Source organism: Macaca fascicularis, chromosome 11, assembly GCF_037993035.2.
Source record: "Macaca fascicularis isolate 582-1 chromosome 11, T2T-MFA8v1.1".
Classification (NCBI taxonomy): domain Eukaryota; kingdom Metazoa; phylum Chordata; class Mammalia; order Primates; family Cercopithecidae; genus Macaca; species Macaca fascicularis.
This window is the reverse complement of record NC_088385.1, coordinates 34233986-34363673: the sequence shown is the minus strand read 5'-3', so window position 1 is coordinate 34363673 and position 129688 is coordinate 34233986. Positions and strand designations below refer to the sequence as shown.

Below are 129688 nucleotides of genomic sequence, written 5' to 3'. Positions count from 1 at the left end.
GTTCACGCCACTGCACTCCAATCTGGGCAACAGAGCAAGACCCTGTCTCAAATGAATAGAATAGAATAGAATAGAATAGAATAGAATAGAATAGAATAGAATAGAATAGAATAGAGTAGAGTAGAGTAGAGTAGAGTAGAGTAGAGTAGAATAGAATAGAATAGAATAGAATAGAATAGAATAGAATAGAATAGAATAACCATACTGTCATTTATTTCCATTTACTAGGGGAAAAGAGGGAGAAGCAGAATCATCACTATCCAGCTCCCCAAGTAATATGAGATCCAAAGCTGGCTGCTGTGGTGTATGCCTGTAATCCCAGCTACTCAGGAGACTGAGTTGGAAGGATCTCTTGAGCCCAGGAATTTAAGACCAGCCTGGGCAACATAGCAAGACCCTGTCTCAAACAAACAAATAATATGAGATCCTTTGAGGTAAGCTTTACAGTAAACATACATTTGTAACATTCTATTCTTACCCAGTGAAAATCTACAAAATAAATCTAAAATTACCCACAAACCTGTTGTTTTCTTTAGTTTTTTTGTTTGTTTTATTATATATGTGTGTGTGTATGTGTGTGTGTATTTTTTAAATACAAATGGGAGCATGGTGGCTCATGCCTGTAATCCCAACACTTTGGAAAGCCAAGGCAGAAAGGTCCCCTGAGGTCAGGAGTTCAAGACCAGCCTGGCCAACATGGTGATACACCATCTTTACTAAAAATACAAAAATTAGCTGGGAGTGGTGGCATACACCTGTAGTCCCAGCCCCTCGGGAGGCTGAGGCAGGAGAATCACTTGAACTTACGAGTCAAAGATTGCAGTGAGCCGAGATCCCATCACTGCACTCCAGCCTGGGTGACAAGGCAAGATTCTGTCTCCAAAACAAACAAACAAACAGACAGACAGACGGAGTCTCACTATGTTAGCCATGCAGGTCTCTAACTACTGGCCTTAAGCAACCCTCTTGCCTTAGTCTCTCAAAGTGCTAGGATTACAGGCATAAGCCACTATGCCCAGCCATTTTTATGAGACAGGGTCTGACTTTGTTGGCCTGGCTAGAGTGCAGTGACAAAATCTAAGCTCACTGCAATGTCTGCCTTTTGGGCTCAAACCATCCTTCCACCTCAGCCTCCTGAATAGCTGGGACTACAGCTGTGCACCACCACGCCCAGCTAATTTTTTTTTTTTTTTTGTATTTTTGGTAGAGATGGGGTTTTGCCGTGTTGCCCAGGCTGGTCTCAAACTCCTGGCCTTAAGTGATCCTCTCGCCTTGGCCTCCCATAGGCCAAGGATTACAGGCACGCCTGGGATTACACTGTCCAGCCACTGGCTCAAGAGAAGCAGAAAGTCTTCTCAATGGTTCAAAATTCATTTTATGTTCAAACACAGGCCTTCTGCAAATTTAGACTCTGAGTTCTTTAGGGTAGTGACTATAATTCTTCCTAGACACACAAGGCCAACAAGGTGATTGTCACAACAGCACTGAGCAAAAGCCATTACATATTAGTAGCCAGTAAGAAACAAGATTCAGGACCCTATAGAGGAGAGCACTCTCATATGTGGCAAGCAGAGTGGTGGAAGGGGCGTTTGGGTGCATGCTCATCCATTACAGCCAGTCGGCGGCTCTGAAGTCTAAGTAAGATGAACACACACGGCTGTACTGGTAGGCACCTAGGCAGTAAGTAACAATTCACCAGATAAAATTTTAGGTGGAACTACAGATTTGAAAAGTTCCAGGATGCAATACAATGTCTATAGGAGCATGACTATTAACATGAGAAGTCAGTATCTTGGAAACAAGTAGGGTCCCTTTCCCTGGAATATTGAAGAGATCTGAAGACCACATCTTCAAGTACCTGAGGGGAGACCTAATACAATGAGTTCTGTGGCTTTTTGCCAGACCCAGTGCAGGGAATCCATGAACTCATCAGGCCTCCTGCTCTGCTTGGGGACTCATGGCCAGAAAATGTGTTTTAGGTTCTAATACAGTCAGAAGTACATTAATTATTTGGTTTACTGAAAACTCAGGCCAGGTGCAGTGGCTTACATCTGTAATCCCAACGCTTTGGGAAGCTGAGGCTGGAGGATTGCTTGAGCCCAGGAGTTGAAGACTAGCCTGGGCAACATAGTGAGACTTCGTCTCTATAAAAAGTAAAAAATTAGCCAGGCATGGTGGTGTGCACCTGTAATTCCAGCTACTCGGGAAGCTGAGGTGGGAGCATCCCTTGAGCCCAGGAGGTTGAGGCTGCAGTCAGCTGTAATCACACCACTTCACTTCAACCTGGGTTGGAGACTCTGGGAAAAAAATAATAAAAAGAGAGAGAGAAAGAAAGAGGAAAGAAAGATAGTTTAAAAAAAGAAAGAAAGAAAACTTAAGCAAGAGAGAGACAGCTCATTACCATAGCCTTTTTTTTTTTTTTTTTTTTTTTTTTTTTTTGAGGCAGAGTCTCCCTCTGTTGCCCAGGCTGGAGTGCAGTAGCTCAATCTTGGCTCACTGCAAGCTCCCTCTCCTGGATTCAGCAATTCTCCTGCCTCAGCCTCCTGAGTAGCTGGGACTACAGGCGCCCTCCACCACGACCGGCTTATTTTTTTGTATTTTTAATAGAGACGAGATTTCATTGTGTTGGCCAGGATGGTCTCGATCTCCTGACCTCGTGATCCGCCCGCCTCGGCCTCCCAAACTTCTGGGATTACAGGCATGAACCACCGTGCCTGGCCAATTTATTTTACTTGAAGTAAGAACAAACATAGTGTTTAATTATAACCATTATTATTTTTACTATTAATTTATTTGGATTCTAGTAGATCAATGCCAAGTGGCTATTTAAACCGGAAGAACTATGTATTTTCTCTCTTTTTTTTTCTTGAGACGGAGTCTCGCTCTGTCGCCCAGGCTGGAGTGCAGTGGTGCGATCTCAGCTCACTGCAAGCTCCGCCTCCCAGGTTCACGCCATTCTAACATCTCAGCCTCCCGAGTAAGTGGGACTACAGATGCCTGCCATAACGTTCATTTAATTTTGTTTTTGTAGTTTTAGTAGAGACGGGGTTTCACCGTGTTAGCCAGGATGGTCTCGATCTTCTGACCTTGTGATCTGCCCGCTTTGGCCTCCCAAAGTGCTGGGATTACAGGCGTGAGCCACGGCGCCAGGCCTTTTTTTTTTTTTTTTTTTTTTTTTTTTTTTTTAAATCTGGGACAGAGTATCACTCCAACTCCCAGGCTGGAGTGCAGTGACATGATCTCAGCTCACTGCAACCTTTGCCTCCCGGGTTCAAGCAATTCTCCTGCCACAGACTCCCAAGTAGCTGGGATGTCTTGCTCTGTCGCCCAGGCTGGAGTGCAAAGGCAAGATCTCGGTTCATTACAACCTCCGCCTTCCGAGTTCAAGCAGTTCTCCTGCCTCAGCTTCCCAAGTAGTTGGGATGACAGGTATGCAACACCAAACCTGGCTAATTTTTGTATTTTTAGTAGAGACAGGGTTTCACCATGTTGGCCAGGCTGGTCTCGAACTCCTGACCTCAGGCGATCCACCCACCTCAGCCTCCCAAAGTGCTGGGATTACAGGCGTGAGCCACTGTGCGTGGCCTCTGCCATAACTATTTAAAAAAAAAAAAAAACCAGCCACTAAAGATACATGATAGGTTTTTGTTGAGCAAAGAAAAAATGAAAACTCTATGGATTATGGCAATTATAAATAAGAATGTCTGAAGATTATTTTACGAACTGACATTATTTTTTCTACCCATCCCTTTCTTCCCAAGGAACTGCCCTTCACGACTCCAGGGAACGCTCTCAAACAACAGCGCTAGCAAGAACCTAGAGGCAAACTCTCTAAGAGAGTTCCAAAAGATAGCCTGACTGCTAAAAGAAATTGAAAACAGGTGTTTTCATTTGCTTTGTATTAAAAGAATTCAAAGGCCGGGCGCCATAGCTCATGCCTGTAATCCCAGCACTTTGGGAGGTTGAGGTGGGCAGATCACAAGTTCAGGAGATCAAGACCATCCTGGCTAACACGGTGAAACCCCTTCTCTACTAAAAATACAAAAAATTAGCCAGGCTTAGTGGCGGGCACCTGTAGTCCCAGCTACTTGGGAGGCTGAGGCAGGAGACTGCTTGAACCCAGGAGGCGGAGGTTGCAGTGAGCCGAGATCCTGCCATTGCACTCCAGCCTGGGCGACAGAATGAGACTCCATCTCAAAAAAAAGTAAAATAAAAATAAATAAAGGAAAGTATCTCAGAGGAAATCTGCCATTTATGAGAAAAGCAGAGCATAGTTAAAATGAATAGTCCAAGTTATGGGGAAGAACAGTATCTCCATCCCTTATGTTTCCAGATGCAGCAACTTCAGGTAGGTGAGTGGCTTTCTACCTCACTACACATTGATTCCCTGGGTGGCTTTGAACTGTGAGATTGGCTGAGAATCACTGAGTATCTCCCTGATCCTCATTCACCCCTCCCCAGGGAAATAGGAGTGAGCAGTGAGACATGTGAGTTGGGAAGAATAGACTGAGCTCAGCCCTTCCTCCACCTTTCTAGACCTGTATGTTACAGGGAGTGGATCTGCTTCCTATGACCCTGCCTTTGCTGAGAAGCCTGTGTTGTTCAGCTGTGCCAGCAACCAGGTGGGGAAGTCTGGGGAAAGTGTGAGCCTGCACACTTGGCCACATCTTCCAGTTGACTTCATAAAGCTGATATTTTGATGCTCACCTATCTGACTCCTGTATTTCTCTCAATTGATTCTGAATTCAAGAGGAAGAAAGATACTGTTAGCCCACCAAGGAAGGAATTTTTGGCTGGTATAAACTCTTGCCCTAGACCCAGGGACCCTGGCGATATGACCTTAGATTTACCTTCAATCCACTCTGCTCACCAGAATGTATTGATACAAGATAAACTTGGAATGTTAGCAGGTCAGACTGCCCCTGGCTTACAGAAGCATTCATTGTGAAACCCCTGATTGATGAGTTGCAGCTGCCCTGTTAGGCATGTGATTTAGCACTTTCTCCCAGAGGCTATGCAACAAGCATGGACTATGCATAAGTAGAGGATAGAAAGGGTGGCTGCCCAGAGGTCAAATCTTCTGCACGTGCTTCAGCCTCACCTCTTGCAACTGAGCACGCTGTGTGGTGGAGGGGCATGGAAGCTGCACCCAGCATTGCCAGACATCAGAAGGCCTCTGCTGTTTAGCGGTGTGCATTATTTACAGTGTACCTTTTAAGGCTAAGTAAACTGGTATAGGGAACATACTGTGACTTGTGAGACTTTTTTAAAAAATCAATTTTGATCTTAGGACCAACAGATATTGAGTAACACATGTAGCAAATAGTCCACTAAATTCCTACACCTGAAAGAAATCAGGCATATTCCTCCATATATCTCTCTCAACTTCCTGAGCCCAGCACAAACACATTCCTCCATATACCTCCCAACTTCCTAAGCCCAGCACAAACACATTCCTCCATATACCTCCCAACTTCCTTAGCCCAGCACAAACACAACCCACCATATATCTCTCTCAACTTCCTGAGCCCAGCACAAACACATTCCTCCATATATCTCTCTCATCTTCCTGAGCCCAGCACAAACACATTCCTCCATATACCTCCCAACTTCCTTAGCCCAGCACAAACACAACCCACCATATATCTCTCTCAACTTCCTGAGCCCAGCACAAACACATTCCTCCATATTTCTCTCGACTTTAGAAAAACACCACCTGGGAAAGCTCCGATAAGGACACAGCGGGAACCAATAAAAAAAATGCTAAATGTATAATGTTAACCAATTGTAATGCTGTAACCAAAAGAATTCCCTTGTTCCCCTGTAACTTTACGTATCCTATTTACATCGGGCTATAAAAGGCAAGCATTCGCATTGTTCGGGGCCCTCTTGTATGCTGTGGAATGGAGGGACCAAGTTCGAACTTGCAGTAAAAGATCCTTGCCGCTTGGCTTTGACTCTGGACTCTGGTGGTCTTCTTTGGGGAACAAACGGTCTGGGCATTACACACCTGAGTCCTGCCCTTCAATAATTGGATTATTAAAGTTGTTTGCTCAGTCACTTACTTGTAGTCAATTCTGTAGGTTAGCTCACCTATCACTCATTCAAACTCTTATTTCAATTTTCCTTTCCTCTTTAGAGAAGGAGGAAAGCCAAAAACTTCCCTTCTCAGATTTCCTTGTAGCTAGGGGTGGTCCCATGACTCAATTCTGGCTAACAAAATGTCAGCTGAATTTTGCTGGTACTGCCGCTTCCATTTCTTTTTTCCTGCCTGGAACCTGTGAGGATGCTTGAGGCTCAGTAGTCATTGCTAAGCATGGTAGTGAGCAGGACACTAGGGGTCAGTTTCCTTGATGGCATTGTTGAGGCCATCACAATCAGCCTTGGGCTTCCCATTCCCAGATATCCTGCTATAGGAGACAAAGAGATCCCTTACTTGTTTAAGCAGTCAAGTACAATTCTAACGGATATATTTATAAATTCAATTTCCACGTGTGGTAGGCAGAATAAAGTTCCCCTAAAGATGTTCGTGTCCTAATCCTTGTGACCTGCAAATATGTTACCTTACATGGCAAGAGGGACTTTGCAGGTGTGACTAAATTAAGTCCCTCAAGGTAGGGAGAGTATCCTTGATCCTCCAGGCAGGCTCAAGGTAATTGTAAAGGTCCTTAACAACTGAAAGAGGGAGGACGAAGGGGCTGCCAGAGAAAGAGATGTGACAACAGAAGTAGGGTCAGAGAAACATATGTTGTTCGCTTTGAAGAAGGAGAAAAGGGGCTGTGAGCCAAGGAATGTGGGTAACCTCTGGAAGCTGGAAAAAGAAAGGAAACGGATTCTTCCCTAGAGCCTCAAGAAGGAATTCAGCTCTTCCAGTGTCTTGGTTTTTAGCTTAGTGAGACCTGTGTCAGATTTCTAATCTACTGAACCATAAGATGATAATTTGTATTGTGTTAAATGACTAAATTTGTGGTAATATGTTATAGCAGGAAGAGAAAATTAATACACTATATTATAGCCTTTTAATATAAAATTATGATAGGTCAAAAGAAATTACATTTTTTCAGTGCCAGATTCCTCTAGTTTTTAAAATCAAGACCAAGCAAAAAAAGACATAACTCTTCTTTAGAATAAAAAACAAATCCCCACAAACTTAGAAAAAGACTGATTTTTTTTTTTTTTTTTTTTTTTTTTAAGACGGAGTCTCATTCTGTCACCCAGGCTGGAGTATATTGGCATGATCTGGGCTCACTAAAACCTCCGCCCCTTGGGTTCAAGCGATTCTCCTGCTTCAGCCTCCCAAGTAGCTGGGACTACAGGCATGCACCACCATGCCCAGGTAATTTTTGTATTTTTGGTAGAGACGAGGTTTCACCATGTTGGCCGGGCTGGTTTTGAACTCCTGTCCTCAGGTGATCCACCCGCCATGGCCTCCCAAAGTACTGGGATTACAGGCATGAGCCACTGTGCCCAGCCGAGACTGAAATTTTTATAGCATAGTAACAACTAAACACCAGTGCTGGTTTTAAACCTATTATAATTGATCAGTGATAGCGCCTTCAGCAAACACATCAAGGTAACAGAAAATGAATTTCTGTAACCCATGCTTTTGTGACTGATTTTCCAAACTACTCCTACCTCAATAACCAATACTTCCCAAAAACAAACCCTTCCCATAAAGCCTGTATTTTTTTTTTTTTTTTTTTTTAGATGGAGTCTCACTTTGTCACCCAGGCTGGAATGCAGTGGCGCAATCTCGGCTCACTGCAAGCTCCGCCTCCTGGGTTCACGCCATTCTCCTGCCTCAGTCTCCACAGCAGTTGGGACTACAGGCACCCGCCACCATGCCCAGTTAATTTTTTTTGTATTTTTAGTAGAGACGGGGTTTCACCATGTTACCCAGGATGGTCTCAATCTCCTGACCTCGTGATCTGTCAGCCTCAGCCTCCCAAAGTGCTGGGATTACAGGCGTGAGCCACCGCGCCTGGCCAAAGTGTATATTTTCTGTTTTCAACAAGACTGATCAGCATAGCTTTGGGGTGGTGATCTCATCCTTTGATATACTGTACATTTTTCCTAAACAAAGGGAGACTTCATTTAACAAAGGTCAAGTCTAATACAGAATATCTAGTAGATAAAAGCAGAGTATACCAAGTTTTGTACTATTAAATGAAGGGAGGTAGGAAAGTGGTATATGATAATTTGTTTTGATTATGTGAAGAAATAACTTTATGTATTGGTTTGAAACTCTTGATTTTTTCCTATGTTTTTATTTGAAAAAAATGCTAAAAATGAATAAAATCCTTCATGATCCCACCATCTTCATATTTGAAATATTTAAAAAAGTAAAAGTCTTCCCCTTGTCTCCTTTCTGGCAATCCCATCCAACAGATGTAATTGCTATTAACAATTCTAGCCAGCTGTAGTGGCGCACACCTGTAGTCCCAGCTACTCAGGAGGCTGAGGCAGGAGAACTGCTTAAACCCAGAAGGCGGAGGCTGCAGGGAGCTGAGATTGCACCACTGCACTCCAGCCTGGTCGACAGAGTGAGACCCTGTCTCACCTCTCTTTCTCTTTCTCATCTAGGACTTTCTTTCTTTCTTTCTTTCTTTCTTTCTTTCTTTCTTTCTTTCTTTCTTTCTTTCTTTCTTTCTTTCTTTCTTTCTTTCTCTCTCTCTCTCTCTCTTTCTTTCCTTCCTTCCTTCCTTCCTTCCTCCCTTCCTTCCTCCCTCCCTCTCTCCCTCCCTTCCTTCCTCCCTTCCTTCCTTCCTTCTTCCTCCTTCCCTCCCTCCCTTCCTCCCTTCCTCCCTCTCTCCCTCCCTCCCTCCTTCCTTCCTTCCCTCTCAAAAAAATTTTTTAAAAACTTGTGTGTATCCTTTCAGATGTATACTTAGGCACAGGATGGTATAATAAACCTATTTTAACCAACTGCCATAGTGTTGCTGGAGCCTTTAGAATCTATTTTATATAATTGGATATAGTTTAGTAACCAGCATGCTTGTGAGCATCTCGAGAACAGCAGCCAGGATACATTAATCTCTGTATAACAGATAATATTAAATAATAGGTTTCCAGCAAATACTAACTAATTGAATTAAGAATTAGGAGTTTCTCTAATAAGATCCCACTTAATCTCTGGTATAAGAATATAATTTGTGGTCCTAAAGAGATGTGAATTCAGATACTGGATCCAACTGTAGTAGCCTCTCTGGCATCTGAATGTTTAAAGTTCTGGGACAGCCTTGCTCAAAGAATAGTCAGCTGGTGGTCTATCAAGTAGTCAAGAGAGATGGGCCATTTCAGAGGAAAAGAATAAATTTAAGTATAATAATTTTGTTCAAATACATTTTATGAATGTGAGATTAAGATTAAGAATTATTTTTGGCTGGGCGCGGTGACTCACGCCTGTAATCCCAGCACTTTTGGAGGCTGAGGCGGGCAGATCACGAGGTCAAGAGATCGAGACCATCCTGGCTAACATGGTGAAACCCTGTCTCTACTAAAAATACAAAAAATTAGCCAGGCGTGGTGAAGGGCACCTGTAGTCCCAGCTACTTGGGAGACTGAGGCAGGAGAATGCCATGAACCCGGGAGGTGGAGCTTGCAGTGAGCTAAGGTCATGCCACTGCACTCCAGCCTGGGTGACAGAGTGAGACTCCATTTCAAAAAAAAAAAAATTATTTTTACAAAAATTCTGCTATATTGTCAGTGTATTATTTATTTTTATTTTTTTGAGACAGGTCTCACTCTTGTCCAGGCTGGAGTACAGTGGTGAGATCATGGTTCACTGCAGCCTTGACCTCCTAAGTTCTCTCAATCCTCCCACCTCAGCCTCCTGAGTACCTGGAACCTCAGGAGTGTGCCACCATGCCCCGCTAATTTTAAAATTATTTGTAGAGATAGGATCTCGCCATGTTGTCCACGGTTGCCTTGAACTCCTGGGCTAGAGCAATCCTCCCCTCTTGGCCTCCCAAAGTGTGGGATTACAAGCGTGAGCCACTGCACCCGATCCATTATTTATTTTTAAATCAGATATGACTTTCATAAGACTCAAAACTCTAACCACATCCCCTAAGCCAGTATTGATCAGCATGTGTATCCCCTTATAGAGATATTTTACAATATACAAGAAAACACACACACATACACAAATACACATTTTGCCCCTTTTTACACAAGCAATATAAGCTATACACTTTTCTGCACCTTACTTGTTCCATGAAACAGTATATCTAGGACAATGGTCCTTTTTGACACTAGGGACTGGTTTTGTGGAAGACAACTTCTCCATGGACCAGGGTGGAGAGGGATGGTTTCAGGATGATTTAAGTGCATTACGTTTATTGTGTACTTTATTTCTATCACTATTATATTGTAATATATAATGAAACAATTATACAACTCACCATAATGTGGAATCAGTGGGACCCCTGAGTTTGTGTTCCTGCAACAAGATCTGGGGGTGATAGGAGACAGTGACAGATCATCAGGCATTAGATTCTCATAAGGACACACAACCTAGATCCCTGAATGCTCTGGTCATGATAGGGTCCATGCTCCTATGACAATCTAGTGCCACCGCTGATCTGACAGAAGGTGGAGCTCAGGTGGTAATGTGAGTGGTGGGGAGCAGCTGTAAATACAGATGAAGCTCTGCTTGCTTGCTCACTGTTCACCATCTGCTGTGGGGCCCACTTCCTGACAAGCCATGGACCAGTAGGGTTGGGGACCCCTGGTCTAGGACTCTCCTCCCTCCCTCCATTCCGTCCCTTCTCTCTTCCTCTCTCTCGCTCATCTAGGACCCTTTCCTTTCCTTTCCTTTCTCTCACTTTCGCTGTCTCTCATCTAGGAATCTTTCTTTCCTTTCTTTTTAATTTTCTTCCTTCCTTCCTCCCTCCCTCCCTTCTCCCTTCTCCCTTCCTGCTTCCTCCTTCCTCCTTCCTCCTCCTTCCTTCCTTCCTTCCTTCTTTCCTTCCTTCCCTCTCTCTCTTTCTCTTTCTTATCTAGGACTCTCTCTCTCTGCCCCCCCCCTTTTTTTTTTTCATTGAGACAGAGTCTTGCTGTTGCTCAGCCTGGAGTGCAATGGTGTGATCTCAGCTCACTGCAACCTCTGCCTCCTGGGTTCAAGTGATTCTCCAGCCTCAGCCTCCCAAGTAGCTGGGATTACAGGCAAGCACCAGCACGCCTGGCTAATTTATTTTTTAATTTTTTAATTTTTTTATCTTTAGTGGAGATGGAGTTTCACCATGTTGGCCAGGCTGGTCTCAAATTCCTGACCTCAATTGATCTGCCCGCCTTGGCCTCCTAAAGTGCTGGAATTACAGGTATAAGCCACTGCACCCGGCCTCTTTCTCTCCCTCCCCTCCCTTTTCTTTTAATTTTTAGTAGAGGTGGGGTTTTACCATGTTGGCCAGGCTTGCCTTGAATTTCCGAACTCCCAAAGTGCTAGGATTACAGGCATGAACCACCACGCCTGGCCTAGGACAATTTCTATATCAGTAGACAAAGACCAGCTTCATTCTTTTTCATAGGTGCAGCGAATTCTTGAATGGATACAAAGATTGTTTTCTTAATTACAAAGAAGATTTTAGTAAATAACTTTGGGCCAGGCATGGCTCAAAGACTTGCATTTTGGCTTTGGCACCACAAGAGATACTTTGATTCCTAGAACTCTACTGATTTTTGGATAATTTTGCTCCTAGTGACTTTTGCTTATTAAATAGTATAAATATTTTACATATGCAGCAGGTTTTTGGAATCCCACAGTATAATCCCTAGCTACTTTAAACAAATACAACTGATTTTTGTGTATTGATCTTGCATCCTTGCATCATTCTGAGCTTGTTTATTAGCCCTAATGGATTTTTTTGTGGATTGTTTAGGGATTTTTATCTCATCTGCAAAAAGAGATAGTTGTTCTTCCTCTTTTCCAATCTAGATGCCTTTTATTTTATTTTCTTGCCTGACTGCATTGGCTAGAACTTCCAGTTCAATTTTGAATGCAAGTGGTGACAGCAGGCATTGTTGTCTTGTTTCCAATAACTTTTAACTTCTAATTTTCCCCCAAATATAAAGACAACTACATTAGAAAAATATTACTGATAATGGTAGTCATCATTATTTAAAATCTTTTGCTAATGGGAATGCTTCTAACATTTTCCTTTGAACATAAGCTGTCTTGAGGTTAAAATGGATTCATATTAAGGAAATGTCTTCTATTCTTATTCTTTTTTATTTTTCAAATTTAATTTTAAAAATGTATTTTTTATTTACTCATTCTTGCTGTCATCTTATATTCTTATTCTTTTATGATCATTTTTGATTGAAAAGTAGATGGGCCAGCCTTGGTAGCTCACATCTGTAATCCCAGCATTTTGGGAGGCCAAGGCAGATGGATCATTTGAGGTCAGGAGTTTGAGGCCAGCCTGGCCAACATGGTGAAACCCCATCTCCATTAAAAACACAAAAATTAGCCAGGAATAGTGATGCACACCTGTAATCCCAGCTACTTGGGAGGCTGAGGCAGGAGGATCACTTGAACCCAGGAGGCGGAGGTTGCAGTGAGCTGAGATTGCACCACTGCACTCTAGCCTGGGTAACAAAGCGAGACTCTGTCTCAAAAAAACGAAAAAAAAAAAAAAGTAGATGTTAAAAGCTTTTAATCAAGTTATTTTTCAAAGTCTGTTGAGTTGATTGTCCTTGGGTCTATTTATAAAATAGATTTCCTAATACTTTATTATCCTTGTATTTCTGAAATAATCCCATTTTTGTCCTTTTATTTTTTTAGGGTTTTACAGGATTCTTTTTCCTAGTACCTAGTATTATTTCATCAATATGTATAAATGAGATTAGTGCTCATGTTTTTTCCTACACTTCTTGTTAGAGTTAGTGTCAAACTATTCTTGCTTCATAGAAGTATTTTAGATGGTTTCTTTCTTTTTTTATGTATTAGAAAAGTTCAAGTAGCTTTGGAATTGTTTCCTTAAAGGTGGAATATAACCACCTATGAAAATATCTAGACCTGATACTCCTTTTCTGGAATAGCTCTTTGTACTTCTTTTATGGTAATTATTCAGATTTTCTGTTTTTTTTTTTTTTTTTTTTTTTGAGATCCGTTTTAGAAATCATACTTTCTTTAAAAAAATTCATTTTATCTAGGATTTCCAAATTATTACATCAAGTATATTTTAGCTGTTTTTTGTAATTAACTTAGCTAAAAGCCTATCTTTTCTATTTTTCAAGTAACGAGCTCTTGGATTATATATTTAATTCTACTTTTTTCTAATTAAGTAGTTTCTATTTTTAGTTTTTCAATCTCTTTGCTTTCTTAGCTTTGTTTTGCTTATCTTTAACTTCATTCATTTGGATGCCTTGTTTCTTTCCTTTCTTTTCTTTCTTTCTTGATGGAGTCTCTCTCTGCAGTGCAGTGGTAAGATCTCACCTCACTGCAACCTCCCTCTCCCGGGTTCAAGCGATTTTCCTGCCTCAGACTTGTAACTGGGATTACAGGCACCCGCCACGTGACCAGCTTTTTTTGTTGCTGTTGTTTTTGAGATGGAGTCTCGCTCTGTTGCCCAGGCTGGAGTGCAGTGGCACGATCTCAGCTCACTGCAAGCTCCGCCTCCCGGGTTCAAGCGATTCTCCTGCCTCAGCCTCCCGAGTAGCTGGGATTACAGGCATGTGCCACCATGCCCAGCTAATTTTTTTTTTCTTCTTATTTTGAGACGGAAGTCTAGCTCTTTTGCCCAGGCTGGACTGCAGTGGCGCTATCTCGGCTCACTGCAAGCTCCGCCTCCCAGGTTCATGCCATTCTCCTGCCTCAGCCTCCCGAGTAGCTGGGAGTACAGGTGCCCACCACCGGGCCTGGCTAATTTTTTGTATTTTTAGTAGAGACAGGGTTTCACCGTGTTAGCCAGGATGGTCTCCATCTCCTGACCTCGTGATCCGCCCACCTCAGCCTCCCAAAGTGCTAGGATAGGTGAGCCACCATACCCGGCCCCCACTATTTTTTTAGTAGAAACAAGATTTCACCATGTTGGCCAGGCTGATATTGAGCTCCTGACCTCAAGTGATCCACCCATCTTGGCCTCCCAAAGTGCCAGGATTATAGGAGTGAGCCACCGCACCTGGCCTATTCTCTTATTAACTAATACAGTGAAGTTTTCCAGCTGCCTTATGATTTGTTCACCTGTGGATGTGACCTACTTTGAATATTTGTAGAGCCAGATTCTAAGATGTTTGTGTCAACATGACTTGGAATATATGCAATTTATATCTGCTTAAAAACCAAAATCATTTAGGTGTGCACTGATAGCCCTTAACAAGGATGGTTAAACTTAGTGCTTCATGTCAACTTCAGTCTGCTTTGACAAGGACAGCTAGGCCCTAAACTTTTCTCTTTCCACAGCTGCCTTTGCCACAGTTTCCGCTCACATACCCTTTCCCTGGGATGTTTCTAGCTTAGTCTTTGAGTGTCTTCCTATTGTCATAGCCTCCTTTGATAAAGTCTTGCCTTGCTAAGGTCTAGACTTGCATTTTTGCTTTGGCACCACAAGAGATACTTTGATTCCTAGAACTCTACTGATGTTTGGATAATTTTGCTCCTAGTGACTTTTGCTTATTAAATAGTATAAATATTTTACATATGCAGCAGGTTTTTGGAATCCCACAGTACAATCCCTAGTGAAGGGGTGGCCTGCCCCTCCACACCTGTGGGTGTTTCTTGTTAGGTGGAACGAGAGACTTGAGAAAAGAAATAAGACACAGAGACAAAGTATAGAGAAAGAAAAGCGGGAGCCCAGGGGACCGGTGCTCAGCTTACAAAGGACCCATGCCAGCACGTCTCTGAGTTCCCTTAGTATTTATAGATAATTATCTTTATCATCTTAAAGATAAGGGAGTGGCAGGACAATAAGATCATTTTTAGGGAGGAAATCAGCAGTAAGACATAAGAACAAGGATCTCTGTGACATGAATAAGTTTAAAGGAAAATCCTGTGCCTAGAGATAAACCTTTTAGTGGCATTGTTTCATCCTATCACATGGGGATAAACCTTGGACAATACCTAGCTTTTCTAGGAACAAAGACACACCCTGCACAACCAAAATCCATTAAACCTTGAGTTACCACAGCACATGTCTCTTGCAAGTGAAAGGAGCTGGGCACATTCCTCAGGCCCGGGCTAAAAACTCCCTGAGCCCAGTACAAACACATCCCATCCTCCCATCCCACCACATATCACCATATATCTCTCAAACTCCCTGAGCCCAGTACAAACACCACCTGGAAAGTCTCCGATAAGGAGACGGCCGTTCAAGGTTTTACTGAAAGCGTGGGAACCAAAAGAATTCCTTTGTTCCCCTGTAACTCTCGGGCTATAAAAAGCAAACGCTCGCATTGTTCGGGGCCCTCTTGTATACTGTGGAATGGAGGGACAAGGTTCGAACTTGTAGTAAAGATCCTTGCCACTTGGCTTTGACACTGGACTCTGGTGGTCTTCTTTGGGGAACGAACGGTCTGGGCATAACACAAGGACAAGGTTGGGGGTAGGGTCACAGATTAACAGCATCTCAAATACAGAACAAAATGGAGTCTCTTATATCTACTTCTTTCTATATAGACACAGTAACAGGCTGATCTCTTTCTTTTCCCCACACCTAGCTACTTTAAACAAATCCAGGTCAACATACCTGTCATTATGGCATATTATTAAAGTATTTATTGTTAAATTTTTTGTTTTGTTTCTTCCTTTTTTTTGGAGACAGGGTCTTGCTCTGTCACCTAAACTGGAGTGCGGTAGTGCAATCATGGCTCACTGCAGCCTCGACTTCCCAGGCTTATGTGATTCTCCCACTTTAGCTTTCTCAGTAGCTGGTTCTACCTGCGGTCACCACCATGCCAGGCTAATTTTTTTTATTTTTTTTGTAGAGATAGAGTTTCACCATGTTGCCCAGGTTGCTCTCAAACTCCTGGGCTCAAGCAATTTACCACCCTCAGCTTCCCAAAATGCTGGAATTATAGGCATGCGCCACCATGCCCAGCCAAATTTTTTGCTTTGTTTCTTAATATTATTATATATAAAGTTTCAGTGCCGCAAAAGAAATACCACTCAAATATAAAATTTTCTTTTTAATTCTCAACAAGGCAAGGTACTTCTATAGAAGGGTGTGCCCTTACAGATGGAGCAATGGTGAGTGCACACTTGGACAAGGGAGGGAAAGGGGTTCTCAGCCCTGAGGCACGTGGCCCCCTGCTTCTGTGTCGTTCCCCTATTGGCTAGGGTTAGACTGCACAGGCTAAACTAATTCCTATTGACTAATTTAAACAGAGTGATGGGGTGAGTGGTTTGGTGGGAAAAACGGTTATGACAGAGCAGGTAATCGGAATGAGTCAGGGTGGAGCAAGTGATTGAAATGAGTCAGGGTGGAGCAGGTAATCGAAAAAAGGTTGCTTTATGAGGAAGTTACGTTTAAAAATAGAAGGTAAAGAATTAGACATACTGACATAATGATTCTTGAAAAGAAATTTAGAACTCATGTCTAACAACCCCTCCCCTTGTATTTCCTTATAGCTTTCTTTTCAAACTTTTTTTTAACATGTCTTGGCTTAGTTGTTTTGCTTGATTTTCTAAAAGAAGAAACTTCTCTGGATAAGGTGGAGGATAGTTAAGGGCAGTTTTAGTAAGTGCCATGTTTATGAGCTTCTGCATCAACCTATGGATGCATGATATGACACAGCACCTGACAAGAATAAGTACGCCCATTATAGCTGCAAGAAAAGTAATAACTGAGGCTATTATTCCTTCCCATTTACCAAATCACTTTTCTAGTCAACCTGTAAAGGGGTCATTTACCTCTGAGTTGCTGGCTAACTCATTGGACAGAGCAGTCAGACCTTGCAGTGCCTTTGTTATACTTCCATTAGGGGTGGTGTTGTTTGGGATGAAGGTGCAACGTTGAGTTTTAATCATGATGTAAACTTCTCCTCTTTCTGCTAATTATCATGTGTAAGGCTATCCTATTTTCCCAACCCATCTGGTTAGTAGCCCCTAATTGTTCAGCTATTCCTTTAACAGTATCTCTAGTGTAGTTAATAAATCACTGTTGGTTGTAGTAGATGTAGTTTATCCAATCTACATTTTTATTAATTGTCACCTACCAAAATATTGACTTAAATTCTGCAGCTATTTGATTTTGGGTTTGGTATTTCCTATGGGACTCCAGTTGCATCTAAATAGATGTGAGAGTCAAAAGACTCATAAGGGGATTCTCTCACTTTACAATGTCTTATTTTTCCTTCCTCTGGTTGATGAAATGCCAGGGTGAAATGGATAGCCAATTGGACTAAAGTACAAGTGCCACTCCAGTTATTCAGCAGAGTGTCCAGTAAAGGTGTACCACAATACCACCACATATCCACTCAGGGATGAACAAGGGCTGACTGATTGATAAGCTCTTGAAAATTCTTAAGCTCACTGCATCCCTTCAGGTCTCCAAGGAATGCTAAGTTTCCTACCTGTCGTGAGAGATATGAAGTGAACTTAGGGTTGGGAGACAGAAGCTGGATGGCCCTCGGGGGCTGACCCGCAGGGTGCTGGACTTTGAGATATAACACAGAGAGAGTTTGGCATGACTTATTACTCCAGGCTGTAGAATCCTGGAAAAGAGCTACCATGCACCCCATGCCTGGTTGACTGGGGAATCACCTTAGCGGAAAGGGGATAATCTGGGTCTCTGACCTGCTGTGTGCACAAGTATAACAATTGTTTTTAATGTGCAGATGGAATATTTGATCCATTCCAACCAGGCATTTGCATCTTGATATCCTGTCTTAATTGCCAAAGCTTAAGTCTTTAACTTCTACAACCCTCTAGTAAAATGAATTTATGGTTTTAGGAAATTACAAAAACTGGGACAGTCCATCCTTGCTCTTTAGTGGTCCACAGAACATTGGACCAACTATGGCATAAAAGCTCTACATCAGGGGGCAAGACTCCTCGTTGACACTGGGGTCTTTATCGAAATCTCCTCAGGTTAAATGGTCCCAATTAACTAAGGCCCAGTCTGAGGAGAGTCAGGAGGGACAGAGGTACTTTTCTGAAGTAGAGAGCTGTCTTTGACTTGGCAAGTCCCCACAGGGTGTAACAAGGCAAGCATCAAATGCAATAGTTTGAGGAAGATTGACTTGGTTATGTTATCACTAGATGGTCAGCAATAGAGTGAGGAAAGAAGAAAGAATAATAGAATGGATGAAAGAGAGTTAAATTTTTCTTAGCTTTAGTTTGGTAGGGTTTTCTCTCGGGACCATGGTCCATAACTCTGGAGGGGACTGCGCTTTCTTGTCTCAGGTGTGATAAGTCCACTCCCTTTCTGCTGTACGAACATCAGTCTCAGTGGTTAGCAGCACAGGTAGGGTCCTTCCCAGGCTAGCTCAAGTTTTCTCTCTTTCCACCCTTTGATGAGAATGTAATCCTCAGGCTAGTGCTGGTTTACCGGAAGTTCTAGGAGTGGTACCTGTGCTAAAAGACTTTTAGTTTTGAGGGAAAGGAAAGTGGAAGATAAACCAAGTATATAGTTTCTAAGAAATTGATCTTTTGTTTTAAATGTGGGGACATCAGCAGTGGACTTTATCATCCTTGGTGTCTTCTTACTGAGAAATTTCCTTTAGCAACTATTTTTATTAGTTTTTTTGTTTTGTTTTGTTTTTTGTTTGTTTATTTTTTGAGACGAAGTCTCGCTCTTGTCTCCCAGGCTGGAGTGCAATGGTGCGATCTCGGCTTACTGCAACCTCCGTCTCCTGAGTTCAAGCGATTCTCCTGCCTCAGCCTCCCCAGTAGCTGGGATTTCAGGTGCCTGCCACCATGCCCAGCTAATTTTTATATTTTTAGCAGAGATATTTTTATTAGTTTTTAGACCAAAGAAAGCCAAACACTATTTTGTATTTGACAGTCCTTCCTGTATGATTTTTATATCAGATAATATACTACACTTTTATATTAGTGTGTTATTAATGTTAAACTCAATTTTAATAAAACCTTGTAAACATATTTATCTAATTTTAACATCTGACCATAAGGTAAGATTTTTATTGACTCTTTTTAACCTTTTATAATTTTTGTTAAAGAGCAGGTTAGTGCTTTAAGAAAAACCCATTGTGCTTTTATTTTAATGTCCAGTTCACAGAAAAACTGGATGATACCCTTTTAACTTTAGCCAATATGTTTACACACATAATTTCCTTTACAATTAACGTTTTAAAACTTGCTTAAACCTTCAAAACAAAATTTTTTTAACCTTTTAATGTAGGTAAAAATCCACATTCTTTTTTTTTTTTTTTTTTTGAGACTCAGTCTGGCTCTGTCGCCCAGGCTGGAGTGCAGTGGCCGGATCTCAGCTCACTGCAAGCTCCGCCTCCCGGGTTTACGCCATTCTTGTGCCTCAGCCTCCCGAGTAGCTGGGACCACAGGCGCCCGCCACTTCGCCCGGCTAGTATTTTTGTATTTTTTAGTAGAGATGGGGTTTCACCGTGTTAGCCAGAATGGTCTCGATCTCCTGACCTCGTGATCCGCCCGTCTCGGCCTCCCAAAGTGCTGGGATTACAGGCTTGAGCCACCGCGCCCGGCCCAAAATCCACATTCTTATGCCTCCTTATAGTTACTTTTAAATTATACAACATTTCTTGCATAAATTCCATTTTATAACACACATTTTGTTTTTCATGACTTTTGCAGATAATTCTTCAACAGGCCTCAACTTTCTGACTTGTTGTAAACATCCCTTTCTTTAAACAACCAGTTAATTTATTTTAGGACAAGAATTTACCATATAACATTCTTTTTACAGAAATTCTCCCCCTCCTTTTTTTTTTCGAAGATGATAACCATTCTTTTCCAAAGTGAACTTCCTTCAAGTCTGTGGACTAGACTGCCTAACGCCACAAGATTAGAAGTTAGGATAATACATGTTACACTGTTAACTTTTAGCAAACTTTACTTTTGTTGAAAACCTTTCAAGTTTGGGATTTCAATTATCCTTTGCTATTAATAAGACCTTGTTCAGTCCAAATTAACTTAGAATTGGTATAGATGGTTCCTTCCTGGTTCTGTAAGTACTTTAAGGCTTGGATGAGTGCAAACAGCTCCACGTTTGAGCAGACCAATTATTAGGCAATTTTCCTAACTCTGCTTTTACAAGAGTTTCCTTATCAATTACTGAATACCCATTGTGTCTTTTTCTCTCAATCACCCAGGAGGAACTATCTATTGTCCTGTCCTGAAGGAAGTTCCTCCTAGATCTGGTCAGACCTTTGTATGGTAATTAATTAAGATTTAGATCCTCTGTTAGGAAACCTGCTGAGTTAAGGGAATTATCAGTGGTTAATGCTAAATCATCTTTTTCTAACGGAATAGCCCCATATTATAAGATTTTTCAGTTAGTAAGCTACCGTTTCGCTTTTTTTTCTTTTTGACTTAGGATAGTTCTGAACTGGTGAGGTGTGCTCACAATGAGGATTCCTTTAAAAGTTATTTTTCTATTTTCTTTTGCTAGCAAAGCAGTTGCTGCTACAGATTCAATGCATTTGGGCAATCTGTGGGTTATTGGATTAAGGATTTTTGATAGGAAGACTACAGATTGTCAGTGGCCTCAGTGCTTTTGGCCTACGCCCTTGTTTACACTGACAACAAGGTGGTATTTGAGTGTTATAGAGTCACAGAGAAGAGCTTCAATTATCGATTATAGGTTTTAAATTTACCCTGGCTTTTAAAGGAATAGGGTACATTGTTTTCTCTTTACTACTTCTGTCTCTTTGTCTCTCTCTTTGACTCCCTCTTTGTCTCTCTGTCTCTTCCTCTGTCTCGCTGTCTTTTTCTCTTTTTCCTCTCTCTCTTTCCCCTCTTTCTTCCCCACCTTCCCTTCCCCCCGCTTTCTCCTCTAACACTCTTTCCTCTCTGCTGGTCTTTCCCTGCCTCTGCCAGCCGGATACGCTGCTGTTCTCCCCTCTCCTTCCCCTTTTACCCCGGAGACTAAAAGTTCCTCTGAGGAGGAGACAACATTAGATGGGGGGAAACAAACAGAGGAGTGAGCAGACTCTGAATCAACTAAAAAGGTGACAAGCTCATGTTTAGGTCCCACTGTAGCAGGATGAGCCGCAGACAAAACTCCTCAGACACCAAGTTAAAGAAGGAAGGGGTTTATTTGTCCGGGGGCATCAGCAAGACTTCTGTCTCAAGAGCCAAGCCCCCGAGTGAGCAATTCCTATTCCTTTTAAGGGCTCACAACTCTAAGGGGGTGTGTGTGAGAGGGTCATGATTGGTTGAGCAAGCAGGGGGTATGTGACTGGGGGCTGCATGTGCCGTTAATTAGATTGGAACAAAACAAGATAGGGATTTTCATGGTGCATTTCTATACAATGTCTGTAATCTATAGATAACATAACCAATTAGGTCAGGGGTTGATCTTTAACTACCAGGCCTAGGTTGTGGCGCTGGGCTCTCTGCCTGTGGATTTCATTTCTGCCTTTTAGTTTTTACTTCTTCTTTCTTTGGAGGCATAAGTTGGGCATAAGACGATATGAGGGGTGGTTTCCTTCCTTACCACCTCCAAATTTATCAAGGGTTCCTGGTGGGACCCAAGATAAAAGAGACAGAGCCCCTGATCCCCCTATTCCTCCTCGAAAGTCATGAATGGAAGGGCTTCTTTCTCCTTTCTTAGTTCAGGACATCCTCTCTTGAAGTGGCCTGTTCTTCCAAACCTATAGTACCTATCTTGTCTTTCTTCCCTCTTAGTTCTGGGATTCTTTAACCCTGCTCCCCCATACTCTTTAGGGGGTCTGGTAGACAAGGACCTTGGTCCTCCAGATGGAGGCTGGATCCTTTAAAAGAGGGTTTGGACCCTTTATAGTTTCTAGCTCTTTGGAAACTCTGTCTAGAAGTACCTGGGTTTGCAGCCATCGGTTGGAAGGTGGAAAACATAAGTTTTGTCTTTTGTTTCTGTTTTTCTTCATCCCTTTTCACGTATACTTTCTGAGCTTCCCTGAGAAGCTCACTTAGGGGGTGGTCATCCTAATTGTCTATCTTTTGTAACTTTTTGAAATGTCTGGCCAACTTTTAGTGACAAATTGGAGTTTCAACATTCCTTGCCCAGGGGGATCATCTAAATCGAGGCCTGCATATTGCCTCATTTGCTCCCTCAGTGTGTCTATGAATCTCATAGGCCCTTCATCCTTTTCCTGTTGTATATCAAATGCTTTAGAAAGATTTCTGGTTTGCGGTATTGATTCCCAAATTCCTTTTACTATCTCCCTTAGTGTGTCCCATCTGGGTCGCCAAAATGTGTCCAGAATTAGTTCCTTCTGGTGGGTTCTCGGTCTTGTTGACTTCAAGAATGAAGCCGCGGACCCTCACAGTGAGTGTTACAGTTCTTAAAGATGGTGTGTCCAGAGTCTTTTCCTTCAGATGTTCAGATGTGTCCAGAGTTTCTTCCTTCCAGTGGGTTCATGGTCTCACTGACTTCAGGAGTGAAGCCACAGACCTTCACAGTGAGTGTTACAGCTCATAAAGATGGTGCATCTGGAGTTGTTTGTTCCTCCCGGTGGGTTCATGGTCTCGCTGACTTCAGAAGTGAAGCCGCAAATCTTTGCAGTCAGTGTTACAGCTCTTAAAGGTGGTGTGGACCCAAAGAGTGAGCAGCAGCAAGATTTATTTTGAAGAGTGAAAGAACAAAGCTTCCACAGCATGGAAGGGGACCCGAGTGGGTTGCCGCCGCTGGCTTGGGTGGCCAGCTTTTATTCCCTTATTTGGCACCCCCCTACATCCTGCTGATTGGTTCATTTTACAGAGTGCTAATTGGTCTGTTTTTACAGAGTGCTGATTGGTGATTTACAAACCTTTAGCAAGACACAGACCGCTGATTGGTGCATTTTCACAGAGTGCTGACTGGTGCATTTACAAACCTTTAGCTAGACACAGAAAAGTTCTCTAAGTCCCCACTTGACCAAGGAAATCCAGCTGGCTTCACCTCTCAATCCCCCCTCTAAACAGGACACTCCAACTGCTGTTCAGAATTGGGCGATGACTGCTCTGGCTACTTCCTGCTGGATGGGGTGAAGAAGGGGCCCTGCAGTTGAAGTGTCCTCCGGAGGGGAACTCTTTAGGGCAGTGAAAGGGCCAGCGGGTTGGTCCAGATGTCCTTGGTAGAAGTTGTTAGTTGACTTCATTTGGGGTTCCATTTGTAAGACCATCTGTAACTTTATGGCCTCAATCTTAGAGGAAACAAATTTGACAAGGAAGTTAAAAATACAGGGCCCAAAGGCGAGTAATAGTAAGATGGCTGTCACAGGACCTAGAAAGGGGAGAAGCCATGTTGCCCAACTCAGAGGTTGGTATAAGAGTTTGAAAGGTGTTGTCTGCTTTCAAAAGCCTTTCCCTGTAAATGCTGGGCAGTGTCTTGCACTATCCCTAACTGGTTAGTGTAAAAGCAACATTAGGTCCTGCATATTTTCCTCATGATCTGTGGTGTTATTGACCCACCAGGGGGTCTTGAGCAGGAAATTTCTGGTCCATAGTAGGAATGTTTTCACTGGGAGGGTGCTCACATTCCCAAACTACCATAGCAGCCCTATGAATCATACTCCTTTCTTTCCCTGAAAAGAGGTTGCCCAAGATGGACATTAACTTGACCCAAGTGTATAACTGAGGTCCTAAGAATTGTTCAGTTTGGTCTGCCACTCCGTAAGGGTTATCTAGTAGCGATTTAAGCTCCTTTTTAAAATTCCAGACTTCTGAACTGGTTAAGGGAGCATTAACAAAGCCAACGCCCCCTCCCCACCTTGTGGTACCTCTTTCAAAGGGAAGAGGGTCAGGGCTGACCTCTTAGGTATGGAAGGAAATGGGAAATTTTGAATATCTTTTTTACATTGTTCTACCTCACACTGGAGTCCTTTTAGAGAGGGGTCTCTAGGTTGGGAGGGAACAGGCTGGTGGCACGGTAAGTCCCAAGAGTCAGGGTTATAAGGAGGAGGGATAGCATGAGTAGAGGGGGAATTTGGAATGGGATCTGAGGTGGCAGTGGTTGTCTGAGGGGAATGATTGGGGACAATGAATGGGGGAAGATAGTCTAGGGGATCCCATGCACTGGAGTCTTTAGGCATGAGAGCTGGCTCCTCTGACTTTTCATTTTGAGGTGCTATATTGGGTTCTTCCCTATTTGTTTTTAAGGGAAAAAGGAGGGAAGGTCCTTGCCTCCAACAAAGGGCATACCCTAGTTCTTCTTGAGACACTGGACTTTTATCATTAACATATCAGATTAGAAGCCAACACATTAAATCCTCATTCAACCCAAACTTTGGCCAGAAGATTGAGGTTTTGAGGATGGATCCCTGAGTCCAAATAAAACAGCAATATTTTATCATTTGTTGCTTTTTCCTATGTTTAGTCCTTTCATTATCCTCCTAGTGTTTTAGCATGAGACCTAAGGGGCTATCTGGGGGAATATCTTTGTTACCATCTTTATCCCCTTTGCTTCCTGTCTTGCTTGGGGTATTTCCCATCTTGATGGTTTTAGGGTAAGTTTCAAGGTTAAATTTCCCTTACTGGAAATTTCTCACCTTTTGGGGTAAGGCTCAATATGCCCCACTGGAAATTTCTTGCCTTTTGGGATAAGGCTCAATTTCCTCACTGGAAATTTCTTGCCTTTTGGGGTGAGACTCAGTTTCCCCACTGGAAATTTCTTGCCTTTTGGGGTGAGGGTCAGTTTTCTTGCTGGAAATTTCTTGCTTTTTGGGGTGAGCCTCAATTTCCCCACTGGAAATTTCTTGCCTTTTGGGGTGAGACTCAATTTCCCCCACTGGAAATTTCTCACCTTTTCTACTACTGGAGGTTTGTGTGAGGTTCAATCGACCCAAGTGGGGATGTCTCACCTCTTTTTAACCTCTATGCCACCCCAACCAAGGAGTACATCATTGCCCTGCCCCCCGTGGCTTTCTTACCTTGGTCCTGACCACGAAGGAAATACTTTACCAGCTCCCACGGCTTCTCCTTGCTTGGTCTGAGCACAGAGTCATTGCCACAGTATGTGAGAATGCTTTAAGCTACGTTGCTGGCCAGTTGTTTTTTTTTTTTTTTTTTTTGCTTGCATTGCTGAAAGCTCGGGTTATTCCTCGCACTGGGTGGGTTCTGATTTCTCACCCCTGAGGCTGCCACAAGGGGCAGGGGCACATGCCTCCTCACAAGAGAAAACCAGAAACCATCCCTGGAGGGGCATGTAATCACGAATGAGCCCCCAAATTGTTATATATAAAGTTTCGGTGCCACAAAAGAAATAGCACTTGAATATAAAATTTTCTTCTTAATTCTCAGCAAGGCAAGGTACTTCTATAGAAGGGTGCACCCTTACAGATGGAGCAATGGTGAGCACACACTTGGACAAAGGAGGGGAAGGGGTTCTTATCTCTGGTGCACATGGCCCTGCTGCTGTGTCATTCCCCTATTGGCTAGGGTTACACCACACAGGCTAAACTAATTCTGATTGGCTAATTTAAAGACAGTGATGGGGTGAGTGGTTTGGCAGGAAAAATGGTTATGACAGAGCAGGTAATCAGAATGAGTCAGGGTGGAGCAGGTAATCAAAAAAAGTTGCTTTATGAGGAAGTTAAGTTTAAAAGTAGAAGGTAAAGAATTGAACATACTGACATACTGATTCTTTGAAAAGAAATTTAGAACTCATATCTAACAATATGACTTTATTTTATTTTATTTTTTTTTGAGACGGAGTCTTGCTCTGTCGCCCAGGCTGGAGTGCAGTGGCATGATCTCGTCTCACTGCAAGCTCCACTTCCCGGGTTCACGCCATTCTCCTGCCTCAGCCTCCTGAGTAGCTGGGACCACAGGTGCCCACCACCATGCCCGGCTAATTTTTTTGTACTTTTAGTAGAGATGGGGTTTCACCATGTTAGCCAGGATGGTCTCGATCTCCTGACCTTGTGATCCATCCACCTCAGCCTCCCAAAGTGCTGGGATTACAGGCGTGAGCCACCGCACCCAGCCCCCAATATGACTTTTAGTATTACTAAGTTCTGCTTTGTAATGAAGCTGCCCCTGCAAAATTATGACAGTAAAAGAAATTTGATGTAGTTAACCAGCCTGCTTCTTACCTCCAAGCTGTTCTTGGTCATACCTGGGCACAGACCAAGCTAACTTTGGGAGGAATATAGTTGTCAGTAGTTTAACTTCGGGCCAGGTGTGGTGGCTCATGCCTGTAATCCCAGCACTTTGGGAGGCCGAGACAGGCGGATCACCTGAGGTCAGAAGTTTGAGACCAGCCTGACCAAGATGGTGAAACCCAATCTCTACAAAAAATACAAACAATGAGCCAGGTACAGTGGTGCAAACCTGTAATCCCAGCTACTTGGGAGGCTGAGGCAGGAGAATTGCTTGAACTCGGGAGGCAGAGGTTGCAGTGAGCCAAGATTGCACAACTGCACTCCAGGTAGGGGGAAACAGAGCGAGACTGTCTCAAAAAAAAAAAAAAAAAGTAGTTTAGCTTTGAAGCAAAGATGATAATAATCCTTCCCTAACATGAATTCCCTCCCTGTTCAGGGGCTGAAACTGCCTTTGTAAAATTAATGAAAGGCCGTAAGATTAGGGTTATGGGAGGGGCCTGAGTTCTGCTAAAATGTAGGCACAGTTTGTACAATCCTTATTGCTCAGGAGTCCTGTGGTCAGAGGTTACAAGATTTGTGACTTCCCCAATTGCTCCTATAGATGACACCACTATTGTAGAACCTGAGATTTTATTTTTTTGAGATTTTTTCAGACTGACTCCACCTGGACTCATGACTCATGACTCAGCTGGTCCTGTGGCTCCACCAGAAGTGGACTAAGCACACAAGGACTGTTTCCCACACCCCTGTGATTTCATCCCTGACCACTCAACAGCACGTATTCCCTAGCTTCCTGCCCACCAAATTGTCCATTAAAAACCCTAACCTCTGAGCCTTCAAGGAAACTGACTTGAGGAGTAACGCCATCTTCTGTATGCCTGGCCTTGTGTCAAACTTTTTCTCTACTGCAATGCTGAGGTCTCAGGACATTGATTTTTGTCTGTGCAATGGGCTGGAAGAAACCGACAAGTGATTACAGTAATTTGATATAATATTCTTTAAGATAAGTTTAGAAAAGAATTTCAGAAATTTATTTCATTGTTCATAATTTGTAATAAAGTTATTTAACATACAATGTTTTCTCTGAATACTGCTTCAGCAGTATTATACGGAGTCTAATATGCAATACTTTTATTATCAATACTTTTTTGATAGTCTGCAATTTCATTTGGATTTTCCTTTTGGGTCCGAGAGCTATTTAAACCAAGCTATTTTATTTCCAAATATGTAGGGGCTTTGGTTTCCTCCTTATATTATTGTCTTCTAATTTTATTGCCTTGGTACCGGATCAGGTTGTCTGTACTGTTTTATCTTTTTTTTTCTCTCTCTCTTTTTGAGATGGAGTCTGTCTCTGTCACCCAGACTGGAGTGCAGTGGCGCTATCTCGGCTCCCTGCAACCTCCACTTCCCAGGTTCAAACGATTCTCCTGCCTTAGCCTCCTGAGTAGCTGGGATTACAGGCACCTACCACCTTGCCTGGCTAATTTTTGTATTCTTAGTAGAGACAGGTTTTCACCATGTTGGCCAGGCTGGTCTTGAATTGCTGACCTCAGGTGATCCACCTGCCTTGGCCTTCAAAAGTGCTGGGATTACAGGCTTGAGCCACTGTGCCCGGCTGTACTGTTTTATCTTTTTGAAATTTACTGACATTTCTTTTTTTCTTGGAAATATAAAAATGTGTATTTTCCATTTTCAGAAGCACAGAATTTGACATACATCTGCTTTATTAATAATAAGTTCACTACACTCTTGTTTGGCATTTTACATACGTTTGAGAAGAGTTAAAGTATCCCACCACTAATATATTTCTCTGTACTTTTCTGTTGTAGACCTTGAAGGAAATTGAACTATTTTATCCCCAAATATATTTCTTTGACATATTTTGAAATGGCTGCCCCTTGGTCAGAAAACAGAAGTGGCCTAGCAAAGTTGTCCTTTATGGGGAAAATTTGCATCTGTAGAGAATCTCTACTAATGCAGCCATGCCTTCTTTTTCTATAGATCCAGGAGAGATTGAGAGTCTGGTACCTTTAAAATTGTGGAAATAAACATTTACCACGTATTCCCTCTGAGGGAGCCCTCTCTATAAAACAAGGCCACCTTTGCTAGCAAAGCCTCTTCCTTTCTTACTCCCATAACCTGCCTTGCCACTAAAACCTGTTTTTGAACATACTCTGAGTCCGCATTGTTTCAGAAATTTCAATATGGTATATAAACTTCTGTTACTTATTGGGAAACTGGGTCCACATTCTGAAGCCTCCAGTGTATACATGTTAAATAAATTTGTACGCTTTTTCTTCTACTCATCAATCTGCTTCATGTCGGTGATTTTTTAGCAAACCTTTAGGGGGTCAACAGCCCATGGCCTCCACCACCTTAACTTTTGCTTTAAGGGCTATGCTTATATCAATGCCATGTTATTTGTAAATAGACATTCATAACTGTTATTTTTGTGAATTTCAACCTTTAGCGTATAAAGTGTCCTTGTCTCATTTAGCGCTTTTTTTCCCCCAAACTCAGTTATATTTGAAATTAAGATAACAATTACTTTTGTTTGCATTAGCCTAATACAGGTTTGCCCATTTATCTTTTTTTCTCTTCAGTTCCTATCCTTCTGAAACCATTAGTTTTAGATTTGTCTTTGTTTTTACGATATTGAATTTTTTTTTTTTTTTTTTTTTTTGAGACTGAGTCTTGCTCTGTTGCCCAGGCTGGAGTGCAGTGGTAATCCAGGCTCACTGCAAGCTCTGCCTCCCAGGTTCACGCCATTCTCCTCATCAGCCTCCCGAGTAGCTGGGACTACAGGCACCCGCCACCATGCCTGGCTAATTTTTTTGAATTTTTAGTAGAGACAGGGTTTCACCGTGTTATCCAGGATGGTCTGGATCTCCTGACCTCGTGATCCACCCACCTCGGCCTCCCAAAGTGCTGGGATTACAGGCGTGAGCCACCGTGGACTGCCGTTATTGAATTATTTTTGATTTGTGGTTCTATCTGACTTTCTCCCCTTTTACTAGATGAATTAAACTCATTTACAATTATTACAATTTTTAAAAATTTTTGATATGAAAGATATGTTTGGGCATGATTATATCACGTTATTTCATGTTATGATTCATGGTTTCAAGGTTAAAAATATTTTCGTTGTAATCCCAGCACTTTGGGAGGCCGAGGCGGGTGGATCACGAGGTCAAGAGATCGAGACCATACTGGCTAACAGGGTGAAACCCCGTCTCTACTAAAAATACAAAAAAATTAGCCAGGCGTGGTGGTGGGCACCTGTAGTCCCAGTTACTCAGGAGCTGAGGCAGGAGAATGGCCTGAACCTGGGAGATGGAGCTTGCAGTGAGCCGAGATCGTGCCACTGCACTCCAGCCTGGGTGACAGAGCAAGACTCTGTCTCAAAAAACAAAACAAAACAGAAAAAAAACAACACATTTTTGTATGTGAGATGTTTTTGTTGTATGTCCATTTCTTCTGATAATTATGAATGTTTGTATTTTATCAAATGTCTGATCTTCTTTATTTTTTTTGTTTTTTTCTTTTGAGATGGAATCTCGCTCTGTCACCCAGGCTGGAGTGCAGTGCACTTGGCTCACTGCAAGCTCCGCCTCCCGGGTTCAAGCGATTCTCCTGCCTCACGCTCCTGAGTAGCTGGGATTACAGGCGCCCGCCACCACTCCCAGCTAATTTTTGTATTTTTAATAGAGATGGGGTTTCACCATGTTGGCCAGAATGGTCTCCATCTCCTAACCTTGTGATCTGCCCGCCTCAGCATCCCAAAGTGCTGGGATTACAGGCGTGAGCCACTGTGCCCGGCCCTGATCTTCTTTCTTTAACCACTATTATCAATGCCCTATTCTGATAATTGCTAATAATTAAATAAGTAGTCCCAGTTACTCGGGAGGGACTTTTACCTCTTGTACCTCCTTTTTCTCTCTACAACTTCTCAATTTTTGTTAATTATATTATGTTTCTTAATGTTTATATTTGTTCTGTTTAATAACAACAATCCCACATTTGTTTTAGTTTTAAGCCAACTTACCAGCAGTGCTTATGCTATCTACTCAGTGCTTTCTAGTTATCTCTGGTTTAACATTTGTCCATTGGTGGATTCTTCATGTGAGTTAATAGAAACAATACCCTTAAGATGTTGTGTTTTCAAAACTCTTTGGTTTTATATACATACATACACACAAATACATGTGTGTGTGTGTTTTATTTTGTTTGGAGACAGGGTCTCACTCTCACCCAGGCTGGAGTGCGGTGGTGCAACCACAGCTCACTACAGCCTCAATCTCCTGCACTCAAGTGATCCTCCCGCCTCAGCCTCCCAGGTAGTTGAAACTATAGGCATGCATCATCATGCCTGGCTAAATTTTTTTTAATTTTATTTTTAGTAGGGACAAGGTCTCACCATGTTGCCCAGGATGGTCTTGAACTCCTGGGATCAAGGAATCCTCCTGCCTCAGCCTCCCAAAGTGCTAGAATTACAGACGTGAGTCACCACATCACCTACCTTTATATTTAAGCAACAGTTTGACTGCATACAAAATTCCTGGGTCATAGCTCTTTGCTAGAGGATTTTATTGGTATGTATATATGTCTTCTAAGAACAAATGCTGTGGAGAAATCTGAAATTGGCCTGTTTTTCTCACTATAAGTGATTTATTCTCTGGCTTTTAAATAATTCTTTATTTTTGAAATCTAATAATTTTACCAGGACATAGATTGTTCTTGACTACTTGGAATCTTTTTCAGTAATATGCCATTTTACATTTTTAGACTCAAGTTTCCTTTTTCTCTGCAATTTTTAAAAAATTATATTTTAAATTTGTTTCCCTGTTTCCTTTTTTTTTTCTTCTTTGCCTTCAATATCTGTGGGTATATGCTTTTCACCAGTTCTGGGAAATTCACAGCCATTATCTCTTTATACATTGCCTCTCCTCTTTTCTCAGTATCTTTCTAAGTGAAACTAAGTGTATGTTAAATCTTCCTGATGCAGAACTGCTGGGCTCCAGGCTAAACTTCACCCTCAAACCTGGAACCTCAGTCCTAAGTGAAAGCAGCTGACTCCATTTTTCCACCCAAATAATTGCTTTTTTGGCCCACCTGCCCCATCCCCCTGTTCTATGCCTATAAATACCAGACCAGCTAGCAGAAAAAAAGGAAGAAATAGAGCAACCCCAGCAGCTGATGCAAGTGGTCGGGGATATAAGCTGCTGAGCATCAGGAATATATGCAGATGAGCATTGGAAACTACAGCTAGACACAGTGGTGCAGCTTCAGAGAAAGATCACTTTCCTCCCATGCCATCCGCTTTCCCATTCCCCATCCTGCTGAGAGCCATTTTTATCACCCAATCAAATCCTCCATATATACTACCCTTCAAAAAGTTCATGTGAACTGATTCTTCCCAGACACTGAACAAGAATTCAGGTGTCAAGAAGGGCAGGTGCAGAAGGCTGTTAGCCTGGGCTCTTAACACTTAGCCATCCACGAACTGCAGGCTGAGTGAAATGAGCTACTCCAGTTCCTGCCCATGAATGGGGTCAAGGTCAAGGGAACTATCCTGTTTCATTCTCATCCTATCTTACATATCTTTTAACCTTTTTTTCATATTTTCCATTTCCTTGTTTCTCCTTGTGCATTCTGGATCAGTTATTTAGATATATTTTCTGGTTCACAAATTCTCACTTGGGTTATCTAATCTGCTAGTTCATCCCCCCACTGAGTTCTTACCACTACTTTCCCGTCCTCCCCAACCTCATTTTTTTTTTTGAGACGAAGTCTTTGCTCTGTGGCCCAGGCTGGAGTGCAGTGGTGTGATCTCAGCTTACTGCAACCTCCGCCTTTTGGGTTCAAGTGATTCTCCTGCCTCAGCCTCCCGAGCGGCTGGGATTATGAGGTGCACACTGCCATACCTGACTAATTTTTGTCTTTTTGGTAGAGATGGGGTTTCACCATGTTGGCGAGGCTGGTCTTGAACTCCAGACCTCAAATGATCCACCCTTCGGCCTCCCGAAGTGGTGGGATTACAGGCACGTGCCATCATGCCTGGCTAATTTTTATATTTTTAGTAGAGATGGGGTTTCACCATGTTGACTGGGCTGGTCTCAAACTCCTGACTTCAAAGGATCCACACGCCTTGGCCTCCGAAAGTGCTGGGATTACAGGTGTGAGTCACCCCATTATACTTTCAATTCCTGGTTCTTTTTGGATTGCTTCCAAAATGTTTCTGTTCATTCCTGTTTCTAGTTGAAGGCTCACTTTTTAAATTATATACTTCTTTAAACACTTCATACATAGCTGTTTTATGTCTTATATATGTAATTATAATTCTAATACTTGAAATATTTGAGAAATCTAAATCAGATGTTTCTGCTGACTTTTACAGTGATTGCCTTCTTATGTGTTTGTTAATCCTGTTTGTGAGTTGATGGCTTCATCATAATCTGTGGGAGTCCTCTGTACCAAACTTGGAAAATTCTCTTCCAGACAAAGTTGACTTTCATTCATGTCTGTAATGTTGAGGCTCAGAAACCAATACCCCAAAATATGGCATTTTTACATCCTGAACTAAGAAGCCTCAAGGTCTCTCTGATCTACCCACCCCTCACCAGCTCTCAAAAGAAGCTCAAGTTCCTTTACCTGCCTAAGATCCAGACCCTCCAAGAAGAACAATTGTTTTCTTCCCTTCCCTGGGCAACCTGCCCAATTGTCCTGTAGAACTGATATTTAGGGTTCCTTTGAATAAACATAGAAATTTATCCTCCTGGTCTTAAAACTTGAGAAAATTACATGTCTTATCTGAGTTGCTTTCTCAGGAAAGAAACCATCAGTGCTTCCAGACACTATCAAGGAGCTGAAACTTACCAGATCATCACATCTGGACAAGGAGAGCCAGACTCCTCACCAATCGTGACTGCCTGCTTCCTGTTGACCACTTTCTCTTCCTTACCTCTCCCTAAAATTCCCGTTTTTTCACACATAGTTACATTTCTTCCCTGCTATATAAATCCCAAAATTTAGTCACTCAGGGGGATGGATTTGGGACTGATCTCCCATCTCCTCTGCTGCAGCCCTGGATTAAAGCCTTCTTCCCTGGCGATACCCGTTGTCTTAATGATTGGCTTTCTGTGAGGGGAGCAACAGGACCTAGATTGAATCCCGAGTGTTTTGGTAACATCTGTAAGACCAAAAATGTAACCACACCTGAACAGACCCTTTTTCAAGATAATGACTGACTCTCTCCAAGGATCATTTAAATTCCAAAGAGTTTCTACAACTCTTTGTAATTCCTACAGGTTAATTTCTGTTCCCTGATCCAGTCATTCTCCCTAATAATCATTTATTGCCCCCTCATCTAATCTAATCCCAAACCCTAAATCTAATAAAATATTTCTAAAATCTGCACCCCAATGCCCTCCCACACTCAACCATTCCACTTACTTTGTAATTTAGAGAGGCCTAATTTTGTTAAAATAGAGGCACAGCTAATCATAAGATGTTCGTTACAGTTACTTTCTTTCCCTTTGACATTTTCATCTACCAGGCATGATGACTTGCACGTAGTCTTTTTTTTTTTTTTTTTTTTTTTTTTTTTTTTTGCGATGAAGTCTTGCTCTGTCGCCAGGCTGGAGTATAGTGGCACGATCTCGGCTTGCTGCAGCCTCTGCCTCCCGGGTTCAAGCAATTCTTCTGCTTCAGCCTCCCAAGTAGCTGGGATTGCAGGCACGTGCCACCATGCCTGGCCAATTTTTTGTATAGTAGAGGCGCAGTTTCACCGTGTTGGCCAGGCTGGTCTCGAACTCCTGACCTCAGGTGATCTGCCAGTGTCGGCCTCCCAAAGTGCTGGGATTACAGGTGTGAGCCACCACCTGGCCAACACAGTGAAACCCCACCTCTACTAAAAATACAAAACTTAGCCAGGTGTGGTGGCACATGCCTGTAATCCCAGCTACTTGGGAGGCTGAGGCAGGAGAATCACTTGAACCCGGGAGACAGAGGTTGCAGTGAGCCGAGATTGTGCCATTGCACTCCAGCCTGGGCGACAGAGCGAGACTCCATCTCAAAAAGAAAAAAAAAGAAAAATAAACAATGATCCTTAAGTCATGCAGACCACCTTTGTATTTTCCAGAAGTTGGATCAACTGAGGAGTGCAAGCAGTTTCAATCACTGGGGAGCTCACCTCTCACATTCTTTTCTGTTAAGCTGTAGGTGTAGTTGAATGATAGACCAGCATTGTTCTCTAGTTTGCTTTTCTATGATTGCTTATTGTTCAGGAGTTATGTAACGGGCAGTCACAAACACTATTGTGAAACCTGAGACTGATCTCTGAGATATTTTTCAGACTTTGCCTTCACGTGAATCAACTGACAGCAGCTTGAACAGTGACCTGTGACTGCAACAAAGGAACTGACTCAACCGGTCCTCTGACCACTCCCCTGCAGGAAATGACTCAGCACATGAAGACAGTTTCAAGACTCCTATGATTTCATCCCCTAACCAATCCACAACATCCGTTTCCTAATGCCCTGCCTGCCAAATCATCCTTAAAAACCTTAGCCTCTGAATTCTCGGTGAGGTGGATCTGGGAAGTATATCCCGTCCTCCTCACTCTATTGCCTTGCAATAATTAAACTCTTTCTCCACTGCAACTCCTGCTGGCTCAGTGTTTTGGTTTTATCTGTGCAGTGGGCAAGAACCAGTCAGGTGGTAACAATTCTGCTTGTTACTTTTGGGTGATTTCCGCACAAAAAAGAAAAATACTAACTTTGAACTACCATATTCAACTCTTAAGGCCTTCAGTATTCTTAGTGATAATGTCGTTTTTGAAGATAACATATTTCAAAGTACAGTAGCTTTGAAGTGTATTTGTATTTTGAAGATACATGTACTTGAAAAATTGAGTTTGGCAATGTGTTTCCACTAACATTAATTTACCAGGTAAGGCCAGGCATGGTGGTTCATGCCTGTAATCCTAGTACTTTGGGAGGCTCAGGAGGGCGGATCACAAGGTCTAGGAGTTAGAAACCAGCCTGGCCAATATGGTGATACCCTGTCTCTACTAAAAATACAAAAATTAGCTGGGCATGGTGGCTCACGCCTGTAGTCCCAGCTACTCAGGAGGCTGAGGCAGAAGAATCGCTTGAACCTGGAAGGGGGAGGTTGCAGTGAGCTGAGATGGTGCCACCGCACTCCAGCCTGGGTGACCGAGCAAGACTCAGTCTCAAAAAAAAAAAAAAAAAAAAAAAATTACCAGTTAAAAGTCATCTTGGTTTAAAATATTTTCGCAACATTTAATTTTTCATGTTATTACCAGTGTGGCCTTATATCTCCAATGTTTAAAAAAAATGTTATCAAGGACTTTGAAAGTGTTTCACTAAACCAAAACATAGTGATGAAAATAGTAATGTGAATATTATAAAGTTCAGAATGTCACAGATACCAAAAATTAACAAGAGCCCCATTTTAGTTGAGGAAATAGGTGAATGTGATAATTTTATAGAAACAAGAAAAGAAAAATATGAATAACAGCATGAAAGTGGATATCTGAAAATGAGCAATCCAGCTACTCTTTTTTTCACACCATGTTTATCTTTTAAGTAAGTCTGTCAAGTTTTGGCATGAAGTTAATGACGCTTTCGTTTTGATTTCTAACAAAACACTGAGCTCTGGTAAACCAATTATATTTTTCATTTCTAAAACAAAACAGCTTAGTAAAAAATTAAATAATTCTCTTGCTAACGTCAGAAAGAGGCCAAAACTACAGATATCCATTCAGATTTGCACTTCCTATATCCTAAAACAGACAGTTCTCACTGCTGTCAAAAGGTTTGTAAAAACCTGATGTGAAATTATTGAAAATGTGCTCAGAGAGAAAGCAAAACACACTGCTACTGGCAAATTACATTGTCGAGTGACTCATCTGGCATTGTGTAACATTAATAGCATTCATTATGAAAGAGGAATGACTGTCTTGTGTGCATGCTAGCAAGTATCCTGTTCAGAATTGGATGAAGCCACCCGCACTTGCCATCTGCCACAAAACATCCCCTATCAAGCTTGCCAACCATCTTTATCTTGCCAAATCTAATGATTTGTTCTCTGTCCAAATCACAGTTAATTTCTCAGTAGTAGTTGACCATTATTTTCTTTCTGAACACTTTCTTCTTGAAGTTTTCCTGAAGCCACACTGTTTCCCCTCTTTATCACTGGCTGCTCCTTCTCAATCTCCTTGCTAGTACCTGCCTCTTTTTTCTACTCATCTTCTAAATATTGGGACTCTCTAGAGCTGGGTTCTTGATGCTCTTCTGTTTTTTGTGTACATTCTTTCCCTATTTAATCTCAGTCAGTCCCATAGCTTTATGACAGGCATGTTACGGATTCCCAAATGAATACCTAGAGTCCTGTTTTCTTCCCTGAACTCCGAATTCATATATCATTTGCTTTATTATTAGTAGTATTATTATTATTACTATGATAGATGAGGTCTCACTACATTGTCCAGGTTGGAGTGCAGTGGCTATTCACAGGTGTGATTGTAGCACACTGCAGCCTGGAACTCCTGGACTCCAGTGATCCTCCTGCCTCAGCCTCCTAAGAATAGCTGTGACTACAGGTGCATGCCACCACATCTGGCTAACTTTTAAATTTTTGTTGAGATGGGGTCTCACTATTTTGCCCAGGCTGGTCTCGAACTCCTGAGCTCAAGCAATCCTTCTACCTCAGCCTGAGTAACTGGGACTACGTCCATGTTCCACCACACTAGGCTCCAATTGCATTTTGACTTCTCCACTTGGATGTTTAAAATGCTTCTCAAATTTAACATATCCTAAAGATAATTTGTGTCTCCCCACAAAACTTGCTCTTTTTGCATTCATTGCTGTCTTAGTTAATGGCACCACCATCCATACTGTTACTTTAGACAGAAACCTTTGGAACATCCCAATTGGTCTTTCTGATTTTCTCTTTGTTTCACAACTTATTCTCCACAGACAGGATAATCCAAACAGTACCCAAAGCCATCGTCTCTTATACTTTTCAATCTATAAAATATACATACATAAGAGTATATAAAATATATTGTAAATATCCATGTATCCAAACACACACGTTTAGAACTGGAACACAATATGCAAAAGAATAATGTTGGACCCCCTACCTCATGCCATATACAAAAGTTAACTCAAAATATACCAAAGATATAAATGTAAGAGCTGAAACTATGAAACACTTCAAAGAAATCATAGGTATAAATCTTTGTGTCCATGGATTTAGCAAGGATTTCTTAAATATGACATACAAAGCACAAGCAATCAAAGAAAAAAAATAGGTTGGACTTCAACAAAATTAAAAATTTTCATGCTTCATAGAAACAGAACACTTTCAGGACATCATAAGACCTCTTCCTGCTCACATTTCCTCCCTTTCTGCAAAGATAGATGCAGTTATTTGTGTGTATGTATTTGTGTGTGTGTGATGATCATTCTCTTGCTTTAGTTTTATCTCGTACTTACATCCATAAGCAATATCACAACCTAAACAATATAGTTTAGGTTTTACCCATCTTTAAGTTATATAAATGGAATCTCACTGTATTTTTTTTTCTGTGACTTGCTTCTTTTTGGCTCAATATAATGTTTGTGAGCTTCATCTGTCCTTATGCATATGGTTGTAGCTCTGTGTAGAATTTCATATATCATAATTAATATCATAATTTATTATACTCTTTAATGGACTTTTGGGTGTTTTCAGTTATTATTAGTGCTACAATAAATACTTTGATACATGCTTCCAGGCACTTACATGCAAGAGTTTCTCTAAGATATATATCTAGGAGAATGTAGATATCAGACTGTTGAATAAACTTGAAGATGCACATCCTTTCTTTTCCAAAATGGTGATAACCAGTTTAACACTCTACCAAAGGGTGAGTTTCCATTCGTATTGTCAAAGTTCCTTGAGAGTGTCAGATTGTTTTTCCTACTTTTACCATAACTAGTGGCTTGTACAGTTTTTGGGGGGGGAGTTTTTTGGAGATGGAGTCTTGCTATGTTCCCCAAGCTGCAGTGCAGTGGCTATTCACAGGCACAATCATATTGCACCACAGCCTTGTTAGATATGAGTTCTAAATACCTTTTCAAAGAATTAATATGTCACTATGTTCAATTATTTGCCTTCTACTTTTAAACTTAACTTCCTCATAAAGCAACCTTTTTCGATTGCCTGCTCCACCCTGACTCATTCCAATTACCTGCTCCACCCTGACTCATTCTGATCACCTGCTATACCCTAACTAATTCCGATTACCTGCTACCTGCTCTGCCCTGACTCCCGCCAAAGCACTCACTCTGTCATTCTCTTTAAATTAGCCAATCGGAATTAGTTTAGCCCGTGCGGTCTAACCCTAGCCAACAGGGGAACAACACAGCAGCAGAGGCCACGTGCGCCACCGATAAGAACCCCTTCCCCTCCCTTGTCCAAGGGTGCACTTGCCATTGCTCCATCTGTAAGGGTGCACCCTTCTATTGAAGTACCTTGCCTTGCTGAGAATTAAAAAGAAAATTTTATATCGGAGTGCTATTTCTTTTGTGGCACGGAAACTTTATATATAACAGCCTCAAACTTCTGGGCTTAAGAGATTCTCCTGCCTCAGCCTCTAGGTAGTTGGGACTACAGGCGCCTGTTACTGCCCCTGGTTTTTGTACAAGTTTTTGTTGCTGTTGTTGTTTGTTTGTTTTAGACAGAGTCTTGCTCTGTCGCCAGGCTGGACTACAGTGGCGCAATCTTGGCTCACTGCAAGCTCCGCCTCCCAGGTTCAAGCAATTCCCCTGCCTCAGCCTACTGAGTAGCCGGTACTGCAGGTGCGCGCCACCACTCCCAGCTAATATTTTGTATTTTAGTAGAGATGGGATTTCACCATGTTGGCCAGGATGGTCTCAATCTTCTGACCTCGTGATGTGTCATTCTAGGCCTTCCAAAGTGCTGGGATTACTGGCGTGAGCCACTGCGCCCGGCCTTGTACAAGTTTTAACATGTGGAAGTTCGTTTTTTGTTTCGTTTTTTTTTTTGAGGCAGTCTCGCTCTGTTGCCAGGCTGGAGTGCAGTGGCGCGATCTGGGCTCACTGCAACCTCCACCTCCCAAGTTAAAGTGATTCTCCTGCCTCAGCCTCCCAAGTGGCTGGGACTACAGGCACGTGTCACCATGCCTGGCTAATTTTTGTACTTTTAGTAGAGACGGGTTTCACCATGTTGGCCAAGATGGTCTCAATCTCGACCTCATGACCCTCTCACCTGGGCCTCCCAAAGTGCTGGGATTACAGGCATGAGCCACTGCACCTGGCCAACATGTGGAAGTTCGAACATATATTTCCCTGGTTGATTAACAAGACAGAACATTTTTCATATGTCTAATGACCATTTAGATTTCCTCTGTGGGGATATGCCTGCTTAAGTATTTTGCTGATTTTCCAATTATGTTGTGTGTCTGTGTGTGTTTTATCATATTGATTTCTACTACCTTTTAAAATCTAGATATACATCCTCTTCAGTTACTTGTGTTACATATATTTTCCCCAAAATTAATCTATTAAAAATGCATATCAGATCCTGTCATGTCCTTGTTCAGAGCAACCCTCCGACATACTCCCAACTGCACTTAGCTGTAACTAAATCTCTATGATTCTCAAGGCCCTATGTGATCTACTCCCTGCCTACCTCTCTGTCTTTATCTCCTTCCCTAAGCTTCAGCAACACTGGCCTTCTTTTCCTTCCTCAATTATGTGTGTGAGACAGACTTGCACTCCCTCTTTTGCACAGCTTTGGACAAGTGTCGGTTCTTAGTGAACGCTCAGTTGCACCTCTGCACTTCTGCAGGAAGTTGAAAGGCCCACCTGCAATGTGCATAACCTAGCTCTGATAAAATGTTTTCTTGCAGTTGTGCAAAACCAGGAAAAAGAAAAAAACCACAACAAAAATAACCTCACCCATAAAAGGGGAAGAGAAAATTAGGTAATATCTATCACTAAGGCTTATATCCAATGGAAAATCACCAGTTTAAGTAGTAGACCAGATATCACACATTAGAAGAATTATTAAGTATAGAAGAAGCTCTATAAGGTGGATGTGGTGGCTCACACTTGCAATCCCAACACTTTGGGAGGCTGAGGCAGGAGAATCACTTGAAGCCAGGATTTCAAGACCAACCAGGGCAATATAGTGAGATCCTATCTCTACAAAAAATTACAACAAATAAAATAAGAAGAAGCCCTTCAGATGAGGCAAAGTCCCATCTAATCCTGGCTGCAGGTCTATTGAAGGCCACATATTCTGAACAGCTTGAAGCCTAGGAAAATTGCATTCCGTGGAAAGAAACACCAATAGGAAATATCCCATCTGAAAATATAGGGTATTTCTCTATCTCCCATTAGAAGTTCGGTACTTAAATTCCATACCCTTTGTTAACAGATTAACAATAATTAAAAGTCTACTATGAAAAATTTTCACTGAATCTGACCTAGAGAAACCATTCTTTTTGTTTTTGTTTTTGAGTCAGAGTCTTGCTCTGTCGCCCAGGCTAGAGTGCAGTGGCGCAATGTGCAAGCTCCGCCTCCCAGGTTCAGGCCATTCTCCTGCCTCAGCCTACTGAGTAGCTGGGACTACAGGCGCCCGCCACCACGCCTGACTAATTTTTTATATTTTTAGTAGAGATGTAGTTTCACTGTGTTAGCCAGGATGGTCTCGATCTCCTGACCTCGTGATCTGCCCACCTCGGCCTCCCAAAGTGCTGGGATTACAGGTGTAAGCCACTGTGCCCGGCCCAAACCATTCTTATAATTCATATCAAGCTTGTCTTGTCTCAAGGTATTGCATTACTATTCTTTTTTTAAATAGCAGCTTTATTGAGATATGATTCATATACCATACAATTCACCCATTTAAAGTATATATTTTTAGTATATTCACAGAATTCTGCAATTATCACTACGATCAATTTTAGAACATTTCCATCACCCCAGAAAGAAACTTTGTATCCCTAAGCAGCATATTTGCTCTTCTTTAACCCCCCGGAATGCTAGTCCGCAGATTTCACAAGTCTGACAACTTCTAGGCAAATCTCAAGTAAAACATTGCCTCTCTAGAGAGGCCATCTTACTACCCCTTTTAAATTCTTCCCTGACTCTGTGCAGGACGGTGCTTGTTGTTTACAGTTATTCCTTTTCCTTTCCTCTTCTTTTTTAACAGAATCATGATTTTGTTCGGGTATCAGATGGTCATGTGCTATAGGGGTATTCAGGCCCATGCCCATCCTGAGGGATTAATTATGATTTATCTAAGTCATATCTCATTTCCCTTGGTAATGATTGGTTTAATTAGCAAGTGCCATAATACTGAGGATGCTGCTGTGAGTTCTTCTAGGCAAAGATTTTGTGTTCTTACCAAGAGAGATGTGAGAAAAATACAAGTACATGTTACCTGCCTCCAGAAACTTTAGTGTTATCCCACCCTACCCTACAGTGTTACATTTCATTCAACAAATAACTGAGTGCTTAGTATGTGACAATGCATTGTTTATTTTTTAAACAGTGGCAACAACAAATGCTTGAGAATCAGAAATATACTCAATTTTACTTTCTGTCTAACATATCTAATGCCAGTTCCAGCTGTCACATGCGTATCTCACACGTAAAATGGAGTAAGTCAAATAAGAGGCTCAAAGTGAAGCAACAAACTTGAATTTTCCTAACTTGCATCCTTAGTGCAAGGATGTATTGCTTGGACCTGTAGAGCCATCTTGAAAGCATGAGAGAAAAACTCAAGGGAATCACAGAGGTTCTGAGCGGGAATTATAACGTCATTAAGCCACTGAACAACCAACCCTGGAACTAGCCTATTCTGACCTCCCTCCCTCCCTCCCTTCCTCCCTTCCTTCTCCTTCTTTCCTTCCTTCTCTCTCTCTCTCTTTTTTTAAGACAGTGTCTCACTCTGTTGTCCACTGGAGTGCAGTGGCACAATCTTGGCTCACTGGAGCTTTGACCCCCACCAGGCTCAAGTGATCCTCTTGAGAGGTGAAGCTGGCTGGCCTCCTGGGTCTGGTGGCGACTTGGAGAACTTTTCTGTCTAGCTAAAGGATTGTAAATGCACCAATCAGCTCTCTGTGTCTAGCTAATGGGGTAGGGGACAAGGAGAACTTTTCTGTTTAGCAAAAGGATTTAAATGCACCAATCAGTGCTTTCTTTGGGTTTAGCTAAATGCACCAATCAGCACTCTGTAAAAACAGACCAATCAGCACTCTGTAAAGTGGACCAATCAGCTCTCTGTAAAATGGACCAATCAGCAGGATGTGGGTGGGGCCAAATAAGGGAATAAAAGCAGGCCTCCTGTGCTCCCAGCGGCAACCCAGTGGGGTCTCTTGTCCCACACTGGTCGTCTTGTTCTTTCTCTCTTCCAATAAATCTTGGTGCTGCTGTCTCTTTGCATCTGTATGGCCTTTATGAGCTGTAACACTCACTGCGAAAATCTGCGGCTTCACTTCTGAAGTCAGCAAGACCACGAACCTACTGGGAGGAACAAACAACTCTGGGCGCGTTGCCTTTAAGAATGGTAATGCTCACCATGAAGGTCTGCAGCTTCACTCCTGAAGTCAGCGAGACCAGGAACCCACCGGGACGAATGAACAACTCCGGATGCGCCGCCCTTAAAACTGTAACACTCGCTGCGAAGGTCTGTGGCTTCCCTCCTGAAGTCAACAAGACCACGAACCCACCAGATGGAAGAAACTCCGGACACATCCAAACATCTGAAGCAACAAACTCCGGACACGCCATCTTTAAGAACTGTAACACTCACTGTGAGGGTTCACGGTGTCGTTCTTCAAGTCAGTGAGACTAAGAACCCACTGGAAGGAACCAATTCCGGACACACTCTCACCTCAGCCTCCTAAGTAGCTGGGACCACAGGCATGTACCACCACAGCTGGATAATTTTTTGGGGGGGAGAGATGGGGTTTTCCCATATTGCCCAGGCTGGCATTCTGAGTTTTCATGTGAGATAAAAACGTTATTTTTTTTCTAGGACATAATCGAACACAATATTTCTGCAGTGGAAGGCTTTGTGGCTTGTGGTGGAAAGACTCTTAGTTGCCTCCCCTCCTCCCCTTATGTGATCCTTTCCCCTTAGTGTGGGCAGGATCTGTGGCTTGCTTCTAACTGAAATACACAGTAAAGACGATGGGATGTATGTGATTTTGTGTACATGATTGGGGTCATGTTACATAAGATGGTAGCACCCGTCTTTGTCCCCCTCCCCCAGTTTAGCTTTGAGGGAGCAGATGGCCATGTTAGAGGACACTGCATGGCAAGAAATATGGGCAACCTCTCAGAGCTGAGGGCAGCCTCCAGCCAACAGCCAATAAAACCTGAAGCTCTTAGTCCTACAACCTCAAGGTACTGAATTCTGCCATTAACATGAGTGAGCTTGGAAGTGAGCCCTTCCCCATCTGAACTCAGGTGACACTGCAGTCCTTGGTGACAGCTTGATTGTAGCCTCATGAGACTGTTAGCAGAGGACTCAGTCAAGCTAGACTTGACTCAGACTCCTGCCCCATGGTAAATGTGTATTGTCACAAAACGATAAAATGCTAATAAAGGTATGGCTATTCACGTCTTTTCCCCCTAATTTTTAAAACTTATCAATAAAAAATTATTATTAAAAAATGTAAATAGGCTGGGTGTGGTGGCTCACGCCTGTAATCCCTGCACTTTGGTAGGCCAGGGCCGGCGGATCACCTGAGATCACGAATTCGAGACCAGCCTGGCCAACATGGTGAAACCCCGTCTCTACTAAAAATACAGAAATTACCTGGGCATGGGGTGGGTGCCTGTAATCCCACCTAATGAGGAGGCTGAGGCAGGAGAATCACCTGAACCCGGGAGGTGGAGGTTGCAGTGAGCCAAGATTGCACCATTGCACTACCACCTGGGTGACAGAACAAGACTCCATCTCAAAAGAAAAACCAACAAACCAACCAAAAAATACATAATTTAAATAGCTTCACTCTCCTGTTCACCTGTTAAACTCCTCACTCCTCTTCCAATTCATTAATTGATTCCACATTTATCCACTCTTCACAGAGAAGAGTCTGGGCAGCAAATAACAGGAAAAGTCTTTTGGCTTCAAGAGTTTTTTGGGCTTCAAATTGCAGATAAGGGATTGTGGGCTTTCAGTATACAGCCATAGAGAGTCGCTGGAGGATGGAACAAGACAGTATCTGTAAAGGCTTGGAACAAGATTCAGCACACAGGAAGGGCTCAATAAATAATAGCTGTTATGGTTATTAGAATTAGAACTCCTGGGGCAGGTCTCTCTGACTACTCTGTTATTCCTTGCAAGTCACTTCCTTTCTCTGGGCCTCAGTTTCCCCATTTTTAATAGGAGGGCCCCTCAGAGAAGCTCTCAAAAAGAGGGTTGAGCTCCTGTTCCAGAGGTGGCTCTGGACTGGGTGCTCAGTGAGCTACAATACGAATTGCTTCTGAGTGAGTGGGGCACCGTCTGTTTGCGGCCTTAGTCCTGAAGAGGTGCGCAACGCTGGGGAAATGGCTTCTCCTTGCCTAATCTCAGGTTCTCCACTGTCAAGTGGGGCCAGAAGGTCACTCCCACCTAAACACATGAGAAAAGAGGAAGGACAAGGTGCACTCACTCTGGAATGGGCTTGTTTGTTTTTTAAAAAATCATTTGAGGGGAGTGACTCCTTGTCTCCAGCCTAGTCTTCTGTGCAATTGAAGTGAGGGCTGCAGGTCTTCACCTGTCCAGACCACCGCACCCACCTCTGCATTCCCCATTTCTTTTTTTTTCCTTTTTATTTATTTATTTATTTATTTTTGAGACATGGTCTCATTCTATCTCCCAGGCTGGAGTGCAATGGCATGATCTCGGCTCACTGCAACCTCCACCTCCAGGATTCCAGCAATTCTCCTGCCTCAGCCTCCCAAGTAGCTGGGATTACAGGTGCACACCACCACACCCGGCTAATTTTTGTATTTTTAGTAGAGATGGGGTTTCTCCATGTTGGCCAGGCTGGTCTGGCACTTCTGACCTCAAATGATTTGCTCCCCCTCGGCCTCCCAAAGTGCTGGGATTACAGGCGTGAGTCACTGCTTCCCCATATCTTATGCAGTAATGATCTCTATCAGTGTTCCTGTCCCACCTCCCCCACCAGACTGTGAGTTCACTCCTAGCACCCTGCGTGCACATCTTTAAATGTGGAATCAATGAACAAATGGGAAGAGGAGTGAGGAGTTTACCCAGGTGAACAGGAGGATTAGACAACACTTTCAGCCTGGGCATACTCTCAGTTGATAGCCCCAGACATGTTCAGCAGTGGTCAAATTTGAGTACATTTTGAAGACTGAGACCAGAAACTCATTGAAAGATTAGAAGCAAGGAGGTAGAGATTGGAAAGAGACAAATCAGAGCTTTGTTCATTCATTCATTCTCAATTAGTAATTATTGGTTACTGACTAGGTATCAGGTACTGTTTAAAGTGTTTCAGGCACAGTAGCAAGCAAAAGAAAGATCCCTGATTTCAAGGAACTTACATTCTAATTGATGGAGACAAGCAACAAACAAACAAGATATTAATGAGTGTTACCTGCTAAGAGAAAGGTAAAAGAGGGTTATGTAATAGAGTTTTAGATAGAATACATGTGACTGAAAACCCAACTCAAAATGGGGTGTCTCATAATATCTGGTCATATGTACCATGATAGCTTTCTAAAATCTTGAACATTTTTAATTCTGAGAATTGCCTGTCCTCATGTGCTTTGGATAAGGCATTGTATTACTATCCCCATATTACAGGTGAAAAAATACAATTACTAAGGAGTCAAGTGACTCATTTTAGGCCAAAATAAGGATTCAGAAGCTGTAGTCAGAGACCAAGCTCTTAGTGACATGCAGGCTCCATGGTTCAAGAGCCTGTGATACTAAGACATCAAGTGCTATCACTGTCATCACAGCAACGCAAGATTGAAGGCAACAGGACCAGGCCCAAAGGTCCTGCAGATGCAATGCTGTTTGCCACCACCATCACCTCCTTCTCGGTCCCTGAAGGGCTTCCCACCTTGTGAGGAAGCTAAAGATTCTAGAGGGGGCTAAGGAGAGGCATAGCCTTCGGGGAAGCCACCAACAGGCTCTAACCTGTTCAAAACATGCTGTGATTCGCTCCCCAAAGCCCCCTCCATTCTTCACACTGCAGCCCAAATGGTATTGAGGTAGGAAGCAGGACTCAACTCCGAACAGATTGAAAGACTGGCTGAAACAGAGAAGCATGGAAAGCACTTCTTCATAAGACATTCCTACCAGTGACACAACAGTTTACCATTGCTGTGGCAACGCCTAGAAGTTAGCACCACTTTCCATGGCAGTGACCTGGAAATTACCACCCCTTTTCTAGAAATTTCTGAATTACCTGCCTCTTGATTTGCATGTAATTAGGAGTGGGTATAAATATGATTAGAAAACTGCCTCTGAGTTGCTGCTCTCAATACACTGCCTATGGGTAGCTCCGCTCTGCAGGAGCAGCCACAGAGCTGTCACACTGCCACATCAGAAAAGCTGTTTTCTGGCTGGGCACGGTGGCTCACACCTGTAATCCCAGCACTTTGGGAGGCCAAGATGGGCAGATCACCTGAGGTCAGGAGTTCGAGAACAGCCTGGACAATATGGTGAAACCCAGTCTCTACTAAAAATACAAAAAATAGATGGGCGTGGTGGTGGGTGCCTGTAATCCCAGCTACCTGGGAGGCTGAGGCACAAGAATTTTCTTGAACCCGGGAGGTGGAGGCTGCAGTGAGCTGAGATTGCGCTACTGTACTCCAGCCTCGGTGACAGAGCGAGACCATGTCTCAAAAAAAAAAAAAAAAAACCTGTTTTCTACTATCAGCTCACCCTTGAATTCTTTCCTGGGCAAAGCTAAGGACTTCCCCAGGCTATGCCCCGCTCACCTGTCCTGCACAGGTATCATTCCCCCTTTTTTAAACCTTCAATGCTGTCATTTCATTTTGAATAAGATTCAAAGTCAGGTGTACGTGTGTGTGTCTATGTGTGTGTATGTGTGTGTGTTGCTTCTTTACAGCCCTCATGCATCAAAGTCAGTTTGGTTTTTTGTTGATGTTAATTTTTTTAGAGATAAGGTCTTTCTCTGCTCTGCCAAAGGCTTCAGGAAGATAAAAAGAAAAAGAGGGTCTCACTCACTCTCTTGCCTAGGCTACAGTGCAGTGGCATGATCATAGTTCACAGCAGCCTCAAACTCCTGGGCTCCAGGGATCCTCCCACCTCAGCTATGACTACAAGCATGAGCCACCATGCCTGAATCAAACACAGTTTGTTTGGGTTTTATTTATTTATTTATTTTTGAGACAAAGTCTCACTCTGTTGCCCAGGCTAGAGTACAGTGGCATGATCTTGGCTCACTGTAACCTCCGCATCCCAGGTTCAAGCAATTCTCCTGCCTCAGTCTCCCAAGTAGCAGGGACTACAGGCACGCCCCCCTACACCCGGCTAAGTTTTGTATTTTTAGTAGAGATGGGGTTTCACCCTGTTGGTCAGGCTGGTCTCGAACTCCTGACCTCAAGTGATCTGCCTCGGCCTCCCAAAGTGCTGGGATTACAGGCATGAGCCACCAGGCCTGGCCCAAAGACAGTTTTTTGATCTTCAAGATTTTACCTGATTTGGCCCCAGGCTCAGCCAATCCCATTTCCTCCTACTCCCTGCTCCATTCAGCCACACTGACCTCCTTCTGTCCTTCAAATGATATCAAGCACATTTTTACTTCAGTGTCTTTCTTTTCTCTCTGTCTCTAAATCTCTGCATAGCTGCCTCCTTTTTAATCCTCAGATCTCAGCAAAAGTGTCACAGCCTCAGAGAAGCCTTCCCTGACCACCTGAGCAAAAGTAAATCTCTCTCTCTCTCTCTCTCAATCCATCCTTCCTATCTTGTTCTTTATAGTTCATATCTCCGTATACTGTTTTGTTTGTGTGCTTTTCTCTCTCTCGCACTAGAATGTAAGCTCCTAGAGGACATATTCATGTACTGATACATTCCACCTGGTACATAACAGGTATTAAATATTTGTTTGAATGAATGTAAGTAATGGGGTTTGAAAGTCTGATTATCTGATAGAAATACCAGGCATTTGATTCCATTGCAATGACCAGTAATTGTGAGTTAGAAATTATATAACTTTCTAAAAATAAAAATATCGAGTGAAGTTAATCAAAAAAAGACAGTGGTTTAAGCTGTCATTGCACTGGCTCCCAGCATCTGAGTGAAAGACCACAATTGTCATCCCTCTCACTGTTACGAAACTGTAATAGGCTAGGCACGGTGGCTCACGCCTGTAATCCCAGCACTTTGGGAGGCTGAGACAGGAGAATCACCTGAGATCAGGAGTTTGAGACCAGCCTGGCCAACGTGGTGAAACCCCATCTCTACTAAAAATAAAAAAAAAAAAGTAACTGGGCATGGTGATGGGCTCCTGTAATCCCAGCTACTTAGGAGGTTGAGGCAGGAGAATCACTTGAACCCAGGAGGCGGAGATTGCAGTAAGCCAAGATTGCACCACTGCACTCCAGCCTGGGCAACAGTGTGAGACTCTGTCTCAAAAAAATAAAAAAAGAAAAGAAACTATAATAATTACTATTTTGGCTCAGATGAAGCTATTCTTATTAATTTTCAAAATGTTTTTGATATTTAATTGCTTTATCAAAAAAATCAGTAATCTGTTGATGAGTTACATATTTTCCAATTTCTCTTCTTCTCTACACTGGGCTCTGAGAAGCTGACTTTTATCAACCGTATAAACGGGGATGCTTGAGCTCTAACTTCTGGTTGGCTGAAGCAATGACAGCCAACAGCAAGACATCAAAAAGGGGATGAAGAATGGAGCTTGAAGAGTATTCCTGTAGCCCCTCCCTGGCTGGATCACAACAGGCTGGCTAGGTTGCCTTATCAAACTGAAACTGCCTTTGCAAAATTATCACTGAGACAGTGAAAGAGATTTGACTTAACCGACTCCATCTTGCTTCTAACCTCCTTGTTCATTCCTGGGCACAGGCTGAACTAACTTTGGGAGAAACTTACAGTTTAAAACAAAGATGATAACAGCCCTTTCCCAAAGCAGACCTCCTTCTTGCCTGGGAACTAGATTCTCTTTGTAGGACTAACATTAGCTAGAAGATTAGAAATTATGGTTTAAGAGTCATGCAACTGGAGGCTTCAAGATTTTCTTCAGATATCTCAGTGCTCGAGATATTTTGCAGACCCTGCACTTGCCGGATCAGCTGGCACTCAGATCGATTAACTGGCTAATATGATCTTGTGGCTTCCACCCAAGAACTGACTCAGCACAAGAATACAGCTTCAACTCCCTATGATTTCATTTCTGACCTGACCAATCAGCACTCCCGGGTCACTGGCTTCCCCTAACCCACTAATTTGTCCTTAAAAATTCTGCTCCTGGCCGGGTGCAGTGGCTCACGCCTATAATCCCAGCACTTTGGGAAGCTGACGTGGATCACCCGAGGTCAGGAGTTTAAGACCAGCCTGACCAACATAGTGAAACCCTGTCTCTATTAAAAATACAAAATTAGCCAGGCATGGTGGCACATGCCTGTAATCTCAGCTACTTGGGAGGCTGAGGCAGGAGAATCACTTGAACCCAGGGGGCAGAGGTTGCAGTGAGCCAAGATAGCATAACTGCACTCCAGCCTGGGTGACAGAGCAAGACTGAAAACAAACACAAACAAAAAAATCTCTGCTCCCCAAATGGTTGGGGAGACTGGTGTGAGTGATAATAAAACTGTCTCCCACACAGCTGGCCCTGTGTGAATTACTCTTTCTCTATTGCAATTCCCCTGTGTTGATGAATCAGTTCTTTCTAGGCAGGGGGCAAGGTGAACCCCTTGGGCGGTTACAAATTCAAAGGCCACAGTTCCTTTCAGGTGGCTTCACCTGTGGTCACTCTCGCAAGGTTTTGGTTTTGCCCTCCAGGACTAGAAGAGGTAAGGGCTTCCTGCTATTGTAGCGCTACAGTGTTGAACTACCCTTACCCTTGCTCTGCCCTAACTCTGTCCACATCTTTGGGAACAGCTCCTTTATTAAATTCTCCTTGCTTCTCCTGTTTGAACTTGCCCAACTCTTAACCTGCTTGGATCCTGAGTCATGCATTGTATGCCTCAGACTCCTGAGAATTTGAAAGTCACAGGTCTATAACCTAGAAACAAATTAAAGCAAGTGTTTCTAGCCAATGGGAAATTTTAACAATGTATAACAATCCATGAGTATGGGCACTGTTATTTCCAATTTGGAGTGTGATATTATAAAACAAGCTATGAAAAGAAACTAAATAAAAAGAGCACGTGTTATTTTCTCAAAGAACACGTTGACAGTTAAGAGCAATCCTATTTGAAAATAACCTACACATGATAGGATAATAAAGTAGGGGCTCACCTGGCTTAGCTCCGTTCTGTTCCTGCGAAAGCCACACATTCATATAAATAAGATATACTTGTTTTATATATATTTATTATATTTTAAAACATGGGTCTACATACAGCTCATATGTTACATTATGAATTAACAGCATGATTTAAGAAAAGTAATTTTGTTAATTATTTTTATAAAACCAACCCAGAGCAACAATCTATGATAACTTTTACTTTGTATGGTAGCTATGGTAGGAAGTGGAGGAGGTTCTGAGCTAGAGGAAACTATATTAAAGTGGGCACAGCAAACAGAGAGGAGAGAGGGAAAAATACCTTGCCCTTAGCCTAGCCCTGCCTACAAATCACTTAAAAAAGACTTTCATTCCCAATAACCTTGCATTCAAAGATAAACCATGAATAGCGGGAACCTCCTAAAAGCCTTGACTAAGGGGAAATCCTGAAAGCTGCCTCCAGAGATAAGCCACAAAAACAAGAACATCCTGTTTTCCTTACCAAAAAAACAGGAACATCTTGTTCTTATCCAATCGGAATGAACTGCCATATCTGAGCTATAAATATCTGCAATTTCATCTGAGCTATAAATTCCTCTCATTCTATTTAGCGAGCCACTCTCTAAAGGTCTGATTTTCTTGAACTGCAAGTAAAAATGTCTCTCTGTGCTCCTATTTATCTTTGAATTTTATTTTGACAAAGGGTTCCTGAACTGATTTTTGCCGGGTAGTCCTGAAGTTGGATGCACCCAGTGCTGGCTTCATGGGTGGGTAAAATGTGCAGTCACACGGGCCCCACCCTGGGTTTAGTGCTCTGCTATCACCATCTTAAAATTCGTAATTTTTTTTTTTTTTTTTTTTGAGGCAGAGTCTCACTCTTGTCGCCCAGGCTTGAGTACAGTGGTGCGATCTCGGTTCACTGCAACCTCCGCCTCCTGGGTTCAAGCAATTCTCCTGCCTCAGCCTCCTAAGTAGCTGGGATTACAGGCACCTGCCACCACGCCCAGCTAATTTGTTTGTACTTTTAGTAGAGACGGAGTTCCGCCATGTTGCCCAGGCTGGTCTCGAACTCCTAACCTCAGGTAATCCGCCCACCTCGGCCTCCCAGAGTGCTGGGATTACAGACGTGAGACATGTGCATTTTAGCTTTCTAGATCAGGTGAGGACACAGGGGCAAATGGCTCAAGGGTCAAATCCAGTCCAATGCCTGTTTCTGAACAGCTTGCAACTTAAGGATGGCTTTTACATTTTTTAATGGCTGAAAAAGATCAAAAGATGAGTATTTCATGACAGTTGAAAATTACATAAAATTCAAACTTCAGTGTTTAGGATAAGGTTTTATTGGAACACAGCCCCACCCATTCATACTGTCTATAGCTAATTTTAAGCTACAAGTTGAATAGCTGTGACCAAGCCAGCATGGCCCACAAAACCTAAATAGTTCTTGTTTGGCTCTGGGAAGCTAAAAGACAACAGAGAAAGATTTCTCCAAAGATACTGAGTTTCTCTGGGAATGAGCAAAAACAATTATAATCCAAGATGTACAGCTATGGCAAGCCACAGGTCTGGAGAAGGGAAGAGCAGGGGGAAGATTTTACTGGTAAAGTAGAGAAGTTCACATAAACGTCTTGGAAACAAAGTTGATTGGTTCCTGAGACTCAAATCAAGAAGTGTAGTTCGTTCATTATTGGAGGTGCTGCTGCTGGGCCAAACATCCTTTCGACAGTATCTTATCTGAACTGCTGCAGTTTTAAAAAATGTTTAGCAATAAATCTTGTCATAGAAATGTGTGCATATTTGCAAAACGAGCAAGTTGTGCAAAACATTAAATGCATGAAAGATGTGAATTGTGGGTTTTTTCGTTTATTTTTTAAAGTCCTTGCAGTTCTTCCTCTTTTTTTTTTTTTTTTTTTTTTTTTTTGAGACGGAGTCTTGCTGTCGCCCAGGCTGGAGTGCAGTGGCACAATCTCGGTTCACTACAACCTCCGCCCCCCGGGTTCAAGCGATTCTCCTGCCTCAGCCTCCTCAGTAGCTGGGATTACAGGCGCCTGCCACCACATCCGGCTTTTTTGTTTTTCTGTATTTTTAGTAGAGGCGGGGGTTTCACCACATTGGCCAGGCTGGTCTCAAAACTCCCGACCTCGTGATCTGCTCACCTCGGCCTCCGAAAGTACTGAGATTACAGGTGTGAGCCACCGCGTCCGGCCTTGAGACAGTTCTTATCTGAGACATATGAGCATGAGTTCCCTTCCTTTATGGTCTCTGGACTCCAATTTGTCTGGGTCTGACAGTAGTTACTTCTCCTGGAATCTGCAACTTTCAGAGCACTTTATGGAAAAAGTCGGCCAACCCCTACCCTACACTCACTCTTGATCACTCTCCAGTGTTGCCATCCCAAACTATTTGCAGACCACCCTTTTCTCTCTGATCTGTATCCCACCCCCTCCAACCATGGGTGCTTCCATAGAACTAACCCCATCTAAGCATTTAACAGTTATTCTAATTACCCTTTTACTTGTCTGACCCAAGTGTTCACCACTCAATCCTTAGCACCCAGCACGATCCCTGGCCCTCGTTCAGCGCTTAATAAATGCATGTTGATAGAATGTGCAGCATCCTGAACAGGCGAACAGCAGTGGGTTCCAACTTTCAAGGAGCTTAAAAAAGGAACCCGGCATATAAACAACAGATTAATCTACAAGGAAGAATGGCGGGGCGGGTGCGGGAAGCACTAAAAAGCAGCAAATACTCTGCAGCAGAACCAAAGAGAAAATTCCACCTACAGGTGCCCTTTCTTCAGGAACCTTCCTAATGTGAATACAGGCTCCCTTCTCCTCCATGACGAAATTCTTAGTGCGGTTACTTGTTGGTACGCAGTGTCCTCATCTGTAAAATAAGACTAATGACGATTTCACCGGATTATAATGAATAGAGTTAAGTATTGAACTAAGGCATAGAAAGCACGTAGCTCAGTGCACGCTTCCTAGAAAGTGCTCAGTAAACTCCGATCCTCTAAAACGCTCCGTTTGATGTTAATGGAGTCCGTATCCGAGCGGGTCTCCAGTGTGCATCGCCAAGGCTATGGCCCAGCATGCAACGTATCCTTTTAGTAAGAGCAGCGACTTCTCAGCTCTCCCTTCGCCACAGGAGAGTTCTCGGCTCGCGGCGTCGCAGCGGGGCTGAGCGCTGGGCTGAACTCCCGAGAAACCTCCTGCAGCTGCACTGGAGCAGACGCTGGACAGGTGAAAGAACTACAACTCCCGTCAGATTGCACCTGAACTTAGGGCCTCTTTATATTTTGTCACACCCAGCCTCCTCCGCGCAGCCCTCAGTGGCTCCGCCCCAAGGGGAGATCTCTTCTTTCCTTGTGGAGTCGGAAGCGTGGCCACGCCCCGGTCACCGGAAAAATCCGTGTGACGTCACAAAAACCTACGCGTCGCGCGGTGGGCGGGAGTTGGCGGACGGTCCCTGGCTGCGTTCTGGAGGCCCTGGGACCGCGGAAGAGGCTTCAGACGCTGCAGCGATGCCTCGCCCACGGCGGGTCAGTCAGCTCCTGGATCTGTGAGTCTACCCTGTTCCGGCTCCCTTCGCGCCGCCCCAGCACCTCCTCCAAACGGCCAGGCCCTGCGCTGATCTTCCTCCCCGCCCCTTTCCCACCCCCCCGACCTCTGAAGAGGCCCCGCGTGTGTTTCTGTCCCTGGGTTCCTGATCTATCGTTTCCTGGCTGAGGACAGTTGTGCAAAGTGGGTCTCTTGGCGGGCTTGCCCCTCCGAGACTCCGCTGCGCGTTCAGTGTCCATTCCTCAGTCAGCCTTGACAGCTCGGCGTCCCGGCTCTTCCTGGCAGTGGCCTCTCTCTTAGCAGCTAAAAACCTTGGTAGAAAAAAACACAACACTAGATGAGGTTCTCAAAAGCTTCTAGCAGAATTCCACCCCTGTAACTGGAATAAACATTGATACACCCTGGGATAAACGTAGCACAGTGATTAAGAGCACAGATCCCTGGCTGAGATTGCTGGGTTCAGCCCCCGGCTCTGCCATTCACCAGCCACGTGACCATGGACGGGTAACGTAACCTCTCCCTGTGCCTAAGTTCTTTATAAAATTTTTGTGATAATAGCACCCTTCTCACGGAGTTGTTCTGAGGGATAAATTTAACACATGTAAAACCCTTATAAGGATGCCCAGCAAATAATAAACACCATTAAATGTTATTATTATTTCCTGCCAGAAATTGTACAGAAATTACAAGGGCAATTGCGTCTCTCCAGGAGCTTTCAGTCCTGTTAATATTGCCATGTAAAAAATAGACATCTTAAGGATAAGGAAAACAAGCTCCTTAATCTACTGAAGGCTTTCTAAAACAATGGCATCTGAGATTTTACATTAAACTCAGGAGGCCGAGGTAGGATAATTGCTCGAGCTCAGGAGTTCGAGACCAGCTTGGGCAATGTGGCAAAACCCCACCTCTACTGAAGATAAAAAAAACCTATCTGGGCACGGTGGTTCACGACTGTAATCCCAGCACTTTGGGAGGCCGAGGCACTTGAAATCAGGAGAGTTGGAGACCAGCCTAGCCAACATGGCAAAACCGCGGCGTCTACTAAAAATACAAAAATTAGCCAGGAGTAGTGGTGGCGCCGGTAGTCCCAGCTATTCCGGAGGCTGAGGCAGGAGAATTGCCTGAACCCGGGAGGCAGAGGTTGCAGTGAGCTGAGATCGCGCCATTGCACTCCAGCCTGGGCGACAGAGCAAGACTGTCTCAAAAAAATAAAATAAGTAACTATCATATATGTAGAATAATATCACAAGCGGGAGAGTAACAAACTTGATATTTCTAATAAGGAAAAGAATAGAAGAAAGCTTTGTAAAGGGGGTTATTATTTTGAAGATCTGACAGTTGCAAAACAAATAGGAGGAAGTGCATCCAAGAGAGTGAAATAAAGAGTAAAGGTTTGACAGGCAGGAAAGGAAGAAATATGAGAGAAGACCAGAAAGTAGTGCTCCAATGTTAATGGAAGATACAATATGAATAGCATAGCAGTGAGACATAAAGCCAAGTCATTGGGAATAGAATCTTAGGGACCAGGATGAAATAAAAGCATTTCCTGTTTTAGTCATGGGGAGCTATCAAAGGTTTTAGAACTGTGCTGTGAGCAGAGATTTGAATTAGGCAGAAGTTGGAAACAGGGAGACACTTAGGAGACTTACAAAATCTTAAGAAGTGGAGAGCCCAAACCAGGAGACGTGAAGATGTTCTTTGCAGAATTGTTTCTGGTGGCATGGAGGTGGAATGGGAGAGGTACCACGGAATATTATGCAGCTGTTAGAAAAGCAGAGGGTAGGCCAGGCATGGTGGCTCACACCTGTAATCCCAACACTTTGGGAGGCTGAGGAGGGTGGATTGCTTGAGACCAGGAGATAGAAACCAGCCTAGGTAACATGGCAAAACCATGTCTCTACCAAAAGTAAAAAGCCAATCTCATAACCTGGTCTCAAAATAAATAAATAAAAATTAAATTTAAAAAATGAAAGAAAAGCAAAGGGTAGATTCACATGGATGGTACTTTAAAACACAGTGCTTAGTGAAAAAAGAGGAAACAGACTAACAATGTTAATAAAAATTCTTCGGAACTTGGAGGTAAGACAAAGGGATGAGCACGTGATCTTCACTGTCATGTTAGAGTGTGGTCCCTGTGTAAAGGTCCATATTTGCCCCTAGAACCTAATTTTGTACCCTTCTGGGACAAGGTACAATCTGAGACTGGCAGTTGATCAGCAAGCTATTTCTGGTTTGTAACAAAGAAGCTTGAGCCAGACTAGTAATTAACTGTGTCACTAAGCACACTATTTAGTCCAGCTGATGAGACTTTCTCCATGAAGGAGCCGGGGCTTGGTTTATGTTCTTACATAAACTCCTTGTCTCCTCACTGACCAGCACTTTAACACTGCCTTAGAGAATCCTTTGGATCTGAGACATGAATAGTTTTGAATAGAGGGACCATTCAACTCTTAGCTGGGCGCCGTGGCTCACGCCTGTAATCCCAGCACTTTGGGAGGCCAAGGCAGGTGGATCATCTGAGGTCGTGAGTTCGAGACCAGCCCGACCAACATGGAGAAACCCTGTCTCTACTAAAAATACAAAATTAGCTGGGCGTGGTGGCGCATGCCTGTAATCCCAGCTCCTCCGGAGGCTGAGGCGGGAGAATCACTTGAACCCCGGAGGCAGAGGTTGTGGTGAGCCAAGATTGCACCACTGCACTCCAGTTTGGGCAACAAGAGCCAAATTCTGTCTCACAAAAAAAAAAAAAAAAAAAAAAAAGAAATTACTCTGTTAGTTTTTAGCTTCATTGACAGGTAGAGTGGTGATTAGACTATTACGGAGAAAGAAGTGTCTTATGGGGAAAATGAATCAGAATATCCAGTAGAAATATCAAGCAGGCAGTTAGAATATAATTTTGAATCTGAAAGAGAGATCAAGGATTAGGCTGGGCGCAGTGGCTCATGCCTGTAATCCCAGCACTTTGGGAGGCCAAGGCAGGCAAATCACTTGAGCTCAGGAGTTCGAGACCAGCCTGGCCAACATGGTGAAACCCTGTCTCTACCAAAAATGCAAAAAAAAATTAACCAAGCATGGCAGTGCACACCTGTATTCCCAGTTACTTGGGAGGCTGAGGCAGGAGACTTGCTTGAAACCGGGAGGCAGAGGCTGCAGTGAGCCAAGATGGTGCTACTGCACTCCAGCCTGGGCAACAGAGTGAGACTGTCTCTAAATAAATAAATAAAATGAAGAGAGGTCAAGGATTGTAACTAAGATTGGGGATAAAACTTTGTAGATGATAGGAAGCCATGGTTAAGTTTAAGAGAGGGGCTATAGAGAGAAAAAAAAGAAAGTCAAGGACAAAATTTTATGTAACACTTAACATTAGAACCAGCCCATGTTGCCAAAACTCTTTTATTTGTTAGATCAAGTCGCCATATGATGAATTGACCAAATAGTAATAGGTTGTTTCTTTTAAGTATAAAATGTGGAGCAACTAATATTGTATGGGATATCCGCCCGTCTCCCTAATTGTTTTACAGCTTTTAAAGATTTTAAGTTTTAGCTGACTTCTTTTCATTTTGTCTTGAGAAATGAGACTGCCTGTGCCAACTGTTGGGCCTGAGAATCAACAACACTTATGTCAACATAACTTTCTGCTCTAGGAAATTTTTGCAAATCAGTTTATCTAAATAAACAGCTATCAGGACAGACATTTTGATTTTTAGGACAAACAGTATGTTTATCTGTACAGATTGCTCAAGGCTGGCTTCTTGTGTCCATCAGTTTTAAACTACTAAGTCACAAACTTTGCCTAATCCTTACCCATTCGGGGGAGAAACACCCACTTAAACTGGTGGAGTTTGTATCCCAGAACCCTATGTATACTCCTGCCTAACTTTCCCCTGTTGAAATGCTACCCAAACCCTGTCAAGGTGATCTCCATTGCTGTAGTAAATTTGGTATATGATTTGACGAATTTAATAAATCTGTTTGACCAGCAGGGTTTCTGGATGGGCTTTATGGCCATTTAATAGTCCTCCTAGAATTTTAAAATCTATTTGATTTGTTTCTGTCCCAACTCCCTGCTATTGCAGCTGGAGGGAACTGGAGCAGAAAGAGGAAACCATTTACTTTGGGAAACACATGGTACAGCCTCTGCACTGCTGAGCTCCAAGAAGAGCATACTAAAGGGCTAAGATGAAAAAGACTGAGAGGAAAAAGGTGGTGGTGGAGGGCAGAGAGCTATGTTGTGGGAAAAAGGTAATATATTGAAATATACCTGAAATCTGCATAAAGCAAAATATAGTAGTCTCTCCTTATCTGCTGTTTTGTTTCAGCAGTTTCAGGTACCATGAAACTGCCAACCATGGTAAAAAAAAATATATATGTTAAATGGAAAATTCTGGAAAGAAACAATTCATAAATTTTAAATTGTGCACCATTCTGAATAGCAAGATGAAATCTCACACCATCCTGCCCTGTCTGCGAGGATGTGAATTCTGCCTTTGTTCAGTATATCCATGCTGTCCATGCTGTTCATTTAGTAGCCTTCTTGGTTATCAGAGCTATTGTCGCAGGGCTATTGCATTCACATAACCCTGATATTACTTAATAATTGCACCAGAGCACAAGAGTACTGATGTACATGTATTTTTTTATTTTTCCACCCAATCCCTATAGATACTGTTATAACTCTTCTATTTTATTATTGTTGTTGTTCATCTCTTACTGTGCCTAATTTATATATTAAACTTTACCATAGGTATGTATGCATAGTAAATGCAGGGTGTGTATAGGATTTAGGATTCAGTACTATCCATGATTTCAGGTGTCCACTGGGAGTCTTAGAATATATTTCCCATGGATAAGGGGGATCTGCTATATAACAGGAGTGATTGTCAGTCACTTCAAATGCTTTGCTTTTCTCTAATCCTCTACTCAGAGAGGTCACATGCAAGAGGAACAAGAGCATTTTTACAAAGTTTATACGGACTTACCTTATTTCCCCCCTTGACTGGCGTGGGTCACTGTAGGGGTACTTGGTGAGCAGTGTCCTCAACCAAGTGGTAGTTATCTTTATTACCTAGGGCAGGAGTTGGTAAACTTTCTGTGAAGAGCCAGATCGTAATATTTTTAGCTTTGTGGGCTACACATCCTCTGACACAGTTATTCAGCTCTGCCATTGTAGAACACAAGCAGCCACAGACAACACATAAAGAAATGGCAGCAGCCTGAGGATGATAAGTGGTGTGAAATATCTGTTGAATACCTTGACTATCGGCTCATTGTCGAGCAACCTTTGCAGTAAAAGACCTATCATTGTCAGAGTGAAAGTGGTCTTCTTTGGGAGGCCGAGGCGGGTGGATCACGAGGTCAGGAGATCGAGACCATCCTGGCTAACATGGTGAAACCCCGTTTCTACTAAAAATACAAAAAATTAGCCAGGCGTAGTGGCGGGCGCCTGTAGTCCCAGCTCCTTGGGAGGCTGAGGCAGGAGAATGGCGTGAACCCAGGAGGCAGAGCTTTCAGTGAGCTGAGATCGCAGTGATCTGGAAAACCAAAAACATAACACACTTTGATCAGTGTGCCTGGAGTTGGTTGATCGTACTGAAACAATGAAACCATAACCTGAAAAAAATGTCAACAACTGTAACACATTAACAATAGCCCCAGAGGTGGGGTGTGTGTGTGTGTGTGTGTGTGTGTGTGTGTGAGAGAGAGAGAGAAAGGCTGTGTTCCAGTAAAAGTTGATTTCTTTTTTTTTTTTTTTTTTTTGAGATGGGGTCTCACTTTGTTGCCCAGGCTGGAGTGCAGTGGCTCGATCTCAGCTCACTGCAACTTCCGCCTCCCAGGTTCAAGTGATTCTCCTGCCTCAACCTCCCAAGTAGCTGGGATTACAGGCATGCACCACCATGCCTGGCTAACTTTTTGTATTTTTAGTAGAGACAGGCTCTCACCAGCTTGGCCGGCCTGGTCTCGAGCTCCTGAATTCCGGTGATCTGCCCGCTTCAGCCTCCCAAAGTGCTGGGATTACAGGCATGAGCCACCATGCCAGGCATAAAACTTGATTTCTAAAAATCAGCAACTAGCCAGGTTTGTCCCACAAGTCATAGTTTGCTGACCCCTTATCCAGGTTTCAGTACAACAAGAGAATCCAGGTGGCTGAACCAGAATTAAGTTTGAATTTCCTAAGTTCCCTTTTGCCAGACTGCCACCCAGAGAGTATACCAACCAGGCTGGCTTGGAGTCGTTGTTCGGAGAAAGAAAGCTGCATATCATGCCCAGGAATTGTCAGAGTGGAATCCCAGAATTTCAGACTAAGTCTAGCAAACCTTCCCCTTTTCATCCTGATCATTATATAGGAGGTGGCTAAGAGACTATGAACCCTTGTGGGGTACATTTTTTGTGACCAAACTACCTTACTAAGATGCATGGACCAGGAGAGTGTGAAGAAGGTAGAGTCAGAAATTTCTTTCAGTGGATTTTTTAAAAGTCCGTTTTACTTCTTGTTGGAGCCAATAGCCTGAGGATGATAAGGGGCGTGAAATATCCGTTGAATACCTTGACTATCGGCTCATTTTTGAGCAACCTCTGCACAGTAAAAGACGTATCATTGTCAGAGTGAAAGTGGTCTGGAAAACCAAAAGCATAACACATTTTGATCAGTGTGACTGGAGTTGGTTGAACAGACTGGAACAATGAAACCATAACTCGAAAAAATGTCAACAACTGTAACACATTAACATTAGCCCCGTGTGTGTGTGTGTGTGCGTGCGCGCGCGCGTGTGTGTGTGTGTGTCAAAGGCCAGATATAGTCAACTTGCCAGAAGTAAGAGGGACCACACCCCATGCAATATGGCTTACTTCACTGAGACAAAACAGGCTGACTTTTGAAAGGAAGCACAAGACCAGCATGCAATAGTAGTGTCAGACACATGTAATCTTTACTTTGTTCCCAGGCCATGATGGCAGATGTTGCTATGTGCAGTGTGTTGTTGCAGTGTGCAGACTGCTGATCCTGACAGCAGTGGCAGCAGTCTGGATGGTGTATACTTGATTAGCAGTGTCACTGCAGTCCATTCCATTGGAGAGTGAGCCACTGCCACAGACATCTGTCTGATTCTCAGCTGTGATTTGTTTTCACAGTTCACAGTCCTAAAGAGGAGTGTCTGTAATCAGCTAGTTTGTTTTCTTCCAAGTGGCAGACCAGGTAACATTGTCAACAGCCCAAGAGTCAGTAAAAATATAATATGCCTTGACCAAGGGGGTGTTGTTTGTTGACTAAGACAGATATTGGCAAACTTCGTAGGCTCCACCCACAGTGTCACTTTAGCCTCTCTTCCCCACTGAGGACTTTACCCAGACCCCATCAGTTGTATTTGGTTGCCTTTTTCCCCTAAGGGATCAGAGACCAAGGAGCTTACTGTGTGCCCAAGTTACGAATTATAGCAACAGCCAACAGGAGACTGCTGTTCACCAACTGAAAGTGTGGGGAATGCAGAATGGCGGGGAGGCTGGCTCACAGGGAATGCTGAGGGCGGTGAGGATGATATTTCCCTCTTGCTGTCCACTCTTGTATTGATGTCACCCCACTATTGATGCCTGAGCATCAGATACCCAGCTTCCTCCCCTGGGTACCTCCCACTGAGCATCCAAGCCCAGAAGTCCTTCTCTTTCTGCCCCAGTGGAAACCACTACATTTTACTCCACAGTCCTTGATAATTTTGGCCACCCATATGCCCAGCACCCCATCAACCTCATCAATCAAATCAGACTGTGACAGGAGCCAGATATATAAGCAGCTGGCTTTGCACTGTTAGGCAAGGCTCTGCATTCACTTTTGTTTTGAGAGACCGCTTACCTGTGGCTCAACCAAATAAACAAGGCTGGTCTCAAACTCCTGGACTCAAGAGATATTCCCACTTTGGCTTACAAAGTGCTGGGATTATAGATGTGAGCCACTACACTTGGCCCACAATTCTGCTACAATTTGACTTCTAAGTATATACTCAATTGAATTGAAACTGGGTACTCAAATACTTGTACATAAATGTTCATAGCAGCATTATTCACATTAGCCAAAAGGTGGGAAAACCCAGACAGATGTCCATCAGTTGATGAATCAATAAACAAAATGTGGTATATTTGCATAGTTGAATGTTATTCAGCTGTAAAAAGGAATGAAATACTGATACATACTACAGTGTGGATGAACCTCGAAAACATGATGTTAATTGGAGGAAGCCAGACACAGAGGCCACATACTGTATAAATCCAGATAAATCAATAGTGACAGGAAGCAAATTGGTAGTTCTGAGGTATTACAAAAAGGAAGAATGGGGATTGACTTTTTTTTTTTGAGACAGAGTTTCACTCTTGTTGTGCAGGCTGGTGTGCAGTGGCACGATCTCAGCTTACTGAAACCTCCTCCTCCATGGTTCAAGTGATTTTCCTGCCTCAGCCTCCCAAGTAGCTGGGATTACAGATGCCCGCCACTGCACCTGGCTAATTTTGTATTTTTAGTAGAGATGGGGTTACACCATGTTGGTCAGGCTGGTCTCGAACTCCTGACCTCAGATGATCCACCCTCCTCAGCCTCCCAAAGTACTGGGATTACAGGTGGGAGCCACCACACCCGGCTGGGACTGACTTCTTTTTTTTTTGAGACGGAGTCTCGCTGTGGGGACTGACTTCTTAATAGAGATAAGTTTTCTTTTGGGCTGGTGAAAATGTTTTAGAACTAGATACAGGTGGTAGTTGCACAACATTGTAAATGTACAAAATGCCACTGAAGTGCACACTATAAAATGATTAATTTCATATTATCTGACCTTCATCTCAACTTTTTAAAAGAAAGAAGTAAAGCAATGTATGTTGACAATGTCAAATGACAACAGACTGGAAAAATTAAATATAGTATATTCACACAATGAAATACATGTATACACACATACATGTATCATCTATATATTATAGCATATATTGAGAACCAAATGAACCGTGGCCACATGCAACCACTTGAATAAATTGCACAAACATAAGGTTCCATTGTATAACTATATTGTAATTCATTCTATTTACTGTGGATGGTAATTTGAGTTGTTTTTAGTTTTCTGTGTTACAAACAGTGCTGCTGTGAGTTTTGTTGTCTACATCTTCTGACTCAAAAGTGCAAGGTTTTCTAGGGTTGATACCTACAACCAGAATTGCTAGATCTTAGGATCTATACATCTTTAGCTTTACTAGATAAGGCCAAACAGTTTTCCAAGATGCTTGTACCAAATTACATGCCTACTCTCAATGTTTGAGAGTTCCTGTTGACTGCCGTCTTGACCAACATTTGATGTTCTCCATACCTTTCTAAAGTCTTTGAAGTCTCTAAAGAGATAAGGAGGCTTGATAAAATGCTACATAAGTTCTTACAATCACTAGATCTACAGTGAGCAATACAAATAACATTTTATGTTACACAACAAATATAATAATTTTATATGTATATAATTGTATATATTTTTACTTACCTAACAAATGTCCAACCTTTTCTCTACATTTTTGGAATTTCTGAAAAATTTGCTTTTCTGATCCTACTGATGCTTAGGAAAGATTTTATATCATTAAAAAGAAATTGGGAGGTCACTTCCAAGATGGCTAAATAGGAACAGCTCCAGTCTACAGCTCCCAGCAGGATCGACGCAGAAGATGGGCAATTTCTGCATTTCCAACTGAGGTATCTGGTTCATCTCATTGGGACTGGTTGAATAGTGGGTGCAGCCCACGGAGGGCAAGTTGAAGCAGGGTGGGGCATCGCCTCACCTGGGTGCAAGAGGTCAGGGGATTTCCCTTTCCTAGCCAAGGGAAGCTGTGAGTGACTGTACCTGGAGGAACGGTACACTGCTGCCCAAATACTGCACTTTTCTCATGTTCTTCCCAATCGGCAGACCAGGAGAGTGCCTCCTGTGCCTGACTCAGCAGGTCCCATGCCCACGGAGCCTTGCTCACTGCTAGCGCAGCAGTTTGAGATCAACCTGGGATATGGGAGATTGGTGCAAGGAGGGGTGTCTGCCATTGCTGAGGCTTGTATAGGCCGTTCTGTGCTCACAGTGTAAACAAAGTGGCAGGGAAGCTCAAACTGGGCAGAGCCCACCACAACTCAGCAAGGCCTACTGCCTCTCTAGATTCCACCTCTGGGGGCAGGGCATATCTGAACAAAAGGCAGCAGATAGCTTCTATAGACTGAAAGGTCCCTGCCTGACAGCTCTAAAGAGAGCAGTGGTTCTCCCAGCACAGCGTTTGAGCTCCGATAACGGACAGACTGCCTCCTCAAGTGGGTCCCTGACCCCCATGTAGCCTGACTGGGAGACACCTCCCAGTAGGGGCCGACAGACAGCTCATACAGGCAGGTGCCCCTCTGGGATGAAGCTTCCAGAGGAAGGACCCGGCAGCAATATTTGCTGTTCTGCAGCCTCCGCTGGTGATACCCAGGCAAACAGGGTCTGCAGTGGACCTCCAGCAAACTCCAACAGACTTGCAACTGAGGGGCCTGTCTGTTAGAAGGAAAACTAACAAACAGAAAGGAATAGCATCAACATCAGCAAAAAGGACATCCACACCAAAACCCCCATCCGTAGGTCACCAACATCAAAGACCAAAGATAGATAAAACCACAAAGATGGGGAGAAACCAGAGCAGAAAGCCTGAAAATTCCAAAAATCAGGACGCCTCTTCTCCAAAGGAACACAACTCCCTGCCAGCAAGGGAACAAAACCGGATGGAGAATGAGTTTGACGAGTTGACAGAAGTAGACTTCAGAAGGTCAGTAATAACAAACTTCTCCAAGCTAAAGAAGCATGTTCTAACCCAGTGCAAGGAAGCTAAGAACCTTGATAAAAGGTTACAGGAAGTGCTAACTAGAATAACCAGTTTAGAGAAGAACATAAATGACCTGATGGAGCTGAAAAACACAGCATGAGAACTTCACGAAGCATATACAATATCAATAGCCAAATTGATCAAGCAGAAGAAAGGATAGCAGAGATTGAAGATCAACTTACTGAAATAAGGTGCGGAGACAAGATTAGAGAAAAAATAATGGAAATGAACAAAGCCTCCAAGAAATATGGGACTATGAAAAGATCAAACCTACAATTGATTGGTGTACCTGAAAGTGATGAAGAGAATGGAGCCACGTTGGAAAACACACTTCAGGATATGATCCAGGAGAACTTCCCCAACCTAGCAAGACAGGCCAGCATTCGAATTCAGGTTGAACAATGAGAATACATGCACACAGGGAGGGGAACATCACACACCAGAGCCTGTCGTGGGGTTGGGGGCAAGGGGAGGGAGAGCATGAGGACAAATACCCAATACATGCAGGGCTTAAAACCTAGATGACAGGTTGATAGGGGCAGCAAGCCACCATGGCACATGTATACCTGTGTAACAAACCTGAACATTCTGTACATGTATCTCAGAACTTAAAGTAAAATAAAATTTAAAAAAAGTTAACTATAAATCTTAGTTACCAGGAAATCCCAGTTTCTGATACTGCCTCTTGTGAGTTAAATTAGACAGTCTGTAGACAGATTAGAAGGTACCACAGTAGTCTTGAATTAAAACAAGTTTAAAGTAGCTTGACACTAGAGAAGAATTTATTTAATCTTTCTTCATAAAGAATGTGTTCATCCAGGAATACTATTTGACCCAGCAATCCCATTACTGGGTATATCCCAAAGGAATATAAATGCTTCTATTACAATGAATGTTTGTTTATTCCATACATACGTTTATTGCAGCACCGTTCACAATAGCAAAGACATGGAACCAACTCAAATGCTCATCAACGATAGACTGGATAAAGAAAATGTGGTACATATACACCATGGAATACTATGCAGCCATCAAAATAAGTGAAATCATGTCCTTTGCAGGGACATAGATGAAGCTGGAAGACATCATCCTCAGCAAACTAACACAGGAACAGAAAACCAAACACCGCATGTCATAAGTGGGAGCTGAATGATGAGAACACATGGACACAGGGAGGGGAACAACACACACCAGGGCCTGTAGTGGTGGGGAGCAAGGGGAGGGATCACATCAGGACAAATAGATAACGCATGTGGGGCTTTAATACCTAGGTGAATATCCCGGAACTTAAAATAAAAATGTAGAAAAAAAAAAATCAATTCCTGGTGGTTTGTAAGTCAAAAAGTAAAAGTCAGACAATAAACTTAGTGAATTCTTCTAGAAGAAAACATCAGAGAATATCTTCATGAACTTAGGACAGGGAAAGTTTATAAACAGGACAAAAAAATCACCTGCTGTAATGGAAAATACTGATAAATTTGACTATAAAATGTACTTCTCTTCAGCAGAAGACATGATTAAGAAGGTAGAAAGGCAGTCCACAGAATGGGGGAATATATTTGCAACATATATAACAAACAGAAGGTTCATATCCAGCATATAACAGGAATTCCTATATATCAGTAAGAAACATAGTTAACCCAAAATGAAAGAGGGCAAAATACTTGAGTAGATACTCCACAAAAGAGGATATCCAACCAGACAATAAAAAGATGAATGTGTTCCCATATTAATCAGAGATTGCAATTTAAAGCTACATTGCATTGCTATTATATACTCACTAAAATGACTAAAATTTAAAAGATTAACAATGCCAAGTGTTGGCAAGGATATGGACCACAAGCATGCTCATTCACCAATGGTAGGATTGTGACTGGGTACAACCACTTTGAAAAACTGGCATTAAGCTAAACATATGACTACCCTATGAGCCAGCAGTTCCACTACTAGCTATATATACTCAGTTGAAACACAGATACGTGTGTACCAAAAGACATGTCTAAGAATATTCATAACAGTAAAGAGTTACAAACAACCCAACTGTATATTCACTGTAGAATAAATTGGTCAAACAACAGAATATTATACATTAGTGAAAATGGACATGAACAACGTGAAAATGGAAATGAATAATCCATAGCTACATGCAACAATGCAGATAAATTTTGCAAACATAATGTTAAGCAAAAGAAACCAAGGAAACATGATGGAGCAATACTGAAATCAAACAGAATAGTCTCTAAAGTGAAAAACATGAATACAGATAAAGAGAGACATTACTTAATGATAAAAGGAATATTCCACAAGAAAATATCATGAATTTGCAACTAACACCAGTCTTACACAAAGGAAACCTGTCGTGTAGTTTAGTCAAATTTAGTCACGTTAGGAAACTTAACAAACTTAATATACTACTCTTACATTTTATGAATATAGAAAACAGCTCAGAGTGTAGTCAGGTGGCTCCGACCGAGCAGGGTTTTCCTTATCCCAGTGGATTTTGTAGAATACACTGCCAGTCTCTTGTCTTTTATTCATCATGGCTTCTGATATCCAAGTGAAAGCACTAGAGAAGCATGCCTCAGGCCAGGCTTTTGAGCTAATTCTCAGACCCCATCAAAAGAATCCATCCCAAAGTTCCTCATTTCCCCTCCAAAGAAGAAAGATCTTTCCCTGGAGGAAATTCAGAATAAATCAGAAGCTTCAGAAGAAAGACACAAGCCTTGTGAAGCTGAGGTCTTGAAGCAGCTTGCTGAAAAATGAGAGCAGGAGAAAGAAGTGCTTCAGAAATCAGTAGAAGAACAGCTTCATTAAAACAGCAGAAGAGAAACTGACCCACAAAATGGAAGCTAACAAAAAGAACAGGAAGGCGCAAATGACTAACACACTGGAGTGTTTGCAGAGAAAGATAAGCACATTGAAGAAATGCGGAAGAGCAAAGAATCCAGAGATCCTGGTGATGAGGCTGAAGCTGAGTAATTTGTTCTGAGAACTGACTTTCTTCCCGCTTGTCTTCCTAAATATCCATACTACACTGGCCAGGGTCATTTTATTTTTTGCTCCTGACAAATATTCTAGAAGCTGATATAGGGCTAGATAGGTAGATCCAGACTGTGCGATGTTGTTTTAGGAGCTAAAGGGAAGAAACTGGAAGAGTTTTACTCTTTTTCTAAAATGTTGGTCTTTCTAACATAGCTATTTTTCTTGTTGCATCTTTACTACTTCAGTACCCTTGGTGTACTGGGTTAATGGCTAGTGCTGTACTGGCTTTGTGAAACATATTTGTGAAAAGAGTATGTAGTGGCTTCTTTGAATGTTTGATACTGAATATTTGTTCATTTTTTAATCCCCATTCTGTCCTAATTTTACCAGATGCTACTGGACTTGAATGGTTAATAAAATTGCACAATGTTGGTGGCAGTGACTTCTTTCTACTCAGGTAATAAGTTAACAAGATCCTCCTAGTTTATATGTGTTCCAGGTAGAGCTTTTAGGTCAATGGAAATAACCAGCACACACATTACTGCAAAGTCTCTGCTTTTGAGTTTCTTGCTCCAGAGTTGTTTATATTGTCTTCTTCTACAATCATTGCTTTGTTTCAATGCCTGGACTCTGATCAGCTGTTGCTATATTCTTTCAGATGTTTATTTGCAAACAATCTTTTTTGTTCTGTGTTCCTATTTAAAAAGCAGATTAAGGCTGAGCGCAGGGCTCATGCACGTAGCTGTTTGGGAGGCCAAGGCAGGAGGCTCACTTCAGCCCTGGAGTTCAAGACCAGCCTGGGCAATATATTGAGACCCCATCTCTACAAGAAATACAGAAAATTAGCTGATTGTGGTAGTGCATGCCTGTAGTCCCAACTACTTGAGAGGCTGAGGTAAGAGGATCACTTGAGCCTTGGGGGTTGAGGCTGCAGTGAGCTGTGATCGTGCCACTGCACTCCAGCCTGGGCAACAGAGTGAGACCTTGTCTCAAGATATATAAATAAAAATTTTAAAGGCAGATTAAAGGCACAAATGGTATTTCTAGAGAACAGTTTAGAGGGAATCTTAAGATCCTAGTTGGAGGTATCTGGTGGTTTGCTTGCTTTATGTTACAGGTGGAGGTGTATTCTAATACTTTCCTGCCATAGAAGCTATAATTTGAGAATTGGATTTTTTTTTTGGCCTTTTTTCTTTACCCCTGACTCATAGTACAGCTTTGAGAGAATCATAATATTGAAAAAGCTTTCTGTGCTGCTGTAGCAACTCCTGTGAAATGATTTAAGGAACTTTATTTATATTTTAAAAACCAATAATTTATTTATAGATATATATAAGTATTAAAAGTATAATTAAATAATGGACAGGAACTATTTTTAAAACTTTATGGTAGTAATTGTCTCTACAAAGAGAGATACATAGAGTAAACCAGGCAAGTATGCAAAAGGGGCTTTAATTTTATCTGAATTTTTTTTTTTTCTTTTTTTGAGACAAGGTCTAGCTCTCTCACCCAGGCTGGAGTGCAGTGGCAGAATCACAGCTTACTGCAGCCTTACCTCCTGGGCTCAATCCTCCCACCTCAGCACCCCCTGACCCCAGGTAGCTGGGACTACAAGTGAACGCCGCTACACCCAGCTAATTTTTGTGTTATTTGTAGAGACAGGGTTTTGCCATGTTGCCCAGGTTGGTCTTGAATTCCTGGGCTCAAGTGAGCCTCCTGCCTCATTCTCCCAAAGTGCTGGGATTATAGACATAAGCCACCATGCTCAACCTTAATCAGAAATGTTTTATGTCTTGAGATATCTGACACAAATATGATAAAAGAGTAACAAAATTCTAGGTTTGGGGTACATAGATGTATATCATCCTGTTTTGTATTTCTGTATTTTTGAAATTTTTTATTATAAAACAACAAGGAAAAACTTGCAGAAGTGAAAGGAAAACTTGATTTTAAATTACAAATATAAACTGGAAATTCCACATATTTAGTAGAAAAATGAGAATATAGTAGAATTAGATAATACTATAAATATATATACATTAAACATATTTATGTGCAAACATATATACATACATGGAGAGAGATACTTATACACACACATATATAACAGAGAGAACATTACATCTCTCATGTAGATAATATACATCCTCTGAATATGTAGAGCATGTATTTGGCCACAACAAAGAGCTCCTACAAATTTGTCAAAAACTAAGAAAATGGTCCTCAAAAAACTAAAAATGGAACTACTGTATGACTCAGCAATTTCACCACTAGGTAAATATCCAAAATAAAATAAATAAATATATAAAGGAGATATCTGCATTATCATGTTTATTGCAGCACTATTTGTAATAACCAAGATATGGGCCGGGCATGGTGGCTCACGCCTGTAATCCCAGCACTTTGGGAGGCCGAGGCAGGCGGATCACGAGGTCAGGAGTTCGAGACCATCCTGGCCAACATGGTGAAACCCCGTCTCTACTAAGGACACAAAAATTAGCCAGGCATGGTGGCATGTGCCTGTAATCCCAGCTATTCGGGAGGCCGAGGCAGGAGAATTGCTTGAACCTGGGTAGCAGAGGTTGCAGTGAGCCAAGATCGCACCACTGTACTCCAGCCTGGCAACAGAGCAAGACTCCGTCTTGAAAAATAAAATAAAATAAAATAATAATTAAATCGTAGTAAAATGTGGTAAGCATGCCTCTAGAAGCTGAGGCAGGAGGATCTCTTGAGCCCAGGAGGTTAAGGCTGCAGTGAGCTGTGATTGCACCATTGCACCCCAACCTAGGCAACAGAGCAAGACCCTGTCTCAGGAGAGAGGGAGGGAGGGAGGAGAGAGGGAGGAAGGAAGGGAGGGAGGGAGGGAAGGAGGGAGGGAGAAAATGAATGAATTCTGTCATATGCAGCAACATGGGTGGAATTGGAGGTCATTTTGTTAAGTAAGCCAGACACAGAAAGACAAATGTCACATGTTCTCATTCATGTATGGGAGCTAAAAAAAAAGTGGATATCATGAAGATAGAGAGTAGATGGGTGGCTAACAGAGGTTGGGAAGGGTAGGAGATGGGGGCATAGAGAGAGGTTGATTAATGGGTATAAATACACAGATAAAATAAATAGTAGTGTTCAATAGATCAGTAGGGTGACTATAGTTAACAATAATCTATTATACACTTCAAAATGGTTAGAAGAGAATAATTTGAATGTTCCTAGCATAAACAAAAGATAAATATTTAAGATGATGGATAACACAATTACCCTGATTTGATCTTTACACGTTATATGAATGTATCAAATTATCACATGTACCCTGAAAATATGTACATCTATTATGTATCAATTTTTAAAAATAACAAACCAGGCAAAGGATATGTATAGATTGTTTATAGAAAAGCATATCCAGATAGCCAGCAAGCTCATGCAAGGATGTTAAGTTTACTGGTAATTAGAGAAATACAAGTTAAAGTAATAGTGAGACATCATTTTCACCTGTTAGGCCTTCCAACATTTAAGAGTAGGTGATCTTGAAAACATAGTGCTGAGTGAAAAACTAAACAAATCTATGACAAGTCCCATGTTTATAAATTAGAAATGCATGCATACAACAAACACATTAAAAGAAAATATACAATGAAAGGATACACATTAAACATGAGAATGGTTTCCTAAGTGGGTGGGGAATGGGAGTGGGAAATGGAGATAACAAAGAAATGGAAAGAATAAATTAAAATAAATTAAATATAAAATAAATAAATAGGGCCAGGCGCAGTGGCTTACGCCTGTAATCCCAAGTCAGGAGTTTGAGACCATCCTGGCCAATATGGTGAAACCCTGTCTCTATTAAAAATACAAAAATTAGCCAGGTGTGGTGTGGCACACCCCTATAGTCCCAGCTGCTTGGGAGGCTAAGGCAGAAGAATTGCTTGAACCCGGGAGGCAGAGGTTGCAGTGAGCCGAGATCATGCCACTGTACTCCAGCCTGGGCAACAGAGCAAGACTCTGTCTCAAAAAGTAAATAAACTAGCCATAATATCTACTGCTGGAAGGATGTAAAGGGAAAGGAGCTTTCTGACACTACTAATAGAAATATGAAATGTTTTCCAGACTTTCTGAAAAATAATCTGACAACATATCCTAGAAATAGTGGTAATGCTTGTCAGCATGCAAGTCACTAAATAGATCATCTGTACCGTGAAGTATGATGTGGCCATTAAAGGAGAATCAGTACTGTGTTTGATACCTTGAAGGGATTTCATAAGATACTGAATGAAAGACGGTGTAGAAAAGTAAGTGCACTGTGGTGCCATTTTAGGAGACAATGACCCCTCCCCCATACAAGTCTTTAAATATGTGTGTGTGTGTGTGTATGTGTGTGTGTGTGTACAAGAACAGAGAAAAATAAGAAAGAGTATATGCTACATTGGTGTGGAGAGCTAAACTAATGGAGGGGGAAGGACAAGAGAGGAAACTGTGTAGGCAACCAAAAGAGGAAAAAGAAAACATTAAAATTGCGCTAAAAAATTAATCACGGTTATATGATCACATTCACTCATGAATGTAAAATTTTATATATGTGAATTAATAAGATTTATATTTGTTTAAAGTATGAGTTTTTCAGATGGTTGGAATTTCAGTCCACAGTTAAAGTATGTTGATCATAAGATTCTTGGTTGTTGCCTGATAATTCTGCTTTCTGCCTGTACAACCCTGGCACTAAGTTTGATATCTCTGTGATTTGTAATATTTGCTGAATCTTTGTGATTATGGTTCTTTCTCTAGTGATTTCATTGTCCACTACTCAAGAAAAATAGTGAAAACAAGTTTGCTGGATTGACAGATAAAACTTCAATTAGTGGGTCCCAGTATAATGCTTATTTAGGAGTATGTGTCTTAGAAATGAGACACTTAGGAAAAACACTCTTGTTGGTCATTTAAAATGCATTTTGGTAAATGAGGTATGCATAGAAAAAAATTGTAGAGGAAGAGCATTTTGTCCGTAATTTAACACAGACTAGGTTTTTGAAGCTTACAGAGCTAAAGTTGTAAATATAGTATTAATATAAAATGTATACACTTTTTTTTTGAGACAGGATCTTGTTCTGTTGCCCAGGCTGGAGTGCAGTGGCACAATCACAACTCCCTTCTGTCTCGACCTTCTGGGCCCAAGCAATCCTCCCACCTCAGCCTCCCAAGTAGCTGGGACTACAGGCCTACACCACCATGCTCAGCTAATTTTTTTTTTTTTTTGTAGAGACGGTTTCACCATGTTGCTCAGGCTGGTCTCAAACTACTGAGCTCAAGCCATCCTCCTGCCTGGCCCTCCCAAGGTGTTGGGATTACAGGAGTGAGCCACCACACCCAGCCAAAATGTACACACTTTTATGAAAGGGCTAAGTGCTAACAAATAGCATTAAGACAAGTGTTAGGAATCAGTACAGGCCCAGTGTGATTTACTGTATTGTATTTGTATTTCAGATGCCTTTGGTGCTTCATGAAGAATATTTCCAGATACCTCACAGACATTAAGCCTTTGCCTCCCAACATAAAAGACAGACTGATTAAAATAATGAGCATGCAGGGACGGATAACAGATTCAAATATAAGTGAGGTAAGAATATGAATAACTGTAAAGCAAGCATATTATATTTTCTGTTTAGATATGGTTTTAGATTTTTGGAACAATGGTATATGGTAAGACTGGTCATCGTTTTTAATTTTTTTTTTTTTTTTTTTTTTGATACAGGGTCATGCTCCATTGCCCAGGCTGGAGTACAGTGGTGCAATCTCAGCTCACTGCAACCTCCGCTGCCTGGACTTAGGTGATCCCTCTTCAGCCTCCTGAGTAGATGGGACTATAGGTGTGCACCACCATGCCTGGCTAATTTTTGCATTTTTTTGTAGAGACAGGGTTTCACCATGTTGCCCAGGCTGGTCTCAAACTCCTGAGCTCAAGTGATCCATCTGCCTTAGCCTCCCAAAGTGCTGGGATTACAGGTGTAAGCCACCACGCCTGGCTTGCACTTTAGAATATTATAAAGTATAAGGGTTTTTTTTTTCCTTCCAGATAACCAAAATGTCCATATGTAATTATCAGGGGAACCCATCCCCAATATTTCAACATAGGTTCTTTCTATTTTCCCTAAGTGTCGACCAGTCTGAGAAATAAAGAGAAAGAGTACAAAGAGAGGAATTTTACAGCTGAGCCACTGGGGGCGACATCACATATCGGTAGGACCGTGATACCCACCTGAGCCGCAAAACCAAGTTTTTATTAAGGATTTCAAAAGGGGAGGAGGTGTACGAACAGGGAGTAGGTCACATATGTTAAGGGGCAAAAAGCAGAGGAAAGGTCACATGCCTCTGAGGAAACAAGGCAAGGACAAAATCAGAACTCCTGATAAGGGTCTATGTTCAGCAGTACACGTATTATCTTGATAAACATCTTAACAGAAAACAGGGTTTGAGAGCAGAGAACTGGTCTGACCTCAAATTTACCAGGGCTGGGGTTTCCCAATCCTAGTAAGCCTGAGGGTACTGCAGGAGACCAGAGCATAGCTCAGCCCTTATCTCAACCACATAGGACGGACACTCCCAGAGCGGCCGTTTATAGACCTCCCCCCAGGAATGCAATTCTTCTCCTAGGGTCTTAATATTAATATTCCTTGCTAGGAAAAAGAATTTTAGCGATATCTCTCCTACTTGCACGTCCGTTTATGGGCTCTCTGCAAGAAGAAAACTATGGCTCTTTTTGCCTGACCCCACAGGCAGTCAGACCTTATAGTTGTCCTCCCTGTTCCCTAAAATCGCTGTTATTCTGTTCTTTTTCAGGATGCACTGACTTCATGTTGTTCAAACACATGTTTTACAATCAATTTGTATAGTTAATGCAATCATCTCAGTGGTCCTGAGGTGACGTACATCCTCAGCTCATGAAGATAACAGGATTAAGAGATTAAAATAAAGACAGGTATAAGAAATTATGAAAGTATTATTTGGGAAGTGATAAATGTCCATGAAATCTTCACAATTTATGTTCCTCTGCCATGGCTCCAGCTGGTCCCTCTGTTTGGGGTCCCTGACTTCCTGCAACATGTAATAGTTCCTAAAAAATCTTCTACCATTGTCTCAGTTACTTCTCTTGTGTCAACCAGAGTCATGGAGACTGAAAATCCAAGCAAAAAGGTTTATTGGTGGTTTTAGAATTGAATTCAAGGAACACAGATTCCAGAGGCATCTGAAATCATGTCCTAACTGTTTAATTCATATGTCTTAAGAGATATATGAGGTCTTTTAAAGAGAAAGGTGGGAGAGGGTTATCAAACAATTCATTAGTTAGAATAAGGGTTTCTAGGCAGAAATCCTTGATTCAGGGGTTTGGAAAAAGTTCAGTCATCAGCATAGCATAGTCTTTTCACAGGTGGCAGCAATTTCATCTGCAGCATCAGCAAGGACATTCTACAGTCAAGCAGTTGCAGAATGACATTCAGGAACAAAATGGTGTTGCTCTGGCCAGCTCCCATTAGCCTTCCATACACACTTGTCTTCATGGTACCTGTACCCTTGACCTCCATGTTTTCAAAAGGTTTAAAACTTTTTGGTCAAGACTCACAATAAGAAATATATGTTACATTGTGACTCTAGTACACAAACCACACTTAGGTGTAACAATATAATGTGTAGTACATTTTGGTCTTTTTTTATTTAATTGTATTCTATTTAGTCTTATTTTATTGAAAAAATATTGATCACAGTCTGCTAAACTGATTTTGTCATCCATTCATGGATAATGACCAGTAGTTAAAAATCACTGTTCTCATCTATACTCTTCTTTTTTCAACTGCTATATTTTCATATTTAATATTTCCGATTCACCTTTTTATGGTTTCTTATTGTTTTATTAATCTTTTGTTATTTCTTTTAGCGTAATATTATGCTTATTAACATCTTTGGCCTCTCTGTTTTAATTCCTCTGCTCCTGATGGAATCAGTAATCTTTGTTTTTCTTTTGAAATAGTGGTGCTCTCTAGGTGTCTTGTTTTGGCCTGTGAGCATATCTCTGTATACTCTCTGGTAGTGGTAAGAGTAAAGGAGGCAAGACCCAAGTCTGTTTCAGCCCTATTGAGCTGACATAGGAGGTGGAGGCCTGGAGAGGGTCTGGAGTGATGAGCTGCAAGGCAGAGAGCCCCAAGCACCAGAAAAAGATAGTTAATCACTCTTCCTTCTGCTAAACAGCCCCTCAGATTAGGGCTTAACCTTCAGCCCCTGATTTTTAAAGGTTATTAAATAGCAGAATAGATAATTTCCTTCAATACTACTCCTGTGTTATCTTTTGTATTTTTGCTATTTGTGTTTCAAAAATTGAAAATGATAGTAGTTTCTACACTACTTACATTTAAATATTGTCTTTGGATTTGCAGCCATCACCACTCTGCAGCCATCACCATCTAGTCTGCAGAGACTAGAACTGCCAATTGCTGTTGAGGGTGAGCGGTAACTATCCGGGCTGGTGGGATGGTGGCAAAATAATTTACCAAGACAGTTGTTGGTAAAGAAAGGCAGATTTATTAGATAATATGTGAAAATACATTGCAAGGGAGCAACGGGCAGAACCAGCAAGAGAGGACCCAACTGCCAGGAGACAAAGGCTTGTTGGAGATTTTATAGAATGGAACTTGGGCTGATTGACAGTTCCAAGGTAGCAGGGAGCTAACTTGCATCCTTCTGTCAGCCGAGGTGTTTGATGATAAATCGAAGTGTTTGGTGGTAAGCAGGAAGTTTGTGAGTTATGTACGTTGTCTGTGCAGGAAGGCTATATGTTCTGGACCATAAAGAAAGGCAGACCCATAGCTTATCTGCTTCCTTTTTTTTTCTTTTTTTTTTTTTTTAAAGACATAGTCTCGCTCTGTCGCCCAGATTGGAGTGCAGTGGCGCAATCTCTGCTCACTGCAAGCTCCGCCTCCCAGGTTCACGCCATTCTCCTCCCTCAGCCTCCCGAGTAGCTGGGACTGCAGGTGCCCGCCACCCTGCCCGGCTAATTTTTTTTTTTTTTTTGTATTTTCAGTAGAGACGGGGTTTCATTGTGTTAGCCAGGATGATCTCGATCTCCTGACCTTGTGATCCACCCACCTCGGCCTCCCAAAGTGTTGGGATTACAGGCATGAGCCATCGCGCCCAGCCTCTCTTTTTGTTTATACGTTCTGGACCATGAAGAAAGGCAGACCTATAGTTTATTTGTTTTCCCCTGGTCCTGCCAGCCTGACTCCCTTTCCCTAATTAGGACTCCACAATAGCTCTGACTTCACTTCACCTTCTGCCTAAAGCCTGTAATCAAAAGGAAGCAAGCTGTGATGATAGCACTCCAGCATGTATTTTTCTGTGGTTTTTGTTTGTTTTTTGAGACAGGGTCTCACTCTGTCACCCAGGGTAGAGTGCAGTAGCATAATCATGTCTCACCACAGCCTCAACCTCCTGGGCTCAGGTGACCCTCCCACCTCAGCCTCCTGAGTAGCTAGGACTACAGGCACCCGCTCCCACACCCAGCTAATTTTTGTGTTTTTTGTAGAGACAGGGTTTTACCATGTTGCCTAGGCTGGTCTTGAACCTCTGGGCTCAAGCAATCCGCCCACCTTGGCCTCCCAAAGATCTAGGATTATAAGTGTGAGCCACTGTGCCCAGCCTGCATGCTAGAGCATGTGACCAACCCTCTGACTTCACATTGGAATTGCACTTCAACGTGTCTTTAACGTTTCTTCTGCATTAACCTGATATACCTTTATTATAATGATTTATTTTCTTCATGTTAGCTTGCATTTGAACATAGATATCTTAGTAGTGTAGTTTGCTTGGCTCTGTGGAAGTAGAATAATATCTCCGGGTTCTTATTGTTGATGGTTCTGTTAAAGTATGTAATGTTATATGTGACTCGTAGATGAACCATTATGACACTGTGGAAAAATGGTGGTTTTCTTCACTTTTCCACCATCCACATTTCTTTGTGTCCCTTTAGCTTATACATCAGTGACAGGTTTTTGTTTGATGGCAATCCTTACTATTTTTTAAACCTCATTTTAGCTGAATTAAAAAGGAGGGGTGAAGAGGGTGAATGAAATAGAAAAATAAGACATGATTTTTCTGGGTACTCTCCCTCTAGACTCCATTCTTAACAAGAGTCCTGCTTATGACATTATTCAAAAAGCCAGATACAGCATCTGTTACAAAGTTACGCACATCTTTGGATGGCTGTTTTTGAAGTATTTTGTAAATCTTTTTGTACTCTCTGGATGCAGAAGGCCTTTTTAAACATGATACCAAAGTTGGAAACCAAGAAAAAAAAGATGGATGGGTTTGATTACTTAAAAATACAGACTTCCTTATGGCACGAAGGAAAAAAAAAGAAACGAAGTCAAAAACTTGGAAAAATATTTACAATATGTATGAAAATCTAGGGGCTTTTTTATCTTGACAATATAAAGAATCCCTCCAAACCAATAAGAAAAAAACAAAACAACCAAATAAAAAACCAGAAGAATCAGGAACTACTCAGAGGAAAAAATACAAATCTCCAATAACATATCAAAGGATATTTAACCTTACTAGTCATCAAAGTGACAGTTTGCCTTTCAGTTTGGCAGAGACTTGAAAAAAATCCCCAAACCCAATGTTAGCAATAGTGTGGAGAAACTGTCACTTTTATCTCCTGCTAGTGAGAGTGTAAATTGATTTAAAAAAACCTTTTAGAAGGACAGTTTGGCATTAACTATTAAAAATTCTAAAGATTTGCTTATTATTAACTCAGCAATTTACTTCCTGTAGAAATCTCAGGGAGATAATAGAAAAGTACACAGGTATATTCATTATAATATAATTTATGATAATAAGCATAGTTATGTATAGCATATATTATAAGCAAGACACCTTTATTTCTCACAACATATCCTGTTATAATAATAAGGCTAGTAAAGCACAGAGAGAAAACTGAGCTTGATCGCAATCATAGGGTTCCAACTTGGACAGTCTGCCTGCAAAGCACATGTTCTTAATAATGGCACAACATTGCCTACCTAAAACCACCTAAATGTTCAGCTCAAGTGTTTGCCAGTGTAGGATGCATTTAATAAGTTATGGTACTTGCAGAAAATGGAATAATATACAACTACAATCTATTGATTTTATAAAAAGTGCTCATCTTACATGTGATCTGATCCTGTTGTTCTTCAAAGGGTTTTTTAAACTCAAAAAACATCAAAATGAATATATACAGCCATAAAACCATGTCCTTTACAGCAGCATGGATACAGCTGGAGGCCATTATCCTAAGTGAATTAATGCAGACACAGAAAACCAAATACCGCATGTTCTCACTTATAAGTGGGAGCTAATCATTGGGTGCACACAGACATAAAGATGGGAAAAATACACACTGGGGACTTCAAAAGGGAGGAAGGAGGAAGGGAAGCAAGGGTTGAAAAACTACCTATCAAGTACTGTGTTCACTATTTGGGTGATGGGTTCAGTTGAAGCCTAAACTTCAGCATCACACAGTATATCCCTGTAACAAACCTGCATGTGTACCCCCAATCTAACATTTTTTAAAAACTAATATAATTTTATCTCTGGGTATTGGTATTATGGGTAATTTTAGTTATAGAGGTCAAAAGTTTAGGCTTTGGAATTAAAAGGACCTGGGTTCCAATCCCAGCTCTGCTCCTTTGGCTATGTTCTTTATGTTGGCTGCTTAAGCTCTCAGGGTCTTAATTCCCATTGGTAAAATGGCAATGACCAATCCCTTGCAGGGGCGGGGGGCGGGGGGCGAGGGTTGAGAGAGAGAGAGAGAATATTAAATAACATAATGTAGGCCAGGCACTGTGGCTCACGCCTGTAATCCCAGCACTTTGGGAGGCCGAGGTGGGTGGATCACCTGAAGTCAGGAGTTCGAGACCAGCCTGACCAAGATGGAGAAACCCCATCTCCACTAAAAAATACAAAATTAGCCGGGTGTGGTGGTGCATGCCTGTAATCCCAGCTACTGGGAGGCTGAGGCAGGAGAATCGCTTGAACCCAGGAGGCGGAGGTTGCAGTGAGCCGAGATCATGCCATTGCACTCCAGCCTGGGCAACAAGAGTAAAACTCCATCTCAAAAAATAAATAAAATAAAATAAAAAATAACATAATGTATATGACAGTACCTTTCCTGGTAAGCATCTAATAAATAGAAATCATTATTCTTATAATTTATTATAATTTTTCTAAATTGAATGCTTTACAATAATAATACATTATTTTATTTTCAGAAAGGTAAAGCCATTTCTATTTTGGAAAAAAAGAACAGAAAAATACTCCCAGGAAAGAGCTCAGAATGCTTAGGAATTAATCTATTATTTGTCAACCTCAAGAAAACACCCAGTAATACTGGAGTATTGTATTAGCTCCCAAAAATAATGATACAGAAGGTAAATGTTCTAGATAAGCAATACTAGTGCTCTGTAAGCACTTGGTTTACAAGTGATTAAAGACTCAGACTTCCTAAGCACAGAGGCACATAGGGAGAGTCTCTAATGCTAGCAACTACCAGAAGATTATTACTCACTGCCATATTGGTTAAGCTTCTCAGGTCTACGGATCCTTTCCCTGAATTAGCCATCTCAACAGTACTTTGTGTCCCAAGAAGGACTTTGCCGGCACTGAAAGCTGCACCTCCCGCTGGAAGTAGATGTGGTTTCCCCTGCTTGATGTGTCTGTCTCCACATGGATATGCTTCTGTATTCTTTGCTGTATTTTACATCAGCCACTTGTCTGTTATGACCACCAAAACACTGAATATGGAACATTTATATTTATAGAAAGAAATAATTTTTTCAAAATCACTTATTTGTTACAGATTTTACATCCTGAAGTCCAAACTCTAGACCTACGGAGCTGCGATATATCAGATGCTGCTCTCCTGCACTTGTCTAACTGTAGAAAACTGAAGAAATTAAATTTAAATTCTTCAAAAGGAAACCGAGTTTCTGTAACTTCAGAAGGTATATTTATTAACGCTGTGTAGATTACTATTCACTATCTGGTAAAACTGTGGAGTAAGGGAGAAAATACGTCAAAAGAGAGTATGAAGAAGTCAAAGAAATACAAATTATGTTTATCAGTAAAAACATTCAGACTAAGAAAATAATCCAAGTTAGAATTCTTGCTTATAAGCAGTGCTCAAAGTTAAGAAAGACAGTGGGTAAGTCACTACCTTGTATTTTAAACATATTTAAAATAAACATGGGCCAGGCTAGGTGGCTTATGCCAGTAATCCCAGCACTTTTTTAGCTGGGAGGCCGGCAGACTGCTTGAGCCGAGGAGTTTGATATCAGCCTGGCCGGCATGGTGAACTGTCCCCCACCCCCACCTCGTCTCTACAAAAAATACAAAAGTTAGCCAGGCATGGTGGTGCACCCTGTAGTCCCAGCTACTTAGGAGGCTGAGGCAGGAGAATCCCTTGAGCCTGGGAGGTAGAGGTTGCAATGAGCCGAGATTGCATCACTACTCCAGCCTAGGTGACACGGAGACTCTGTCTCAAAGAAATAAAAAATAGGCTGGGCGTGTTGGCTCACACCTGTAATCACAGCAATTTGGGAGGCTGAGGTGGGCAGATCATGAGGTGAGGTGGAGACCATTCTGGCTAACACAGTGAAACCCCATCTCTACTAAAAAATACAAAAAATTAGCCAGGCATGGTGACATGTGCCTGTAGTCCCAGCTACTTGGTAGGCTGAGGCAGGAGAATTGCTTGAACCTGGGAGGTGGAGGTTGCAGTGAGCCGAGATTGTGCCACTGCACTCCAGCCTGGGCAACAGAGCAAGACTCCGTCTCAAAAAAAATAAAATTAAAATTAAAACTAAAAAAAAAAAATGGATACGTATGTCTATATTTTAAATATTTTGCCTGGTATAGTGGAACAAGAAATGACCAGTTCATATTTTGTTAAGGCTTTTTTGATACCATATTACAAAAGAATTAATCATCAGAGTAAAGTTACCAGGTATTCTCCTATCAGTTTGTGTAATGCATAGTTTTTAATAGCTAGGCAAACTGCATTGTTCAGTGTCACTATTACATGAATTAGTAAATCTTTACCTTTTTTCCCCCATAGATCTCTTTTTTTCAATATTTGGTTTGCATTAATATTTATATTTATTTATTTATTTAAGACAGTGTCTTGCTCTGTCACCCAAGCTGGAATGCAGTGGCACAATCTTGGCTCACTGTAGCCTCAACCTCCCAGGCTCAAGCGATCCTCCCACCTCAGCCTCCCAAGTAGCTGGGACCGCAGGTGTGCACCACCATCCCCTGCTAATTTTTTATTTTTAGTAGAGTCGAGGTCTCACTATGTTGCCCAGGCTTCTCTTTTTTTTTTCAATATAAGAAAGGAGGACTTTTTTGGCCTACTTAGGTTTCTAGAAAATTCTGTGGGTAGTTGAGTATATTTTGCAGTCATCTTGGTTAGCAAGTTAGGATATTCATAATATTGCAAACAAGCATAAGTTTTAAAATGTTTACATAAATAATAACTCACTAAAAAGAACTTCTTCAATAAAACCACATTTCTCTACACTCACACCACACTTCTGACAGCAAATGTGTGGGGTTTTTTCACACCAAACAATTCTCCAACTCTCTGGACACCATCTGGGTGCCCTACAATTTAATTCAATTCTGACACTACCTGGAGTTAGCATCAGATCCCACAAGTTAAGGGCTCAGTCCCACAAGACTATCCCCACTTCAGATGCCAATTGCAAGACCAGGCCTCTGGTACACATGACTGACCAACTATAAATGGAGGGTTTCCATGACCTCCTCCATTCGATAATTTGTCAGAATGGCTCACAAAACTCAGGGAATCACTTTTGTTACATTTACGAGTTTATTCTAAAAGATTATAAAGGACACTGATGAACAGCAAGATGAAGAGTACATAAGGTGAGGTCTGGAAGCGCAGGAGCCTCTGTCCCCGTGGACTTGGAATACATTGCCCTCCCAGCATGTGGATGCATTCACCAACACAGAAGCTCATCAAGTCTCCTTGTTCAAGAGGTTTTTTGTTTTTACTTCTTCCTTTTCTTTTCTTTTTCTTTTTTTTTTTGAGACAGAGTCTCACTCTATCGCCCAGGCTTGAGTGTAGCCATCTCAGCTCACTGCATCCTCCACCTCTGGGTTCAAGAGATTCTCCTGCCTCAGCCTCTGGAGTAGCTGGGATTACAGGCGTGTAACACCACGCCCAGCTAATTTTTGTATTTTTAGTAGAGACGGGGTTTCACCATGTTGGCCAGGCTGCTCTCAAACTCCTGAGCTCAAGTAATCTGCCCGCCTCGGCCTCCCAAAGTGTTGGGATTACAGGCATGAGCCACTGCCCTTGGCCAAGAATTTTTTTTTTCTTTTCTTTTTTTTTTTTTTTTGAGAGGGAGTCTTGCTCTGTTGCCCAGGCTGGAGTGCAGTGGTGCAATCTCGGCTCACTGCAACCTCCACCTCCCGGGTTCAAGCGATTCTCCTGTCTCAGCCTCCTGAGTAGCTGGGATTACAGGCACGTACCACCATGCCCAGCTAATTTTTGTATTTTTAGTAGGGACAGGGTTTCACCATGTTGATCAGGCTGGTCTTGAACTCCTGACGTTGTGATCTGCCTGCCTCAGCCTCCCAAAGTGCTGGGATTACAGGCGTGAACCACCACATCCATCCCAAGAGTTTTTATAGAGCTTAATCCCCATCCCCTATTCCCTGCTGTCCCTGAACCCCACCTCGCCAAAGGTCTGTGGACTGAGCTGAATATTCTAACCTTCTAATCACTTGATTCTTCTGGAGACAGGCCCCAACCTTAGGCTGTCTAAGGGTCCTGTGCTGTCACCTCATTAGCCTAAACTTAGGTGTGATCAAAAGGGGCTTATTATGACTAACAAAAGGTACTCCTATCACTCAGGAAATTCCAAGGCTTTTTGGAGCTCTATGTCAGGGACTGAGAACAAAGGTCAAATATAGTTCTTATTGTATCACAACTTCCATGCTGGACACTGGTAAATAAAATAACTGGTCTTAAGGAAAAAAAAAAGTTCGTTCTTAAGATATGGAAAATAGTAGGAATGACCTGCTCATGAATTTACCATATTCCCTTCTGTGTGTTTTGCCCACAAAGGTATCCCTTTTTTTTTTTTTTTTTTTTTTTTTTTTGAGACGGAGTCTCGCTCTGTCGCCCAGGCTGGAGTGCAGTGGCCCGATCTCGGGTCAACCGCCTCCCGGGTTGACGCCATTCTCCTGCCTCAGCCTCCCGAGTAGCTGGGATTACAGGCGCCCGCCACCTCATCCGGCTAATTTTTTTGTATTTTCAGTAGAGACGGGGTTTCACCGTGTTAGCCAGGATGGTCTCGATCTCCTGACCTTGTGATCCACCTGCCTCAGCCTCCCAAAGTGCTGGGATTACAGGCATGAGCCACCATGCTCAGCCCCATAAAGGTATCTTTTGACAGTGCTACCATGTTTGTTTATGACCAAAGGGCCCAGGATCCCCAAAGTACTCTTTTATTTATGTGCACACATCTCCAGTGTACACTTGTATCAGTTTGACTGGATTTAAAGACTTCTCTTTTTTGACCATCAGAAAAATGTAAGATTGGTCCAGGCTAACAGAAGGAGCATGGTGGTAGAAAATAAATTCACTTTTGAGAACAGAGTCAAAGTGGAGGGAGAGAGAATACATAGGCATAGCTATAAATTTCTAACCGTAAGCATGAAGACCATGACTGAAACCATTTGTGCAGTTTAACTTTTGGTTTCCCTCCAAAGTCCACAAGAAAATTAACTTGATTACTTGAAAATTTTTGTTTTAACCAAAAGGAGAATCGCCTACTATTTAACTATCTAATTGGGTTCTGAATGACTTTTGGCTATTTCCTAAAAGCAATTCAACCTGTGGACAATAAAGCCTTGCCATTAATTGCTGATACTACAGACTGTGTAGAAAATTCCCGAAACATTCCAAGAGAGTTCTGAATAATGACAGCATCACTGGAAAAATCAGTATATCCTCACAGGTGGACTACTTTGAAAAGGGCTAACACTGAATTGGTAATTGCTAAAATGAAAATCAGTCACATTTCTCATGTCTACATATACATACATATAGCTTATTGATACATAATTATATTTTCTCCCAGGAATAAAAGCTGTGGCTTCATCTTGTTCATACCTACATGAAGCTTCTTTGAAAAGATGCTGCAATCTCACTGATGAAGGAGTCGTTGCTCTTGCACTCAATTGCCAGCTGCTAAAGATCATCGATTTAGGTGGCTGCTTAAGTATTACTGATGTGTCCTTACATGCATTAGGAAAAAACTGCCCATTTTTGCAGTGTGTTGACTTTTCAGCTACTCAGGTAAATGACATATAGGCTTCAAACATATGGACTATGTGTTTACCAAATGTGTTTTCATGACTAATGAGAACATATAACAATTAGTTCATTTTGTTTTTGTTGAAACTATTGACCACTTCATGCTTTTAGTGGTTAAGTAATTGCGATATATTTTGGCATATTCCTCTCAATTAAGTAACAAGGGTGGAAGTTATATATGGCTAAAACACATGTTTGATGAATGGGAGGCAATAAGACTATATCTAAATAATGAATACATTTTAGAAAATTCTACTTCCATTGTCTGGATTCATGGACTGTGTTTCTTTTTCCCTTTGCTTAGGTATCTGACAGTGGTGTGATTGCACTTGTTAGTGGACCTTGTGCCAAGAAATTAGAGGTAATTTAAAAATAATTATAAAGATGGTGGTGATTAAATGTTTATATTCTCAGAAATTATTTTTAAAACCTAGCAGAGAACCAATGCTTTATCAATTAAATATTTAAGGGACTTTGTTGGTGGGGTTTGTATCTCTTTATTGCCAGAGTAAATAAAAATTGTTAAGTTAGGAAATAAAATAAAGGTGCTTTAAAATAAAAACTCATTTTACTTCCAATAAAAGGCTTTATTTCCCAGAAGTTTTAGCTGCTAACAGATTTAAGAATCAGCTTATTATGGATGAAGATTATGAATGTTTATCAGTGTAAAGTCATATTATTTATAATAGGATTTCAGGTCTTAATGATATTTCTACCAGGAGTACTAATTCTCTTGACATCCTGTCATCCTATTTTTCTTGATAGCCACATTGTATGATCATTTAAAAAAAAATTTTTTTTTTTTTTTTTTGAGATAGAGTCTCGCATTGTTGCCCAGGCTGGAGTGCAGTGGCATGGTCTCGGCTCACTGCAACCTCTATCTCCCAGGTTCAAGCAGTTCTTGTGCCTCAGCCCCTCAAGCAGCTGGGATTACAGACGTGTGCCACCAGCTAATTTTTGTATTTTTAGTAGAGACGGGGTTTTACCATGTTGGCCAGGCTGGTCTCAAACTCCAGACCTCAAGTGATCAGACCGCCTTGGCCACCCAAAGTGCTGGGATTACAGGAGTGAGCCACCGCACCCGGCCTAAAAAAGCTCTTAAACTTGTGTTCATCCTTTGAACTGAATCACTAATACACTTGTTTGTTTTTTTTTTTGAGACAGAGTCTCGCTCTGTCGCCCAGGCTGGAGTGCAGTGGCCGGATCTCAGCTCACTGCAAGCTCTGCCTCCTGGGTTTATGCCATTCTCCTGCCTCAGCCTACCGAGTAGCTGGGACTATAGGCGCCCGCCACCTCGCCCAGCTAGTTTTTTTGTATTTTTTTTTTAGTAGAGATGGGGTTTCACCACGTTAGCCAGGATGGTCTCTATGTCCTGACCTCGTGATCCACCCGTCTTGGCCTCCCAAAGGGCTGGGATTACAGGCTTGAGCCACCGCGCCTGGCCCACTAATACACTTGTAACCTATTTCTAAATATATTAAGAAGCCTTTTATTCCAGGATTTTGGTTTTCGCCTTCCCCAGTTGACAAGTGGTATAATAGTTTATACCACTTGTATAACAGTGCAGTTTAACAGTAAGCTACATCAAATCCTTTTTGGAAGTAAGCAGCTATAAATGAATTATAAAAATGTTAGTAAAAATAACTATTTTAATAGGGTACAGTGGTGCATGCCTGTAGTCCCAGCTACTCAGGGAGGCTGAGGCAGGAGGATCTCTTGAACCCAAGAGTTGGAGTCCAGCCTGGCAACATAGTGAGACCTTGTATCTTAAATAAATTAATTAAATACTTTTTTCATTTTAATATTTATTTATTTATTTAGAGATGGAGTCTTGCTCTGTCGCCCAGGCTGGAGTGCAGTGGTGTGATCTCAGCTCACTGTAATCTCCATGTCCCAAGTTCAAGCGATTCTCCAGCCTCTGTCTCCTAAGTTGCTGGGACTACAGGCATGTGCTAACCACATCCAGCTAATTTTTATATTTTTTTATTAGAGACAGGGTTTTGCCATGTTGGCCAGGCTGGCCTCAGACTTCTGACCTCAGGTGATACACCCCCCTCGGCCTCCCAAAGTGCTAGGATTATAGGTGTGAGCCACCATGCCCGACCATAAATACATTTGTTTAAAAAGCCAACTATTGTAATGGAATGACAATGCATGTTTTTGCCAAAATATTTATCCTTGAGTTATTGCCCAAAGAGATTCTTTTTTGTGATCTGATATATCTGGGTCTTGGTAGCATATATATTTTTTAAATATTTTATTAAGAACCATGTTAGTCTGGGCATGGTGACTTATGCCTATAATCCCAGCACTTTGGGAGGCCGAGACAGGTGGATCACCTGAAGTCAGGCATTCAAGACCAGCCTGGCCAACATGGAAAAACCCCATCTCTACTAAAAATACAAAAATCAGCTGGGCATGATGGCAAGTACCTGTAATCCCAGCTACTTGGGAGGCTGAGGCAGGAGAATCGCTTGAACCTGGGAGGTGGGAGGTTTCAGTGAGCCGAGATTGCACCATTGCACTCCAGCCTGGGCAACAGGAATGAAACTCCATCTTGAAAAAAAAAAGAAAGAAAGAAAGAAATTACCATATTATTATTATACCAAGTTTTGAATTCCAAGTTGCATCCTAAATGCAGGAGCAGTAATTTTTGGTATTTCAAGTGCAAACATTTGTCGAGCACTTACTGTTATGCCAGGCTGTATACTAACTGCATTATATTCACTAGGTTATGTAATGCTTACAACATTATCCTGTAATTACTATAATTTTAAATAAAGTTCTCAGTTAACTTAATCACCTTCAAATAAAACCACCAAGAAATTAGTTGTTATGCATGATAGTAAACATACTAACATATTTACCTCAGCATTATAAAATTAAGAGCCCCAGCCTAAGCAGAATGAGAACAAAATGCAATAACCAGTAAGTGTTGGTGACTGTAGTGCCTATCATTACATTTTTTATTTTTTGTTTTCTAAAGATTATTCCAAAGTGCCAAAACATTTTAATGGAAATTTATTAGAAATTTATTAGAACTTAATGCCTTCCTTAAACAAAGTAGAGTGAATATACTTTTAAAAAAATTGTTTTGTTTTGTTGAGACAGGGTCTTGTTATGTTGCCCATGCTGGTCTCAAACTCCTGGCCTCAGTGATCCCCCTGTCCTGACCTCCTAAAGTGCTGGATCACTACAGGTGTGAGCCACATGCTTGGCCTGAGTGAATATACTTTAACCTTTGGTTTATAGCATCCTCTGACTCAAACTGAAGGACAAACTTAAATTTTGTTTTTTGAGACAGGGTCTTGTTCTGTCACCCGCGGTGGAGTACACGGGCCCGATCATGGCTTACGGCAGCCTTGACTGCCCTGGCTCAAGCAGTCCTCCCACCTCAGCTGCCTGAATAGCTGGGGCTACATGTATGTGCCACCACTCCTGGCTACTTTTTTATTTTTTGTAGAGCCGGGTCTTGCCATGTTGCCCAGGATGATCTTGAACTCCTGGACTCAAGCAATTCTGCCTTGACTTCCCAAAGTGCTGGAATTACAGGTATAAGCCACCATGTCTGGCTTAAATTTTTTTTTTCTTTTTTTTTTTTTGAGACAGAGTTTCGCTTTTGTGGCCCAGGCTAGAGTGCAATGGTGCAATCTCAGCTCACTGCAACCTCCGCCTTCCGGGTTCAAGCAATTCTCCTGCCTCAGCCTCCCAAGTAGCTAGGATTACAGGCAGCTGCCACCACGTCCAGCTAATTTTTGTATTTTTAGTAGAGCCAGGGTTTCACCATGTTGGCCAGGTTGGTCTCAAACACCTGATTTCAGGTGATCCACCCTCCTTGGCCTCCCAAAGTGCTGGGATTACAGGTGTGAGCCATTGCACCCAGCCCTATTTTTTTTTTTTAACTGACTACTCTCATAGGTAATGCAGAGGCCTACCTTTCATCACATTTTAATCTGTTGCTTTTAATTTGTTCTATTCTGGGAAATTAAATTATTAATGTTGCTAAATTATTTATAATTTGGAAATCAATTTGATTAAAGGTCTAAGGACCTTTACTAAAGATTGACAAGAAGCCAAATGCGGTAGCTCACTTCTGTAATTTCAGCACTTTGGTAGGCCAAGGCAAGTGGATCCCTTGAGCCCAGGAGTTCGAGAACAGCCTGGGCAACATAGTGAAACCTTGTCCTTATGAAAAATACAGGCTGGGCACGGTGGCTCATGCCTGTATTCCCAGCACTTTGGGAGGCCAAGGCGGGTGGATCACCTGAAGTTGGGAGTTTGAGACCAGCCTGACTGACATGAAGAAACCCTGTCTCTACTAAAAATACAAAATTAGCCAGGTGTGGTGGCTCATGCCTGTAATCCCAACTACTCAGGAGGCTGAGGCAGGAGAATCGCTTGAACCCAGGAGGCAGAGGTTGTGGTGAGCTGAGATCACACCATTGCACTTCAGCCTGGGCAACAAGAGCAAAACTCCATCTAAAAAAAAAAAGGAAAAATACAAAAATTGGCCAGACATGGTGGCTCACGCCTGTAATCCCAGCCCTTTGGGAGGCCGAGGCAGGTGGATCACGTGAGGTCGGAGTTCGGAGACGAGCCTGACCAACATGGAGAAACCCTGTCTCTACTGAAAATACAAAATTAGCTGGGTGTGGCAGTACATGCTACTCAGGAGGCTAAGGCTTGAACCTGGGAGGTAGAGGTTGCAGTGAGCTGAGATCATGCCATTGCACTCAGTCTGGGCAACAAAAGCGAAACTCCATCTAAAAAAAAAAAAAAAATTAGCCAGAGGTGGTGGTGCATGCCCATACTCCCAGCCACTCGGGAAGCTGGGGTGGGGAGATCAATTGAACTTGGGAGGTTGAGGCTACAGTGAACTGTGTTTGCACCACTGCACTCCAGCTTGGGGAAGAGAGTGAGACGTTGTCTCAAAAAAATTAAAAAATTATAACATTAAAGAAAAAAAAGATCGACAAGCACTCAGTACAAACTTATGTTACAACATTTAGCAAATATCATGATCGTTTCTGAAATCTCTGTTGATCATTGTGTTCATCATCTTGTTCATTTTATCCTCAGCTTTTAATACAATTCCAGATACATGGTAGTACCTCAATAAATGTTTTCACATTCTTGGCCTTATATTACAGTCATTTCATAAGTTTCTACAAAAATCCTTATAATTAAAATTTAATTTGCAGTATAAAATTTCATTTATTAATAAATATTAAGCATTTACTGTTCTAGATCCCGGCATATCAGAGAACAGACTGTCCATATGATGTAACATACTTTACTTGTTTTTTATTGTTGGTAATTCAGATTGTTTCTGGTTTTTAACTATTAGAAATAATTATATATTGGGACAATCACTTTTCCTTCCGTTGCTATAATGAACTCCCCAAAATGGAACAAATGGATTAATAGGTATGAATACTTTTTTAACAGTCCTAAATTGTTTTCCATAAAAGTTATGCTATGAGTATGCAATTTCAGTAAGACCCTAATCTGCCAGAATTTTCTTTTTAATGCCTTCATTTAATTTGGTTTTTGTTGTTGTTGTTGTTTTTGAGACAGAGTTACACTTTGTCACTCAGGCTGGTATGCAGTGATCTCGGCTCACTGCAACCTCCACCTCCCAGGTTCAAGCGAGTCTTCTGCCTCAGCTTCCCAAGTAGCTGGGACTACAGGTGCACACCACCACACCCAGCCAATTTTTGTATTTTTAGTAGAGATGGGGTTTCACTGTGTTGGCCATGCTGGTCTTGAACTCCTGATCTCAGGTGATCTGCCTGCCTTGGCCTCCCAAAGTGCTGGATTTGTTCTTTTTCTAAAATAATGTTACAGCTGGGTGCAGTAGCTCACGCCTGTAATCCCAACACTTTGAGAGGCGAGGCCGGTGGATCACTTGAGGTCAGAGTTTGAGGCCAGCCTGACCAACGTGGTGAAATCCTGTCTCTACTACAAATACAAAAATTAGCCAGGCGTGGTCGCACACGCCTGTAATCCCAGCTACTCGGGAGGCTGAGGCAGAAGAATCACTTGAACCCTGGAATGGAGGTTGCAATGAGCCGAGACTGCTCCATTGCACTCCAGCCTGGGCAACAAGAATGAAACTCTGTCTCAAAAAAACATAAAGTAAAATAAAATAAAATAATGTTACATCTAAAGCCATGCTCAATTATTCTCCCTTTCTGCCTTCAGAGGTAACCACTATCCTAAATATGATTATGTATCTCTCCTTCCATGTTTGGATACCTTTTCTTTTTTTCCTTCCTGTGGACCCTGCTCAGACAGAAATGGATACTTTTTCTATTATGTATAAATCCATAAATATGACATAGCCTTGTTTTATATGTTTTCAAATTTTACATAATAGCTTCATAATATATGTCCCTTTACAATTTGTGTTATTCAAAATTATTTTCTGAAATTTTTCAGGTGTAATTGAGGTATAATTTACATACAAGAAAATTCATTCATTTTATGTGCATAGTTGGACAAATTTTGGTAATTGTTATACAGCCATATAACCACCACCACAATTGATACATAAACATTTTTATCACCCTAAAAAGTTGTCTGTTTTCTCTGTGGTTTTATTTTGTTTTTTTGTCTCTAGTCCTTTGTAGTTGATCCCCTTCTGTGACCCTCTCTTAGGCAACCACTGATTTACTTTGTCATTGTTTTGGCTTTTCTATAGTTGTATATAAATTCAACTTTATATAAATATAATTTGATGTAAATGGAATTCTGCAGAATATAATATAGTATTTTGGGTATTATTTCTTTATTTTACTTCCTTCACTTAGCATAGTGTTTGCGAGATTGATCCATGTTGTTGCATATGTTAATATTTCATTTCTTTTTTTTTTTTTTTCCCCAAGATAGAGTCTCACTCTGTTGCCCAGGCTGGAGTGCAGTGACACAATCTCAGCTCACTGCAACCTCCATCTCCCAGGTTCAAATGATTCTCCTGCCTCAGCCTCCCGAGTAGCTGGGAATACAGGCACGTGCCACCACGCCCAGCTATTTTTTTTGTATTTTTAGTAGAGACGAGGGGTTTCACCATGTTAGCCAGGATGGTCTCGATCTCCTGACTTCGTGATCCACCCACCTCGGCCTCCCAAAGTGCTAGGAGTACAGGTGTGCGCCACCGCGCTCAGCCCCTTCTTATTGCTAAGTAGTATTCTATAGTATGGATAGGCCATAATTTATTTATAATTTTACCATGTGATGCAAAGATAAATAGCTGGGATTTAATTAAACTTAAAAGAGCTTTTGCACAGCAAAAGGAACAGTCAGCAGAGTAAACCGATAACCCACAGAGTGGGAGAAAAATCTTCACAATCTATACATCTGACAAAGGACTAATATCCAGAATCTAGAACAAACTCAAATTAGCAAGAAAAAAAGCAAACAGTCCCATCAAACAGTGGGCTAAGAACATGAATAGACAATCCTCAAAAGAAGATATACAAATGGCCAACAAACATAAAAAAATGCTCAACATCACTAATGATTGGGGAAATGCAAATCAAAACCACAATGCGATACCACCTCCTGTAAGAATGGTCATAATCAAAAAAATCAAAAAATAATAGATGTTGGTGTGGATGCAGTGAACAGGGAACACTTCTACACTGCTGGTGGGAATGTAAACTAGCACAACCACTATCGAAAACAGTGTGGAGATTCCTTAAATAACTAAAAGTAGAAGTACCATTTGATCCAGCAATCCCACTACTGGGTGTCTACCCAGAGAAACGGAAGTCATTATACGAAAAAGATACTTGCACACACATGTTTATAGCAGTACAATTTGCAATTGCAAAAATGTGCAACCAACCCAAATGCCCATCAATCAACCAGTGGATACAGAAACGGTGGTAAATGTATACAATGGAATACTACTCAGCCATAAAAACGAATGAATTAATGGCATTCACAGCAACCTGGATGGGACTGGAGACTATTCTTCTAAGTGAATTAACTCAGGAATGGAAAAGCAAACATCATATGTTCTCACTCATAAGTAGGAGACAAACTGTGAGGATGCAAAGGCATAAGAATGACACAATGGACTTTGGGGACTCGGGGAAAGGGTGGGAAGGAGGTGAGGGGAAAAAGACTAAAAATCGGGTTCTGTGTATACTGTTTGGTTGATGCGTGCACCAAAATCTCACAAATGACCATTAAAGAACTTACGTAACCAAATACCACCTGTTCCCCCAAAAACCTATGGAAATTTTTTAAAAATTAAAAAATAATTTTATCATTTGATGGACATTTGGGTTGTTGCCAGTTTTGGACTGTTAGGAATACTGCTACAGACATTTGCATACAAACCTCTGTGGAGACATATGTTTTCATTTTTCTTGGGTAAATGCCTATGAGTGAAATTGCTGGGTCATATAGCAAATACATGTTTTTTTAAATACAGTATTTTTATAAGATACTACCATACTGTTTGCCAGAGGGTCTGAACTAACATGTTTGAGATTTATGTCTATTAATACAAGTAGATATTTTTCATTTTAGCTGTTTTCCCTTATTCTATTCATAAAGCATTGATTTTCCCATTCTCCACTTTTTTTACTATTACAAGTAATACTACAAAAGGCATATTTATAAATTGTTTCCTTGTGCACACGTAGAAGAGATTCTCTATAATATATATCAACGATTGGAATTGCTGGGTTCTGGGGCATACTCGTCTTCAGCTTTAATAGATATTACACATTACTTTATAAAATGGTTGAGCATTTAACTTTTTAAGCTGCTCCATCCAAATTACTTCAGACTTACATTGGTCTTTTCTATATACTTTTTCTTGCAAGTAGATACCTGGTTCTTTCTGTATCAGAATGTTTCTCAAAATTGTTCGTACTGTTATTATAGATCTTTGTCTTCATTTGACTTTATTTTATTTTTGCATAGGAGATTCATATGGGACATTGTGTAAATCTGACTGATGGGGCTGTAGAAGCTGTCCTTACTTACTGTCCTCAGATACGTATATTACTCTTCCATGGATGCCCCTTGATAACAGGTGAGTGCGTTAGACTGCTTGGGTTCAAATCCTGGCTTCATCTTTTACTAACTGTGTGACCTTGAGTACATTACTTAACCCATTTCATTATTCAGTTTCCTCATCTGTAAAACAGGCATAATGAGAGTACCTACCTCATAAATACTATGTCATGATTATCTGACAATTCTTTTGTTTGTTTTTTATTTTTTATTTTTTGGGAAAAGGAGTCTCGCTCTGCCACCCAAGCTGGAGTGCAGTGGCGCAATCTCAGCTCACTGCAACCTCCACCTCCTGGGTTCAAGCAATTCTCCTGCCTCAGCCTCCTAAGTAGCTGGGACTACAGGCACACGCCACCACGCCAGGCTAATTTTTTGTGTGTTTTTAGCAGAGACGGGATTTCCCCGTGTTGCCCACACTGGTCTCGAACTCCTGAGCTCAGGCAATCCACCTGTCTCGGCCTCCCAGAGTGCTAGGATTATAGACGTGAGCTGCTGTGCCCAGCCTCTGACAATTCTTTATATGATGGCCTTGCACATAGTAAGAGCTCAATAAATGTTAGTCATGATAACGATAAATGAAGGTGGTGGCCAGTGCTCAATAAATGTTAGCTATGAAGAGGATTATGATGGCAGCAGTGATTGTGTTCATGATATTGAACATGATGCTTTATGTAAACAATAAGAAAATTTCAAGTTTATATTACATCCATCAAATACACTAAATGACTCGTTAACTATTATCAAACTGCAGACATTAGGATCAGAATAGCCGGGCACGGTGGCTCATGCCTATAACCCCAGTACTTTGGGAGGCCAAGGCGGGTGGATCACCTGAGGCCGGGAGTTTGAGACTAGCCTGACCAACATGAAGTTTGAGACAGTCTTGCTTTGTTGCCCAGGCTGGAGTGCAGTGGTGCAATCTTGGCTCACTGCAGCCTCTGCCTTCCAGGTTCAAGTGATTCTCCTGCCTCAGCCTCTCAAGTAGCTAGGACTACAGGCGCATGTCACCACATCTAAGTAATTTTTGTATTTTTAGTAGAGATGGGGTTTCACCATATTGGCCAGGCCAGGCTCCTGACCTCATGATCCACCCACTTCAGCCTCCCAAAGTGCTGGGATCACAGGCGTGAGCCACCAGTCTAAACAATTATTCTGTAGGTTAAGTTATCCTGGAAGTTCCTTTGACAACTTCTCTTTTATTTTTAGGAAGTCCCTTTGACAACTTCTTACTTTTATTTTTAGGTTTCCAGCCTTAACCAAGGCTGTAACCATAGATTGTATCTGGGTATCAGTGACATCTGTAGTGAAGATTAGATCTTACTTTATGCAAAGACATTTCTTACGAAACTGGAGCCAGCAAGGACACTGGTGGCTGGGTGCGGTGGCTTATAACTGTAATCCCAGCACTGTGGGAGGCTAAGGCGGGTGGATCACTTGAGCCTGGGATGTCGAGGCTGCAGTGAGTCATGATCACCCCCACTGCACTCCAGTCTGGGTAACAGAGTGAGACCCTGTGTCAAAAAAAGAAAAAAGAAAACAAGAAACTGTTAACTGGGGTTAGCTCCACAGAAAGTCATAAAGGAACAAGAGTAGGAAAAAAATGTCATTGTATACCCTTTTATATCTTTTGAATTTTATATCATGTGGATTATTTTTAAGCTATTAAAAATTAATTGGTTGGGCATGGTGGTGGTCACCACACAGATGATCCCTGACTTAAAATGATCAATTTGCAGTTTTTTGACTTTACAATGGTGCAGAAGCCATATGCATTTAGTAGAAGCCATACTTCAAGAACCTAGGCAACCATTTTTTTCACTTTCAGTATAATATTCAATAGATTACATGAGATAGTCAACACTTTATTAAAAACTAAGCTTTGTGTCAGATAATTGTGCCCACCTGTAGGCTAATTTAAGTGTTCTGAGCATGTAGGCTAGGCTAAGGTATATTGTTCAGTAAGTTAGGTATATTGAACGCATTTTCGACTTTGTGTATTTTCGACTTATAATGAGTTTATCAGGGTGTAACCCCATCATAAATTGAGAAGCATCTGTAGAGAGAAGCAACAAATACCAATTTTCTTTTTTCTTTTTTTGAGGCAGAATCTCACTCTGTCACCCAGGCTGGAGTGCAGTGGCACGATCTTGGCTCACTGCAACCTCCACCTCCTGGGTTCAAGTGCTTCTCCTGCCTCAGCCTCCCAAGTAGCTGGGATTACAGGCTTGCACCACCCTGCCCAGCTAATTTTTGTATTTTTAATAGAGACAGGGTTTCACCATGTTGGCCAGGCTGGTCTTGAACTCCTGACCTCAGGTGATCCACCTGCCTCAGTCTCCCAAAGTGCTGGGATTACAGGCGTGAATCACCATCCCCGGCCTAAATACCAGTTTTCAAGTCTGGAAAACATACTGGAGTGGTTAATCAGATTTTCAAACCAAGGAGTCTTTTGAGATAAATTATGTCATTATAGAGATCACTAGTAACCAAAGATATGTTAACAGATCTTGGATTTAAGATAAATGCCGAGTTGGTTTGATTCCGGACAGACACCAGGAAAGCTTAATCACACTAAATGATTAATGAGTGCAATGAGCTTAATCACACTAAATGATTGCAATGAGCTGAGATCGAGTCATTGCACTCCAGCATGGGCAACAAGAGTGAAACTCCGTTTCCAAAAACAAAAAACAGAAAACAAATGTGGTTGAGCATCCTTTTTTTTTCTTTCTTTCTTTTTTTTTTTTTTTTTTTGAGACTGAGTCTTGCTCTGTTCCCCAGGCTGGAGTGCAGTGGTGCAATCTCAACTCACTGCAACCTCTGCCTCCCAGGTTCAAGTGATTCTTCTGCCTCAGCTCCCCAAGTAGCTGGGATTACAGATGCCCACCATCACGCCCGGCTAATTTTTGTATTTTTAGTAGAAATCATGTTTCACCATGTTGGCCAGGCTGTTCTTGAACTCCTGACCTCAGGTGATCCGCCCACCTTGGTCTCCCAAAGTGCTGGGATTACAAGCGTGAGTCACCGTGCCCAGCTGGTTAAGCATGCTATAGTGGAAATAACTTGAAGTCATGGTATTAACTAAATTTTCATTAAAGAGCAGGGGAAGAATGATCCTTCAATGGATAGCTTTGGAGGGACCAAGGGAGACAAAAGTAGAGTTGCTGTTGATGTTGTACCTTAAGAGCAATCCTTGTTCAACATACAAATTAAAATACCATTATAGGCCAGGCACAGTGGCTCACCCCTGTAATCCCAACATTTGGGAGGCTGAGGTGGGCGGATCACTTGAGGTCAGGAGTTCAAGACCAGCCTGGCCAACATGGTGAAACCCCGTGTCTACTAAAAATACAAAAATTAGCTGGGTGTGATGCTGGATGCATGTAATCCCAGCTACTTGGGAGGCTGAGGCAGGAGAATTGCTTGAACCTGGAAGGCAGAGGTTGCAGTGAGCCAAGATCATCTTACTGCACTCCAACCTGGCAACAGAGTGGGACTCCGTCTCAAAAATATATAGAGAGAGAGAAAACAAAATTTATAAAAATCTAAAAGATATATGATATAAATGTAACTCACTAAAGAAGCATCTTAGATTTTGTATTCCCTGTATATTTCAGAGCAATTCTATTGGTTTTACCTTCATATTTTTATGTTGGTGATGAGAAAACACTTTACCATTTGTAGGTTTCAGTAATTGAAATAATACTTTCTGGTAGTATTTTTCAAATATACCCCAGGACCCATTTACGTTCTTAAAACTTATTGAGGGTCCCAGGCGGGGTGCAGTGGCTCACGCCTGTAATCCCAGCACTTTGGGAGGCCGAGGCGGGCGGATCACAAGGTCAGGAGATCGAGACCATCCTAACTAGTGAAACCCCGTCTCTACTAAAAATACAAAAAAATTAGCCGGGCATGGTAGTGGGCATCTGTAGTCCCAGCTACTCGGGAGGCTGAAGCAGGAGAAGGGTGTGAACTTGGGAGGCGGAGCTTGCAGTGAGCTGAGATCACGCCACTGCACTCCAGCCTGGGCGACAGAGGGAGACTCTGTTTCAAAAAAAAAAATCATTGAGGATCCCAAAGAGTTTTTGTTTATGTATATTTGTTCAATTAAAATTTGTGTTAAAACAGATAAATTTTTAATAGACATTCATTTTTTTTAAATCATAAATCTGTTACCTAGAAAAGAGATATATTTTCATTCAGATCATCACTTTTCAGATCATTGTGGATACTCTTCTTTGATACCCCAAAACTCAGCAAGTGGTAATTTCTTATGGGTTGTTGCAATGTGGAAGTTGAAAACATATCAATGAACTTTTCATACATTTGTGTTTATGATCCACTAATCTGTTTTGAATTTTAAGTTGATCTTTACCAATGCATGATTTTGTAACATCATGCTGGCAGTCTGGAAGATATTGGTTCTCCGAGTTATACAGATCTTTTAAATATTGACACATTTTATTATCCAAAACAAAAATCAATTGTTAATATCATGACTGATGTCATTAGAACCTTTCAATTAGAAAGGTCCTGGATAGCTTTCAAGATCACAGTGGCAGCTATGAGGCTTCCAAAATTCACTTGAAAGCCAAAGCTTTATCACTGACAACAATTTCTGTCATTTGTTTTCTTTGAAATGACAGCCTTGGCCGGGCGTGGTGGCTCACGCCTGTAATCCCAGCACTTTGGGAAGCCGAGGAGGGTGGATCATGAGGTCAGGAGATCAAGATCAAGATCAAGACCATCCTGGCTAACACAGTGAAACCCCGTCTCTACTGAAAATATAAAAAAGTTAGCTGGGTGTGGTGGTGGGCGCCTGTTGTCCCAGCTACTCAGGAGGCTGAGGCAGGAGAATAGTGTGAACCCAGGAGGCGGAGCTAGGAGTGAGCCGAGATTGAGCCACTGCACTCCAGCCTGGGCAACGGAGCGAGACTCCATCTCAAAAAAAAAAAAAAAAAAAAAAAGAAATGGCAGCCTCATTTCTTCTATTTTCATGAAATAGTCTGTCAAGTACTCAAATAAGAATAACCTTACACTGTAGTCATTGTATCAGTCCATTTTCTCACTGCTGATACAGACATACCCAAGACTGGGTAACTTATAAAGAAAAAGAGGTTGAATGGTCTCACAGTTCCATGTGGCTGGGGAAGCCTCACAATCATGGCTAAAGGCGAAAGGCACATCTTACATGGCGGCAGACAAGAGAGAATGAAAGCCAAGAGAAAGAGGTTTCCCCTTTTAAAACCGTCAGATCTCATGAGACTTATTATCATAAGAACAGCACAGGAAAGACTTGCCCCCATGATTCAATTACCTCCCACTGGGTCCCTCTCACAACACATGGGAATTGTGGGAGCTACAATTCAAGATGAGATTTGGGTGGTGACACAGCAAACCATATCAGTCATTCTTTTAAAAAGTGAAAATGGTGTTCCATGAAAAAAGTAACTAGTTCAGTTCACAACCCTGAAAGGGCCTCAGACTATAGAATATGCAGACTACACTTTGGGAACCACTGCTTTATGGTAAAGAAAAATTATCAGTCACCTTCAGCATTTGCAACAAGAATAGCATATCATTTTCTGGCTAGGTGCGGTAGCTCATGCCTGTAGTCCCACACTTTGGGAGGCCAAGGCAGGCAGATCACTTGAGATTAGGAATTTGAGACCAGCCTGGCCAATATGGTGAAACCCTGTCTCTACTAAAAATACAGAAATTAGCTGGGCATGGTGGCGCATGCCTGTAATCCTAGCTACTCTGGTGGCTAAGGCAGGAGGATCACTTGAGCCTGGGAGGCAGAGGTTGCAGTTAGCCAAGATTGTGCCACTGCACTCCAGCCTGAGTGACAGGGTGAGACTTTGTCTCAAAAAAAAAAAAAAAAAAAAGAATAGCATACCTCTTTCAAATCACTTCTTATATTTTTGTGTGGTTGCCAGAAGTGGTAGAAGTAGACATTGAAATGGCAGGAGTTCAAAATATTTGGAATAAAAATATTTTTGATCTGGAAGATCACAGTTGGCAAATGCTGGACTAGGTGATACTGTTACATAAATGATCTAAAAATGACCTTTGGGGCCCCATGTTGTTTACTTCTTCACAGCAACCAGAACTGTTAGCTCAAAAGCCCATCAGCACCAAATCAAATTTTTACACATCCAATTGTTTAAGTATAGCCTACATAACCAAATTATTAGCCATCTAGAGCCCACCTGCTTTACATACCCTGCAAACTACACTCAACATCTACTATCCATAGATAAAAACCCCGGGCTATAAAAGACCCCAACCCACTGCTGCCCTTTGGAGCTCTCTAACCTAGAGAACCCCCAGTCTTGCTGCTAAACAATATCATGACACATACACCCTCTCTAGTCCTCCAGGAATGCTCTTACCCTGCTCCTTCTGGGTAGTGGCCACCCTACACTGTTGTTGCCTTTGGAAGCTCTCATGCTGTGAGGGACTTCCTGGCATACAAACCTGTCAAAGCGCTGTCCAAAAAGAGCTTGTTGTGTCCCACTGCCACCTTGTGGTCACATCTTTTTCCTTGTTCTGCCCTGAAATCCTTCAGATTCACTACAGTTACATGGTATGCCATAACATAAAACAAAAAGTGTTTATATGTCCAAAAAGTTTGTGAAGTGCAGCATGCCACTATTATGAGTGTTAATTTGTCAAAGACTCTGAGAAATACTATACCTAAGAAACTGTTTAACTTTATTTGTCCAAGCATTTCCAAATTTCTAGCACAGAACACTTTTTTGATTAACCTAGCCAACCTATTGTTATTTTTCTGATCCCTGATTTCACAGAATAGGAAAGTGAGATATTGAAATGTTATTTGTGGCAGGGTGCGGTGGCTCATGCCTGTAATCCCAGCACTTTGGGAGGCCAGGGTGGGTGGATCACTTGAATGCAGGAGTTTGACACCAGCCTGGGCAACATAGCCAAACCCTGCTTCTATAAAAATTTTTATTTAATTAGCTGGGCATGGTGGTGCACGCCTATAATCCCAGCTACTCGGGAGGCTGAGGTGGGAGGCTCACTTGAGGCCCCAGGAGTTTGAAACCAGCCTGCGCAACATTAACTGAGACTCGCTGTCTAATAAAATAATAATAGTGCTAAGACTAGAACCAAAATCTTAAGATATAGTAAAACGAGCACTGATCCCATCCCCACCATCTCTCCAGAACATCGAATAATCACTTAACTCTTATGGATCTCGACTTTGCCTTGTGCATAATGGCCAATTATCATAACATTGAGAGATCTAATATTAGTAATAATGCAAGAGGCCGGGTGCAGTGGCTCACGCCTGTAATCCCAGAACTTTGCGAGGCCGAGGCAGGTGGATCACCTGAGGTCAGGACTATGATACCAGCCTGACCAACATGGTGAAACCCTGTCTCCACCGAAAATACAAAAATTAGCCAGGCGTGATGGTGTATGCCTGTAATTCCAGCTACTCGGAGGGTGAGGCAGGAGAATTGCTTGAATGCGGGAAGCAGAGGTTGCAGTAAGCCAAGATCACGCCACTATACTGCAGCCTGAGCAACAAGAGCAAAACTCCATCTCAAATAAAATAAAATAAAAATAATAATGCAAGACTTCATACAATGTATTCAACCTTGAGTCATCACATCCAAAAAAAATTTTTTTAATAGTTCATATAAAATGGCTTTTATTAATAAACTTTCTTTAAAGAGAAAAAAGTTGAAGAAATTTTAACTACCCAGATCATTTCTAGTCTTCCCACTTAACCATGAGTACCCCTAAATCTTCTATAATGATATATTTTTGCTAACATCATTGAATGGAAGTAAAGTGGGCTAACATGTTCGCCTTATATTTGATTTTTAATTTCTTCTTTTTCCAAGGAAGATAAATGCTGGTTGTGTTTGTGGGGGTTTTTTGTTTGATACATGGAAGCCCTTTCTTCTTTCATGGCACCTTATATAACATGATTCTTCTCATATATGCATATGAGTATTTAAGACAATAAAATTTATATTCTATAGAAAGTACTTACTATACTTGCATATGCATGTGCAATTATCTTGTTACCCTCAAAGCAACGTGACTCCCAAATTAGCACTGCTCACTGTAATTTCCCATCCGATCTCCTGAATTAACCTGTTTTCTCAACTATGTTTCTAAGTATTTATAAAATTTCTTAACCTTGGTCAGACTAAAACATAACTTCACATTATGAATTAGGACTTGAAACTGTTATAAGTACTCTGAGATCGGTTTCTGCTGAAGAGATAAAAACTAAGCTGCTATTAGAAATATGAAAATTATGGTTTTGGCTGGGTGCAGTGGCTCATGCCTGTAATCCCAGCACTGTGGGGGGGCCGAGGCACGTGGATCACCTGAGTTCAGGAGTTTGAGACCAGCCTGGCCAACATGGTGAAACCCCATCTCTACTAAAAATACAGAAATTAGCTGGCCGTGGTGACGGGCGCCTGTAATCCCAGCTACTCGGGAGGCTGAGACAGAAGAATCACTTGAACCCGGGAGGTGGAGGTTGCAGTGAGCCAAGATCGTGCCACTACACTCCAGCCTGGGCAACAAAGAGCAAAACTCCATCTCAAAAAAAAAAAAAAAGAAAAATATAGTTTTATAGTTGTTATAACAGCGTGAAAATAATTTTTAATACTAAATCTTTTTTTTTTTTTTGAGAGGAGTTTCGCTCTTTGTTGCCCAGGCTGGAGTGCAGTGGCGTGATCTTGCCTCACTGCAACCTCCGCCTCCCAGGTTCAAGCAATTCTCCTGTCTCAGTCTCTCGAGTTGGGATCACAAGCGGGTGCCACCATGCCTGGCCAATTTTTTGTATTTTTAGTAGAGACAGGCTTTCATCATTTTGGCCAGCCTAGTCTTGAACTCCTGACCTCAGGTGATCTGCCCACCTCGGCCTCCCAAAGTACTGAGATTACAGGTGTGAGCCACTGCACCCGTCCTAAAACTTACCAAAGCATTTTAATTCCATTAGGTCTTCAATGATTATCAGTAAGTTCAACTTACATACCTTTGCTAATCTCCTGCAACAGACATGCATTGCCTTTTCTCATAATTATCTAAGCATGTTTCACAGTATTCAAAGACATGGAGGATTTTAGAAGAGCAATAAAGGAGTTAGACAGTCCTTATGCTTTACCCTGAGAGGCAGGAGAATCCAACAGGAAATCTGCCGCTTTCCATTTAGTTGACTTGAATTTTAATCTTAGGATTTGTTCCAACCTGATTTAAAGGACAGTTCTTTTTTTTTGAGACTGAGTCTCACTCTGTCGCCCAGGCTGGAGTGCAGTGGCACCATCTCAGATTACTGCAACCTCAGCCTCCCAAATAGCTGGGATTAAAGGTGTGCACCACCACGCCTGGCTAATTTTTTTTGTATTTTTTTAGGAGAGATATGGTTGCACCATGTTGGCCAGGCTGGTCTTGAACTCCTGACCTCAGGTTATCCACCTGCCTCGGCCTCCCAAAGTGCTGGGATTACAGGTGTGAGCCACCACACCCAGCCAGCAAGTTCTTTACGTAGATTCTGGATAATATAGATGTCAAGATTAGCCACAAAGAGCCAAAACAGTATTTAAAATTTGTATTATTTATTTATTTATAAATAGAGACAGCGTTTCACCATGTTGGTCAGACTGGTCTCGAATTCTTGGGCTCAAGCGATCCACCCACCTTGGCTCCCAAAGTGCTGGGATTACAGGCGTGAGCTGCCATGCCCAGCCAAAACAGTATTTTAAGACCCAAGTGGTTTGCGTCAGGGTTTCCCTTTAATTAAAGCTGATTCCTTGCTTAAAGGATAACTCATTTTTTTATTTCATATTTTTCTTAATTCTATATTATTCTGTTTCCTTGTTATTCATTCATTTCATTCATTACTAATCCTGCATGACATGTTTATTTTTGCCAGATCACTGTAATGAAACACTAGGACTTTGATCATTATTTGTAAAAATGTGTTCAGCCGTACTTTTTTCACTGTGTGTTCTATAAAAATGTCTAAATTACATTTTCCTTGAACATTTGAAAAAAATACTTTGTTAAAAGTTTGTATTTCTCGGCCGGGCACAGTGGCTCACGCCTGTAATCCCAGCACTTTGGAAGGCCGAGGCAGGCAGATCACAAGGTCAGGAGTTTGAGACCAGCCTGGCCAATATAGTGAAACCCCCGTCTCTCCTAAAAATACAAAAATTGGCCGGGCATGGTGGCGGGCGCCTGTAGTCCCAGCTACTTGGGAGGCTGAGGCAGAAGAATCACTTGAATCTGGGAGATGGAAGTTGCAGTGAGCTGAGATGGCACCATTGCACCCCAGGCTGGGTGACAGAGCAAGAGTCCGTCTCAATAACAACAACAAAAAAGTTTGTATTTCCCATAGTTTCTTCTTCTTCTTGGTGTTCCAAGTGCTCCTACCATGAATCTTTCAAAAAATGCTCTCCATCTATATTGTCATAGATTTTTACAGAGGTGGTCAACAGTTCCTTAGAGGTTGGGAGGCAGAACGCTATACCTTTCCTCACCCATCATAAGGATCAAGGCTGACAGTCCTATAAGAAAAGTGAGGTTAATAAGAGAAAGGCGTAACAGGTTTATTTGGTCAAAGATTATAGGAGACTTCAGAAATGAAGAGCCAAACACCCAGGGAAAACTGCTTGTTTTTATGCTTATGAAGCATGGCCAGCCATGTAGAGATGTGACTGGAGAAGAGAATGAGCTAACAGTAACAGAGTGGAGAAACCCAGCAAGGCCTGTTTGTTCAGATTCTTCTTGGCCTTTCTGTGTGACATTCCTTTTTCCAGGGTATAGGGCGGGGTCCACTCTGGAATGAGGGCCTTAGGATCTCCTATCCGACAAGGGTACGTCAGAGCATTTCTTTATGGCCAGCTCCTGGGCAGAAAGGCTGGGGAAGTTTAGAGTAAGATTTGTAGGTTTTATGTCTTCCTTTGGGGAAAAGAGTTCTAGTTTCTGTGACCCACCTTGGGGAAGAGGAATCCTGGTTTCTGTGACTCACTTGGGGAGAATGAAGGGTAGGAGATAGGAGGGCAGGAGAAGGTCACAGACCTTGGTTCTGAGGCGGATTCTGAGGCCTTCCAATGTCCTTTAGTTCAAAGTACTCAGCATGCCAAAGTGCCATACTTTGGGGAATCCTTTTCTGAGCCCCAACAAGGTCATCTATACAACTCCTTCATTTTAAAGATAAGGGAACAGAGATACAATTGATTTAAGTGGCTTGCCCCACATCTTAGAAATAGTTGATAGAACTGGAAGTAAAACCTAAGTCATCTGAACCACAATCTATAATTCCTTCCTGAGCCTCTAGTGTAAACTGGCTTAACTGTTACTAGGATAGGGAAACAAATAGGAAGGTGACATCAAGCATCAGTCGTGTGATTAGCATAAATGACCCGTTAGCTCTTTTTCAGTCTGGAGAGTACGTGTTTCTTTTTTCTTTTCTTTTTTTTTTTTTTTTCTTTTTTTTTGAGACGGAGTCTCAGTCACCTAGGCTGGAGTGCAGTGGTACAATCTCGGCTCACTGCAAGCTCCGCCTCCCAGGTTCACGCCATTCTCCTGCCTCAGCCTCCCGAGTAGCTGGGACTACAGGCACCCACCACTACGCCCGGCTAATCTTTTTTGTATGTTTAGTAAAGACAGGTTTCACCGTGTTAGCCAGGATGGTCTTGATCTCCTGACCTCGTGATCCGCCCGTCTCGGCCTCCCAAAGTGCTAGGATTACAGGCGTGAGCCACCGCGCCCGGCCAAGAGAGTATGTGTTTCTATAAAATGTTCTGCCAAGGGATTATGAAATACTCAGCGACCCCATAGTTTTTCCCTGCAGCATAATAAAGGCATTGAATATTCTTGTTTAAACCCACAGTCCTAAATACTCTATCTTCATAGGAAGAAGCTGCCTAAGGAGACTAATATAATACTGCCATCTAGCATCAAAAATTTTAAATTACATAAAAATGTTCCATGCTTACTATTGGAGGGAAAAGCATCTTCCTATAATGTGCAATAGTGAATTCCCACAGAAGAGTGACAAATGTAGACAGAAGACAAATATTTATATATAACGTTTGATAACTAACATATTCACAACTTGGAAAAATGCCAAAATTACTGTAGATACAGCAGCTAAAATGAAATTGGGAAGTGTTGGCTGGGTGCAGTGGCTCACACCTGTAATCCCAGCACTTTGGGAGGCCAAGGCGGGCAGATCATGGGGTCAAGAGATCGAAACCGTCCTGGCCAACATGGTGAAACTCTGTCTCTAAAAATACAAAAATTAGCTGGGCATGGTGGCACACACTTGTAGTCCTAGCTACTTGGGAGACTGAGGCAGGAGAATCGCTTGAACCTGGGAGGCGGAGGTTGCAGTGAGCCGAGAACATGCCCACTGCACTCCAGCCTGGCGACAGAGTGAGACTCCATCTCAAAAAAAAAGAAAGAAATTGGGAAGTGTTAAGTCTCTAATTTTGTTCTTTTTCAAAATTCTGTTGACTGTTCTGGGTCCCCCCAATTCTCATACAAATATTAGAATCATCTTATCAATTTCTTTTTGTTGTTGTTGTTGTTGTTGTTGTTGAGACAGGGTCTCTGTCACCCAGGCTGGAGTGCAGTGATGCCATCTCAGCTCATTGCAGCCTTGACCACCAGGGTTCAAGCGATTCTCCCACCTTAGTCCTCCAAGTAGCTGGGACAACAGGTGCGCACTACCACTTCTGGCTAATTTTTGTATTTTTAGTAGAGACGGGGCTTCACCATGTTGCCCAGGCTGGTCTTAAACTCCTGAGCTCAAGGAATCCGCCTGCCTTGGCCTCCCAAAGTGCTGAGATTACAGGTGTTAGCCACCCTGCCAGGCCCCATCTTATTGATTTCTGCAAAGGATAAAAAGCCAGCTTGTATTTTGATATGAATTTCACTGAATCTGTAGGTAATTTGGGAAATATTGCTATCTTAATAATATTAAGTCTTTTGGTCTGGATTTTTTTATTTAGATCTTTAATTTCTTTCAATAATGGCCTATAGTTTTCAGAGTGTAAGTTTTTCACTTTCATTCGATTTATTCCTAAGTACTCTATTATTTTTGATGGCAACATAAATGGAATTATTTTCTAGTTCATTTTTGGATTATTCATTGTTGGTATATAGAAATACATTTGATTTTTATATATTGTTCTTGTACCTTGCTGAACTCATTTATTCTATCTTTTTAGTGAATTCCTTGGGATATTGTATACACAATATAACATCATCTACAAATAGTTTTAGTTCTTCCAACCTGAATGCCTTTTCTTTTTCTTGCCTAATTTCCATGACTAGAACCTCTGATACAATGTTGGATAGAAATGGCAAGAGTGGACATCCTGGCAGGGCACGGTGGCTCACGCCTATAATCCCAGCACTTTGGGAGGCCAAGGCAGGTGGATCAGGTCTCAAACTGCTGAGGTCAGGAGTTGAGACCAGCCTGGCCAGCATGGTGAAACCCCATCTCCACTAAAAGTACAAAAAATTAACTGGGCATGGTTGAGGGCGCCTGTAATCCCAGCTACTCGGAAGGCTGAGGCAGGAGAATCACTTGAACCTGGGAGCCAGAGGTTGCAGTGAACCGAGATCACATTATTGAACTCCAGCCTGGGCAACAAGAGTGAGACTGTCTCAAAAACAAGAGTGGATATCCTTGTCTTGATCCTAGGGAGAAAACATTTAATTTTTCACTATTAGCTATAGGTTTTTCTTGTTTGTTTTTGAGACAGGGTCTTGCTCTGTTGCTCAGGCTGGAGTGCAGTGACATGAACACACTCACTGCAACCTCTGTCTCCCAGGCTCAAGCAGATCCTCCTACCTCAGCCTCCTGAGTAATAGGGACTACAGGCATGTGCCACCACACTCAGCTAATTTTTAAATTTCTTTTGCAGAGACAGGGTCTCACTATATTTCCCAGGCTGGTCTTGAACTCCTGGGTTCAAGTGATCCTCCCGCCTTGGCCTCCCAAAATGCTGGGATTACAGGCATAAGCCACTGCACCCTGCCAGCTATGGGTTTTTCATAGATGCCCTTTATCAGGTTGAGGAAGTCATCTTCTATTCCTAGTTGGTTGAATGAGCATTGGTTTTTGTCAACTGGTGTTTTGTTTTGTTTTGTTTTTTGAGACTGAGTCTTGCTCTGTTGTCCAAGCTGGAGTGCAGTGGCAGCATCTCAGCTCACTGCAACCTCTGCCTCCTGGATTCAAGCAATTCCCCTGCCTCGGCCTCCTGAGTAGCTGGGATTACAGACACCCACCACCATGCCTGGCTAATTTATTTTTTGTATTTTTAGTAGAGACGGGGTTTTCCCATCTTAGCCAGCCTGGTCTTGAACTCCTGGGCTCAGGTGATCAGCCTCCCGAAGTGCTGGGATTCCAGGCGTGAGCCACTGCACCCAGCCAAATGGTGTTTGTCTGTTGAGATGATCATGTGGTTTTAGTTCTTTGTTCTATTAGAATGGTGTAGGTGGTAAGCTGAATAATGCTCTCACCCACCCAATGATATCCATGTTCTAATGCCCAAAATGTGAGTATGTTATGTTACATAAGGTTGCCAATGGAATTAAAGTTGCTAATCAGTTGATTTTTAAGTAGGGAGATCATCCTGGATTATCTATGTAGGCCCAATATAATCATAAGGGTCCTTAAAAGTAGAAGGACAGAGAAGGACCATAGAGATGGCAGCTTGAGAAGGACTATGCCCAATGATGCCCACTTTTTTTTTTTTTTTGAGACAGAGTCTCACTCTGTCACCCAGGCTGGAGTACAATGGCGTGTTCTCGGCTCACTGCAACCTCCGCCTCCCTAGTTCAAGTGATTCTCCCACCTCAGCCTCCCAAGTAGCTGGGACTACAGGCGCGTGCCACGATGCTTAGCTAACTTTTTTATTTTTAGTAGAGATGGGGTTTCACTATGTTGGCCAGGCTGGTCTCGAACTCCTGACCTCATGATATGCCTGCCTCAGCCTCCCAAAGTGCTGGGATTGCAGGCATGAGCCACCGCACCCAGCCCAATGTTGTTCACTTTAAGCAGGAAGGAATGCAAGGAATGTGGTAGTTTCTAGAAGCTAGAAAAGTAAAGGAAGTAGATTCTCCTGTACAGCCTCCAAAAAAAAAAGATAAAACTTGCCTCTAAAAAGTAATGCAGACCTGCCCACACCTGATTTTAGCCCAGTGAGACCCATTTTGGAATTCTGACCTTCAAAACTGTACGATAACAAATTTGTTGCTTTAAGCCACTAGGTTTGTGGTAATTTGTTACAGCAGCAATAGGACATTAACATAGTATACTCATTGATTTTCAGATGTTAAACTAACCTTGCATTCCTATGATAAATCTCAGTTGGTCATGGTATGTAATCCTTTCTTCTAGTGGCTGGATTTGGTGTGGCGTTTTGTTGAGCATTTTTTAGTCTACATTAATAAAAGATCCTTGTCTGCAGTTTTCATGTGACGTCTTTGTCTGGCTTTGGTATCAGGGTAACACTGGCCTCACAGAAAGAGTTGGAAAGTGTTTCCCCCCTCTTCTATAGCCACCCAGCTTTGTCATGGTTGCCATTTATATGGTATGTCTTTCCATTCTTTTACTTTCAACATAATTTGAACCTATCTTTGATTTAGATTTCCTCTACAATAACCAATAATATTTTTATGACCATCAATAAAACTGCATTTATCTTACTAGCTACTTTTTTAAAAAATGGAATTGTAAACCTTTGTTTTCCCAATGATAATAACTTTTCATTTCTATACACTCTCTGGTTCTCTTACTGGTAATAAACCTTGGTATTTTTGCTTAATTTTGTTTAACTTAAAATAAAATTTTGTCACTGTATATGTTGGGCCCATCTTTTTTTTTTTTTTTTTTTTTTCCTACTGGTCTGTGAAATCTGTCTAGGAACCACCAAATTACAGGATTTCCAAGACTGGGTTAGGTTGTATATAAAACATAAGTTGTATATAAAACATAAGTTGTATCTATGGAAACAAGTCTGTTAAACTTATGAGTAATATTTAAACTAACAAAATTTTATCAGTATTTTTGCTTTAATTCAGATTTTTTAAAGACATCCTAAAACTAGGATGGAAACCATATCAAAATCATGACTGTACATTGTGAAAAACTGAAAACATCTAAATGTCCAATAATATAGATCAGTTAAATTACAGTGTATTTATATAATGGTTATCTATTTAAAATCATGTTTTATAATAGTATTATACAGACATGGAAAAATGTTCAACTACAGGTCAACTTGTCACATTCTGGTGACTAGTACCTCCTCTAACCCTTTGGGTGTGTTGCAGCTTCCCAAGGTGGTTTATTGGCTTTCTTTAATCCTACTTTTTTGGTAAATATTCCCTTAATTAAATGCTGTTCAGTCACTCCACTTTAGTGAATCATCTATTTCCAGCTAAGATCCTGAAAAAAGTTATTAACCATTAACACAGGTTAATGGTGAAATTGCACCATTACTCTGGTTGGTGGAAATTATGATGAAATTACACAGAAAACAACAAATGCCTGTTTTTTTTTTTTTTTAAACAAGTAATACTGTGATAGGTGCACTACACCTAATAATAGTAAGGGCTACTGTTAATTATTAGCGAGTTAGTTGTATACTGTGCTTTATAGATCACCTCCTTTAATCCTTTAAATAACTGTGTATTAATATCATCTCCAGTTAGACATGAGGAAACATTAAACATTTATTATTGTCAATTAATATATTGTCATTGTTTTCTTTTATAGATCATTCACGAGAAGTGTTGGAGCAATTAGTAGGCCCAAACAAACTAAAGCAAGTGACATGGACTGTTTATTGATGCTTTTTTGAAGATGATCAATGCTAGGAAAGCTTATCAAAACTACTTTCCCAGGAAACCATCTATAGAGATTTGCATTCTATTTAATGTTAACACTACTTTTAATTATTTTGTCTTAAGTTATAACTCTCAGAGAATTAGCTGAGTCTTGGTATATACATGTTTGTGCTTTACTCTTAAACATCTTAATAGTGCTATTATTCTATATCTGTTGGATGAGTCATTATTTTTGAAATGATAATCCTAGCATGAACTCTGATCTACGGTGTTGGATTTTGTTTTTAAAATAACTTTAAAATTAACTGTTTTCCCTTGAGATTTCCTTCTCCTATGTAGGTATTTGAGTTATTGTTGTAAGCTTACCTGTAAGTATAAACCTTGGGAGAATCTAAGTAAACATATTTCTAAAAGCATAGTTACCTTCCTATTTTCTGGCTCTTACCTTCCTGGAGTATTTAAATACCCATTTGCCAAAAGCAGACCTGAACATCAAGCCTGTTAATTCTTAAAAGAATTTAGGTATTTGTTTCACTGAAATGAAGTGACTTATTAGCCATTCAGTGTATTAGTATTACAGAGGCTCTTGCCCAGCCTCTTAGTTCATTGAATTTTATGGCTACTCTTCCCAATTACATTTTATTCATCTGTAAGCTTTCCTTCCTTAGCAAAATTGCATTCAAAAATGTGTAAAAATGAGTAAATACAGAATATCACTACAGAGATTTGTATCCTCAGGTTCTACTGATTTCACATTGTGAAATAAACAGCAAAGGTCTTAGTTTTCAAGTGAAAACTTTTTGGTAATCACAAAATTACCTGACACATACCATGCTTAAACCAACCCCCAAATTTAGCATATTCATTTTGCCATGAGCCTGTCTTGTTGAGATTTTCTTAAAAGATTTCTTATTTTGCCTCTGATGTAGTGAAAAACGGGGTAAGTATGCTAACTTTCTTGTGTATGTTGGGGGGTACTTATTCAACTCCATTTCTTGTCCTTACTATTGCTTTATAAATGTGGTATGTTTATAGTGTGGCTATATATGTTGCCACTGCAAAGGTGGCACATATGTATATATGTGCAAAAAGGGTAAGGCCTGTTCTATCTATGAAATTTTTCTAAAGACGAATTCAATAAAATTTAATACTGAATATTTAACCAAGTCAATCGTATTTTCCCCTTTTTGCAGAAACCAGTTTTGACTTTTAAGTTGTGAGCTTCTTTGGGTCTTTGAAGGATTTATCTTCCTAAAACAGTTTGCAGTTTTATTTTCCTCCTTTTTTATGTTGCTAGTTGTATTAATTATTTCTCACCACTCTGTTTAAAATATCTGTACCCCATCTAGTACCCAGTATTCCCTATCACCTTTACCTCTTTTTCTCCTTACTACCTATCACCATCTGATGCCTGTTTTACTTTTCATTTGTTCATTATGTCTCCCTACTCTAGAATATAAATTTTGTAAGGACAAAATATTTATCTTTTTTTTTCATTGCTGTATCCCTATATCCCCAGTGCCTAGAACAGTGCCTGGTATATAATAAGCACTCAAATATTCATTGAATAAGTAAATATGGAAAGAAATAAAGGAGGAAAGAAAAAAACACCCAGTAATACCCAGCCTGGCCAATGTAGCAAGACTCCATGTCTACAAAAAATACAAAATAAAAAATCTAGCCAGGCATCATGGTGGTGCATGCCTGCAGTCCTAGCTACTAAGGAGGCTGAAGTGGGAGGATTACCTGAGCCTGGAAAGTTGAGGCTGCAGTGAGCATGGTCACATTGCAGAACTCCAGCCTGGATGAGAGAGCAAGACCCTGTCTAAAAACAAAACAAAACAAAAACCTCAACAACAACAACAACAAAAATTTCCAGTCTCTAGTCTGATTTATATGTTCTAATATAAAGAGATTGGAAGTCATCATTCCCATCCTCACAATAAGAATAAAGCTGAATAAACTGAAAAATCAACAACACTTAGATCCTAATTTATTTAAGGTTAAAGAGCAAATGCCTCACATATTAGAAATGCAGATACAAAGAACCACAGCTTACAGGGAGCAGAAGCCTTTTGCTGGAGCCAGTACCAGTAGGAACATTTATGCTATAATTCCTGAGTTGCTGGAGGCTCCATGTGGATGGACTTAAAAATCAACAGCTCTAGCCTGGTGCAGTGGCTCACAATGGTAATCCCAGCAATTTGGGAGGCTGAGGCGGATGGATCACCTCAGGACAGGAGTTTGAGACCAGCCTGGCCAACATGGTGAAGCCCTGTCTTTACTAAAAATACAAAAATTAGCTGGGCATGGTGGTGCATGCCTGTAATCCCAGCTGAGCATGGTGATGCACGCCTCTAATCCCAGCTACTTGGGAGGCTGAGGCAGGAGAATCACTTTAACCCAGGAGGCAGAGGTTGCAGTGAGCCAAGATCGTGCCATTGCACTCCGGCCTGGGTGATAAGAGTGAGACTCTGTCTCAAAAAAAAAAAAAAATCAAAAGCTCCAGGAATCTGTCCATAACCATTATCTCACCAGGTGTGGTAACCCTGCCGTCACTCTAAACCTACACTGCTTCTGGGAGCTGCCTAACTCACAGATTGTTCTTTGCTCAATTAAACTCTGTTAAATTAAAACAAACCAACTCAAGGGGGCCCACTCCTAGGGGAGACACCACACTTTCATAGTTTTACCTCCAGGATACCTACCAGGTTCTCAGGGTGAGGATCAGAGAAAAATCCCTTCTTCTGGTACAAGGATGGGGAAAGTAACCATTTTGAAATATGCCCAAGCATTCAATTCTCCTTAACAAAAGCCAGCTCTCAAGGGAAACTATTTTACTAGAGCCTAGCAGACCTGGGGGAAAGGAAGTACCCAGCTCTAGCCTCCTCTAGCCTTCCTGTCTCACCAAAGGGACAAAAGAAAAGCTGAAAGCACTTGTGAAGGTCACAGCAGGAGCACAGGCTGACTTAACTGACTGAGACTTAATCACAGAACTATAGAACATACCTTCTCCCATACTTTATCACATCAATTAGGCTACTGTATAATAACAGGGAATTACAGGTGAAAAAAACTGCAAGCTTCAGACTCTATATAAGAAGGAATCTCTAGGGAAACTCAAAGATAACAGGGGAGACAATAGCAAGGACACTAGAGGAAAATTTAGCCTGTAATAGCTACACTACAGCAAACAATAGCCCTACCCAGATTTTAAAACCTCATGCTACCTTAGTTTACCTGCTTATTTATCCAATACATCATGTCTAGCTATCAACAAAAAATTACAAGGCATGCTAAAAGACAAAAAAACAGTCTGGAAAGACAAGCATCAGAACCAGACTCAGATATGGTAGACATTTTAGAATTATCAGATCATAAATTTAAAATAACTGATTAACATGCAAAGGGCTCTAATGCGAAAAGCATACAACATGCAAGAATGATGGGTGACATAAGCAGAGAAGCTATAAGAAAAAATCAAAAGGAAGTGATCGAAATAAAAAACACTGTTAGGCTGGTGTGGTGGCTCACACCTGTAATCCTAGCACTTTGGGAGGCCAAGGCGGGTGGATCACCTGAGGTCAGGAGTTTGAGACTGGCCTGGCCAACACGGCAAAACCCAGTCTCTACTAAATATACAAAAATGAGCCAGGCATGGTGGTGCACACCTAAAATCCCAGCTACTCCAGAGGCTGAGACAGGACAATCACTTGAATGTGGGAGGCGGAGGCTACAGTGAGCTGAGATATGCGCCACTGCACTCCAGCCCGGGCAACGAGCAAGACTCCATCTCAAAAAAAAAAAAAAAAAAAAAAAGCCCAGAGTTCAAGGTTGCAGTGCTCAATGATTAAGCCTCTGAATAGCCACTGCATTCCAGCCTGGGAGCAGAGACTCTGTCTCTAAAAAAAGAAAAAATATATATATTCTTCTATGTTTTGTTTGTTTAATTAAAAGTTACATCACAGTTGTTCTCAACTACAGAAACAGATCCGGCTACAATGTTTCATTCCTCTGCATTACTTAAATGCTGCCACCATTGAGTATGGCATTGTATAATCATATTTTTTCAGTGGTTAAAATAGAAAAAAATGCAGATAGAGATGTGTATAATTGGCATGCACAGAAATACAGAGCCAGTTACATGACAAAAGCAAAACTCTAAACCTTCATATTTTAAAAACAAGATTTGCCGTTTAACAAGAATTACATTCATTAAACTGGAGAGTATCTCCTATAGAGAAAACTCTTAGAGTCAGATCCAAACATTACTATATTCATACCTGGAAGCACTTCGACAACTCAAGGCTGAAAATCCCACACTGTGCTTGTTGTCAGTCCACTGTTTTCCTGCCTAGTAGGCTCCAAAAGTGAATATTCTACCACTTTGTGCAGGTGATGCTGAATGCTGTGTCCACTGAACTGGGGCCGCCCAGGGTCACCAATCAGCACTCGAGTTCTATAGGTCCAGAAGCACTTCTTCAGCCACTGATGAAGACTATCTGCAAGGTTTTCATCATAAAACATATCGCCAAGAACAACAAGGTCCCACTTATCTTGTTCCAAATTCAAAATGTTTTGGATTAAAATAGGAAAAGGATTCAGTCGGTTCAATTCACAATTTAGTGTAATAGCCATTCCTGCAACTTAAAAAAAAAGAAAAAAAAGCACAAAATGAATTGGTATATGCTAGGCTGTTAAAATTCCCTGTTGATTAAATAATTTAAAAGATCTGCTAACAATATATTTTTCTTCCTTTTTGTTGAAAGTTGTTGTTTAAAGAAGTATAAAGGTTATCTCAATATAAGCTATACCACAATTTCCAAATATATGACTGGATATCCTGAAAACAAAACAAACAATTCAAAACACCTAGAAATGCTGGGAGTTTTAGGAATATTTGCTGATTTCATTAACCAAAATATTGTGGTTTTTACTGTGAACAGGAAAACAAGCCTTGGGCTTGATTGAGCATGGCAATAAATTAGAACTGAGACCACCTGGCTGAGCGCAGTGGCTCACGCCTGTAATCCCAGCACTTTGAGAGGCCGAGGCAAGCGGATCACCTGAGGTCAGGAGTTTGAAACCAGCCTGGCCAACATGGTGAAACCCTGTCTCTAATAAAAATACAAAAATTAGCTGGACATGGTGGTGCATGCCTGTAACCCCAGCTACTCGGGAGGCTGAGGCAGGAGAATCACTTGAACCCAGGAGGTGGAGGTCGCAGTGAGCCGAGACCATGCCACTGCACTCCAGCCTGGCCAACAGAGTGAGGCTCTGTATCCAAAAAAAAACAAAAGAACTGAGACTCCTTTATAAAATAAAGGTTTTCAAGGACTATATTCTCAGTGAAAGGGTAGACCAAAAGAAAATCAGATCAAATAAAAACTTACCTGTCTCAGCCTGGGTTCTAATGGAATAAAAATCACCCTCAAAGACAGGCCAACACTCACTTGGGTTTGGGGTCAAATAAACACTATTTACTTATTTCAGGAAATTCCTAACCCATAAATTAACAGAAGTGCTCCCTCCAGGATGTCTGGCAGACACAAATCCTCTTGGGAAAAATGTACCATCTACTCCGACCTCAGGGGATTCCTACAGATAATGTCCCAGTGCACACAGATTCACAATGTCTGATCACAAAATACGTACGACGATAAGCTACCACACTGAGCATGTGTACGTATTTATTCTGGAGAAGAAAAAAAAGATGAGCCTTAAATATTTTAAAATATGAATCCTTACTAGGGTCTATGTCATTGGCCAAGATCCTTGATGCCCCGCTCATCTTAGCAGCAATAGCTGTCGCTCCACAACCACTCCCAAGATCTAATACAGATTTTCCTCTGACAACATCAGGATTATCCAAAAGATACCTAAATTAAAAAGAAAGGAGAAACATGTCTCAGAGAGATGAGGAAAAATAAGTGTTGGGAACAGGCCCCCCAAAATCTGGCCATAAACTGGCCCCAAAACTGGCCATAAACAAAATCTCTGCAGCACTGAGACATGTTCATGATGGTCATAACGCCCACGCTGGAAGGTTGTGGGTTTACTGGAATGAGGGCAGGGAACACCTGGCCCGCCCAGGGCAGAAAACCACTTAAAAGCTTTCTTAAACCACAAACAATAGCATGAGTGATCTGTGCCTTAAGGACATGCTCCTGCTGCAGATAGCCCAATCCATCCCTTTATTTCAGACCATCCCTTCATTTCCCATAAGGGATACTTTTAGTTAATCTAATATCTACAGAAACAATGCTAATGACTGGCTTGCTGTTAATAAATACGTGGGTAAATCTCTGTTCGGGGCTCTCAGCTCTGAAGGCTGTGAGACCCCTGATTTCCCACTTCACGCCTCTATATTTCTGTGTGCGTGTCTTTAATTCCTCTAGCGCCGCTGGGTTAGGGTCTCCCCAACCCAGCTGGTCTCGGCAAATAAGAGGTATCCAAAAAAAAAAAAAGGAAAAGAAAGAAAAGACATGTCCTTAGGTTGACTGGACAAAAGAAATAGTGAAACGTAGCAGAAGAACTTGGTCCAACCTTGGCAAGTTTGGTCTGACTAGAGTGACACAAAAAGTCCATCTCCAGAGCTGGGCAGAGGTGGCAGAAGAAAGGACCTAGTCATTTGGTCTTTCTCTTCAGCAGGTATGAAGCACAGTACCACACAACTGACTAATCATGCTATGCAAGTCAATTTTTTTCAAAAAAAAGTTGTAGGTTGGGCACAGTGGCTCATGCCTGTAATCCCAGCCCTTTGGGAGACCAAGGCAGGCAGATCACTTGAGGCCAGGAATTCGAGAACAACCTGGCCAACATGGCAAAATCTCATCTCTACTAAAAATCCAAAAATTAGCTCAGCATGGTGGTGTGTGCCTATAGTCCCAGCTACTCAGAAGGTTGAGGCAGGAGAATCACTTGAACCCAGGAGGCGGAGGTTGCAGTGAGCCGAGATTATGCCACTGTGCTCCAGCCTGGGCGACAGAGCAAGACTCCATCTCAAAAATTAAAAAAGAAAAAAAATACAAAAATTAGCGAGGGGTGGTGGCGGGTGCCTGTAATCTCAGCTACTCAGGAGGCTGAGGCAGAATTGCTTGAACCAGGGAAGCAGAGGTTGCAGTGAGCCAAGATTGCACCACTGTACCCCAGCCTGGGTGACACAGCGAGACTATTTAAAAAAAAAAAAAAAAAAGTTGTAAAGGAAAATAAGAAGTCTTGGGCTGGGCACAGTGGCTCACGCCTGTAATCCCAGCACTTCGGGAGACTGAGGCGGGCGGCACAAGGTCAGGAGATTGAGACCATCCTGGCTAACACGGTGAAACCCCGTCTCTACCAAAAATGCAAAATAATTAGCCAGGCATGGTGGCAGGTGCCTGCAGTCCCAGCTACTTGGGAGGCTGAGGCAGGAGAATGGCGTGAACCCAGGAGGCAGAGCTTACAGTGAGCCAAGATGGCACCACTGCACTCCAGCCTGGATGACAGAGCAAAACTCTGTCTCAAAAAAAAAAAAAAAGAAAAAAAAAAAAGTCTCTAGACCCGCAAAACTCATTATGTCAAAAGGAAAGTTAAGCCTGGAGGCCAAGTTAGGGAACACTGTCCTTTTCTCAAGAATAGATAGCTGTTACTTCACAATCTTGTGTCAAAGCGCTATACATTAGCCAGACCCCTACAAAAGGAAAAGGTCTCAGGGATCTCCGGATGACTGCCCTCACAAATTGCTCATGAATTCTTTGCAGACCCCTAAACCTTTCGAGATGTATCTCCTCCCATAAACAAAAACATACCAACTCTAACTTTAGTCTACTACCTAAGTCTAACTCCTTGTCCACAAAACCAAAGTGTTAACTTTCATACTAACAATGTCCATTACAAGCTTATCTTCCTGGGTACAGAATAAAAACAGGATAAGGCTAGGTGCAGTGGCTCACACCTGTAATCTCAATACTTTGGGAGGCTGAAGTGGGGAGGATCACTTGAGCCCAAGAGTTTGAGACCAGCCTGAGCAACATAGTGAGACCCCGTCTCTACAAAAAGTACAAAAATTAGTTGCTTATGGTGCCACATGCCTGTGGTCACAACTACTTGGGAGGCTGAGATGGGAGGATCACTTGTGCCCAGGAGGTCAAGGCTGCAGTGAGCAAAGATTGCACCATGGCACTCCAGCATGGGTGACAAAGTGAGACCCTGTCTCAAGAAAAAAAACAGGATGAGAGCAATCATTCCTTCACCTACCCTGAGACATCTACGTAATTAACTCTTCCTTACTCCCTATTTTCGAATGTTCACCTTATGTAGAGCATAGATTTACTGGGCACTGACTAAAATCTCACAACGATGTAATTATTTGCCTCACTGCCTAGCCCACCGTTTCCTACATGCCTTTTCCTCTTTAAAGAAATGTATAGCCAGGCACAGTGGTTCATGCCTGTAATCCCAGCACTTTGGGAGGCTGAGCAGGTGGATCACCTGAGGTCAGGAGTTTGAGACCAGCCTGGCCAACATGGTGAAATCCCGTCTCTACTAAAAATACAAAAACTAGCCAGGTATGGTGGTGGGCGCCTGTAATCCCAGCTACTCAGGAGGCTGAGGCAGGAGGATTGCTTGAACCCAGGAGGCAGAGGTTGCAGTGAGTAGTGACAGAGCAAGACTCCGTCTCAAGAAAAAAAAAAAAGAAAGAAAAGAAATGTATAAACGTCTGGGCGAGGTGGCTCACACCTGTAATCCCAGCACTTTAGGGGGCCGAGGTGGGTGGATCACCTGAGGTCAGGAGTTTAAAACCAGCCTGGCCAACATGGTGAAACCCCGTCTCTACTAAAAGTACAAAATTAGCCAGGTGCGGTGATGCATGCCTGTAATCCCAGCTACTCGGGAGGCTGAGGCAGCAGAATCATTTGAACCCGGGAGGGGGAAGGCTACAGTCTGCCGAGATTGTGCCATTGCATTCCAGCCTGGGCAACAAAAGCAAAAACTCCATCTCAAACAACAGGAAGGAAGGAAGGAAGGAAGGAAGGAAGGAAGGAAGGAAGGAAGGAAGGAGGAAGGGGGGGAGGGGGGAGGGAGGGAGGGGGGAGGGAGGGAGGGGGAGGGGGGAGGGAGGGAGGGAGGGGGAGGGGGAGGGGGAGGGAGGGGGGAGGGGGAGGGAGGGAGGGAGGGGGAGGGAGGGAGGGGGAGGGGGAGGGAGGGAGGGAGGGAAGGAGGGAGGGAAGGAAGGGAGGAAGGGGGAGGGAGGGAGGGGGAGGGGGAGGGAGGGAGGGAGGGAAGGAGGGAGGGAAGGAAGGAAGGAAGGAGGTAGGGAGGGAGGGAGGGGGAAGGGGGGAGGGAGGAGGGAGGGAAGGAGGGAGGGAAGGAAGGAAGGAAGGAGGTAGGGAGGGAGGGAGGGGGAAGGGGGGAGGGAGGAGGAAGGGGGAGGGGGAAGGGGGGAGGGGGGAGGGGGAGGGGGAGGGGGAGGGAGGGAGGGGAGGAAGGAAGGAAGGAAGGAAGGAAGGAAGGAAGGCAGGCAGGCAGGAAGGCAGGCAGGCAGGCAGGCAGGCAGGCTGGCAGGCAGGCAGTGCCTCCTAAAAACCTCTTAGAAGAGCACAGGCCACAAACTTTTCTGTGACTTGTATTTTTCTTGGGCTTAACAAACCTCGGCTGGTTGAGACTCATGCCTCAGTCTCTCATTTGGGCTGACAAAGTATTGAATACTTAGTACGTTCCAGAAACTACCAAGCACCAGGAATTAAGACTGACAAAATACTGCTAAAACAAAGACTAAAATTAAGTAAACTCAATCCAAGAGTCACTGTCTCCTCTAGACTAAATAATAGAGTGACTTTCCTGCTGCTTGAATTGTAGTATAATGACCTCTCTTGTAAAACCCAAAGTCCAGTTCAGCCAAGGAATTTGGACTGGGGCTAAACAGTTACCAAACAAGTGAAGATGGATGGGGAAACACTGAAATAACAAATTTCAGCTGACTCTTGATCTTAGGATTGGAGTAATAAGGAACAGTGGGTACTACTGAGGCAGGAGAATGGCAGAGGAAGTCGGGGTGAAGGGGACCCATTGGACATAGGCTAGCTGAAGCAAAACCAAAAGCAAAACATACAAGATAGCAGAAACAGGACATATGAAATAAGAAAGTAAGCACTAATAGATAAGGGAGTAAGCAATGAGTTGGAACATGCAAGATAAGGAAAATAAGTTGAAAGGGCTTGCAGTAGCAATTTGGTTACAAGAAATAAAAGATAAGCAATTTTGTCGGGAAAGATAAAATACTGTTAAGAAAGGATGCACAATTAGCTTATGAGAAATAAAGTGCAGTTTAGGCACAATGAGGGAAAGGCAAGGATGAGCAATTCACTTCTGAAAAATAAAGTAAGGTTAAGCAAGTGAGGAAAAAGAATATAAAAGGCCATGAAATGTAACAAACCAGGGCTGATACCACTCACGGGTCAGCCTGATCCACTGCTGATCGCATTGTGCTTAACAAACTGTTTGCTGCTTTACTACTTGTATGTGTGTCATGTCCAATTCTTTGTTCATGGCACCAAGAACCTGGGACTTGACAACATCTACCAGTAAAACTATGGCAAAGTAGAGGTATACATGCCCTGTCTAAATAGCTGCTACCGCCAGGCATGGTGGCTCATGCCTGTAATCCCAGCACTTTGGGAGGCCAAGGCCGGCAGATCACTTGAGGTCAGGAGTTCGAGACCAGCCTGGCCAACATGGTGAAACCGTGTCTCTAATAAAAATACAAAATTAGGTCAGGCACGTTGGCTCACGCCTGTAATCCCAACACTTTGGGAGGTTGAGGAGGGTGGATCACGAGGTCAGGAGTTCAAAACCAGCCTGATCAACATGGTGAAATCCTGTCTCTACTAAAAATACAAAAATTAGCCCGACATGGTGGCACGAGCCTGTAGTCCCAGCTACTTAAGAGGCTGAGGCAGGAGAATCACTTCAACTCGGGAGGCGGAGGTTGCAATGAGCCGAGATCACACCACTGCACTCCAGCCTGGGTGACAGAGCGAGACTCCATCTCAAAAAAAAAAAAAAAAAATACAAAATTATCCAGCGGGTGCCTATAATCCCAGTTACTTGAGAGGCCAAGGCAGGAGGATCACTTGAACCTGGGAGGTGTAGGTTGTGGTAGGCTGAGATTGCACCACTGCACTCCAACCTGGACAACAGAGTGAGACTCCATCTCTAAATAAATAAATAAATAGGCTGGGTGCAGTAGCTCACACTTGTAATCCCAGCACTTTGGGAAGATGAGGTCAGGAATTTGAGATCAGCCTGGCCAACATGGTGAAACCCCGTCTCTACTAAAAATACTAAAAGTAGCCAGGTGTGGTGGAGGGCACCTGTAATCCCAGCTACTCGGGAGATTGAGGCAGAAGAATTGCTTGAACCCGGAGTGGTTCAAGTGGAGGTTGCAGTGAGCTGAGATCACGCCATTGCACTCCAGCCTGGATGACGAGAACAAAACTCCATCTCTAAATAAGTAAATAAATAGCTGCTACCCATCTTCAGCTCACTGTTGCCACACAGAATCCCTGTTTACCAGGTATCCCTGTTTTTCAAAGCAAAGTCAATTTTTACATGAAATCTCGCCAGTTTTAAATATCAGCAAATAATTTTTTTGAAGTTTTTAAGTACAGGTCAAACAAAACACACCTATGGGTCACCAATTTATGACATCTAACTCAGTCTCTTAAAGAAGTTGATTTCAAGTTGATAGTCACTTTAATAGATATCACTTAAGATGTCAGCATTCTAAAACTATGATGTAACTACATAAAGCTTGAAAATCTAGCAACACAACAATCAGAAAGTTGGCATTATTTTGTACCAGCTGGAAAGCTTTCCAGTCCTTGGAATTTCCAACCAAAAGCTCTATGTTTGCATTTACACACTTTACTTAAAACTACATATAACACTAATAACGTAGGCTATACCATTCCTGTGAAACAGAAGTCCTTATCACCTTTTTTGTTTCACAGCTTTAGAACCACAGGGCATAAACAGACGAAATCATTTACCAATCCTACAACAAAGACTACATCAAAATGCAAAAAGCTCTTGCCTTTATTTCATCAGCTGTGTTTCAATAAGAAGTATAGTGTGGCTATGTGAGAAAATGCCCTAAGACCTCTGCAATATGGAGAGTTAGAAGATGGGGAGGGGGGATTAAAACGCAGACTCAAGTCCTAAATTTTCAACAAGCCTCTAGAGAAGAGGGATTTTTTCCTCACTCTATCGCCACATTGGCCAGGCTGGTCTTGAACTCCTGACCTCAAGTGATCCGCCGGCCTCGGCCTCCCAAAGTGCTGGGATTACAGGCATGAGCCACTGAGACTTTTTTTTTTTTTTTTTTGAGACTGAGTCTGGCTCTGTCGCCCAGGCTGGAGTGCAGTGGCCGGATCTCAGCTCACTGCAAGCTCCGCCTCCCGGGTTTACACCATTCTCCTGCCTCAGCCTCCCGAGTAGCTGGGACCACAGGCGCCCGCCACTTCGCCCGGCTAGTTTTTTGTATTTTTTAGTAGAGATGGGGTTTCACCGTGTTAGCCAGGATGGTCTCGATCTCCTGACCTCGTGATCCGCCCGTCTCGGCCTCCCAAAGTGCTGGGATTACAGGCTTGAGCCACCGCGCCCGGCCCCGCCACTGAGACTTTTATTCTCTCTTTTAAAAACAGATACAGGGTCTCATTCTATTACCCAGGCTGGAGTGCAATGGTGCAATCACAGCTCACTGTAACCTAGAAATCCTGGGTTCATGTGATCCTCCCACCTCAGCCTCCTGAGTTGCTAAGATTACAGGCACAAGACACCACACCTGGCTAATTAAAAAAAACTTTTTTTTTTTGTAGAGACAGGGGTATCACTATGTTGCCTAGCTGGTCTCGAACTCTTGACTTCAAGCTGTCCTCCTGCACTGGCTTCCTAAAGCACTGGGATTACAGGCACTGCACCCAATAAAAGAGGGAATCTTTGAGCACCCCACTCACTCACAGCTCCTGTTTTATGGGAAAAGCAGCAACTCTGGAAAGAATGTGAGATTTATGGAGCAACATTCACTGAATTAAAGGAGAGCTGAAGGACTGGGTATTTAGCTTCCATCTAAAAACTCTGCAATGGTCATGCGCTATGAACCATGAACCTCCTAACAGATGAGATTTCTGGATCACTTATAGCTATCCAGGGTCCTGACAGCTGACTCTAGGATTTCTCTTGGGGAGACAGCTACTTGGGAAAATGGCTTGATAAGCTTGGGTTACAAGGGAAAATTATGCAACAAGGCAACCAAAAAATATGGCTAACCTAAGGTCAGGCTCAGAGGCCCACGTCTGTAATACCAGGACTTGGGGAGGTTGAGGAGGCCAGGAGTTTAAGACTAGCCTGGACAACATAGCAAGATCCTATCTCTACCAAAAAAAAAAAAAAAGAAAGAAAGAAGAAAAAAGAAAACAAGAAGACTTTTGAGTTTTGCTGGTTTCTGTTTTGTTTTGTTTTTAAAGACAGGCCAGGCGGGAGTGCAGTGGCAGGATCACAGCTTACTATACAGTCTCAGCCTCCCAAAGTACTGAAACTACAGGCATGAGCCACCACGCCCAGACCTGCTGTGGTTTTTTGTAGAGGCTGGAGTTGGAGGGGACTGAAAGAGCAAAGATCTGTACCGCCTTAAAGGTTTCAATAGGGTAATACCTAGACAGGGCTTGGCCTCCTGGCCAGTAGATTGCCCAGTAAGGATCACTGTGGGGCCACAGGTCAGCTCTCTCCCACCAGAATTTGCATCTGGGGGTCAAAAGCCGCAACTGGATTTCAGGGGTGAGGCTACCACTGCTGGTGACTTCAGTGTTCTCCTCCAGGAAAGCCTTTATCTCAGGATCCAAAAAGCTTCCAGCTCCCCTCCAGGGACACCGGCCACAGGGAAACAAGGGAACACCACCGCTTCGCATAGCCTGCAAGAGGAGACCACAGCCATTCCTGGGTGCTTTCCAACCTAGACTCAAAGCCATCAGGCCTTTCCCCAAACACAGGTTCTATCAATGTTCTGTTGATAATGGCTGCTTCTCAAGGAGAATGAACAAGGGTGTGTCTCCCAACTTGATCTCAACTGGAACCTCTGAGTCTCTGGGGAAAAAAAAAAAGTAATACTGAGAATTCCAAGGAAGAACAACATTTCCAGATCCCATTACATAATAAGAAAATACTGGCCGGGGGCGGTGGCTCACACCTGTAATCCCAGCACTTTGGGAGGCCGAAGTGGGAGGATCACCTGAGGTCAGGAGTTCAAGACCAGCCTGGTCATCATGGTGAAACCCTGTCTCTACTAAAAATACAAAAAAATTAGCCAGGCATGATGGCGGGTGCCTGTAATTCCACTACTTGAGAATTGCTTGAACCCGTGAGGCAGAGGTTGCACTGAGCTGAGATCACACCATTATACTTCAGCCTGGGCAACAAGAGCAAAACTCCGTCTCAAAGAAAAAAAAAAAAAAAAAGAAAATATTACAGTGTAAGCTCTGTATCTGATGACTCACATGTGCAAGTTCATTTCAGATGAAAGCTTTGGTGCAACAATTGGGAAAATCCAATCTTTTTAAATGAACTTTTTCTTTTTTTTTTTTTTTTTTTTGAGACGGAGTCTCGCTCTGTCACCCAGGCTGGAGTGCAGTGGCCGGATCTCAGCTCACTGCAAGCTCCGCCTCCCGGGTTCACGCCATTCTCCTGCCTCAGCCTCCCGAGTAGCTGGGACTACAGGCGCCCACCACCTCGCCCGGCTAGTTTTTTGTATTTTTTTTTTTAGTAGAGACGGGGTTTCACCGTGTTAACCAGGATGGTCTCGATCTCCCGACCTCGTGATCCGCCCGTCTCGGCCTCCCAAAGTGCTGGGATTACAGGCTTGAGCCACCGCGCCCGGCCAAATGAACTTTTTCACAAGAGAATCCTTTTAGTAATTTAACACAACAAATATACAAGCATTTGATTTTGAAAGAATCCTCAAGAAAATGCCTCTTACAGGAAATCAGGCATACAGTCATCCCTCAGTATCCTCAAGGGATTGGTTCCAGTATCCCCTGCTTCCAGGGTACCACAGTCGATACTCAAGTCCCTTATATAAAATGGCATATTTGCATATAAACTAAGCATATGCTGTGGTATACTAGGCATATGCTGTGGTATACTTTAAATCATCTCTGGATGACTCATAATACTTAATACAACGTAAATGCTATGTAAATAGTTGTTACACTGTATTTTTGTGTTATTTTTATTGCTGTAATTTTACATTGCTATATTGTTATATTGTGGGCCAACTGTACAACTTCTTTCAGAAATTTAACAAAGTAGGCAAGCTTGGTAACTGAACAAAATAACAGAAGTCTTGTGTCTTCAGGAAGCTTATTATTCTAGTGGTGGGATAAAGTAGTTAACAGGGCAAACACAGTTTTTGCCTTCGTGAAGTCTAGCCAAGAGCTGGGGGGTTAATGAATTTATAATTGTCTGTGGGCAGAGATATATTAATACAAATTATATTGACTACTCTATTTCACTAAAGATTGTCATATCAGAAGACAATGCAATCAAGACTCAGGTTTTTTTCCTTTAAAAATACTGTATGGATTTAATTGTAATAAAAGAACACCAACTCCTAGATCTCTTTCTGTAAAAGCATCTGATGGTTCGATTTTACCAAGCCTAAACTGAAAAGATTTGCTCCAACAGAAAAACAACTGTGCAACTGATCACTAAGACGCTTTATATATCTATATACACACACACACATACACACACACACACACACACACGCTGATAAGAATAAATGAGAATGAGGAATAACAACTTAAACGTAACTTATGCACCCAGTTGTTTGGAGACCTCGGATCTCTTCTGCATAAATGTTTTAAATGGTCTTAAATCCACTAAAGTATTTAGATTAGGGATCAAAAATCCAAATCCCTACAAGGGGCTGGACATCATAAATGAGTGATGCAGGCTGGCTGTAAAATAACAGAGGGGCTGTGGCAAGCTAAAGACTGTTTTCAAACAGTTCAAAAGGGCCAGGCAGGAACATGCTGCCAGATCCCTCCGATTTCTCAAAATCATCGAAAAAAATCTAGATATTAACACACTAGTTTCCACTTTTTTTTTTTTTTTTTTTTGAGACAGAGTCTCTGTCGCCCAGGCTGGAGTGCAGTGGTGCGATCTCGACTCACTGCAACCTCCGACTCCCAGGTTCAAGCGATTCTCCTATCTCAGCCTCCCGAGTCCTGGGATTACGGGCGCGTGCCACCACGCCCGGCTAATTTTTGTATTTGTGTGTGTGTGTGTAGAGACGAGGTTTCGCCATGTTGGCCAGACTGGTCTGGAACTCCTGACCTCAAGCGCTCGCCTGCCTCGGCCTCCCAAAGTGCTGGGACTACAGGCGCGAGTCACCACGCCCGGCCAGCTTCCGCTTTTAAACATCAGCAACTCATTCAAATATCAAAACACAGGGCAGCCCAAAATGCATGTCAGGTCATACATAGCCTGTGAACTCAGCGTAGACTTCCAGTGGGTGTGTTACCCCACATCAGTGTCCTGGGATCGCAAGGGTCTCTCAGGGCCTGGTCTCCCATTAGACTAATTTTGTTAAGCAGTACTAGGCTGTCACTTGAATCACACAATGCAGCCTAAAGTTTAAAGGTAACGCAGAGCAAATAGAGATTATTTGGGATTTGGACCCCATGTCCTTTAGACCGGCGCTTCCCTCTGCCGTCCCAGCACCGATGAGGCATGGGTTATGACGTATGTGACTGTGGGGGCCACTTGGTATTTCTCTTAATGAGAAGGAGAGCTGACGGAATCAAAAGGGTTACGTTCCAGAAACTGTAGACGACTGCGTCATTTTCCTCCAGAGGCGGGGTGGAGTCGATCTTAAAGGGGCAGGCACCGTCCTCCCGGTCTCCTTACCTAGCTTTGCTGACACCGCCCTCGGAAGTAAAGCACAGGACTTGCCTGTCACTCACCCTGGTGACTCTTCCTGCGCATGCTTTACATTTTCTGGGTCCCGCTACCAAAACCGAGGCAAGCGCGAGCTGCTGGCTGCGGCGGGGACGTGGGCGGGACGGACGGCGGACTTTCGCGGCCCCGCCCTTTTTCCCAGCAGCGCTTTCTTTCTCCTCCACTTTCTTAAAGGGCCAGAAGCGCGAAACCAAAGGGCGCCCTGACCTCGCCCGGAAAATAAGAGAACGATAAATCTGTGTGCAATGTTTGTAGAATTTTGGTTTCTAAAATTTCATTCTGAAACTATGTATGCAACACCTACTATGTACTAGTCGCACTTCCAGGCACGGGACATAGAGTGGTGAGCAAAATAGACCCAGTATATTTAAAAAAAAAAAAAAAAAAAGACACAGTATAAGCCCTTTGTGCTGCCTACATTCAACTGCGATTAAATCATAATGAATGTCCTTTCTTTTCTAATAATTCATAAATTCACTATCAATTTATTTGCAGCCTATATCAGTCGAGTCTGGATCTACATAGATCCACCTTTCAACTGGACCCACATCCCACTGGATCCTCAACTGAACACTCAAAGTTAACTCACCATCTCACCTGACAACAATTAAAACCTGCTCTGGCGTGCTGGGGAAGGGGGGGGAAATGGTCCAAAACTAAGAAACAGGAAAATTGTGTTTCTGCATCTTAGTTTGCAGTTTGAGAAATACACTGGCACCTGCCTGTTCAAAATTAGAATTTGTCGCTGGGGTTCTCTGCTCCTGCCATGGGTGTAACAGCTTTCTGTCTTTCCATGTAAACTGGAATCTTTAGGAACTACTACAAGGAAAGGAAACTTTGTGCTTCCAGTCAACAGCCCCAGATGCAGCCTTATCATTTCCTTCTTAGTTGAATGGCGTACTTGCTATATTCTTGTTGATAAGCTACACACTTTGCATTTCACAGTATTCTGCCATAGATTTCCTATGTAATAACTGATATAATGTGTTTATGACCTGCATTCATCCATTTATGAGCTGCTTTTTTCTTAATTAGTTGCTAATGTAAACTCGTTTTCTCAACTATAATAACTTTTCATTACCACACACTCTCCGATTCTCCTGTGAACAGTGAACCTTGATCCATGTTCAAGATCAATTTGTATAAGAAATATTGTTTTTAACCAGCTTCTGTGCTCTATCCCAATTAGTAGTTTGAACATCCCAGTCACTGCCCAAGAAACCAGAATGAACAGGCTGACCTAACATTTCTACAAAAAAGAGTTCCTGGTAAAAAGTTTGGTAGCCATCACTGAAGATGCATTTAATAATGTTTGGATAACTCATTCAA

At 42.1% G+C, this 129688-nt stretch overlaps 2 protein-coding genes and 1 pseudogene across 38 annotated transcripts; 2 read left to right on the top strand and 1 right to left on the bottom strand.

The window, feature by feature from the left end:
* Nucleotides 1–52534: 52534 nt before the first annotated feature.
* Nucleotides 52535–128468, bottom strand: ETFBKMT (electron transfer flavoprotein subunit beta lysine methyltransferase). 14 transcript variants are annotated; one of them, XM_065524002.2, is made up of 5 exons: nucleotides 128309–128468; nucleotides 125057–125485; nucleotides 117113–117243; nucleotides 115648–116010; nucleotides 52535–54524 (listed from the first exon to the last, which is right to left on the bottom strand). In XM_065524002.2, exons 2-4 carry the CDS (start codon nucleotides 125368–125370, stop codon nucleotides 115667–115669), a joined length of 789 nt encoding a protein of 262 aa, XP_065380074.1. In that variant the 5' UTR covers nucleotides 125371–125485; nucleotides 128309–128468; the 3' UTR covers nucleotides 52535–54524; nucleotides 115648–115666. The 14 variants fall into 14 exon arrangements, with proteins under 14 accessions (XP_065380074.1, XP_065380073.1, XP_073862664.1 ...); XM_065524001.2 differs by lacking the exon at nucleotides 52535–54524 and adding an exon at nucleotides 65829–67816; XM_074006563.1 differs by lacking the exons at nucleotides 52535–54524; nucleotides 128309–128468 and adding exons at nucleotides 65829–67816; nucleotides 127881–127996.
* On the top strand, nucleotides 53745–112530 carry AMN1 (antagonist of mitotic exit network 1 homolog). 24 transcript variants are annotated; one of them, XR_012420119.1, is made up of 9 exons: nucleotides 54087–54194; nucleotides 68437–68503; nucleotides 73522–73654; nucleotides 80924–81068; nucleotides 85236–85453; nucleotides 85776–85832; nucleotides 94412–94523; nucleotides 110020–110106; nucleotides 111294–112530. XR_012420119.1 is itself a non-coding variant. In XM_074006554.1 (9 exons), the coding sequence occupies exons 3-9, from the start codon at nucleotides 72313–72315 to the stop codon at nucleotides 111365–111367; spliced, it is 759 nt and encodes a 252-aa protein (XP_073862655.1). In that variant the 5' UTR covers nucleotides 54087–54214; nucleotides 68437–68503; nucleotides 72151–72312; the 3' UTR covers nucleotides 111368–112530. The 24 variants fall into 24 exon arrangements, 13 of the variants coding, with proteins under 13 accessions (XP_073862655.1, XP_073862658.1, XP_065380064.1 ...); XR_012420118.1 differs by having other exon boundaries at nucleotides 54087–54214; XR_012420117.1 differs by having other exon boundaries at nucleotides 54087–54214; nucleotides 109914–110106.
* Nucleotides 67543–68173, top strand: LOC102144401 (stathmin-like; annotated as a pseudogene).
* Nucleotides 128469–129688: the final 1220 nt, after the last annotated feature.

Coding starts and splice junctions, on each gene's coding strand:
- AMN1 (XM_065523990.2), top strand. CDS start 54,177: ATGCCTCGCCCACGGCGGGTCAGTCAGCTCCTGGATCT. Junction 54,215..73,521: donor GTCAGTCAGCTCCTGGATCT/GTGAGTCTACCC, acceptor TTTGTATTTCAG/ATGCCTTTGGTGCTTCATGA. Junction 94,524..107,108: donor TGGATGCCCCTTGATAACAG/GTGAGTGCGTTA, acceptor TTGTTGAGACAG/GGTCTCTGTCACCCAGGCTG.
- ETFBKMT (XM_065524002.2), bottom strand. CDS start 125,370: ATGGCTTTGAGTCTAGGTTGGAAAGCACCCAGGAATGGCTGTGGTCTC. Junction 117,244..125,056: donor GGAGGCCAAGCCCTGTCTAG/GTATTACCCTAT, acceptor TTTTTAATTTAG/GTATCTTTTGGATAATCCTG. Junction 116,011..117,112: donor GGCCAATGACATAGACCCTA/GTAAGGATTCAT, acceptor TTTTTTTTTAAG/TTGCAGGAATGGCTATTACA.